The 105,737-nt window shown below is 44.0% G+C and overlaps 1 protein-coding gene across 1 annotated transcript; it reads right to left on the bottom strand.

The window, feature by feature from the left end:
* Positions 1-2,555: 2,555 nt before the first annotated feature.
* On the bottom strand, positions 2,556-89,977 carry LOC121553565 (melanopsin-A-like). The gene is made up of 10 exons (XM_045211447.1): positions 89,813-89,977; positions 27,633-27,778; positions 26,937-27,070; positions 24,948-25,151; positions 23,414-23,585; positions 23,081-23,245; positions 21,132-21,239; positions 16,312-16,507; positions 15,977-16,161; positions 2,556-2,736 (listed from the first exon to the last, which is right to left on the bottom strand). Exons 1-10 carry the CDS (start codon positions 89,960-89,962, stop codon positions 2,556-2,558), a joined length of 1,641 nt encoding a protein of 546 aa, XP_045067382.1. The 5' UTR covers positions 89,963-89,977.
* Positions 89,978-105,737: the final 15,760 nt, after the last annotated feature.

The following is a 105,737-nucleotide window of genomic DNA, read 5'->3' as shown; positions in this document are numbered from 1 at the left end:
CCACTCCAGCCGACGCTTGGCATTATGCATGGTGAACCTAGGCTTGTGTGCGACGTTGCTTCAGAGGCAGTTTGGAACTCGGTAGTGAGTGTTGCAAACCGAGGACAGATGATTTGTATGCGACTATGCGTTTCAGCACTCTGCGATCCCGTTCTGTGAGCTTGTGTGGTCTACCACTTCGCGGCTGAGTCGTTGTTGCTTCTAGATGTTTCCACTTCACAATAACAGCAGTTACAGTTGACCGGGCAGCTCTTGGGCAGACATTTGACGAACTGACTTGTTGGACAGGTGGCCACGTTGAATGTCCTATGACGGTGCCACGTTGAATGTCACTGAGCTCCTTCCAGTAAGGCCATTCACTGCTAATGTTTGTCTATGGAGATTGCATGGCTGTGTGCTCGATTTTATAAACCTGTCAGCAACGGGTGTGGCTGAAATATCCGAATCCACTAATTTGAAGGGGTGTCCAAATACTTTTGTATATATACAGTGAGGGGAAAAAGGTATTTGGATCCCTGGGCTGATTTTAGATCGTTTGCCCACTGGACAAAGAAATGATCAGTCTATCATTTTAATGGTAGGTTTATTTGAACAGTGAGAGACAGAATAACAATAGAAAATCCAGAAAACGCATGTAAAAAAATGTTATAAATTGATTTGCATTTTAATGAGGGAAATAAGTATTTGACCCCTCTCAATCAGAAAGATTTCGTTTCAGGTGTCTTTTATACCGGTAACGAGCTGAGATTAGGAGCACACGCTTAAAGGGAGTGCTCCTAATCTCAGCTTGTTACCTGTATAAAAGACACCTGCCACAGAAGCAATCAATCAATCAGATTCCAAACTCTCCACCATGGCCAAGACCAAAGAGCACTCCAAGGATGTCAGGGATAAGATTGTAGACCTACACAAGGCTGGAATGGGCTACAAGACCATCGCCAAGCAGCTTGGTGAGAAGGTGATACGTTTGTGCGATTATTTGCAAATGGAAGAAACACAAAATAACTGTCAGTCTCCCTCGGCCTGGGGCTCCATGCAAGATCTCACCTCTTGGAGTTGCAATGGTCATGAGAACGGTGAGGAATCAGCCCAGAACTACACCGGAGGACCTTGTCAATGATCTCAAAGCAGCTGGGACCATAGTCACCAAGAAAACAATTGGTAACACACTACGCCGTGAAGGACTGAATTCCTGCAGTGCCCGCAAGGTCCCCCTGCTCAAGAAAGCACATATACAGGGCCGTCTGAAGTTTGCCAATGAACATCTGAATGATTCAGAGGAGAACTGGGAGTGTTGTGGTCAGATGAGACCAAATTGAGCTCTTTGGCATCAACTCAACTCGCTGTGTTTGGAGGAGGAGGAATGCTGCCTATGACCCCAAGAACACCAACCCACCGTCAAACATGGAGGTGGAAACATTATGCTTTTGGGGTGTTTTCCTGCTAAGGGGACAGGACAACTTCACCGCATCAAAGGGACGATGGACGGGGCCATGTACCGTCAAATCTTGGGTGAGAACCTCCTTCCCTCACAGGGCATTGAAAATGGGTCGTGGATAGGTATTCCAGCATGACAATGACCCAAAACACACGGCCAAGGCAACAAAGGAGTGGCTCAAGAAGAAGCACATTAAGATCCTGGAGTGGCCTAGCCAGTCTCAAGACCTTAATCCCATAAGGAGAAATCTGTGGAGAGGAGCTGAAGGTTCGAGTTGCCAAACGTCAGCCTCAAAACCTTAATGACTTGGAGAAGATCTGCAAAGAGGAGTGGGACAAAATCCCTCCTGAGATGTGTGCAAACCTGGTGGCCAACTACAAGAAACATCTGACCTCTGTGATTGCCAACAAGGGTTTTGCCACCAAGTACTAAGTCATGTTTTGCAGAGGGGTCAAATACTTATTTCCCTCATTAAAATGCAAATCAATTGATAACATTTTTGACATGCGTTTTTCTGGATTTTGTTATTGTTATTCTGTCTCTCACTGTTCAAATAAACCTACCATTAAAATTATAGACTGATCATGTCTTTGTCAGTGGGCAAACGTACAAAATCAGCAGGGGATCAAATATGTTTTTCCCTCACTGTAGTGTAGATCCCTCAGATAGCCATCTCCAGCTCAGCCTGTTTGTCACAACTGCATTACTACACACAACAGTTCTGTTGTGTGTAGGGGACTCAGGCTAGGGAAATGTTTGAAAGGGGGTTTGAACTTGTTGGGCTGCTGTGTCACTTTAGGAACTACCTTACGATTGTAGCTCACTCAGATGACCTGGTGAAAGCCAGCAGACAACACAACCTATCCCATGTGCTTACAGTAGTACAGTCTACAGCACATTGACAAAGCAACAAAACAAAAACGTCTTAATAAAAGAACATACAGCAAGAGTATTCACATGAGGGGTTAACTTGACTTTTAGATAAGTTGCATGTTGAGAGTACAGACCCTGGCATTTACTATAAATCATAATGTACTGAACATAAAAACAGGGGGTGGGTTGTGATCAGATGAGTGGTGTAGAGCCATCACTGATAGGGGAGTTAGAGGGAAGTCAGTTAACCCTGCTGGACACTCTCCAGTGGCCCCTTAGTTACAGACCCTACATCTGCATTGCCATTGGCTGGCCTGGTACTGGAACCATGGGAACTGGTCCTAAGGACAGGTAAGAAGGGGCTGGTCTCGGAGGTGATGACGATGCTGGTGATCCGTCCAATCATTCCTCTAGTTATGGTGCTTCTGACGAATCACCTGCCCTATCGAAGTCAAACAGAAGGTGAGATGAGAAACAGCGAACATAAAATGCTAAATTGTTGATTTTCTCACCCAATTATCTAGCTATGCAACATTGCAATTTAAGACAAAGATTGGATTTTTGGTTTTACATTATTTTCCCAAAAGACAGTCTTGTATACTTCAAAGCCATCTAGACGAGGGATGGTCAACTTTAATGGGGTTGGGGCAACAAACAATGGGGGGCCATGTGGCTCGTGGGTCTGCATACCCACATCCATACCCACACGTAGTCAGAACCGCCTTAGCCTTTGGGGCCTAAGCAAATTCTGTTTGGATTTATTAACAACAAAAAGGTAAGATGTGTTTTTAATTCTGGTGCCGCTCTGCACACACAAACTTGTTAGTTAGCTAGCTAGCTAACGTAAGCTCTGGTCCAACATTAGCCAACTCTCGGAAGTTCAAAGACATTCAAAGTTCCTCGTAGGTACGATTCTGTGGGCCTAATTTAGATAATGCATGTCATCACAAAATGCCCAGCGCTTCAAGGATCCTCCCTCCACCCTCTCTCGCTTCTCCCCACCCGCAAAACTCAGCCACATCTCGCCCCTACACTTGTCTGTCCATCACGCATAAACAATGATAACTTGTTCCGCTCCACTGAAGCTGTTCTAGCTGCACTGATTGGTGAAGTAATTAAATATTGAGCTTAATGTAAAAACATAAAGTGATTTCAGAGGTTTAAAAACTTTTTTGGGGTTCGAACCGGTTCAGAACTTTTTATTTTGCTAGTCAGAACAGTGGAACGGACCCAACTAAATAATGGTTCTGTTCAGAACGAAACGATCAGAAAATAATTTTGGTTCCTACACCTGGCCGGCCGTTAGACTAATTTACCAATCTAAAACATTTTAGCTGACATGGGCTAATTGAGAACGCATTCACATCAGTCAACACTAAACACACTGAGGCTATGATGGAAATAAAAATATGTTAAATCATCTTTGGCTAAGGCAGAGACTATAGAGCGAATTTGGCCCGCGGGTGATTTAATATATATATTTTTTTATTTTATTTTATTGTTGGACATAAAAGACTGTAAAAACACCAGCAACTCAGCTCCAAATGATTTTCATTTTGGAAATATATATATACAGCTCTGGAAAAAATTAAGAGACCACTGCAAAAATTTACGTTTCTCTGGTTTACTATTTATAGGTACAGTGGGGAGAACAAGTATTTGATTTATGCCGATTTTTGCAGGTTTTCCCTACTTACAAAGCATGTAGAGGTCTGTAATTTTAATCATAGGTACACTTCAACTGTGAGAGACGGAATCTAAAACAAAAATCCTGAAAATCACATTGTATGACTTTTAAGTAATTAATTTGCATTTATTGCATGACATAAGTATTTGATCACCTACCAACCAGTAAGAATTCGGCTCTACAGACCTGTTAGTTTTTCTTTAAGAAGCCCTCTGTTCTCCACTCATTACCTATATTAACTGCACCTGTTTGAACTCGTTACCTGTATAAAAGACACCTGTCCACACACTCAATCAAACAGACTCCAACCTCTCCACAATGGCCAAGACCAGAGAGCTGTGTAAGGACATCAGGGATAAAATTGTAGACCTGCACAAGAATGGGATGGGCTACAGGACAATAGGCAAGCAGCTTGGTGAGAAGGCAACAACTGTTGGCGTAATTATTAGAAAATGGAAGAAGTTCAAGATGACGGTCAATCACCCTCGGGTCTGGGGCTCCATAAGATCTCACCTCGTGGGGCATCAATGATCATGAGGAAGGTGAGGGATCAGCCCAGAACTACACGGCAGGACCTGGTCAATGACCTGAAGAGAGCTGGGACCACAGTCTCAAAGAAAACCATTAGTAACACACTCGCCGTCATGGATTAAAATCCCAGCGCACGCAAGGTCCCTTGCTCAAGCCAGCGCATGTCCAGGCCCGGTCTGAAGTTTTCCAATGACCATCTCCAGGATGATCCAGAGGAGGAATGGGAGAAGGTCATGTGGTCTGATGAGACAAAAATATAGCTTTTGGTCTAAACTCCACTCGCCGTGTTTGGAGGAAGAAGAAGGATGAGTACAACCCCAAGAACACCATCCCAACCGTGAAGCAGGAGGTGGAAACATCATTCTTTGGGGATGCTTTTCTGCAAGGAGACAGGACTACTGCACCGTTTGAGGGGAAGATGGATGGGGCGATGTCGCGAGATCTTGGCCAACAACCTCCTTCCTCAGTAAGAGCATTGAAGATGGGTCGTGGCTGGGTCTTCCAGCATGACAACGACCCAAAACACACAGCCAGGGCAGTACCAAGGAGTGGCTCGGTAAGAAGCATCTCAAGGTCCTGAGTGGCCTAGCCAGTCTCCAGACCTGAACCCAATAGAAAATCTTTTGTAGGAGCTGAAAGTCCGTGTGCCCAGCACAGCCCTGCCAAACCCTGAAGGATCTGGAGAGGGTCTGTATGGAGGAGGGAAGCAAAATCCCTGCTGCAGTGTGTGCAAACCTGGTCAAGACCTACAGGAAACGATGAGTCTCTGTAATTGCAAACAAAAGGTTTCTATACCAAATATTAAGTTCTGCTTTTCTGATGTATCAAATACTTACAGTGGGGAAAAAAGTATTTAGTCAGCCACCAATTGTGCAAGTTCTCCCACTTAAAAAAGATGAGGGCCTGTAATTTTCATCATAGGTACACGTCAACTATGACAGACAAAATGAGGAAAAAATCCAGAAAATCACATTGTAGGATTTTAATGAATTTATTGGCAAATTATGGTGGAAAATAGTATTTGGTCACCACAAACAAGCAAGATTTCTGGCTCTCACAGACCTGTAACTTCTTCTTTAAGAGGCTCCTCTGTCCTCCACTCATTACCTGTATTAATGGCACCTGTTTGAACTTGTTATCAGTATAAAAGACACCTGTCCACAACCTCAAACAGTCACACTCAAACTCCACTATGGCCAAGAGCAAAGAGCTGTCAAAGGACACTCAGAAACAAAATTGTAGACCTGCACCAGGCTGGGAAGACTGAATCTGCAACAGGTAAGCAGCTTTGGTTTAAAGAAATCAACTGTGGGAGCAATTATTAGAAATGGAAGACATACAAGACCACTGATAATCTCCCTCGATCTGGGGCTCCACGCGAAGATCTCACCTCGTGGATCAAAATGATCATAAGAACGGTGAGCAAAAATCCCAGAACCACACGGAGGGACCTAGTGAATGACCTGCAGAGAGCTGGGACCAAAGTAACAAAGCCTACCATCAGTAACACACTACGCCGCCAGGGACTCAAATCCTGCAGTGCAAGACGTCCCCCTGCTTAAGCCAGTACATGTCCAGGCCCGTCTGAAGTTTGCCAGAGTGCATTTGGATGATCCAGAAGAGGATTGGGAGAATGTCATATGGTCAGATGAAACCAAAATAGAACTTTTGGTAAAAACTCAACTCGTCGTGTTTGGAGGACAAAGAATGCTGAGTTGCATCCAAAGAACACCATACCTACTGTGAAGCATGGGGGTGGGAAACATCATGCTTTGGGGGCTGTTTTTTCTGCAAAGGGACCAGGACGACTGATCTGTGTAAAGGAGAGAATGAATGGGGCCATATATCGTGAGATTTTGAGTGAAAACCTCCTTCCATCAGCAAGGGCATTGAAGATGAAACGTGGCTGGGTCTTCAGCATGACAATGATCCCAAACACACCGCCCGGGCAACTAAGGAGTGGCTTCGTAAGAAGCATTTCAAGGTCCTGGAGTGGCCTAGCCAGTCTCCAGATCTCAACCCCATAGAAAATCTTTGGAGGGAGTTGAAAGTCCAGGTTGCTCAGCGACAGCCTCAAACATCACTGCTCTAGAGGAGATCTGTATGGAGGAATGGGCCAAAATAACAGCAACAGTGTGTGAGAACCTTGTGAAGACTTACAGAAAACGTTTGACCTGTGTCATTGCCAACAAAGGGTATATAACAAAGTATTGAGAAACTTTTGTTATTGACCAAATACTTATTTTCCACCATAATTTGCAATAAATTAATTAAAAAAAAATACCACAATGTGATTTTCTGGATTTTTTTTTCTAATTTTGTCTGTCATAGTTGACGTGTACCTATGATGAAAATTACAGGCCTCTCCCATCTTTTTAAGTGTGAGAACTTACACATTTGGTGGCTGACTAAATACTTTTTTTCCCCACTGTATGTCGTGCAATAAAAAGCCAATTAATTACTTAAAAATCATACAATGTGATTTTCTGGATTTTTGTTTTAGATTCTGTCTCTCACAGTTGAAGTGTATCTATGATAAGAATTACAGACCTCTACATGCTTTGTAAGTAGGAAAACCTGCAAAAGCGGCAGTGTATCAAATACTTGTTCTCCCCACTGTATGTGTTTGGGTGAAATTAACATTTTTGTTTTATTCTATAAACTACTGACAACATTTATCCCAAATTCCAAATAAAAATATTGTCATTTAGAGCATTTATTTGCAGAAAATGAAAACTGGGTCAAAATAACAAAAAAGATGCAGTGTTGTTAGACCTTCGAATAATGCAAATAAAATAAGTTCATGTTCATTTTTAAACAACATAATACTAATGTTTTAACTTAGGAAGAGTTCAGAAATCAATATTTGGTGGAATAACCTGATTTTCAATCACAGCTTTCATGCGTCTTGGAATGCTCTCCACCAGTCTTTCACATTGATGTTGGGGTGACTTTATGCCACTCCTGGCACAAAAATTCAAGCAGCTCGGCTTTGTTTGATGGCTTGTGACCATCCATCTTCCTCTTGATCACATTCCAGAGAATTTTCAATGGGGTTCAGGTCTGGAGATTGGGCTGGCGCATGACAGGGTCTTGATCTGGTGGTCCTCCATCCACACCTTGATTGACCTGGCTGTGTGGCATGGCGCATTGTCCTGCTGGAAAAACCAATCCTCAGAGTTGGGGAACAATGTCAGAGCAAAAGGAAGCAAGTTTTCTTCCAGGACAACCTTGTACGTGGCTTGATTCATGCGTCCTTCACAAAGAGAAATCTGCCCGATTCCAGCCTTGCTGAAGGACCCCCAGATCATCACCGATCCTCCACCAAATTTCACAGTGGGTGCAGACACTGTGGCTTGTAGGCCTCTCCAGGTCTCCGTCTAACCATTAGACGACCAGGTGTTGGGCAAAGCTGAACATTGGACTCATCAGAGAAGATGACCTTACTCCAGTCCTCTACGGTCCAATCCTTATGGTCTTTTGCAAACCTCAGCCTGGCTCTTCTTTGCTTCTCATTGATGAAGGGGCTTTTTTCTAGCTTTGCACGACTTCAGCCCTGCCCTAGGAGCCTGTTTCGAGCCGCCTCGCCGTGCACTTCACCTCAGCTGCCGTTTGCCATTCTTTTTTGTAGGTCACTTGATGTCATCCTACAGTTGTTGAGTAATATTTGAATAAGTTGGCGGTCATCTCGGTCAGTAGAGAGTCGTTTTCGCCCTCTGCCGGTCTGTAGCTTTGTTGTCCCCAATGTCTGCTGCTTTTGACCTTGTTCTTATGAACCGCGTCTTTGAAATCTCTTAAGGATGGAAGAAACCTGACGCTCACTGTATCCTCTGCCAGTAAAGCCAGAATTGAAACCTTCTTTTCCTCACTCAAAACTTTCCTTTTCAACTCTTTTGGCATGGTCAATTGTTATTTTTTGATTAATACTACTTTTGAGGTACTATTAGCACTGTTTTTGCCATCCAGCTGGTCCTATTGCAAGAGGATAGTGATTACCACAGCAGTGGTTTTTATACTTTCCCTCGTTAAATAAGATTTGGTTCAGGTGATCACCTAATCAGTACCTAATTCAGTAGAATGAGGTGTGCCTGTGTTGGAATTCAACAGACACTGGAATGGAATGGCTGTCATACATGTAGAGATGCTGATTTAAGAAACATTTGCAGTGGTCTCTTAATTTTATCCAGACCTGTGCCGGAAGAAGATGGCTGCCGTTTTACAGCCCTCTAACCAATTGTACTACTATGTGTGTTTTTCCGCGTTATTTGTAATTTATTTTGTACATAATGTTTCTGCCATCGTCTCTTATAACCAAAGAGAGCTTCTGGATATCAGGACAGCGATTACTCACCTCGCGTTGGACGAATACTTTTTCTTCAACGAGGCGTTCGCGAAGGATATTCTACAGACTCCCGACAAGGCCCAGATCCCCGTCATTCGCGTGAGGAAGAGACGGAGATATCGTGGAGCAGATCCGGGTGCCTTGTAAGATCCGACGGCGAACGAGTAAACTGCCTCTCCCATCAATCCTATTAGCCAATGTTCAATCTTTTGAGAATAAAATTGACGATTTAAGATTACGGTTATCCTACCAACGGGACATTAAAAACTGTAATATCTTATGTTTTACTAGTCGTGGCTGAACGACAACAATGACAACATTCAGCTAGCAGGCTATACGCTACATCGGCAGGACAGAACGGCAAACTCCGGTAAGACAAGGGTGGCGGTCTCTGTATATTTGTAAACAACAGCTGGTGCACAAAAATCAAATACTAAGGAAGTCTCGAGGTTTTGCTCGCCTGAGGTAGAGTATCTTATGATAAGCTGTAGACCACACTATTTACCAAGAGAGTTTTCATCTATATTTTTCATAGCTGTCTATTTACCACCACAAACCAATGCTGGCATTAAGATTGCACTGAATGAGTTGTACAAGGCCATTGATCAACAGGAAAACGCTCATCCAGATGCAGCGCTCCTAGTAGCCGGGGACTTTAATGCAGGGAAACTTAAATCCGTTCTACCTCATTTCTACCAGCATGTTAAATGTGCAACCAGAGGGGAAAAAACTCTAGACCTCCTTTACTCCACACACAGAGACGCATACAAAGCTCTCCCTCGCCCTCCATTTGGCAAATCTGACCATAACTCTATCCTCCTGATTCCTGCTTATAAGCAAAAACTGAAGCAGGAAGCACCAGTGATTCGGCTAATAAAAAAGTGGTCAGATGACGCAGATGCTAAGCTACAGGACTGTTTTGCTAGCACAGACTGGAACATGTTCCGGGGATTCTTCAGACAGCATTGAGGAGTACACCACATCAGTCACTGGCTTCATCAATAAGTGCATCGATGATGTCGTCCCCACAGTGACCGTACGTACATACCCCAAACCAGAAGCCATGGATTACAGGAAACATCCGCACTGAGCTAAAGGGTAGAGCTGCCGCTTTCAAGGAACGGGACTCTAACCCGGGACGCTTATAAGAAATCCCGCTATGACCTCCGACGAACCATCAAACAGGCAAAGAGTCAATACAGGTCTAAGATTGAATCATACTACACTGGCTCTGACGCTCGCCGGATGTGGCAGGGCTTGAAAACTATTACAGACTACAAGGGAAGCACAGCCGCGAGCTGCCCAGTGACACAAGCCTACCAGACGAGCTAAACCACTTCTAGCCGCCGAGGCAAGCAACACTGAAGCATGCATGAGAGCACCAGCTGTTCCGGACGACTATGTGATCACGCTCTCCGTAGCCGATGTGAGTAAGACTTTTAAGCAGGTCAACATTCACAAGGCCGCAGGGCCAGACGGATTACCAGGACGTGTACTCCGAGCATGTGCTGACCAACTGGCAAGTGTCTTCACTGACATTTTCAACATGTCCCTGACTGAGTCTGTAATACCAACATGTTTCAAGCAGACCACCATAGTCCCCGTGCCCAAGAACTCTAAGATAACCTGCCTAAATGACTACCGACCCGTAGCACTGACGTCTGTAGCCATGAAGTGCTTTGAAAGACTGGTCATGGCTCACATCAACAGCATAATCCCAGAAACCCTAGACCCACTCCAATTTGCATACCGCCCCAACAGATCCACAGATGATGCAATCTCTATCGCACTCCACACTGCCCTTTCCCACCTGGACAAGAGGAACACCTACGTGAGAATGCTATTCATTGACTACAGCTCAGCATTCAACACCATAGTGCCCTCTAAGCTCATCACTAAGCTAAGGATCCTGGGACTAAACACCTCCCTCTGCAACTGGATCCTGGACTTCCTGACGGGCCGCCCCAGGTGGTAAGGGTAGGTAACAACACATCTGCCACACTGATCCTCAACAGGGGGCCCCTCAGGGGTGCGTGCTCAGTCCCCCTCCTGTACTCTCTGTTCACCCATGACTGCAGGCTAGGCAGCGACTCCAACACCATCATTAAGTTTGCCGACGACACAACAGTGGTAGGCCTGATCACCGACAACGATGAGACAGCCTATAGGGGAGGAGGTCAGAGATCTGGCCGTGTGGTGCCAGGACAACAACCTCTCCCTCAACGTGACCAAGACAAAGGAGATGATTGTGGACTACAGGAAAAAAAAAGAGGACTGAGCACGCCCCCATTCTCATCGACGGGCTGTAGTGGAACAGGTTGAGAGCTTCAAGTTCCTTGGTGTCCACATCACCAACGAACTATCATGGTCCAAACACACCAAGACAGTCGTGAAGAGGGCACGACAAAGCCTCTTCCCCCTCAGGAGACTAAAAAGATTTGGCATGGGTCCTCAGATCCTCAAAAAATTCTACAGCTGCACCATCGAGAGCATCCTGACTGGTTGCATCACCGCCTGGTATGGCAACTGCTTGGCCTCTGACCGCAAGGCACTACAGAGGGTAGTGCGTCGGCCCAGTACATCACTGGGGCAAAGCTCCCTGCCATCCAGGACCTCTATACCAGGCGGTGTCAGAGGAAGGCCCTCAAAATTGTCAAAGACTCCAGCCACCCTAGTCATAGACTGTTCTCTCTGCTACCGCACGGCAAGCGGTACCGGAGTGCCAAGTCTAGGTCCAAAAGACTTCTCAACAGCTTCTACCCCCAAGCCATAAGACTCCTGAACAGCTAATCATGGCTACCCGGACTATTTGCACTGCCCCCCACCCCATCCTTTTTACGCTGCTGCTACTCTGTTAAGTATTTATGCATAGTCACTTTAACTCTACCCACATGTACATATTACCTCAACTACCTCAACTTTTCGGTGCCCCCGCACATTGACAATGCAACGGTACCCCCCTGTATATATAGCCTCCCTACTGTCACTTTATTTTACTGTATATATAGCCTCCTACTGTCACTTTATTTTACTTCTGCTCTTTTTTCTCAACACTTTTTTGTTGTTGTTTTATTCTTACTTTTTGTTTAAAATAAATGCACTGTTGGTTAAGGGCTGTAAGTAAGCATTTCACTGTAATGTCTGCACCTGTTGTATTCGGCGCATGTGACCAATAAAATTTGATTTGATTTTATTTGTGTGTGTGTATATTATGTGTGTGTGTATATATATATATATATATATATATATATATATATATATATTTTTTGTATATGTGATTGTATACAATTGTAAGCAAGGTTTTAAATTATTATGTTTTAGTAAAATGTTATATCTGTTTGGGCTTCTTGCAGTCAATTTGCAATCTTCAAATTATTTGTAATTATGTTCCGGCCCCCTGACCATCCGCTCAAGAAAATCTGCCCGCGGCTGAATCTAGTTGATGATCCCTGCTATAGAGTCTTCTCCATATGGGAGACTGGGAGCCATATTACGTACTTATGGGCTCAAGAGGGTAGAAAACAGGGAAAACATGTGTTATATTTCAGACTGAGCAAAGGTTAAATAGGGCACCAGTGCTGCTTTGATTTTTATTGGAAGAAGGTAATGGCAAGCCACACTAGTCGATACAGCAACAAGCGGAATTAACTGACACTCATTATGGGTACTTACAGCTGGAAGGAAGCCGTGGTCACTGTGGCCCACGCCTGTCATGGAGATGTTGTCCACATCGTAAGAGCTCTGGAAGATACAAAATACATGATGTAGAGGTTGTTTCCTGCTATTATAATAAGTGACGAACTGTGAGTCACTTCAATGTGACACTCAATTAAATTCCAGTCACACAAAACACATTTGTTGGGTCACGTAAGTAAAGACGTTCTAATAATTGTAGGGATTCCTTATATTAAGAGGCAACACATAACAATTAAGCCTTCATTAATGATTTGATCTTGAATGGGCGGATATTGATAACAATCAGGCTTGAAAAGTCAGTGTTACAGTCCATTGTGAGGCTACACAACCCTTGCACAGTCTTCACATTTTGCTGCTTTAAAATATAATCTAAATTAAATTGATTCAATTTGATTTTTTCCCTACGGATCTACACAACCTACTCCACATTTTCAAAGTGAAAGAAAATTATAGAACATTTCCTAATTAATAAAAAATTAAGATGTCTTCACACCCCAGAGTTAATACTTGGTGGAAGCATTTTTGGCAGCCATTACAGCTGTGAATCATTTTGAATAAGATTCTACAAACTTGGTACAAGTCTTACGGCAACATATACTGTATCCATTGCTCAAGCTCAGTAAATTTGGTTTGGAATCCTTGATGGACAGCAATATTCAAACCATGTCTCTGATTTTCAAGCAATTCTACAGTGCATTCGGAAAGTATACAGACCCCTTGACTTTTTCCACATTTTGTTACGTTACAGCCTTATTCTAAAATTGATTGAATAAAAAAATTTCCTCATCAATCTACACACAATACCCCATAATGACAAAGCGAAAACAGGTTTTTAGAAATAAAAAACAGAAATACCTTATTTATATAAGTATTCAGACCCTTTGCTCAGGTGCATCCAGTTTCCATTGGTCATCCTTAAGATGTTTCTACAACTGGATTGGAGTCCACCTGTGGTAAATTCAATTGATTGGACAGGTCCCACAGTTGACAGTGCATGTCAGAGCAATAACCAAGCTATGAGGTCGAAGGAATTGTCCATAGAGCTCCGAGACAGGATTGTGTCGAGGCACAGGTCTGGGGAAGGGTACCAAAACATTTCTGCAGCATTGAAGGTCCCCAAGAACACAGTGGCCTCCATCATTCTTAAATGGAAGAAGTTTGGACCACCAAGACTCTTCCTAGAGCTGGCCGCCCGGGCCAAACTGAGCAATCGGGGGAGAAAGGCCTTGGTCAGGGAGATGACCAAGAACCCGATGGTCACTCTGAATGAGCTCCAGAGATCCTCTGTGGAGATGGGAGAACCTTCCAGAAGGACAAACATCTCTGCAGCACTCCACCAATCAGGCCTTTATGGTAGAATGGCCAGACGGAAGCCACTCCTCAGTAAAAGGCACATGACAGCCCGCTTGGAGTTTGCCAAAAGGCACCTAAAGGACGCTGACCATGAGAAACAAGATCCTCTGGTCTGATGAAACCAAGATTGAACTCTTTGGCCTGAATGCCAAGCGTTACGTCTGGAGGAAACCTGGCATCATTTCTACGGTGAAGCATGGTGGTGGCAGCATCATGCTGTGGGGATGTTTTTCAGTGGCAGGGACAGGGAGACTAGTCAGGATTGAGGGAAAGATGAACGGAGCAAAGTACAGAGAGATCCTTGATGAAAACCTGCTCCAGAGCGCTCAGGACCTCAGACTGGGGCGAAGGTTCACCTTCCAACAGGACAAAGACCCTAAGCACACAGTCAAGATAACGCAGGAGTGGCTTCGGGACAAGTCTCTGAATGTCATTGAGTGGCCCAGCCAGAGCCCGGACTTGAACCCGATCGAACATCTCTGGAGAGACCTGAAAATAGCTGTGCAGCAACACTCCCCATCCAACCTGACAGAGCTTGAGAGGATCTGCAGAGAAGAATGGGAGAAACTCCTCATACAGGTGTGCCAAGCATGTAGCGTCATACCCAAGTAGACTCGAGGCTGTAATCGCTGCCAAAGGTGCTTCAACAAAGTACTGAGTAAAGGGTCTGAATACTTATGTAAATGTCATATTTCCATGTTTAATTTTTAATACATTTGCTATAGAAAAAACAAAAAACGTTTTGCTTTGTCATTATGGGGTATTGTGTGTAGAATAAGGCTGTAATGTAACAATGTGGAATAAGTCAAGGGGTCTGAATACTTTCAGAATGCACTGTATATCTATGATCCAAATGACCAGTTATAAATAACCCAAGTACCAGAACTACTACTGCTCGTTAGCACTTGGTGCCCATAGTCTCTTGACAAATTTACGGTACTATCAGGCATGCTATCCTATCTGACCCAAATATTGACCTAGAATCTATAGGAGGTCCACTTAGGTCACTGTTCTCATTTAACTAACGCTTTGGGTGGTCAAACCACTGAATACTGTTATACTGTGGCTCCAACCCAGATGAAAGCCAGCTAAAGTTTATTCTACTTTTCAGAGTGAGTGAACAAGGGCAAATACACTAAAGGGGGACATTTAATTAACAGTGAAAACTAACCTCTATCAATAAAGATTATAATTGCATCACAATATGTTGTAAAGAGATTTAAGACACAAAATGCAACTTTTCTTTGTCATGAACCCTGATAACACCCATCAGCTATCTCTATATACCCGCTTTACAGAAATATGTCTGCTGACCCCTATGCGATTGCTCATACATTTTTAAAAGAGATTCTTATCCTCCGATACAGATTGCCTCTACAAGTACTGTGCTCCATACCACAGTTAGTAAAACACTGCCTTAGCAGGTGACATCACATTTTAAATAATAACACTGAAAGACACCATAAAGATGAACACACGTTTCAAACATGTCATAATTCGATTAGACATCTATGGTACTGCAAAGCCCTCCTAAAGCTTCCTCCCTGGAGTGACCCTGCTCTGCCGTGGATTCATCTTACCATCCTGTCTGTAACGAGGTGCCAGATTAGTTTAGGAGCCATGCGATTGGCTGACACAAATCCAGGGGTGCTTTCCAGGCCAAAAGTTGGTTTAATAGATTTGTTGCGGATTACACAGAAGAATCCTTTATGATGGAAATGTGTACTTAGTTCTTGCCTAATTCTCCTACGAGTCTTATTGCATTACAGTACAGCAAGTGTGTTACTGTATGATTAGGTGCTTCTCAGGTAGAGCCACTGAATGTTAGGTACCATTGGTGGCATTAATGTGTATTGATGTTGGGAGATGAGCACATAAGTGCAAGTGAGAAAAATGTTTTACCCGATGTTGACTTACTTACTGACCTTTACTGTGTTAGACATGTGTTAGACACGCATTCACACTGTTCTGCCTCTAGAGCCCAAAATATCCTCCACACATTCAGTACATTGTCACATGTGGAAGGGGACAGGGAACAGGCTTGACCTGACCTTGCCTTGATGTGTTAGTTACCTTCTCAAAGATGCCAGAGTCGTGGCCCTTCATCTTGGACTTGGAGCTGGAGCTGGAGGGCTTGAAGTGTGGGAGCTCGGCTGTGTCCTTATTGATATCACAGGACACCTGGCGGCTAGCCGGCCAGGAGCCCATACTGGAGAGGTCAGCCTCAGTATCTATCCAGCCCTGGGGGGGAAGGAACCATTACATAAACGTCAGACAGACAGTCAAGCAGACAGACAGAAACAGACACACACACCCAGGTACATGCACATGCACGCAGGCACACACACACACCCATCTCATGATTTTATATCAGGACATATTTATCCATACCGATTCGCTGTCGGAGGCGGAGGAGAGGCGGGACTTGACAGTGCTGGTGCGGTGTAAGCGGTCGCCGATGTCGGAGGTCTGGCTGGTGACAGTGGATCGTCGGGTGGACATGAAGCTGTGATTGGTGAATCGCAGGTCGCGTCTACGTACACACAGCAAAAACCCCAGGCACGGGATGTACTTGGCTATGGCCATCCTGAAGACCGAGAGTGCAGGGGGCAAACTTAGGAGATGTAGGTCCAGAGGCCAACTGATATATTTCCTCCAGCATCAGACAGAAAGGCAATGTACTACAGTACTAAGCTACACCATAGGCAGTCTGATGGGACAGAACATGGCAGGGACTTGGCCTGATGTATCATGTCAGAGGAAACAATCTAGGTGCCCTATACAGTTTATTAACCCTTGGCATCCTTCCTGTGTGGTGAGAATAAAATAATGTCCAGTTGAGTTAACATCCAGGTTAATGAGTGATTGTAGAGAGGAAAGTTTAGTCTGATCTAGTGTTGCACGGTGTATCAAAACAATGGTACTTTTTAGATACTATAACATGAAAAACAGTCCAGTATTATAATTTGTTACTTTCGGATCTTCTATCAAATGTGTCTCATGTTTGGAAATCAACTTAATGTATTGAACTTGTTCGAAAATGTATTAAGTTTATGGTCTTGCTTTAAATGACGTTCAGCTTATAAAGGCTTCATAATGCCTTCATAAGCACTACATAAATGTGTTAAAGTATCTATAACCGTATGTCATGCTTTATAAAGGGTTCATAAATGTGGCAAAAATGTGTGACATAACCTACTATGTCGAATATGATATAAACGTGCTTTATAAAGGGTGACATGTTGGGTCGAAGGATTGGAATACGCTCTAAAGTGAAGTCATGTTAGTCACATTACACCTAATCTCGTTCCAAGACACTTCCGGCCAAATGTGCTGAAGGTCTGGTGGACCAACGCATCAAACTTGGCCTTCATTAGTTAGGGTTAGGTTTAAAGTCAGTAAGGTCCCTCTTATAGAATTATATGGTCACTCCCACCAAGGCCAACTTTGAATGGTTGATATACTAGGCTTCTATGTGCTGTGTGTGCAATAGCCAGGTGGATGTCATTACACCACAAAACCCTTGCCTTGATGAAAGCCCCCAACCTAGGGAAATTTTAAGTGGTTTTCTTTTGGAACCAAGTTACATGTTCCTCAGTACACAAACACGCACACAACAAAAACGAGCCATAACATGTGGTGTTGGGATCATCAGATCTTTGACACATTCACCCACTCCCCCGCTGAAAGATCAGCCACAAAATGTTGGCTCCATTGCCCTGGTCTCCAGCATGGGAACAGAAGAGGATACCTGGTGCGGTGGTCTCAGGTTGGACTACTCCAAATCATCTTGGCTCCATCAACCCATTTTAAATACTTCTCACACCCTACAGTAACCTGTGGATCATGAGAGAACCTTCATAAATTAGCAGAACGTTAATAACCTATTTATTGGCACTTTATGTCGTTTCCTGTAATACTTATTTTGAAGTGAGACACCTTCGGTCATTCATAACACATCCATAAAGACGATATGGCATGATGCTGGACTTAATTTAAAGTCAGGCACCTTTGGTCATTCATAACACATACATAAAGGCTTAATGACGTAAAAATAAATGTATTAACACTTAAGGAATTATCACTAACAGCTAAAACAAATAAACATTAAAGAAATGTTTAAACCATACATTTCCTTTTATTTTTATAACAATAAAAAAACATTCAGTTTCAAAAAGTCCAGCAATGCAATTACATTGAACATTACACAGGGCTGTGAATAGTGTAGCTTGTCCCTGAGCTGGCAGACGAATGGTTCTTGCCTCTCTGCCTGCTGGAGGTACTGCATGTTGGTTCCAACCTTAAAAGTAACAACAAAGAAAGTTAGCAGGTCTGTTAGGAAATGCCTTTGTCACACCATCTGGATAAGGGCATTTCTGTGCTGTGCCAGAAACTCTAAATGGGGAGATGGGAAAACTCCATTCAATTCGTATTATTATATTCCTCTTTCATTTACAAATCTCATGACGTGACTATGAGATGTGGATGTATCTAAGGGGATTTTTGTTTAGCTGAGCCTGCTAGCTAGCAACATTTCGGCTAGCTAGCAATTGCTGTGAAGTCACCGAAATAATTTAAAATAACGACTGAGGTAGCTACAGAATGTAATCTACAAACTAATTTAAATTACAATAAATAAAGGTTAACTTACTTATTTTTCATTGTCCGGTTGGCACAACAATTGGGCATTTGATCTGCCAACTCATCACATGATCAGCGTCTCGTCAGCAACACTAAAAAAGTACTTCTGGGTCATGGAATTTCGAAAATGTTCAAACATTAACAATGATTCATATTTGAATTCAAATTGGGTTTAAAACATCGTCCAAGGGCATATAAATGCCACCAATGCGAATCACTGTATATGGAATGCATATTGGCTTATAGAGCAAAAACTATTCAGGGTGCCGCAGTAAAAGGATTGTAGGGATTATTCAATAGGGTCTGTAGAATGTATATATGGTGTCATTTCATGGGGCTCTGAATAATATGGAGTGTTGCTGGCCTTTTACTCCACCCATTCCATTAGCGGCCACAATGCGAATTGAAGTTTCTTAGATTTTTCACAGACCTCGAAAGTAATCCCCGATGTGGTTTAAGCATTGTTGTGAACACAGAAAATCAAATGTTGTTGTTTCTCTATTAAAATAGTGTGGGGAAAAATTGTGGAAAACCTGAAAAAATTGGTGAAATCCGGAACCTGGAAAAACAAAACTGGGAAAATAGAATTTTGGATAGTAGGCAAAAAATGTTAACAGATTTTAAAAGGCCTCACAAAGGTTTTTTGTTGTGCATGACTGCACTTTAGAGTGTGAGTCATCCTGCAGCACAGCATTTTGGGGAAAGTTGAGGTCAGGTCCAATATTGACTATGCACCCAAGAGGGAAAGAAGTTGGGCCATCCTAGAAATGTTTTAGAGTAATATATACAATTTAGTAGACACTTTTATCCAAAGTGACTTACAGCGATGCATGAATAAATGTTTACATATGGGTGGTCCCGGGAATCAAACCCACTATCCTGGCATTGCAATGACAGGGTTATAAATGCTTTGTGAAGCCTCAATTTAATATGATTTATAAGGCTTTTATTAAGCGGTGCTTATGCCACCCTTTATAAAGCACAGGTTTATGTCATATTTGACATAGTGGGTTATGTCACATTTGACATTGGTGGTTATGTCACACAGTTATGCCACATTTATGAACCCTTTATAAAGTGTAAAGGAAATTTTCTTTGTGCATTTTCCACTACAAAAGCATGACATTTATAGATTATGTTTATGCAGACTTTATGAAGGCTGCATGAAGCCTTTATAAGCTGCACGTCATTTAAAGCGGGACCAAGTTGGGTCATAAGACATGACCAGAATGCATCAGTGATTCGTATTCCCTTGCAACTTTCTGAAGTCTATGTGTGCGGTGTGCATATGTCTACCATTTTGTGTAGCCGTTAGCGATGCTAATGATAACCTTCAGGTAAGTCTTCAGAAACCTATTCAATATTAAAGTTATAGGTAGAGTCCTTGGTTGCTACATCCATTTTTGGACTGATAAATTAATGTTATATACCCAAAATGTAAACAAACACTATATAGCCTCAAAATATGATTAAAAGTATAATTTTGATATAATGGATGGTCAGTCCTTGCATCCATAGCTCTGTCTGTGAATTTGAGAGTGGTTAAATTTCTCCAGGCTCATCCCACAACTTTTTCCCAAAACAGACCCACTGGCAAAAATCTGGTTGAATCAATGTTGTTTCCACGTCATTTCAACGAAAACATTATATGTGATGATGTTGAATCAACATGGAAAACTGATTGGATTTGCAAAAAGTCATCAAAGTAAGGGAATGTAAAAAAAAAAAATTTCACCCAACTTTTAACCTACAGTAAATCCAATGACATGGTGAAAATGTTTCACGTTGAATTCACGTGAGTTGACAACTCAACCAAATGTAAATCAAAACTAGACGTTGAAATGACGTCTGTGTCCAGTGGGGAGGCGGGTGAATGCTTTGTTATTGTTTCAACTGCAGATTCTAGCCAAGTACAAAGTAACCTATGCCTACTGGGCAGAATCATGATTATTTGCATCAATCCAGTGTGTGTTTATTTTGCAACCTCCAACACGTGCGCTACAGAAACACTGCTAACCAAACAACAGTGCTAGCTAGGTGCGTGAGCACTTTGAATTAAAGGGTAACTACACTCAAATATCAACATTTCTTAGATTTTTCCCAGACCTCAAAAGTGATCTCCTGATGTAAGAATTGTTTGGAACTAACAACATCCAATTGTGTAATTTTTTTTTTTTGTGATTTTGAGAGCGAAAAACTGGAAGATATCTGTTCTCTCCTCTATCTTTTTTTGCTGTGGTATCGTTTTGGTATCGAGTATCGTGATACTAAACCTGGTATCGGTATCAAAGTTAAAAAAAAAATCTGGTATCGTGACAACACTAGTCTGATCGCTAGCTGACAGGGGCTATACACTTCCTGTCTCTCAGATTTGATCGATTCTTATGGGATGAAATGGTTCACTTGGCTAGTATCACATTAGTGAAATTAAAACCAACAACAGAAAAGCCCTTTGACTTTGTTGCTCAACGGAATTCCCAAATGGGGTTGGGTTGCGTAAGCAGATTTGACCCATAATGCAACAATAGAAACCATCATCTTTCATTTTTGTGGCAGCAAGACTACAGTACCTGTACTTGGGGTGGGTGATGGCATAGATGATGGGGTTGTGAATGGCTGAAGCCTTGGCGATCACAGCAGGCACTGAGTTCATGTAGGGAGTCAGAAAATCTGCATACCTACAGGAGACATGAAGAGGACAGAGAGAGAAGGCTGTTTAGGCTTTAAGGTAGAATTATACCATACATAAAGTACCTAAATGGTCAAGGTTTGAATGTTGTGGCTGCAGCAATGCCGTGTTTGTATAGAAAGAATAGAAGTGGGTGTGTATTGTGTCTATATAGGGTAGTACAGTGCCTTGCAAAAGTATTCATCCCACTTGGCGTTTTTCCTATTTTGTTGCATTACAACCTGTAATTTAAATGGATTTTTATTTGGATTTCATGTAATGGACAAACACAAAATAGTCCAAATTGGTGAAGTGAAATGAAAAAAAGAACTTGTTTCAAAAAATTCAAAAAAATAAATAACGGAAAAGTGGTGCGTGCATATGTATTGACCCCCTTTGCTATGAAGCCCCTAAATAAGATCTGGTGCAACCGATTACCTTCAGAAGTCACATAATTAGTTATATAAAGTCCACCTGTGTGCAATCTAAGTGTCACATGATCTCAGTATATATACACCTGTTCTGAAAGGCCCCAGAGTCTGCAACACCACTAAGCAAGGGGCACCATCAAGCAAGTGGCACCATGAAGACCAAGGAGCTCTCCAAACAGGTCAGGACAAAGTTGTAGAGAAGTACAGATCAGGGTTGGGTTATAAAAAAATATCTGAAACTTTGAACATCCCACAGAGCACCATTAAATCCATTATTACAAAATGGAAAGAATATGGCACCACAACAAACCTGCCAAGAGAGGGCCGCCCACCAAAACTCACGGACCAGGCAAGGAGGGCATTAATCAGAGAGGCAACAAAGAGACCAAAGATAACCCTGAAGGAGCTGCAAAGCTCCACAGCAGAGATTGGAGTATCTGTCCATAGGACCCCTTTAAGACGTACACTCCACAGAGCTGGGCTTTACGGAAGAGTGGCCAGAAAAAAAGCCATTGCTTAATGAAAAAAATAAGCAAACACGTTTTGGTGTTCGCCAAAAGGCATGTGGGAGACTCCCCAAACATATGGAAGAAGGTACTCTGGTCAGATGAGACTAAAATTGAACTTTTTGGCCATCAAGGAAAACGCCATGTCTGGCGCAAACCCAACACCTCAAATCACCCAGAGAACAACCTCCCCACAGTGAAGCATGGTGGTGGCAGCATCATGCTGTGGGGATGTTTTTCATCAGCAGGGACTGGGAAACTGGTCAGAATTGAAGGAATGATGGATGGCGCTAAATACAGGGAAATTCTTGAAGGAAACCTGTTTCAGTCTTCCAGAGACTTGAGTTGGGGGTGATAGTTATGCACGCTCAAGTTTTCTGTTTTTTTGTCTTATTTCTTGTTTGTTTCACAATAACAAATATTTTGCATCTTCAAAGTGGTAGGCATGTTGTGTAAATCAAATGATACAAACCCCCCAAAAAATCCATTTTAATTCCAGGTTGTAAGGCAACTGTCATGCGTCAGTGTGTAGCGGTAGGACGGAGTCAGGTGCAGGACACAGAACTTGTCACAAGTAAATAAACATATCTTCCACGCAGGGAAGAAAATACCGACCCACATGTCAATGACAACAAAACAACGAACAATCACGCACAACACCCTGAGGGAACCAGAGGGTAAAATAGGGAAACAAATTATCGTAATTGGAATCAGGTGTGTACAATATAGACAAAACAAGTAGAACACAGAAACATAGATCGGTGGCAGCTAGTACTCCGGTGACGACGAACGCCGAAGCCTGCCCAAGCAAGGAGGAGGAGCAGCCTCGGCTGAATTCGTGACAGCAACAAAATAGGAAAAATGCCAAGGGGGGTGAATACTTTCGCAAGCCACTGTATATCGAAAGCACTCACCCTGCAAATGCGGTCAGGGCCACAGCGGAGTAGGGGCACCAAGAGATGACGTAGAGGAGGATGACAATAAGAGCGATCTTAGCCATCTTCCACTCATTCTTCAGCCGATGGAAACTCTTAATGGAGTCTCTGGTGCTCCCAGTGCCATTGATCTTGGTTACAGCCCTATGACACACACACACAGAAAAAAAAGTTTAATTCAAGAAATTAGAAACGCTTCAGAGAATCCAATTGCAGTAACTTACCACACACTTACAATTTAATTAAATGTAATTTAATTTGACACTTCCAGTGACATCTCTAGAGCAGCTCTCTGGTATCCAATCCACTCACTTGTTAGTTGTACGTATGGCTCTGAAGATGAAGAAGTAGCAGTACATGATGACGATGAGGGGGATGAAGAAGACAAAGGTGAAGAGCAGCATGGTGTAGGCACGCACTGACGGGGTGAAGGTCACATAGTCCCATGTACAGGAGGTCAACAGACCCTCTGGAACATAGGCGCCTAGGGGAGGGAGAGAGGGAGGGATAGGGGGGAGGGAGAGGAGGGAGGGATAGGGGGAGGGAGAGAGGGAGGGATAGGGGGGAGGGAGAGATGGGGGAGGGGGGAGGGAGGGATAGGGGGAGGGATGGGGGGAGGGAGAGAGGGAGGGATAGGGGGAGGGAGAGAGGGAGGGATGATGGGGGGAGGGAGGGGGGATGGATGGGGGGGGGAGAGGGAGGGATAGGGGGAGGGAGAGAGGGAGGGATAGGGGGGAGGGAGAGAGGGAGGGATGGGGGGAGGGAGAGAGGGAGGGATAGGGGGGAGGGAGGGGGAGGGAGAGGAAAGGGGAAGGAGAGACAAGGGGATAGAGAAACGGAATAGAAAGGGGGAAAGTGCAAAATATAAGGGGCGAGACAATGTCCTTTCTTCTTCAACACCACTTCAAAGTCACCTACAAGTTGTTCGTCATCCATCATCCATTGAAGCCCTGTTATGGTAAAACAATCAGTCAAAGTGCCAGGAAAGCTAAGGACACACATCAATAGGAAGACACAGGAAAACCAAAGCTTGGCTCAAGGGAGCACTCCTGATGAACTAAATGCTCTGGACGATCAAAGCCTCAAAGTGTATAACGGCGCAGTTTTGTTTTGCTTTCATGTTCTTAATGTTATTTCCCCAGAGGGCATGAAATGATGCGGTAATCTGCGGAGACGGGGCAGAGATGGAGACAGACGCCCTCTGGTTGTCAGATAGGACATGCGTGTTGCGAAACCATGTCTGGGGTGGCACGCCTGCATGCAGACCCCAGCCACAGACACCCTCCACATTGTCTGAGTTAGTGTGTCACCCCAAGGTCCTTTCCGGCATATCACCCATTAGCGTGCTGGACAGAATCGTGCTGGATCAATTTGTTATTTGCCAGAGATTCACACAGTCATGAGGTGTGAGTAATTCTGAGTACGGTATACTGTAAGGCCAGGCCCATGTGAGGCTTATGAGGGGCCCATTCCAGCCAGTTCGCCCACTAGTTTCATTTAATTTCTTATCACTGAAAGATCTCAGGCAGCTCAGAACACCTGATCCAATGCCTAAATCCTCATTCTTAAACTAAGCTACTGCATACTGGAGTTCAAAGAGAAAACACCGAGCCAGGGGGAGCACTGTTCTCGCTGTCTTTCTATCTTGCTGTATTTTTAGCTCTTTCTAACACATGCATATACTGACACAACCACGACTCTTCCATACAGTGTGTACAGCCCTGGCATTCTACAATCTCATCCCAAATCTGGCTCATGACCCAGGATTATGCTCTGTGTGGGTCTCATAGCATCTGTGTGTGTGGGCGTGTGTATGTGTGTGATGTTCATGCATGTGTGGACTTACTCCAGCCGAAGAAAGGGGGCAGGCTCCATCCCAGTGAGTAGACCCAGGCAGCCATGAGGATGAGCAGGGCTCGTTTCTTGGACAGCACCCCAATGGAAGCCAATGGACGCGTGATCACAAAGTAGCGGTCCACTGCTATCACCATCAGAGTGATCATAGAGCAGATCCCAAATAGAGCCCCGCAGAATGCATACAGCTCACAGCCTAGAAGACACAGAGACAGAGAGAGTACTGTTAATTACTGAGAGAAAAGAAACAGAGTGGGTGAGAAAGAAAGAGAAGGTGAAAGAGAGGGAGAAAGAGATATGTCGGTTGGTGTGTTGTAATGCCCCCTGTGGGTGATAGTCACTCCATAGCCTGGACAATGATCAGCAGCGAACCAGGTCAATCAGAGGGACAGCCTGCAGAGAGAGTGGGCATAGCAGGGGGTAAAACTGACTGACCCCATCTCAGATTCACACCTAACACTCTAACCCTGATGTGACACCCATCCACCTCCACTCTGCAGAGAGCTGAACATTATACCTCAACCAAAACCTCAGTCTCGCAAAATACAGATATTGTGCAACATACTGTATGTATATATGTAATGATAGACCACCAGGGGTCATGCCTTGCCTGGGGTAATACCTTGTGTTAGCGTGGTATGGCAGTAGCCTAAGGCTGTTACACACCCTCAGTGGTGGGTGATGCCAGGAAAGATTTGACGACTGAGTACTTACCAGAGTAAAAAGGGTTTACCAATGGCAGAACTTGGAATACACAGTACAGCTCCAGTTCTGGCCATTTCAACTGAGCAAAAATATCTAAAGATATGAATACTCTTGAATATATCAATGAAGAAGCAGATTTGGCACAATGATTTCTAATATCAAGCTTGAGACATCTTTAATCACCTAAATTGCAGGTATTGAGTTGTACACGAGTGCTGCCCACCAGGACACAGGAAATACACTTGAACACAATTTCCAGTTTATTTTTTTTGTTCAGTGAATTTGGACGACAACAATATGGTAGGAGGGCATGTGGGGGTTGGGGTTGTCACGGATATATGATCTGAAGATCGCTATGACTTATAAAAATGGATTAGGTTCAATATAAGTCCTCATGATGTCAAAAGGTCTGTATTTCAATCTCAGTCCTCATGATGTCAAAAGGTCTGTATTTCAATAAGCCAAAACTATCTTCCATGCTCATAAACAAAAATCTAGATATTCTAACACTTGGTGCTGTTTATAATACAGAATGAGAAGGATAAGGAGAGTCAAGCAGCTGTGCCAGTTAACAAAGACTTCTTCTTTCTCCCACAGCTATTGTGCACTCTTAGAAAAAAAGGTGCTATCTAGAACCTAGAAGGGTTCTTCAGCTGTCCCCATAGGAGAACCCTTTTTGGTACCAGGTAGAAGGCTTTTGGGTTGCACGTAGAACCCTTTCCACAGAGGGTTCTACATGGAACCCAAAAGGGTTCTCCTATCTGAAACCAAAAAGGGTTCTCCTATGGGGACAGCTGAAGAACCCTTTTGGAACCCTTTTTTCTAAGAGTGTAGTGATGTTGTGTGAGATGTTTGCAGAAATAAGTAGCCTTTTTCTGTATCTCTAGGCAACATTTCATTGAGAGTTTTCCATTCATATGTTCTTTAATTCCATGACTATGGTAATAAATAAACCACTTCTTCGCTTTCTCTCTTCTCATAGACTTCTCCCTCTTTCCATCCCTTTTCTGTTCAACGTATTAACCTTGTAAGACACAAGCTCTGCTCAGAGCTCAGTCTGGGTCAATTCCTTCATTCCATCTCCTTCCAGTCAATTATAGGAAACGGACGCAATTCAAAGACTGAATTTGTCCACACAATTATATGCTATTTTCTATGTTTTTTTGGTTTCAAGTCATTGATTGATTTTTATTTTTATTTTTTATTTTTATTTTTTTGGGGGGGTCTGAGTGGAAAATATTGACCTCAGACGTGTTCGGAGACGGGTGTGGAGTACCTTTCTCTCCGAAGATCCATCTCTTGTGCATGGAGGTGGTGAAGAAGATGGGTGCCTGTGTGAGGCACATCAGGAAGTCTGTGATGGCCAGGTTAATGATGAACATGTTGGCTGGAGTCCTCAGTGACCTGCTCCTGTAGAACACAACACATACAGCACAGGGAAACCCAAGATTTTGTATTCTGATTCAATTTAGTACACACACATAAACACCACCATAATTCTGTAACATTCCCCCTAATGTTAGGTCAGTGTGATCAAATGGTTATTGTACTGTAATTGCATAGTTCCTATTGTTCTGGTGAAGGATTTATTATTGTTGACAACTATTTAGCTATGGAAAGAGTTTGTGCCATCAATTTGTCCAACATGTACCACTTATATCTGATTGTGTGCATTGAAAGTAAAGCACGGCAGAGACGCTAGTTACAGTACATCATGTTTGTGCTCAGGAGGGAGGATAAATACCCTGATCTCTTGACTCTCAATGCTGATCAACAGAGACACTGATAAACAACTGAGACTACAGAGCCACATATGACAGATGGAGGGATAGTGAATCAGTGATGAGATAAACCTAAGCATTAACTGTGCAAGAAACTCCAACAGAATTTTAATTGATCAGATGACCTGCTCTTCTAAAGTGGAGAGAGGGAGAGTATAGTTACAATACCATAGGGAGCAACTGTCCCTTACCTGCTGAAGGCATAGATAACCAGGAAGTTGCCCACCATGCCGGTGATGCCGATAGCCAGGATGACGGCCCCTATAGTGTAATGGGCGTGGTCAGGTACGTCCACAGTGGGGAAGGGGTGACGAGGGGTCTCCTGCACCATGGCCATCTACAGGTCAACCAAAATAACTGCATTTAAACAGGAGCCTGTGCAACAGCCTCAGTTGGCATTACTAAATCGTGATAAATTAACCATATCCACGTATTAATGTATGAAGAGAAATTAATAGCATACCCCAAAATGCTGGTAGGTTGTAAGTAATAGGCAGACATCTATTTGTCAGCAATGTTTGCAAATTACTGTACAGTATTGAAATACATTTATTATTGTCCATTGGGGAAATGCTGTCTATATTGAAATGTGCAGGACTGAAACCTACTCATAAATGTGGCAACCCTTTAGACCTGAATAATTACAGAACAATTTCGGTCATCATTCCAATCCACAAACTCTTATCAGCACTTAAAGATGCACTCTCAAACTTTTGTATAATTTCAGCCAGTAGATTTGAAAGTGGTGCTCACAAGCCAAAACAGGTCCCTGCTTTTAGTCATCCAGTCATTTAGCAGACGCTCTTATCCAGAGCGACTTACAGTTAGTGAGTGCATACATTATTATTATTATTATTATATATATATAAAAAAAATCATACCTTCCCCCCGTGGGAATCGAACCCACAACCCTGGCGTTGCAAACGCCATGCTCTACCAACTGAGCTACATCCCTGCCGGCCATTCCCTCCCCTACCCTGGACGACGCTGGGCCAATTGTGCGCCGCCCCATGGGTCTCCCGGTTGCGGCCGGCTACGACAGAGCCTGGATACGAACCAGGATCTCTAGTGGCACAGCTAGCACTGCATTTCTTGTGATATGTTACGAATTTAGCAATTTGTATGATATATGAATTTTGCAATTCGTGTGATATCTTAAGAATCCAATTTGTGCAATATGTTACAAATCTCTTGTGCTTAAGATCTGAGTGCATTTTTAACACATTAGGACCAAACACAACTCCTTAGCTTCAGGACTTCGCATGCATTGACTAAATAAATTATCATTGTGAAAAAAAGATCTGCATGCAAATAAGTCAGTGCTTAATGCAGCCACATCAAATCGGACACATATACACGCCTCTCTTCAAACTAACTTTGACATGTTGCAAAATGATCTTTCACAAATAATTGGGTTTTAAATTAAGTCCTTTGTGAAGGATCAAACGTTTCATCCCGTCTCATTCTAATTCTTAATCCTTCGATTCCTGTTGGCTTTTCAAAAATAAACTAACCAATAAACTTGTTTCCCCTCTGGTTTGTAGTCTTTTAAAACAAGGATTTAGTTTCTTATTTTTGTTCTTGAAACCTGCCCCCGGAATCCTTGCAGGATAGAGCAATTATAAAATGCCTGCCTGCACACTTGCATAAGCCCATTTGATAGTCATTAGGATAGGACGTACCCAGGAAATGTGATCCCAGGGGGCCAAACAACTGGGGGGAAGCTGTACACATTCAACACATGACTGGACTGAGACCAGAATCCTCCTTTGAGATTTGCATGAGTTTACTTATAAGTTTATCTTACCCAAAGACCATCAGAAGCCACATGGAGGATATCAAGTTATGATTTTATTCTGTCTGCCAATCTTTTCCATAGGATCAATTCATTAAGTTCATGTTTTGCTGATTCAATTATCAAGTTCATGAGCTGGTTAAGTGGACATAAAGTGATCAACTGTTCTGTTAAACTAATTGTATATTTTCTCTATAATTATTATTACAATGAACATAATGTACAAATTAGTTTGTTATGAGACAAGCATGGGTATTCAACAAACCATCATAAACTGAGGGCTCAATTGTCACGCCCTGGCTCGGGGGACTCTCGTATGTTGAGCCAGGGTGTTAGTTTCTATGTTTTTGTTGTGGGTCTAGGTTACTTATTTCTATGTTGGTCTGAGTGACTCCCAATCAGAGGCAACGAGTGTCAGCTGGTTGTCTCTGATTGGGAGCCATATTTAAACAGTCGGGTTTTCATTCGTGTTTGTGGGTTTTTGTTTCGAGTCTGTTTATGGTAACCGTGAACTGTCACGTATCGTTCGTTGTTTTGTTCGTGTTGCCTTCAGTGAGAATAAATATGTTTGCATTCAACGCTGCGCATTGGTCCACTCTGTTAGACGATCTTGACAGAAAAACCCACCACAACTGGACCAAGCAGCGAGTCGAGGAGCCATCGCCAGGGAAATCGCTGTCAGATCGCCGTGGCAGCTTCGACTCGGTCAAGCCCATTGAGGAGCTGAGTGACGAGGGTTGGAGACAGAGGAGCGAGAGGTGGGCGAGAACGATGGAGGCCTGGCCCACGGGGAGGAGAGACCCCCAGAAAAATTTTAGGGGGGGGCTCACGACGTCGGGGCAGCAGGAGGCCGCTATGGAGCGGTCCAGCGGGGTTGCAGAGGAGGCCGCCAGGTTACGGGGGCCACTGGTAGAAGAGGGGATGGAAGGTGTAGAGGCACGGCGAGAGGTACTGGGGTGTGTTACCAGTCCGGTCCGGCCCGTTCCAGATCCCGGTGTAGGGCCAGTGGTGTGTGTCCCTAGTACGGTCCGGTCTGTTCCTGCTCCCCGCACCAAGTCTGTGGTGCGTCTCGTCAGCCCGGCTCTGCCCATTCCTGCTCTCCGCACCAGGTCTGTGGTGCGCGTCGCCAGCCCAGTCCGGCCCATTCCTGCTCCCCGCATCAAGTCTGTGGTGCGTCTCGTCAGCCCGGCTCTGCCCGTTCCTGCTCCCCGCACCAGGTCTGTGGTGCGCGTCGCCAGCCCAGTCCGGCCCATTCCTGCTCCCCGCATCAAGTCTGTGGTGCGTCTCGTCAGCCCGGCTCTGCCCGTTCCTGCTCCCCGCACCACCCAGTCCGGCCCATTCCTGCTCCCCGCACCAAGCCTGTGGTGCGTCTCGTCAGCCCGGCTCTGCCCGTTCCTGCTCTCCGCACCAGGTCTGTGGTGCGCGTCGCCAGCCCAGTCCGGCCCATTCCTGCTCCCAGCACCAAGTCTGTGGTGCGTTTCGTCAGCCCTGTCCGGCCCGCTCCTGCTCCCCACACCAAGCCAGTGGTGTGCGTCGTCAGTTCAGCACGGCCCGTGCCTGTTCCCCACACCAAGCCAGTGGTGTGCGTTCGTCGGTCCGGCACGGCACGTGCCTGTTCCACTGGTGCCTGGTCCGGCGCCGGTCAGATGCGTTACGCCGAGCTAGAGCAATCCGCTCCACCAGTGTGCAGTCCAGCTCCGGTCAGCAGGACCAGACCGACCAGGGGTACTTTGGGGGGTTAGAGAGCGAGTGGGGATCATGCCCGAGCCGGATCCGCCGCCTAGGCGGAGTGCCCACCCGGTCCCTCCCCTGTTGTGTTTCGTTGGCGCGGTCGGAGTCCGCGCCTTTAGGGGGGTACTGTCACGCCCTGGCTCGGGGACTCTCGTATGTTGAGCCAGGGTGTTAGTTTCTATGTTTTTGTTGTGGGTCTAGGTTACTTATTTCTATGTTGGTCTGAGTGACTCCCAATCAGAGGCAACGAGTGTCAGCTGGTTGTCTCTGATTGGGAGCCATATTTAAACAGTCGGGTTTTCATTCGTGTTTGTGGGTTTTTGTTTCGAGTCTGTTTATGGTAACCGTGAACTGTCACGTATCGTTCGTTGTTTTGTTCGTGTTGCCTTCAGTGAGAATAAATATGTTTGCATTCAACGCTGCGCATTGGTCCACTCTGTTAGACGATCTTGACATCAATATAAACAATCAATACTCTACTGGTGACTGTCTCTGAGAAAACAGAGGGATCAATGTCCAGTGGAATAGGCAAACATCTGTTGATGGCAGGGTCAGCAAAAATGTAGATGGGACAAAATTGAGGCACTCAAATCATCATTAAATGATCGTAAAAGACCAAATAGTCCTGTAGGCCTACATAAATCCATGATTCTTGCATTTAACATGCGACATAGACTTACCCATAATAAACCATAAGCCTATAGCTTAATTAATAGACTATGAGACTAGAACAGAATGCCATGATATGACAGTAATAATCACAATACGCTTGGCAACCTCTCAGATCACTGGCTCAACAACCAGGCGATAGTAGGCTAGGCTAGGTGGCCACAAATGTAACCATTTAATCACTGGCACGGAGGCCAATCAAAGTAGGTTGCATTAGGTTACACGCTACATATTAACCCAATGAGTCGCACCAGCGTGAATTAGGTATTCTAACCCCCTTTAAACAGTGTGTGTTTGAGCTACATACTTCTGGGTTGTACCATTGTATTTGTCTTTTTCTTCTGCATCCGTTGGTACCAACCATTAGTCTGTGATTAACGGGGGCTGAGCTAGAGCGGTGTTTCCCTTACGAAAAAAGATTGCAGTCAGAGTGCAGTATAACTGCAGTATGCTGCAAATACTGCATCCAAAATAAAACTGTTTTATTTTACTGCAGTAATTTTGCAGTGTAACTGCAGTTAGAGTGCAATTACTGTGTCCAAAATACCACAGTTGACTGCAGTTACTACAATTTTACTGCAGTTTCAAAACTGCAATCTTTTTTTGTGAGGGGCCAAGGGCCAGGTCTTTTTTACAAAAACATCTGTAGATTCAGAATGGTTTGAGCTACAAACTATTAAAAAGTGGAGACTCTATGATGCTCACAAGCTGCACAAGATGGCGTTAGAAGGTAATTGGTGTCTATAATATTGAAATAAACTCACGTAGTTGCTGTCACAAACTCCAAACTCCACACTGTTGTCACTGACTAGTTGGATATTAATTTCCCACTGAGCAAACAATTCCTGTACTTGCAGCATTCATATAAATTCATTTTTATCAGGTTTTTACTTTGGCGGACCTTATTTTTTTAACGACATTTGTCAAAACCCATGAATGCAACTGTTTTATGTTTTCCTTGTAGGCCTGCTTGTCCTGAAAAGAACATGATGAAACACTTCATAGTGAGGCTAAATATAATGACTGGACATGCAGATAAATGAAAGTTAGAAAAGGGTTAAACACCATCCCAGGAAACATAAATTACAACAGTATGCTAATACACATAACAATAAGCCATATTATAGCCTACAGTGCCTTCGGAAAGTATTCAGACCCCTTGACCTTTTCCACATTTTGTTAGGTTACGGCCTTGTTCTAAAATGTATTATAAAAAAATATTCCCTCATCAATATACACACATTACCCCTTAATGACAAAGCAAAAATTGATTTTTCAAAATTGTTGCTAATTTCTTACAAATAAAAAACAGAAATATAATAATTACAAAAGTATTCAGACCCTTTACTCAGTACTTTATTGAAGCCCCTTTGGCAGCGATTACAGCCTTGAGTCTTCTTGGTTATGACGCTACAAGCTTGGCACACCTGTATTTGGGGAGTTTCTCCCATTCTTCTCTGCAGATCCTCTCAAGCTCTATCAGGTTGGATGTGGAGCGTCGCTGCACAGCTATTTTCAGGTCTCCCCAGAGATGTTCAATCGGGTTCAAGTCCGGGCTCTGGCTGGGCCACAAGGACATTCAGAGACTTGTCCTGAAGCCACTCGTCCGTTGTCTTGGCTGTGTGCTTAGGGTCATTGTCCTGTTGGAAGGTGAACCTTCGCCCCAGTCTGAGGTCCTGAGCGCTCTGGAGCAGGTTTTCATCAAGGATCTCTCTGTACTTTGCTCCGTTCATCTTTCCCTCGATCCTGACTAGTCTCCCAATCCCTGGCTAGCTGAAAAACATCCCCACAACATGATGCTGCCACCACCATGCTTCACCATAGGGATGGTGCCAGGTTTCCTCCAGACGTGACGCTTGGCATTCAGGCCAAAGAGTTCAATCTTGGTTTCATCAGACCAGAGAATCTTGTTTCTCATGGTCTGAGAGTCTTTAGGTGCCTTTTGGCAAACTAACCAAAGGTGGACTCTAATTTTTACATTTTAGTCATTTAGCAGACGCTCTTATCCAGAGCGACTTACAGTTAGTGAGTGCATACATTTTCATACTGGCCCCCCATGGGAAATGAACCCACAACCCTGGCGTTGCAAGCGCCATGCTCTACCAACTGAGCTACAGAAGACTAATCAAGTTGTAGAAACATCTCAAGGATGATCAATGGAAACAGGATGCACCTGAGCTAAATTTCGAGTCTCATAGCAAAGGATCTGAATACTTATGTAAATAACGTATCTGTTTTTTGTTTTTAATACATTTGCTAAAATTTCAAAAAACCTGTATTCTCTTTGTCATTATGGGGTATTGTGTGTAGATTGCTGAGGAAATTGTTTTCTTTGAATTGAATACTTTCCGAAGAACAGTGCTCACCAACATTTTCTTAGTCGAGATGACTTTCGGAGTCAAAATGCAAGCCGAGCGAAGGTAATTGAGGTAACTGAACTAAATGACTATCGCCCCGTAGCACTCACTTCTGTCATCATAAAGTGCTTTGAGAGGCTAGTTAAGGATCATATCACCTCCACCTTACCCAACACCCACTAAAATTTGCATACCACCCCAGCAGATCCACGGATGTTGCAATCTCCATCGCACTGCACACTGCCCTATCCCATCTGGACATGAGGAATACCTACACTACATGACCAAAAGTATGTGGACACCTGCTCGTCGAACATCTCATTCCAAAATCATGGGCATTAATATGGAGTTGGTCCCCCCTTTGGAGGCTGTTACAGTATAGCAGCACTCTTCTGGGAAGGCTTTCCACTAGATGTTGGAACATTGCTGCAGGGACTTGCTTCCATTCAGCCACAAGAGCATTATTGAGGTCGGGCACTGATGTTGGGCGATTAGGCCTGGCTCGCAGTCAGCGTTCCAATTCATCCCAAAGGTGTTCGATGGAGTTGAGGTCAGGGCTCTGTGCAAGCCAGTCAAGTTCTTCCACACCGATCTCGACAAACCATTTCTGTATGGACCTCGCTTTGTGCACGGGGAATTGTCATGCTGAAACAGGAAAGGGCCTTCCCCAAACTTTTGCCACAAAGTTGGAAGCACAGAATCGTCTAGAATGTCATTGTATGCTGTAGTGTTAAGATTTCCCTTCACTGGAAGTAAGGGGCCTAGCCCAAACCATGAAAAGCAGCCCCAGACCATTATTCCTCCTCCTGCAAACTTTACAGTTGGCACTATGCATTGGGGCAGGTAGCATTCTCCTGGCATCCGCCGAACCCAGATTCGTCCGTTGGACTGCCAGATGGTGAAGCGTGATTCATCACTCCAGAGAATGCGTTTCCACTGCTCTAGAGTCCACTGGCGGAGAGTTTTACACCACTCCAGCCGACGCTTGGCATTGCGCATGGTGGTCTTAGGCTTGTGTGCGGCTGCTCGACCATGGAAACCCATTTAATGAAGCTCCCGACGAACAATTATTGTGCTGACATTGCTTCCAGAGGCAGTTTGGAACTCGGTAGTGAGTGTTGCAACCGAGGACAGATGATTTTTACATGCTACACGCTTCAGCACTCGGCGGTCCCTTTCTGTGAGCTTGTGTGGCCTACCACTTCACGGCTGAGCCGTTGTTGCTCCTAGAGGTTTCCACTTCACAATAACAACACTTATAGTTGACCAGGGCAGCTCTAGCAGGGCTGAAATTTGACAAACTGACTTGTTGGAAAGGTGGCATCCTATGACAGTGCCATGCCAACAGTGCCATGTCGAAAGTCACTGAGTTCTTCAGTAAGGCCATTCTACTGCCAATGTTTGTCTATGGAGATTGCATGGATGTGTGCTCGACTTTTAGTGGATTCGGCTGAAATAGCCAAATCCAATAATTTGAAGGGGTGTCCAAATACTTTTGTATAGATAGTGTGTGTGTGTATATATATATATATATATATATATACAGTGGGGAAAAAAAGTATTTAGTCAGCCACCAATTGTGCAAGTTCTCCCACTTAAAAAGATGAGAGAGGCCTGTAATTTTCATCATAGGTACACGTCAACTATGACAGACAAATTGAGGAAAAAAATCCAGAAAATCACATTGTAGGATTTTTAATGAATTTATTTGCAAATTATGGTGGAAAATAAGTATTTGGTCACCTACAAACAAGCAAGATTTCTGGCTCTCACAGACCTGTAACTTCTTCTTTAAGAGGCTCCTCTGTCCTCCACTCATTACCTGTATTAATGGCACCTGTTTGAACTTGTTATCAGTATAAAAGACACCTGTCCACAACCTCAAACAGTCACACTCCAAACTCCACTATGGCCAAGACCAAAGAGCTGTCAAAGGACACCAGAAACAAAATTGTAGACCTGCACCAGGCTGGGAAGACTGAATCTGCAATAGGTAAGCAGCTTGGTTTGAAGAAATCAGCTGTGGGAGCAATTATTAGGAAATGGAAGACATACAAGACCACTGATAATCTCCCTCGATCTGGGGCTCCACGCAAGATCTCACCCCGTGGGGTCAAAATAATGATCACAAGAACGGTGAGCAAAAATCCCAGAACCACACGGGGGGACCTCGTTAATGACCTGCAGAGAGCTGGGACCAAAGTAACAAAGCCTACCATCAGTAACACACTACGCCGCCAGGGACTCAAATCCTGCAGTGCCAGACGTGTCCCCCTGCTTAAGCCAGTACATGTCCAGGCCCGTCTGAAGTTTGCTAGAGTGCATTTGGATGATCCAGAAGAGGATTGGGAGAATGTAATATGGTCAGATGAAACCAAAATAGAACTTTTTGGTAAAAACTCAACTCGTCGTGTTTGGAGGACAAAGAATGCTGAGTTGCATCCAAAGAACACCATACCTACTGTGAAGCATAGGGGTGGAAACATCATGCTTTGGGGCTGTTTTTCTGCAAAGGGACCAGGACGACTGATCCGTGTAAAGGAAAGAATGAATGGGGCCATGTATCGTGAGATTTTGAGTGAAAACCTCCTTCCATCAGCAAGGGCATTGAAGATGAAACGTGGCTGGGTCTTTCAGCATGACAATGATCCCAAACACACCGCCCGGGCAATGAAGGAGTGGCTTCGTAAGAAGCATTTCAAGGTCCTGGAGTGGCCTAGCCAGTCTCCAGATCTCAACCCCCATAGAAAATCTTTGGAGGGAGTTGAAAGTCTGTGTTGCCCAGCGACAGACCCAAAACATCACTGCTCTAGAGGAGATCTGCATGGAGGAATGGGCCAAAATACCAGCAACAGTGTGTGAAAACCTTGTGAAGACTTACAGAAAACGTTTGACCTGTGTCATTGCCAACAAAGGGTATATAACAAAGTATTGAGAAACTTTTGTTATTGAACAAATACTTATTTTCCATCATAATTTGCAAATAAATTCATTTAAAATCCTACAATGTGATTTTCTGGATTTTTTTTTCTCATTTTGTCTGTCATAGTTGACGTGTACCTATGATGAAAATTACAGGCCTCTCTCATCTTTTTAAGTGGGAGAACTTGCATAGTTGGTGGCTGACTAAATACTTTTTTCCCCCACTGTATATATATATATATATATACACAGTTGAAGTCGGAAGTTTACATACACCTTAGCCAAATACATTTAAACTCAGTTTTTCACAATTCCTGACATTTAATCCTAGTCAAAATTCCCTGTTTAAGGTCAGTTAGGATCACCACTTTATTTTAAGAATGTGAAATGTCATAATAATAGCAGAGAGAATGATTTATTTCAGCTTGTATTTCTTTCATCACATTCCAGTGGGTCAGAAGTTTACATACACTCAATTAGTATTTGGTGGCATTGCCTTTAAATTGTTCAACTTGGGTCAAACATTTTGGGTAGCCTTCCACAAGCTTCACACAATAAGTTGGGTGAATTTTGGCCCATTCCTCCTGACAGAGCTGGTGTAACTGAGTCAGGTTTCTAGGCCTCCTTGCTCGCACACGCTTTTTCAGTTCTGCCCACATATTTTCTATAGGATTGAGGTCAGGGCTTTGTGATGGCCACTCCAATACCTTGACTTTGTTGTCCTTAAGCCACTTTGCCACAACTTTGTAAGTATGCTTGGGTTCATTGTCCATTTGGAAGACCCATTTGCGACCAAGCTTTAACTTCCTGACTGATGTCTCTTCAATATATCCACATAATTGTCCTTCCTCATGAATGCATCTATTTTGTGAAGTGCACCAGTCCCTCCTGCAGCAAAGCACCCCCACAGCATGATGCTGCCACCCTTGTGCTTCACGGTTGGGATGGTGTTCTTCGGCTTGCAAGCCTTCCCCTTTTTCCTCCAAACATAACGATGGTCATTATGGCAAAATAGTTATATTTTTGTTTCATCAGACCAGAGGACATTTCTCCAAAAAGTAAGATCTTTGTCCTCATGTGCAGTTGCAAACCGTAGTCTGGCTTTTTTATGGCGATTTTGGAGCAGTGGCTTCTTCCTTGCTGAGCGGCCTTTCAGGTTATGTCGATATAGGACTCGTTTTACTGTGGATATAGATACTTTTGTACCGGTTTCCTCCAGCATCTTCACAGGGTCCTTTGCTGTTGTTCTGGGATTGATTGGCACTTTTCGCACCAAAGTACGTTCATCTCTAGGAGACAGAACACGTCTCCTTCCTGAGCGGTATGACAGCTGCGTGATCCCATGGTGTTTATACTTGCGTACTATTGTTTCTACAGATGAACGTGTTACCTTAAGGCATTGGAAAATTGCTTTTCTGAGGTCTTGTCTGATTTATTTTGATTTTCCCATGATGTCAAGCAAAGAGGCACTGAGTTTGAAGGTAGGCCTTGAAATACATCCACAGGTACACCTCCAATTGACTCAAATGATGTCAATTAGCCTATCAGAAGCTTCTAAAGCCATGACATCATTTTCTGGAATTTTCCAAGCTGTTTAAAGGCACAGTCAACTTAGTGTATGTAAACTTCTGACCCACTGGAATTGTGATACAGAGAATTATAAGTGAAATAATCTGTCTGTAAACAATTGTTGGAAGAATTACTTGTGTCATGCACAAATTAGATGTCCTAACCGACTTGCCAAAACTATAGTTTGTTAACAAGACATTTGTGGAGTGGTTGAAAAACGAGTTTTAATGACTCCAACCTAAGTGTATGTAAACTTCTGACTTTAACTGTATCTGTAGTGCTATGAAAAAGTAGTTGCCCCCATTATAATTTTCTCTACTTTTGCATATTTGTGATACTGAATGTTATCAGATCTTCAACCAAAACCTAATATTAGATAAAGGGAACATAAGTGAACAAATAACACAACAATTACATATTTATTTCAGAAACAAAGTTATGCAACACCCAATTCCCCTGTGTGAAAAAGTAATTGCCCCCTTACACTCAATAACTGGTTGTGCCACCTTTAGCTGCAATGACTCCAACCAAATGCTTCCTGTAGTTGTTGATCAGCCTCTCACGTCGCTGTGGAGGAATTTTGTCCCACTCTTCCATGCAGAACTGCTTTAACTCAGTGATGTGTGGGTTTTCAAGCATGAACTGCTCGTTTCAAGTCCTGCCACAACATCTCAATTGGGATTAGGTCTGGATTTTGATTAGGCCATTCCAAAACTTCCAATTTGTTGCTTTTTAGCAATTTTCATGTAGAATTGATTGTGTGTTTTGGATCATTTGTCTTGCTGCATGACCCAGCTGCGCTTCAGCTTCAGCTCACAGACGGATGGTCTGACATTCTCCTGTAGAATTCTCTGATACAGAGCAGAATTCATGGTTCCTTCTATTAAGGCAAGTCGTCCAGGTCCTGAGGCAGCAAAGCATCCCCAAACCATCACACCACCACCACCATGCTTGACCTTTGGTATGATGTTCTTACTGTAGAATGCAGAGTTTGGTTTTCGCCAGGCATTACTGGAACCATGTTGTCCAAAAAGTTATACTTTTGAATCATCTGTCCATAGAACGTTCTTCCAAGAGTCTTGATGATCATCCAGGTGCTTTTTGGCAAACTTGAGTCAACTTTTTGGACGAGATGGGTCCCATTAGGGGGCAAATACTTTTTCATAGCACTGTATATATATATTAGTGATGTGCGGGTTGACTAATAACCCGTAGTCCCCGTGGTTATATCCACGGGGCGGACAGGTTTAGGGTCATTAAATATAGACCTATGGCTTGTCAAGGGAACTGGAAACTGAAATGGATACTGAAATCTGGACACTGACTGTAGGTCTATAACCTCTCACATAGCCTTAATATTAACTCCTGCAGAGTAAAGCATTTCTTGCAATACAATTATACACCAAATGAAGGCAAAATGTGGACTTGGGAACAGGAGTGAAGAAATATGATTATGCTCAGTTAGATGCCATTTGTAGAGGTGCTGTCTTCATCATAAAAGCTGATTAGTATTTCAACCACATAAAATATGCATCGAAGCCGAACTGAAATCTTATCAGAAACACGTTGGGTCATTTTCACAGCTTTCTTTATCCTTACAACAATTGTATTTTCTCTCCAGTCCCTAAACATCTTTACTCTGCGAAAGATGACAGAGTAAACTTTACCGATGTCAACTAGATTGAAGCATTAATTCTATCGATCTATTACATTATTCTGTTGAGCAAGTTTTTTTTTTATCTTCCAGGGCAACATATAATGACAAAAGAGAAGCTACATGTATCTAATTATAGACAAGTTGACTAACAAATAGCCTACCAAAATGTCGGAAATTATAAGCAGAAACATATCTAAATCAGACAATAAAATATCCTGCACCCCGTCAAAAAATCATTCTGCCGTCTTTGACTGTAGCCTATAGCACATTTTCTATGTTTCCAGATTAGGGTTGGATGCAGGCTTCAGTTTTTCACTTTATCACATATAGTCGAGCAGTTGCGGATGGGTTATTAGTAATTGCGGGCTGGTGCGGGTGAACAAACAGCTGACCTGTGCACCCCTAAAACACTGTATATATACAGTACCAGTCAAAAGTTTGGACACACCTACTCATTCAAGGGTTTTTCTTTATTTTTACTATTTTCTACATTGTAGAATAATAGTGAAGACATCAAAACTATGAAATAACACATTTAGAATTCAAGGCACACTTAACCAGCATGGCTACCACAGGATTCTGCAGCGATACGCCATCCCATCTGGTTTGGGCTTAGTGGCGCTATCATTTGTTTTTCAACAGGACAATGACCCAACACACCTCCAGGCTGTGTAAGGGCTATTTTACCAAGAAGGAGAGTGATAGAGTGCTGCATCAGATGACCTGGCCTCCACAATCCCCTGACCTCAAACCAACTGAGATGGTTTGGGATGAGTCGGACCGCAGAGTGAAGGAAAAGCAGCTAACAAGTGCTCAGCATATGTGGGAACTCCTTCAAGACTGTTGGAAAAGCATTCCAGGTGAAGCTGGTTGAGAGAATGCCAAGAGTGTGCAAAGCTGTCATCAAGGCAAAGGGTGGCTATTTGAAGAATCTCAAATATAACATATATTTTGATTTGTTTAACACTTTTTTGGTTACTACATGATTCCATATGTGTTATTTTATAGTTTTGATGTCTTCACTACTATTCTACAATGTAAGAAATAGTAAAAATAAAGAAAAACCCTTGAATGAGTAGGTATGTCCAGACTTTTGACTGGTAGTGTATATTTATATTCCCAACTCTGACATTGCTCGTTCTTTTAATTTTGGGGATTTGTGTGTATTTTGAGTCCAATTATCTGCTGAGCGCGGGAGATCAAGTGCGCCTACAATGTATCGATTGTTTATGTCTCTTATGCGTGGGGCCGGCCCTGGTAGGATGCTCTACAGGACCACTATCACAAACCACTGTTACCAATTTGATCAATTTACTGGGAGCAAAGGTACAACTGTGAAACAGATGAAACTGAAATTTCTCTTCTCACCATGTTTCATTTTCATGCACATGCAAATTATATATATAACATTCAGGGGATGATTCTTCTCTCTATACACCAAGTCACTTGGCTCTGTCATATCCTCACATGGTCTCTCCTATCATTGCTACGCAGACGACACACAATTATTATTTGTTCCTTTCCCCCTTCTGATAACCAGGTGGCGAATCGCATCTCTGCATGTCTGGCAGACATATCAGTGTGGATGTCGGATCACCACCTCAAGCTGAACCTCGGCAAGACAGAGCTGCGCTTCCTCCCGGGGAAGGACTGTCCGCTCCATGATCTCGCCATCACGGTTGACAACTCCATTGTGTCCTCCTCCCAGAGTGCAAAGAACCTTGGCGTGACCCTGGACAATACCCTGTCGTTCTCCGCTAACATCAAAGCGGTGACCTGATCCTGCAGGTTCATGCTCTACAACATTCGCAGAGTATGACCCTACCTTACACAGAAAGCGGCACAGGTCCTAATCCAGGCACTTGTCATCTCCCGTCTGGATTACTGCAACTCGCTGTTGGCTGGGCTCCCTGCCTGTGCCATTAAACCCCTTCAACTTATCCAGAACGCTGCAGCCCGTCTGGTGTTCAACCTTCCCAAGTTCTCTCATGTCTCCCCGCTCCTCCGCACACTCCACTGGCTTCCAGTTGAGGCTTGCATCTACTACAAGACCATGGTGCTTGCCTACGGAGCTGTGAGGGGAACGGCACCTCCTTACCTTCAGGCTCTGATCAGATCCTACACCCAAACGAGGGCACTACGTTCATCCACCTCTGGCCTGCTAGCTCCCCTACCTCTACGGAAGCACAGTTCCCGCTCAGCCCAGTCAAAGCTATTCGCTGCTCTGGCACCCCAAAGGTGGAACAAGCTCCCCCACAACGCCAGGACAGCGGAGGCACTGACCACCTTCCGGAGACACTTGAAACCCTACCTCTTTAAGGAATACCTGGAATAGTATAAAGTAATCCTTCTTCCCCCACCCCCCATAAAAAATTTAAAAGATAAATTAAAAAAGGTGGTTGTCCCACTGGCTATCATAAGTTGAATGCACCAATTTGTAAGTTGCTCTGGATAAGAGCCTCTGCTAAATGAAATAAATGTAATGAGGTGCTATATTGTTTAGACCAGGGGTGTCAAACTCATTCCATGGAGGGCCTTGGATCTGCAGGTTTTTGGTTTTTCCTTACAATTAAAACCTAGACAACCAGGTTTGGGAGTTCCTAACGAATTAGTGACCTTAATTGATCAATCAAGTACAAGGGAGGAGCGAAGCGGCCACTCGGTCTTCCGTGGAATGAGTTTGACACCTGTGGTTTAGACCATACAAATCATTGCGCTGCTTTATTTATTGACCTGTCGAAGGCATTTGATTCGGTTAATCATTTCTTACTTTTTCTAAGGTTGTCTGAAATAAGCCTAGATCAGGCATCTTGCAATTGACTCAAAAACTATCTAACGGACATAATGTGTGCTTGCTTAATGACGTTATCAAATCTAGATTCATAATACGAAAGGTGTGCTGCAGGCAATGTACCCTCTAAGCTGTGCGGCCGCGCACTTCCTCCAGTACTGCAGCGAAGGAGAAATGCTGTGCGGCGCAGAGACGCAAGATGAAAATTAGTTCGCCCCATTATTTTGCACTATATAGATCAACGTTTTTTCTGTGATCGAATCGATACTATATCAGCCCCTTTTCAATGCAACAAACCAAAAAATATATAACTTTGCAAGATTGAGTCTGTGATTTTGTTGTAGGCAGAGCCAGTCCGAACCGAGAAGAATTAAATTGGCGGGAGTAGCCCACTAGCTGTCTTTCAATCACCCGAGAGTGAATGCGCAGTTCAGATCAGACCGCAGAGCCGCGCGTCTGCACATTTGTTGATATTCTTTGCTAGTTAGCGAGTTATTAGCCCAGTTATACATAAGTATAGGTCAGCAATGGGGAAGTACTGCTTCCTACAAGAGAACAAAACGTGTAGGCTACATTTCAAGCTGTCTTTGAAAAGCCAGTCAGATAAAAAGCTTATGTCTTAATTAAAGAGGCAGCGTTGTATTTTGAGACAGGCTTGAATATGCAAATAAGCAGAAGGGTAGCCTACATTGTCTAATTCTCTGTATGGTAATAATAATTAATATTATTTTGTAAAGTTGTTTCTTGCATCATACAACACAATACAATTTACAGTCACCTATTTGGCCCATGGTGTTACAAACCAAGTAAAAAATAAAGAATTCATGTCAAGCCCTTCATAATGTCCCGTGTAGCTCAGTTGGTAGAGCATGGCGTTTTCAACGCCAGGGTTGTGGGTACGTTTCCCACGGGGGACCATTATCAAAAAAAATTCTATGCACTAACTGTAAGTCGCTCTGGATAAGAGTGTCTGCTAAATGACTAAAATGTAAATGATTCCATTTCATTACAATCCACAGGATGGATGCATTCATATTCACATCATAATAAAAAGCTGAGAGAAACGAAGAGGGAGAGGTTGTTTTCTATCTAGAAGATGGCCCTAGTGCAGGCTAGGTTTCTTCTCTTGCCATTTAAAATTAGCAGCTAATTTCGATTTGGGCAGTCACTGACATGAATTAATCAACTAGGCTCCAGGGGAAAACAAAAACTAGCAGGAGTGTGACTGTAGACAACTGGATGTAGATCATATGACACTGTTTTCAACCTTTTCCTTTTCTCTACAAGGCTGGAAACAGAAAGAAAGATGAAGTGATTATCCAGCCTTAAAGCACATTAACTCTGCTAATCGGGCTCCCGAGTGGCGCAGTGGTCTAAGACACTGCATCTCAGTGCTTGAGGCGTCACTACAGACCCCCTGGTTCGATTCCAGGCTGTATCACAACCGGCCGTGATTGGGAGTCCCATAGGGCAGCACAGAATTGTAAATAAGAATTGTGTGCCTAGTTGAAAAAAATCATCTGGAGCCGTTTGACTCCACTATGAATAATTACTGTCACATTTACTGGCCATCTGAGTCACACATTTAAATGAACTTCACTGAGCTTCAATATGAATTAAGTTCCATTTGCATTCAAATGCTTGAAGCCAGTTTCCCCATTAACTCTCACCAATTAAAATCAATACGTAAGCATCACACTTTGTTTTTTAATTCCTCTCCATCTTTAATGTTGTTCCAGAGTCTCTCCGGAAAGTTTATAATGAAGAGAGCATTTGGTTGAGTTAGTAACTCAGGGCAGGCAGGGTCAACTTCCTGCTCAACTGCTCTGAAGCCGCCGCAGGAGAACACAAATCAACAAGGATAAGCGTCCCCACCAACAAATGTGTGATGGAATAAATAAGACCAGGCGAAATCTCCCTCTGTCATTTCAAATCTCAGTCATTTCAGACTGAGTGGAATGTACACATGGTTGTCTCACACTACCTCACTCTAACAGAGTCTAAGCAGGTTTAGTGAAGGGGGTGCAGGTAAGAACATGGTGAAATACAATGATGAGGGGGAGAAGAAGGAGGAGGAGCAGGATAGCCTCTGGTAAGACAAGTGGTGGCGGTCTATGTATATTTGTAAACAACAGCTGGTGCACGATATCTAAGGAAGTCTCGAGGTTTTGCTCGCCTGAGGTAGAGTATCTCATGATAAGCTGTAGACCACACTATCTATCAAGAGAGTTTTCATCTATATTCTTCGTAGCTGTCTATTTACTACCACAAACCGATGCTGGCACTAAGACCGCACTCAATGAACTGTATACGGCCATAAGCAAACAGGAAAATGCTCATCCAGAGGCGGCGCTCCTAGTGGCCGGGGACTTTAACCTCATTTCTACCAGCATGTTAAATGTGCAACCAGAGGGAAAAACTCTAGACCACCTTTACTCCACACACAGAGACGCGTACAAAGCTCTCCTTCACCCTCCATTTGGCAAATCTGACCATAATTCTATATTCATGATTCCTGCTTACAAGCAAAAACTAAAGCAGGAAGCACCAGTGTCTCGGTCAATAAAAAAGTGGGCAGATGAAGCAGATGCTAAACTACAGGACTGTTTTGCTAGCACAGACTGGAATATGTTCTGGGATTCTTCCGATGGCATTGAGGAGAACACCACATCAGTCACTTGCTTCATCAATAAGTGCATCGATGACGTCGTCCCCACAGTGACTGTACGTACATACCCCAACCAGAAGCCATGGATTACAGGCAACATCCGCAATGAGCTAAAAGGTAGAGCTGCCGCTTTCAAGGAGCTGGACTCTAGCCCGGAAGCTTATAAGAAATCCCGCTATGCCATCCGACGAACCATCAAACAGGCAAAGCGTCAATACAGGACTAAGATCAAATCGTACTACACCGGCTCTGACGCTCGTCGGATGTGGCAGGGCTTGCAAACAATTACAGACTACAAAGGAAGGCACAGCCGCGAGCTGCCCAGTGACAAGCTCAATTACTTTTATGCTCGCTTCGAGGCAAGTAACACTGAAACATGCATGAGAGCATCAGCTGTACCGGACGACTGTGTGATCACGCTCTCCGTAGCCGATGTGAGTAAGACCTTTAAACAGGTCAACATTCACAAGGCCGCAGGGCCAGACGGATTACCAGGACGTGTACTCCGAGCATTCGCTGACCAACTGGCAAGTGTCTTCACTGATATTTTCAACCTCTCCCTGTCTGAGTCTGTAATACCAACATGTTTCAAGCAGACCACCATAGTCCCTGTGCCCAACAACACTAAGGTAACCTGCCTAAATGACTACCGACCCGTAGCACTCACGTCTGTAGCCATGAAGTGCTTTGAAAGGCTGGTCATGACTCACATCAACACCATTATCCCAGAAACCCTAGACCCACTCCAATTTGCATACCACCCCAACAGATCCACAGATGATGCAATCTCTATTGCGCTCCACACTGCCCTTTCACACCTGGACAAAAGGAACACCTATGTGAGAATGCTATTAATTGACTACAGCTCAGCGTTCAACACCATAGTGCCCTCAAAGCTCATCACTAAGCTAAGGACCCTGGGACTGAACACCTCCCTCTGCAACTGGATCCTGGACTTCCTGACAGGCTGCCCCCAGGTGGTAAGGGTAGGTAACAACAAATCCGCCACGCTGATCCTCAACACAGGGGCCCCTCAGGAGTGCGTTCTCAGTCCCCTCCTGTACTCCCTGTTCACTCATGACTGCATGGCCAGGCACGACTCCAACACCATCATTAAGTTTGCCGATGACACAATAGTGGTAGGCCTGATCACCGACAATGACAAGACAGCCTATAGGGAGGAGGTCAGAGACCTGGCCGTGTGGTGCCAGGACAACAACCTCTCCCTCAACGTGATCAAGACAAAGGAGATGATTGTGGACTACAGGAAAAAGAAGAGGACCGAGCATTCTCATCGACGGGGCTGTAGTGGAGCAGGTTGAGAGCTTCAAGTTCCTTGGTGTCCACATCACCAACAAACTAACATGGTCCAAGCACACCAAGGCAGTCGTCTTAAGGAGACTGAAACGATTGGGCATTTTTCCTCAGATCCTCAAAAGGTTCTACAGCTGCACCATCGAGAACATCCTGACTGGTTTCCATCACTGCCTGGTATGGCAACTGATCGGCCTCTGACCGCAAGGCACTACAGAGGGTAGTGCGTACGGCCCAGTACATCACTGGGGCCAAGCTTCCTGCCATCCAGGACCTCTATACCAGGCGATGTCAGAGGAAGGCCCTAAAAATTGTCAAAGACTCCAGCCACCCTAGTCATAGACTGTTCTCTCTGCTACCGCACGGCAAGCGGTACCGGAGCACCAAGCCTAGGTCCAAGAGGCTTCTAAACAGCTTCTGACAATTTTTGGGTATTCTTTCTTAAAACTGCATTATTGGTTAAGGGCTTGTAAGTAAGCATTTCACTGTTGTATTCGGCACGTGACAAATACAATTTGATTTGATTTGAAGCAGAAGATAATGGTGAGGAATAGGAGGAGATAAAGGAGGAGGAAAAAGGAGAGGACAATTATGAGGACAATGATGATGATAATGGCTCCCACTCTCACTGCACCCACACAAATACACCCAGACAAATAGTCCAAGGCCAATATCACTGTGGACAAAGACCTTAAATTCCTCTGATAACTTCAGATAAACCAAACCCGTCTGTGATGCATCCCCTAGGTGGAAGTGTTTGACAGCACCAGGAGGACGGTTTGAATGGGCTTAGACTAAAGCCCACACTTTGCCTGCCTACAGATCAAACAGGAAGGAGAGTCGGAGGTGATACGTTATACAGTCAGACAGGGTGAATAATGGAAAAGATATGTCCTGGACAGAATACCAGCATATCATATGTCAGGGGTGATAAGGGAGATATGTCCGGGATAGTGTGGGCTTCTCCAGGGAACTGACAACTTTCAAAGAAAACAATGGGTTCCATGTCCAACTCTCTGGGCCAATGTTAAGCTGAGATCTCAACTTTTATGGCAGTCAATCTTATTCTGTCACCATCACACCATCTATTTGATCCATTGACACCTTGGATAAGTCCGCTGGAATGATTTTACCTGGAGTGATTACTATGGGTATTAAGATTTTTTTTCTCCCCATTATGACCATGGTATTGGATGAGAGGTGGGCAGCCAATAAGATACTTAATAACAATCCAATTGCACAACTTCAGACATATTACCTGCAGTACCTCAATAGAAATGGGAAATATTTGGAACGATACACATCTGGCAACCACTTTATTTCTCTATTTCCTTTTATTTCATTTAACTGGGACAGTTTCCATCATTCATATTATTCTATGTGATAGATGACTCTCATGATATAAACTTTGTCTCTGGCTACACATTTGTTTGAAATGTTTTTCTATAGACGACACCATGATTCAACAACAATTGATTTGGGCCAGCCAAGAGGTTAAATCAATATGGGTAGTTGTCCGAATTATATCAAAGTCACTGGATCACGAGTGGATGAACAAAAAGGTCAATATCTTAAAAGCTTTGCACTTTCAATTAACAAATAAGCAGTGATACATCAAGCGTGAAAAAAACATTGAAGATAATACCCAACATGGTTTTTGAAAAGGCGACTTTTTATATCTTTGCTTTCTGAGCTGTAAATTCAAAAATATTCTCTCTGCCCATATTTTGGTAATGCATGCAGGTCAGCTATTAGACCATTAGGTACCCATTTACAGCACAATACAATCTGGTGCTAATGGGTTGCAAAGCGATCGGAGCACTGGTCATTATCCTCAAAACAGGGCTGGCATTTCCGAACGAAAAGTGTGCAGCACTCAAATGAGCATATCGATTGGGAAAAGTTCAAGGGATCACAGTGAAAATCGTAAAATATTTTTTTACATTCTGGCTAATAAACATGCTTCAGATTTTATATGTGGCTTGCTTACTACTACATCCATGAGTTTCAAAGGTATTGGGACAGTGACACATATTTTGTTGTTTTGGCTCTGCACTTTGGATTTGAAATGATACAATGACCGAGGTTAAAGTGCAGACTGTCAGCTTTCATTTGGGGGTATTTTCATCCATATTGGGTGAACCGTTTAGAAATTACAGCACGTTTTGTACATTGTCCCCCCATTTAGGGTACAAAAAGTATTGGGACAAATTCACTTATATGTGTGTTAAAGTAGTAAAATGTTAAGTATTTGGTCCCATATTTATAGCACGCAATGACTACATCAAGCTTGTGACTCTACACATTTGTTGGATGCATTTGCTGTTTGTTTTGGTTTTGTTTCAGATAATAATATAAATTAATGGTAAATAATGTATTGTCATTTTGGAGTCTCTTTTATTGTAAATAAGAATATAATGTGTTTCTAAACACTTCTTCATTAATGTGGATGCTACCATAATTAGGAATAATCCTGAATGAATCTTGAATAATGATGAGTGAGAAAGTTAGAGGCATAAATATCATACCACCCCCAAAAAATGCTAACCTCCCCTGTTATTGTAATGGTGAGATGTTAGCATGTCTTGGGGATATCAATCAAATTCAATCAAATGTATTTATAAAGCCCTTTTTACATCAGCAGATGTCACAAAGTGCTTATACAGAAACCCAGCCTAAAACCCCAAACAGCAAGCAATGCAGATGTAGAAGCACGGTGGCTAGGAAAAACTCCCTGGAGAGGCAGGAACCTAGGACGAAACCTAGAGAGGAACCAGGCTCTGAGGGGTGGCCAGTCCTCTTCTGGTATGATATTTGTGCGTCTGTAACTTTCTCACTCATCATTATTCACAATTAATTCTGGACTATCCATAATCATGGTAGCATCCACAGCCAAAACAAAACTAAAAAAATGTCACTGCCAATACTTTTGGAGGGACTTCTGATATAGTTGCACTAAAGACCAACTGAGATCTGGCTGACTGACTACTGAGAGTTCCTTCCTGGCACCACTATTCCAGGTTCATTAAAACGTGTTGTTGAGTTTTATAATTTCTGAATAGGTTTGCTTGTTAAAAAGAATCTCTCTATAAGGGGATGATAATGCTCCTGCTGTAACATTGAGATCCTCAGGGGCTCTTTTCCCTGGCCTCTCTCTCTAAGAGTCGTCTCTGTCTGATGGCAGATGCAATGCTTGTTCTCTTTTCATTAGTGAAGAGGCAGCCATGATAGCTTCCCACACGAGAGCAGACTATACTGCTGCCTCACACTCCTTTTGTTGTTGTGTGTGTATGCCTGTGCGTGTGTATGCCTGCGCATGTTCGTGTGTGTATTTGTGTTTGTGCGTGCGTGTGTGTGCGTGCGTGCTAAAGGCAGTCAACCCTCTCTTTGGGAGTGACAGATTGCACCATCATACTGCACCTCGAGTCTTACAAAATACATCAGGGTATACAATATTTGGGTCATTGTCTCTCCACATGGACTTAGTCATTCCTGTTTCATCCTTTATTGCACCTTTACAGTCTAATTGTCAGATCTAAGGTATGTATTTTTCTGTCTAGCTTGCGGTGGATATAATTGTGCTCTTATGATCTCTCACCATAATAATTGCCCCTGAGGGGATTAATAATAGTAATATCTAATTGAACCAAACCAGTTCTGACTCTAATGCTACGTTCCAAAACTTGCTAATGCCAGCAATATCTGATTACCAGTTGCATTAATTGATAGCTTTAAAGCTAATGAAGTCCTGCCATCTTGGCAAATTAGCTCAATTAATTTAATTTGGCATTAATTAGGAGCAGGGATAGTTCAAGTCTCCCTCTTTAAATCAGTAACTACAAGACGTCGCTATCAGAGCCAGCGATCAGTGGTGTGGTGGGTGGTAATAAGTGAGGGAGGCATGTGAGAGTCAGTGGGAGACAGTGTTTTCAAGGCCACCTATTCCAGACAGGAAACAGAGTGTTGAATAACTGTTCAATCTTCCCTCTACTCCTCTTCCTCCAACCGTGAATTCCAATGTTCTTCTGAAGATGGAAGGCATTGAACTAAATTCCAGACAAATATGAGCTCATATGAATTAATATATGAAGCTGACATCCAAAAGGAGCAATATCCTTATTTGTCTGAGGACATACCACAGTAGTCATGCTACAGTAGTCAGAAAAAAATCATGTGGGAGGTATGGCAACAATTCTCCATTCCATTTCTCTTCTTGTTTTTCTGTAGGCCTAATTTTTATCAATGTAAATAAAGTGAGTGATTTGTAATGACAAAGAGAATGTCAAGAAGTTTTTAATGTCAACAACACTGTAGATCAACTATGTTGAATTTATTTTTTTATGATGTATTTACCCAGTATTGTGTGTAGACTACAGATGATTAAGAAGATGTTTGTCTTGTCTATTTCAAGAACAATAAATCATCTGTTGCAATCAAACACTACTGTATCCATCTACCAAGGCAGTAAAGAGATAAAGCCGTGTTGGCGAGTCATGCTGACAGTACGCTAGTCGTCCAACTCACTAATCTGAAACAGTCCTACCCCTTTTGGAAGAGCCTGTGCTTGCTATTTTCAGCATATTGTTGTCCTTCTGGGGTGCATTTTTTTTTAGGCATGTGAAAAAGGAACACAGTGATCCATCCATACAGTACATACCCTCCCATCGGCACTCGGGAACGTATTGTTGAGGCTAAATCTCTCACAAATGAGAAAAAGAGAGAATAACAAACTGAACAGGGATATCATATCATAGCTACTCTAATATTCCCTTCGCACACTGAGGATTTCAGGCAAATGAGTTTGCACATTGTTAAGATGCTAGGGGACACTTAATTTGATACATACTTTATAACTAATATAGCTGAGTTGAGATCAGCTACAGAGCACATATGATACAAGGGCAGAGAGCCAACATCAGAGGATTGACGGAGTCTGCTGAGGTAAGTCTCACTGCTGTACAAACACAGACTCTGATAGAGATAAGACAAACAGGTACAGTGCATTCAGAAAGTATTCAGACCCCTTCACTTTTTCCACATTTTGTTACGTTACAGCCTTATTCTAAAATGGATTAAATCGTTTTTTCCCCTCATCAATCTACACACAATACCCCATAATGACAAAGCAAAAACAGGTTTTTAGACATTTTTGCAAATGTGTTAAATATAAAAAACGGAACTATCACATTTACATAAGTATTCAGACCCTTTACTCAGTACCTTGTTGAAGCACCTTTGGCAGCGATTACAGCCTCGAGTCTTCTTTGGTATGATGCTACAAGCTTGGCACACATGTATTTGGAGAGTTTCTCCCATTCTTCTCTGCAGATCCTCTCAAGCTCTGTCAGGTTGGACGGGGAGCGTCACTGCACAGCTATTTTCAGGTCTCTCCAGAGATGTTCCATCAGGTTCAAGTCCAGGCTCTGGCTGGGCCACTCAAGGACATTCAGAGACTTGGCCCGAAGCCACTCCTGCGGTGTCTTGGCTGTGTCCTTAGGGTCGTTGTCCTGTTGGAAGGTGAACATTTGCCCCAGTCTCAGGTCCTGAGCGCTCTGGAGCAGGTTTTCATCAAGGATCTGTCACGGATTCAGCCGAGGCTGCTCCTCCTCCTTGCTCGGGCAGGCTTCGGCGTTCGTCGTCCCCGGAGTACTAGCTGCTGCCGATCGATGTTTCGGTGTTTGTCTTGTTTGGTCTTTATTGTTTACACCTGTTTCCCATTATGTTGGATTGTATTCCCTATATTTACCCCTGTCTCTCATTGGTATTTTGTGTGATAGTGTTTGTTGTCATTCCGGCAGTTCTTGTATGTACGGGTCTTTGTGCTTTCCTCCCTGTTTGGAGGTTTGTTGTTTTGTACGTTGATTTTACTGTGTTCAGTAAAATACGTTGCCAGCCGCTCTGTGTCCTGCTTTTGACTTCGCTACCGCATACACGTCGCGTGACAGAATAACACACCTAGACATGGAGTCAGCAGGAGCGGCGGTGCCAGCTGGATCACTGGAGGAGCGCGTTATACAACAAGCGGCCATGATCCAGGATCTCGGCACCGCCATGGAAGGGGTGATGAACACCTTGAGGCGATGGGAAAGAGGAGGTTTGCCCACACCTCCTCCAACGATACCACCACCATCAGTTATACCCATCGCTTCACCTCCGGAGTCCAGTGGGATTCGGCTCTCGCTCCCGAGGGCTTATTATGGCACCGCGGCCGGGTGTCAGGGTTTCCTGCTCCAAGTGGAACTCTACCTGGCAACCATCCACCCGGTGCCCTCGGGATACGAGAGCGTGTCTGCCCTCATCTCCTGTCTGTCCGGCAAGGCACTGGAGTGGGCCAACGCCGAGTGGGGGAAATAGACGCCGCTACAGTCAACTATGCGGAGTTCACCCGCCGCTTCAGGGCGGTGTTCGATCATCCCCCAGAGGGGAAGGCGGCGGGTGAGCGTCTGTTCCACCTCAGACAGGGGAAGAGGAGCGCGCAGGAGTTTGCACTGGACTGCCGGACTCTGGCTGCCAATGCGGGATGGAATGAGAGGGCCCTCATCGACCACTACAGGTGCAGCCTAAGGGAAGACGTTCGTCGGGAGTTGGCCTGCAGGGACACCAACCTAAGCTTCGATCAGCTGGTGGACATGTCGATTCGCCTAGATACCCTGTTGGCTACCCGCGGACGTCCGGAGTCGGGGCCGTCCATTCCATCCCCCAGCACTTCCGAGCCGAGCCCTATGGAGCTTGGGGGTGCTGGTGCTAGGGAGACGAGGAGAGAGACCAGGAGAGAGGCCGTCCCCTGCACCAACTGTGGCCACAGAGGACACACTGCGGTTCGGTGCTGGGGAGGGTCTCCTAGGAATCGAGGCAGTAGGCAACGCACTGATGAGTCATTCCAGGTGAGTAAGCACCCAACTCACCCAGAGCTCTCTGTTGTACATATGTGTATTAAAGTTGTGTTTCCCGAGGTTTCTTCTCACTCCCAGCATAAGGCGCTAGTAGATTCAGGCGCAGCTGGGAATTTTATCGATCGCCGGTTCACGTATAAGTTAGGGATTCCTATTGTACCAGTTGATGTGCCCTTCCCCATCCATGCCCTAGATAGCCGCCCTTTGGGGTCAGGATTGATCAGGAAGGTCACAGCGCCACTTAAGATGAAGACGCAGGAGGGCCATGAGGAGATTATACAGTTGTATTTGATTGACTCTCCTGCGTTTCCCGTGGTGTTGGGGCTTCCCTGGTTAACATCTCATGACCCCAACATTTCATGGCAACAGAGGGCTCTCAAGGGATGGTCTGATCAGTGTGTCGGGCGGTGTGTAGGTGTTTCCGCAACGACGGTGAAAAGTCAGAACCAAATTCCCACCATGCACATTCCTCCTGAGTATGCCGATTTGGCACTCGCCGATTTGGCACTTGACTCAATTACCACCTCATCGACAGGGGGATTGTGCGATAGACCTCCAGGTAGGCGCTGCGCTCCTTGTAGTCATGTGTATCCTCTGTCTCAGGAGGAGACGGCAGCTATGGAGACATACGTCACCGAATCTCTGAGACAGGGATACATACGGCCGTCCACTTCCCCTGCATCCTCGAGTTTCTTTTTTGTGAAGAAGAAGGATGGGGGTTTACGCCCGTGTATTGATTATCGAGGTCTCAATCAGATTGCAATAAAATACAGCTATCCTCTCCCTCTGATTGCTAGTATGACGGAGTCATTACACAGGGCGCGATTCTTCACAAAATTGGATCTCAGGAGCGTGTACAACCTGGTGCGCATTAGGGAGGGAGATGAATGGAAGACAGCATTCAGTACCACCTCGGGTCACTATGAGTACCTCGTCATGCCATACGGTTTAATGAATGCTCCTTCAGTCTTCCAATCATTTGTGGATGAGATTTTCCGGGATTTGCATGGACAGGGTGTAGTGGTGTATATTGATGACATTCTAATATACTCTGCTACACGAGCCGAGCATGTGTCCCTGGTGCGTCGGGTGCTGGGTAGACTGTTGGAGCATGACCTGTATGTGAAGGCGGAGAAATGTCTGTTTTTCCTCCTTCCTGGGGCATCGGTTGTCCGCGTCAGGGGTGGAGATGGAGATTGACCGCGTTTCAGCCGTGCGTAATTGGCAGACTCCCACCACGGTGAAGGAGGTGCAGCGGTTTTGGGGTTTTGCCAATTACTACCAGAGGTTTATCCGGGGCTTTGGACAGGTAGCAGCTCCCATCACCTCCCTGCTAAGGGGGGGCCCGGTGCGTTTGCAGTGGTCGGCTGAGGCGGACAGGGCGTTTAGACATCTGAAGGACCTGTTCACCTCGGCTCCGGTGCTGGCACATCCGGATCCCTCTTTGGCGTTCCATGTTGAGGTGGATGCGTCCGAGGCGGGGATCGGTGCTATACTGTCTCAGCGCTCGGGCACGCCTCCAAAACTCCGCCCCTGTGCTTTCTATTCCAAGAAGCTCAGTCCGGCGGAACGCAATTATGACGTGGGGGACAGGGAGCTGCTAGCGGTGGTCCAAGCCCTGAAGGTGTGGAGGCATTGGCTTGAGTGGGCTAAACACCCTTTTCTCATTCTGACTGACCATCGTAACCTGGAGTACATCCGGGCAGCGAGGAGACTGAACCCTCGTCAGGCTAGGTGGGCCATGTTTCTTACCCGGTTTGTATTTAAGCTCACTTATACACCAGGGTCACAGAACGCTAAGGCAGACGCCCTGTCCCCACGATATGACACAGAGGAGAGGTCCATTGAGCCCACTCCCATACTTCCGGAGTCTTGTCTGGTGGCACCGGTGGTGTGGGAGGTCGATGCGGAAATCGAGCGGGCGTTACGTGCCGACCCTACTCCCCCAGATTGTCCAGAGGGGCGGAGGTACGTGCCGCTCGAGGTCCGTGATCGACTGATATATTGGGCTCACACGTCACCCTCCTCTGGTCATCCTGGTATTGGTCGGACAGTGCACTGCCTTAGCGGGAAGTACTGGTGGCCCACCTTAGCTAGGGACGTGAGGGTTTACGTTTCTTCCTGCTCGATGTGCGCCCAGTGTAAGGCGCCTAGACACCTGCCCAGAGGTAAGTTACAACCTCTACCCGTTCCACAACGGCCGTGGTCTCACCTATCGGTGGATTTTGTCACGGACCTTCCCCCCTCCCAGGGGAATACCACGATCTTGGTCGTTGTGGATCGGTTTTCTAAGGCCTGCCGTCTCATTCCTATGCCAGGTCTTCCTACAGCCCTACAAACGGCCGACACCCTGTTTACTCACGTCTTCCGGCACTACGGGGTGCCTGAGGATATAGTGTCTGATCGGGGTCCCCAGTTCACCTCTAGAGTCTGGAGGGCGTATATGGAACGTTTGGGGGTCTCGATTAGCCTTACCTCGGGTTTTCACCCTGAGAGTAATGGGCAGGTGGAGAGAGTAAACCAGGATGTGGGTAGGTTTCTGAGGTCCTATTGCCAGGACCAGCAGGAGGAGTGGTCGGGGTATATCCCCTGGGCAGAGATAGCCCAAAACTCACTCCGCCACTCCTCCACTTATCTTATGCCTTTTCAGTGTGTGCTGGGTTATCAGCCGGTCCTGGCACCCTGGCATCAGAGCCAGATCGAAGCCCCTGCGGTGGATGAGTGGTTTCGGCGCTCGGGGGAAACATGGAACGCTGCGCATGTCCATCTGCAGCGGGCTATCAGACGGCAAAAGGCGAGCGCCGATCGCCACCGCAGTGAGGGTCCGGTTTATGCACCGGGAGATCGGGTCTGGCTCTCGACCCGAAACCTGCCCCTTCGCCTGCCCTGCCGGAAGCTGGGTCGGCGGTTTGTGGGGCCATTTAAAGTCCTGAGGAGATTGAACGAGGTATGTTATAGGTTACAACTGCCCATTAATTACCGCATTAACCCCTCGTTCCATGTGTCTCTCCTCAGGCTGGTGGTAGCTGGTCCACTCCAGGAGAATAAGATACGAGAGGCTCCTCCGCCCCCACTAGACATCGAGGGGGCTCCGGCGTACTCAGTCTGTTCCATCGTGGATTCGAGGCGTCGGATGGGGGGTCTGCAGTATCTCGTGGAGTGGGAGGGGTACGGTCCGGAGGAACGGTGCTGGGTCCCTAGGAGGGACATCCTAGATCCCTCCCTGTTGAGGGATTTCCACCGGAGTCATCCGACTCGCCCTGCTCCGCGTCCTCCTGGCCGTCCCCGAGGCCGGGGTCGGCACACGGCTGGAGCCACGGGTCAAGGGGGGGTACTGTCATGGATTCAGCCGAGGCTGCTCCTCCTCCTTGCTCGGGCAGGCTTCGGCGTTCGTCGTCGCCAGAGTACTAGCTGCTGCCGATCGATGTTTCGGTGTTTGTCTTGTTTGGTCTTTATTGGTTACACCTGTTTCCCATTATGTTGGATTGTATTCCCTATATTTACCCCTGTCTCTCATTGGTATTTTGTGTGTTAGTGTTTGTTGTCATTCCGGCAGTTCTTGTATGTACGGGTCTTTGTGCTTTCCTCCCTGTTTGGAGGTTTGTTGTTTTGTACGTTGATTTTACTGTGTTCAGTAAAATACGTTGCCAGCCGCTCTGTGTCCTGCCTTTGACTTCGCTACCGCATACACGCCACGTGACAGGATCTCTCTGTACTTTGCTCTGTTCATCTTTCCCTCGATCCTGACTAGTCTCCCAGTCCCTGCTGCTGAAAAACATCCCACAGCATTATGCTGCCACCACCATGCTTCACCGTAGGGATGGTGCCAGGTTTCCTCCAGATGTGACGCTTGGCATTCAGGCCAAAGAGTTCAATCTTGGTTTCTTCAGACCAGAGAATCTTGTTTCTGATGGAGGCCACTGTGTTCTTCCCCAGATCTGTGCCTCGACACAATCCTGTCTCTGAGCTCTACGGACAATTCCTTCCACCTCATGACTTGGTTTTTGTCTCTGACATGCACTGTCAACTGTGGGACCTTATCTAGACCAGTGTGTGCCTTTCCAAATCATGTCCAATCAATTGAATTTACCACGGTGGACTCCAATGAAGTTGTAGAAACATCTCAAGGATGATCAATGGAAACAGGATGCACCTGAGCTCAATTTCAAGTCTCAGAGCAAAGGGTCTGAATACTTATGTATATAAGGTATTTCTGTTTTTATTTTTAATAAATGTGTAAAAATTTCACAAAAACTGTTTTCGCTTCGTCATTATGGGGTATTGTGTGTAGATTGATGAGGGGAATTTTTTTGTTTGATCAATTTTAGAATAAGGCTGTAATGTATCAAAATGTTTAAAAAGTGAAGGGGTCTGAATACTTTCAAAAGCACTGTATATGCTAATACACAACCTTTCATGCTGAGAATGTATGGCACACAGTCTACAGGCTAATCATCTATTATAGGACGAGGATACTTTGTGGACACAGTGTGTCTGTGGTTCTCCACAATCAATTTTCTCAATGGACCTCCATGCTTCTAATCTGGATATTTGAATTGGAAAACCACCATTTAAAATGGTTATGGTGGGGTAGAAATAAGAATCTCAGCGAGTGAGAGCCTGACTTTGCTTGCCAGGCTTATAGTATTACAGGGTACACATGGCTGGGGATGAGACGACCATGACTCTTATGAACTTCCTTTCCTGTTTTCTGAATTCATCTCTCACTCTCCAAGCCTAACTCTGATGCATAATATAATGATGGACGGTAAACTTGGGGAGCTTATTTTCTGAATTTATCTCATTTTTCTCTCTGTCATGCTGAAGGACTCTGGCTGGGTTACCTGGGCGATTGGTTGTCTGACGTGTGTGTACAGTGGAGGAGAATCGATTCAGACAGGTGAGACACTCGTCCATCACCTGCATGTAAAGACAACGCCCCAGCATCAGACTTACTAATGTGCTGAAGCCAGTCACAATGCCTCCTCTGTGGGAACATCTGTTGATATGGGGATTTAAGGCCGTTATTTGGAGCGCTCCTCATGTCATCATGGTCTTTCAAAGCTTGGCTTAAACACCACACAACAACTGGGTGGGGTTTTGGGTCATGCTTAAATGAATTACTAAACAGAACAGCGATTGCTAAAGGTTAAAACAATTAAAACATGACTTTGACCTGGAAAATCAATTAATTTACTAATTGAGTATTTAGAGTGTGAAGAAGGCATGTGAGACTCATATAGAAATATATTAAGGGCTTTCGATTCAGAGAAGCAGCCAGAGTGATATTCTTCAATCAGCCAAGCGATTTCCTCATCATTAGTGATCATAAACGTTAATGAGTCCATTTTACAGTTCAGTGATCAACTCTGGTACAGTTATAACCTGTCAACTCTTCAGATAGAGATGCTATCAGGCATTAAGAGAGTAAGGTTTGAGGAAAGGCCACAGGGCTACATGTCAGTAATCTGGAGGTCAGTGACCATCAGCCACTCTCAGGAGGCCGTGTGCACCCTGCAGCTAGAGCTGTGTCATTATAATACAATACTGTACGACACAAGGTGACTAAGAGGATTGGGTCATGGCATCACAGAGGTTGGCATTACACTGGCTTAATTAAAGCTGGAATCCTTAATTGAAACAATACCAAAGCGGTCACCCCACCTTTTTTTGGTAAAAAGCTGAGGGATGGGTCTGTAATCACTCTCAAATTCAAAGCGAGAGCTGTGTATGCAAGGACTGACCATCCATGATATCAAAATTATAGTTTTAACCATGTTTTCAGGCTATACAGTGTTTGTTTATATTGACTTTGTTTGCAAACAAAGTCAATGTTTGCCCTCAGAACAGCCTCAATTCGTCGGGGGCATGGATTCTACAAGGTGTCAAAAGCGTTCCACAGGGATGCTGGCCCATATTGACTCCAGTGCTTCCCACAGTTGTGTCAAGTTGGCTGGATGTCCTTTGGGTGGTAGACCATTCTTGATACACACGGGAAACTGTTGAGCGTGCACAAACCAGTGCGCCTGGCACCTACTACCATACCCCATTCAAAGGAACTAAAATATTTTGTCTTGCCCATTCACCCTCTGAATGGCACACATACACAATCCATGTCTCAATTTTCTCAAGGCTTAAAAATCCTTCTTTAACCTGTCTCCTTCCCTTCATCTACACTGATTGAAGTGGATTTAACAAGTGACATCAACAAGCGATCATAGCTTTCACCTGGTCAGTCTATGTCATGGAAAGAGCAGGTGTTCTTAATGTTTTGTACACTCAGTGTATATCATTAATTCAAAAAATGTATGTAGCAACCAAGGATTCTAGTTTTAATCTCTGGAAGGCCTGTTTTATGAATCAACAACCCTAGTCCCTCTGGAACAAGTGTTAGTGGATTAATATTTTTTATTCATGTTTATATGAATGAGACACGATAGACATGGTGATTCTCGAGTGCCACTAACCCATTTTCACCAGCCTCATTATCATTATTGTCACACCCTGGCTCTGGGACTCTGTTATGTTGAGCCAGGGTGTGTTGTTTCTATGTGTTTTGTGTGCTAGGGGGATTATCTAGTTCATTTGTTTCTATGTTGGCCGGTGTGGTTCTCAATCAGAGGCAACGTGTATCAGCTGTTGCTTGTTGTCTCTGATTGGGAACCATACTTAGGCAGCCTGTTTTCCACAGTGTGTTGTGGGATCTTGTTCCGTGTATGGTTTGTGTCTATTGCCAAGGACGTCACGTATCGTTTTGTTGTTTTGTTCGTGTGATCATTAAAAATAAAAGTATGTTCACTCATCACGCTGCGCATTGGTCTACTTCCTCCAGCGATCGTGACAGAAGATCCCACCATAACTGGACCAAGCAGCGTGTCCAGGAGCCAACGCCAGAGAGGGCTCTAAAGGATATCAACCTCGACTGGGTCAAGCCGCGGGAGGAGGAGAGAGGCTGGACTTGGGAGCAGAGGAGCGAGAGTCTGGCGAGAGCCATGGAGGCCTGGCCCACGGGGAGGAGAGACGCCCAGAATTTTTTTAGGGGGGGGCTCACGCCGTGGACGACGGGGCAGCAGGAGGCCGGGATAGAGTGGTTCAGCGGGTTGGCAAAGGTTACGGGAGTCACTGGTCACCAGGGGGAAGGAGAATGTAGAGGCACAGCGAGAGGTACTGGGGTGTGTTGCCAGTCCGGTCCGGCCCGTTCCTGATCCCCGCGTAGGGCCAGTGGTGTGTGTCCCCAGTACGGTCCGGCTTGTTCCTGTCCCTCACACCGAGCCTGTGGTGCGCGTCGCCAGCCCGGTCCGGCATGTTCCTGCCCCTCGCACCAAGCCTGTGGTGCGCGTCGTCAGCCCGGTCCGGCCTGTTCCTGCTCCCCGCACCAAGCCAGTGGTGCGCTTCGCCAGCCCGGTTCGGCCCGTCCCTGCTCCCCGCACCAAGCCTGTGGTGCGCGTCGCCAGCCTGGTCTGGCCTGTTCCTGCCCCTCGCACCAAGCCTGTGGTGCGCGTCGCCAGCCCGGTCCGGCCCGTTCCTGCTCCCCGCACCAAGCCTGTGGTGCGCTTCGTCAGCCCGGTCCGGCCTGTTCCTGCTCCCCGCACCAAGCCAGTGGTGTCTTATGTCTGGCTACAGATGCAGAAGTACCACAAAGAATCAGGCCTGTCAAGTGCCTATGGGGTATAAGGAAAGCATTTATGTCTATTAATATACGTCATGTCTTTTTATTGCACAAATGAGCAACCTCCTGCATTCAGTGTCTCATTTTCTTCAGAAATGAAGAGGGATGGGCAAATTTTGTGCAAACGAGATAGTGTGCTACAAAAAGGTTTTTCGACTAGTGGTAAATCTGCAGCAAACCTAATGCACAATAATATTTATTGCCACTAGTGGCAAACAGTTCGCCAAAGGTTTTTTTGTGGCAAACAATTCTCTCAAGATTCTATTTGAATCTGTGGCAAACCTGTGGCAACAATATTTATTGCCAGTAGTGGCAAACAGTTTACCAGAAGCCGTTTCTGGTGATTATATGCGTTCTAAGACCAGTAACCGTTGAAGACCAGTCAGGGGGAGAAGAAAAATCTGTTGGAAAATGGAAACCAAGTTTTGATGGATTGATTTTATTTGCAGGTTAAAAAACCACATACTCACAGTACATACATTTTAAAAACGTGACAGGGATATCACAATAAAGTCAGAGACATTTATATTGTGGTCCCTAAATTCCATGGTGCAAAAACATTACAACATTACATAGATACAGATACATTACATACAGTAGATGCAGACATGAAACAATTGTTCTATTCCTCGATCATTAGCCAACTTTTGACATTCTTTTAAAATGAAGTTATGGTCGGCATAGCTTTGAGTTGCTGTGGTAGTTTGTTCCACTCCATAGCGCTGGTATAAAAATGTGTTCTTACCAGATAGACTCTTACATTTAAAACAGGCAATATCAGAGTCTCTGGCTCTGGTGTTGAATTGGTGGACATCTCTAATATTAGTAAAATAATTTGAAATGTACCTGGGGGCTGAGTCTGTAAAAATTCAGTGGACCAGACCAAGTTAATTAATATGACCCTTTTCTCTACAGAGAGCCAGCGTAGCTGCTTAAAATGAGTACGAGGGGGGAGTTTAAGTACAATTCTCACTAGCTTGTTTTGGCTGGCCTGTAGCTTTTTCTTTTGATGTTTGGACCTGCTGATGAACTATGATGTGCATGCATAATCAAAGTGACACTGAACTAGCACACCTGGCAGAGCCTTTAGGTGTCACTATCAAGATAACTTGAGGTCTGAGCTAGGAATTGCATTTTTTGGTTTCTCTTTTTTAAAACCTTCAGGGCCATAGTCTCACCAGTCAAGTACCTATCCAATTCACACCCAAGGTAGCTGACTGAGTTGCCCACTTTGACACTAAAACCAGGGGACCTTCCAAGCTTTACTCTGGAACCAGGGCCGGATTAAGAAATCATAGGCCCTGCTTGTCTGAAGGAAGAACAGTACTGGCACTGAAGCAGCATGTGTCTGTGTGGAGTCTGGAGTCTCTAGGGCAACAGGCCTGCCTGCTCTGCTAGAAGAGGGGGGAGGAGCAGACAGGCCTAGAACTGAGAAGAGAAAAAATGCAAGGAAATCAAGCAGTGGCAGCTGTACAGATAACTCATCCAAAGGGCTTTGACTTCTCAAACACTGCAGAAAGCAAACACTATATGATGCCCTGTGACCTTATGAAGTTTAACTTGCAAGTTAAGGCAGAATTCTGCGTTTTTTACACAGGAAAAAAATACAAAATATCTTGTTGGCAGATCTAATTTCTGCTTGGTATCAGACAAATTTTGTGCTTCAGTTGCACTTCTCCACAAATGGGCATTCTATCAGCAGACAGCGCTGACTGATGTTTAGCTACTTTTCTCTGGTACTTTTCTCAGGTACTTTTTTCTGTGTAGCCAGCCTACTTTCCTCAGGTAAAATGAAAGATTAACTTTAAGCAAAACATTAGGAAATGTAGCTGGCTACATTCTTTCTATGATAAACATTAGAAACATGATGTCCATGCATCGAAAAAAAATAAAAAACAATTTTCATTGTAAGCTCATTTACGTTGTGTGGCTGACAGCCAAATAGTGTTGCACACTTCTGTTGATGAAAATGAAGCTATTTTCTGCCGAATGTGTTGCACTAATGTATTTTCTGTGAAGTAAAACTATAGTTGCACGTCCCTGATCATTCTATTGAAGCAAAAAAAACACTGTTGACATTCAATATAAAAACGCCACCCCTGTCAATACACAGCTGGACACTCAACTTCTCCCTCTATCTCCCGTTGTGCTATTTACAAACAAACACGTGACTGGCTCAACTGTTCTGGGGAATTATGGTATGCTTCATAATGTAAAATAATGTGACAGGTGAAATGAAGAACACAATCTGCTTTATCTCCTAACGTATTGCACAAGTTGACTGCAGGTATATACTTAAAAAGTAGCTACAAATATAAACATTTATTGAAAAATAAATAGTTTCAACGGTATTGACGGTATTGAAAAAACATCCCATGGCTATTTCCAAATACCCCAGTATATGGTATACAGTGAGGGAAAAAAGTATTTGATCCCCTGCTGATTTTGTACGTTTGCCCACTGACAAAGAAACGATCAGTCTATCATTTTAATGGTAGGTTTATTTGAACAGTGAGAGACAGAATAACAACAAAAAAATCCATAAAAACGCATGTAAAAAATGTTATAAATGTATTTGCATTTTAATGAGGGAAATAAGTATTTGACCCCCTCTCAATCAGAAAGATTTCTGGCTCCCAGGTGTCTTTTATACAGGTAACGAGCTGAGATTAGGAGCACACTCTTAAAGGGAGTGCTCCTAATCTCAGGTTGTTACCTGTATAAAAGACACCTGTCCACAGAAGCAATCAATCAATCAGATTCCAAACTCTCCACCATGGCCAAGACCAAAGAGCTCTCCAAGGATGTCAGGGACAAGATTTTAGACCTACACAAGGCTGGAATGAGCTACAAGACCATCGGCAAGCAGCTTGGTGAGAAGGTGACAACAGTTGGTGCGATTATTCGCAAATGGAAGAAACACAAAAGAACTGTCAATCTCCCTCAGCCTGGGGCTCCATGCAAGATCTCACCTCGTGGAGTTGCAATGATCATGAGAACGGTGAGGATTCAGCCCAGAACTACACGGAAGGATCTTGTCAATGATCTCAAGGCAGCTGGGACCATAGTCACCAAGAAAACAATTGGTAACACACTACGCCGTGAAGGACTGAAATCCTGCAGCGCCCGCAAGGTCCCCCTGCTCAAGAAAGCACATATACAGGGCCGTCTGAAGTTTGCCAATGAACATCTGAAGGATTCAGAGGAGAACTGGGTGAAAGTGTTGTGGTCAGATGAGACCAAAATCGAGCTCTTTGGCATCAACTTAACTCGTCGTGTTTGGAGGAGGAGGAATGCTGCCTATGACCCCAAGAACACCATCCCCACCGTCAAACATGGAGGTGGAAACATTATGCTTTGGGGTTTTTTTTCTGCTAAGGGGACAGGACAACTTCACCGCATCAAAGGGACGATGGACGGGGCCATGTACCGTCAAATCTTGGGTGAGAACCTCCTTCCCTCAGCCAGGGCATTGAAAATGGGTCGTGGATGGGTATTCCAGCATGACAATGACCCAAAACACACGGCCAAGGCAACAAAGGAGTGGCTCAAGAAGAAGCACATTAAGGTCCTGGGTGGCCTAGCCAGTCTCCAGACCTTAATCCCATAGGAAATCTGTGGAGGGAGCTGAAGTTTCGAGTTGCCAAACGTCAGCCTCGAAACCTTAATGACTTGGAGAAGATCTGCAAAGAGGAGTGGAACAAAATCCCTCCTGAGATGTGTGCAAACATGGTGGCCAACTACAAGAAACGTCTGACCTCTGTGAGTGCCGACAAGGGTTTTGCCACCAAGTACTAAGTCATGTTTTGCAGAGGGGTCAAATACTTATTTCCCTCATTAAAATGCAAATCAATTTATATAACATTTTTGACATGCGTTTTTCTGGATTTTTTTCTTGTTATTCTGTCTCTCACTGTTCAAATAAACCTACCATTAAAATTATAGACTGATCATGTCTTTGTCAGTGGGCAAACATACAAAATCAAATACTTTTTTCCCTCACTGTATATGGTATACCGCCCAAGCCGACTGATGAATATTCATGATAGTGCCCCCCTGCCTTCCTACGGAAGGACATTTGACTTGTCTGAAGGAAGAACAATACGGAGGCGTTAGCTAGCTAGCCAATGAGGTAACATGACTGAACAAAGTGTAAACAAATGGTTCATGAGGTGAGAGTGGTTTTAGAACGGCCCACGACATGTTTTATGAATGTTTAAATGCAGTCCTGGCGATCCGCTATAGGAGAATACAAATGTTGCGCCGGTAACATGATCAGATCTTTCGCACTGAGAAACAACCATAAAGCGAAGACTTATAATTACAACAATTACTATCTGTGAGATTTTTTTCCTAGTCGCACAATGCTCCCAAAGTAAAACTCCTGGTCGAATAGAAAAATATTTTGTTGCATATGCCCTACCTGCAAACAACAATGAGTCGTTAGGAAGACGTTTTTAGGACATTCTTGTGTCATGGTCCCCTGGAGGTTATGTCTAGTTCCAGATTGTCCCAGGGAAATCCCTGAGGACGTTTTTAAGACGTTCTTGGGATGTTGTGTCATGGTCCCCTGGAGGTTATGTCTAGTTCCCGGTTTGTCCTGGGGACGTCCCGAGGACTTTTTTAGGACATTCTTGGGAAATTGTGTCATGTTCCCCTAGAGGTTTTTGTCTAGTTTCCGGTATGTCATGGGGAACTACACAATAAAGAACGTCCTCGGGACAAACCGGGAACCAGACTATACCTCCAGGGAACCATGACACAACAAAAAAATTATTTGGAATGTCCCTCGGACAAACATTCCCTTGGGACCATCACGCAACGTCCTAAGGACTAGCGCTTAGCTATCTAGGTAACGTTAGCTATCATATTTTGCACAATTGATGTGATAGATAGCTAGCTAACTAACTAATAATTTGCCTAAACACATATTTTTTGGTAATACGTTGCTGTCTTCTAATACCAAAATATGCATACATATGTTAGTGTCACTGTTCTGTAGCATGTTAGCTAGCACAACAGTCACAGTAGCAACAATATGAGCTTACTTGACATCAAAGCAAAACTTTGTGGTGCACTCACTCATAACACTTTTGTTTGTCATTAATTAGTGAATCGTCTTCAAACTTGATAAGGAAAGAAAATGCAAGTATTATTGTCATAAATGTAGCCTATACATTCATTATTTGTAACAATTAGATCTTTCATTGCTTTAAACTAGTAGCTAGCTCATCTTGGTCATGTGTTGTTCCTTCTCTCTTTCTTTCTAGAAGCAATCAGTTACAAGGCAACAAGACAGATTGAGGCCTGTCATTCAAACTGAGGACAGAGCTATATGTGTGCACCATATCAAGGCTTATTGCATGCATGGCTTTGACATGCAAATTAACAATAATTAATTTTTGAAAAATAATATAAATTGCCATATTAGGCACTGAATCTCTTGCACTGGCTCTATGCACACTCACTGGACTCTACCCACACACACACACACGCTTACACACACACACATGCGTATTGACGCCACACACAAGTCAGCATTTCAAGGTAAAGTCTACACCTGTTGTATTCAGCACGTGACAAATAAAATGTTATTTGAGAACTACATTTTATGTTGCTTTTTTTCCACCCAAGCCTTATACACGAGTCAGGAAGAAGAGACAACTAGTAGACAATTGTATCTTAATGATGAAGTCCCCGGTCTAGATTGATAATCATAATTAGTTGATTAGTTTGAACACATGGAAACCATGTTTTTGATGTATTTGATACCATTCCACTTATTCCGCTCCAGCCATTACCATGAACCCGTCCTCCCCAATTAAGGTGCCACCAACCTCCTGTGGTTTAAATCAATTGTGTTGAGGCTCTCTAGGAACAGTTGGCCGTACATTTAAAGGTTGATTTAGCAGGCAAGCAGTACCGATGCACCAAGTCTGGAACCAACAGGACCCTGAACAGCTTCTACCCCCAAGCCATAAGACTGCTAAACATAGCTACCCGGACTATCTGCATTGACCCTTTTTGCACAAACTCTTTTGACTCATTATGTACGCTGCTGTTACTGCTTATTATCTATCCTGTTGCCTAGTCAATTTACCCCTACCTATATGCACATATCTACCTTAATTACCTCGTACCCCTGCACATCGACTCAGTATCTGGTACCCTGTCTATATAGCCAAGTTATCGTTACTCATTGTGTATTTATTCCTTGTGTTATTATTTTTATATCATTTTTCTTTCTGAATTGATGGGAATGGCCCATTAGTAAGCATTTCACTGTTAGTCTATACCTGTTGTTGACGAAGCATGTGACAATAAAACATTGATTTAATACAAAAAAAAATAAAAAGGCCAACGGTGACTTTAAATCAGTTACAGTTTAATGGTTGTTATAGGAGAAAACTGAGGATGGATCAACAACATTGTAGTTACTCCACAATACTAACCTAATTGACAGAGGGAAAAGAAGGAAGCCTGTACATAATACAAATATTCCAAAACATGCATCCTGTTTGCAACAAGGCACTAAAGTAATACTGCAAAAAACGTGGCAAAGCAATTCACTTTTTGTCCTGAATACAAAGTGTTATGTTCGGGGCAAATCCAATACAACACATTACTGAGTATCACTCTCCATAATTTCAAGCATAGGGTGGCTGCATCATGTTATAGGTATGCTTGTAATTGTTAAGGCCTGGGGAGTTTTTCAGGATAAAAAAGAAACGGAATGGAGCTAAGCACATGCAAAATACTAGAGGAAAAACTGGTTCAGTCTGCTTTCCACCAGACACTTAGAGATTAATTCACCTTTCAGCAGGACAATAACCTAAAACACAAGGCCAAATCTACACTGGAGTTGCTTACCAAGATGACAGTGAATGTTCCTGAGTGGCCAAGTTACAGTTTTGACTTAAATCTACTTGAAAATCAATGGCAAGACCTGAAAATTCTTGTATAGCAATGATCAATAACCAATTTGACAGATCTTGAAGAATCTAGAAAAGAATAATGGGCAAATGTTGCACAATCCAGGTGTGGAAACCTCTTAGAGACTTACCCAGAAAGACTCAGAGCTGTAATCGTTCCCAAAGGTGGTTCTACAAAGTATTGACTCAGGGGTGTGAATACTTATCTAAATGAGATATTTCTGTATTTAATTTTCAATAAATTAGCAAACATTTCTAAAAACATGTTTTTACTTTGTCATTTTTGGGTGTAGTGTGTGGATGGGTGATAAAAAAATATCAATTTAATCCATTTTGAATTTAAGCTGTAACACAACGAAATGTGTAATAAGTCAAGGGGTATGAATACTGACACGATGGCATCATACATTCATGCTGCTAACAGCCCGTACCATCTCATCCCAAAGATGCTCTATTGGGTTGAGGTCTGGGGACTGCGCAAGCCACTCAAGTAAACTGAACTCTCTGTCATGTTCCAGGCAATGTTTTTCCACTCCTCAATTGTTCAGTGTTGGTGATTGCGTGCCCATTGGAGATGCTTCTTCTTGTTTTTAGCTGATTGAAGTGGAACCCAGTGTGGTCGTCTGCTGCAATAGCCCATCCGTGACAAGGATCGACGAGCTGTGCGTTCCGATATGCTGTTCTGTTTGTCTGCTTGTGGCCCGCCTGTTAGCTTGCACGATTCTTGCCCTTCGATCTCCATCATCAATGAGCTATTTTCGCCCACAGGACTACTACTGACTGAATGTTTTTTGTTTGTCGCACCATTCTCGGGAAAACCCTAGATAATGTCATGCGTGAAAAGCCCAGGAGGCCGGCCGTTTCTGAGATATTGGATCCGGCGCGCCTGGCACCGACGTTCATACCATGCTCAACGTTAAAGGCCATTTGTCCATTCTAACGTTCAATCGAACAGTAACTAAATGCCTCAATGCATGTCTGCCTGATTTATATAGCAAGCCACAGCCACGTGACTAAATGTCTGTAGGAGCAATCAATTTTCGTGGACGGGGTGGTGTACCTAATAAATTGGTACCTAATAATATACATACAGTTGAAGTTGGAAGTTTACATACACCTTAGCCAAATACATTTAAACTCCGTTTTTCACAATTCCTAACATTTCATCCTAGTAAAAATGCCCTGTCTTAGGTCAGTTAGGATCACCACTTTATTTTAAAATGTGACATTTCAGAATAATAGTAGAGAGAATGATTTATTTCAGCTTTTATTTCTTTCATCACATTCCCAGTGGGTCAGAAGTTTACATACACTCAATTAGTATTTGGTGGCATTGCCTTTAAGTTGTTTAACTTGGGTCAAACGTTTTGGGTAGCCTTCCACAAGCTTCCCACAATAAGTTGGGTGAATTCTGGCCCGTTCCTCCTGACAGAGCTGGTGTAACTGAGTCAGGTTTGTAGGCCTCCTTGCTTGCACATGCTTTTTCAGTTCTGCCCACACATTTTCTATAGGATTGAGGTCAGGGCTTTGTGATGGCCACTCCAATACCTTGACTTTGTTGTCCTTAAGCCATTTTGCCATAACTTTGGAAGTATGCTTGGGGTCATTGTCCATTTGGAAGACCCATTTGTGACCAAGCTTTAACTTCCTGACTGATGTCTTGAGATGTTGCTTCAATATATCCACATAATTTCCTTCCTCATGATGCCATCTATTTTGCGAAGTGCACCCGTCCCTCCTGCAGCAATGCACCCCCACAGCATGATGCTGCCACCCCCGTGCTTCATGGTTGGGAAAGTGTTCTTAGGCTTGTAATCCTTCCCCTTTTTCCTCCAAACATAACGATGGTCATTATGGCCAAACAGTTCTATTTTTGTTTCATCAGACGAGAGGACATTTCTCTAAAAGGTACGATCTTTGTCCCCATGTGCAGTTGCAAACCATAGTCTGGCTTTTTTATGCCAGTTTTGGAGCAGTTGGAGCAATCTCAGTACTTTTGTACCTGTTTCCTCCAGCATCTTCACAAGGTCCTTTGCTGTTGTTCTGAGATTGATTTGCACTTTTCGCACCAAAGTACGTTAATCTCTAGGAGACAGAACGCATCTCCTTCCTGAGCGGTATGATGGCAGCGTGGTCCCATGGTGTTTATACTTGCGTACTATTGTTTGTACAGATGAACGTGGTACCTTCAGGCGTTTGGAAATTGCTCCCAAGGATGAACCAGACGTGTGGAGGTCTACACATTTTTTCTTTTGATTTTCCCATGATGTCAAGCAAAGAGGCACTGAGTTTGAAGGTAGGCCTTGAAATACATCCACAGGTTCACCTCCAATTGACTCAAATTATGTCAATTAGCCTATCAGAAGCTTCTAAAGCCATTACATCATTTTCTAGAATTTTCCAAGCTGTTTAAAGCCACAGTCAACTTAGTGTATGTAAACGTCTGACCCACTGGAATTGTGATAGAGTGAATTATAAGTGAAATAATCTGTCTGTAAACAATAGTTGGAAAAATTACTTGTGTCATGCACAAAGTAGATGTCCTAACCGACTTGCAAAATCTATAGCTTTTTTTTTTAAATTTGTGGAGTGGTTGAAAAACGAGTTTTAATGACTTCAACCTAAGTGTATGTAAACTTCCGACTTCAACTGTACATACATACATATGTACAGTGCATTCGGAAAGTATTCCGATCCCTTGACTTTTTCCACATTTTGTTACTTTACAGCCTTATTCTAAAATTGATTAAATTGTTTTTTCCCTCATCAATCTACACACAATACCCCATAATGACAAAGCAAAAACAGGTTTTTAGACATTTATTTAAGTGGGAGAACTTGCACAATTGATGGCTGACTAAATACTTTTTTCCCCCCACTGTGTATATATATATATATATATATACAGTCATGGCCAAAATTGTTGGCACCCCTGAAATTTTTCCAGAAAATGAAGTATTTCTCACAGAAAAGTATTGAAATTACACATGTTTTGCTATGCACATGTTTATTTCCTTTGTGTGTATTGGAATAACACAAAAAAAAACAGGAAAAAAGCAAATTTGACATAATTTCACACAAAACTAAAAAAATGGGCCGGACAAAGTTATTGGCACCCTTTCAAAATTGTGGATAAATAAGTTTGTTCCAAGCATGTGATGCTCCTTTAAACTCACCTGGGGCAAGTAACAGGTGTGGGCAATCTAAAAATCACACCTGAAAGCAGATAAAAAGGAGAGAAGTTGACTCAGTCTTTGCATTGTGTTTCTGTGTGTGCCACACTAAGCATGGAGAACAGAAAGAGGAAAAGAGAACTGTCTGAGGACTTGAGAACCAAAATTGTGGAAAAATATCAACAATCTCAAGGTTACAAGTCCATCTCCAGAGATCTAGATGTTCCTTTGTCCACAGTGCGCAACATGATCACGAAGTTTGCAACCCATGGCACTGTAGCTAATCTCCCTGGACGTGGACGGAAGAGAAAAATTGATGAAAGGTTGCAACGCAGGATAGTCCGGATGGTGGATAAGCAGCCCCAAACAAGTTCCAAAGAAATTCAAGCTGTCCTGCAGGCTCAGGATGCATCAGTGTCAGCGCGAACTATACGTCGAAATTTGAATGAAATGAAACGCTATGGCAGGAGACCCAGGAGGACCCCACTGCTGACACAGAGACATAAAAAAGCAAGACTACAGTTTGCCAAAATGTACATGAGTAAGCCAAATTCCTTCTGGGAGAACGTCTTATGGACAGATGAGACCAAGATAGAGCTTTTTGGTAAAGCACATCGTTCTACTGTTTACCGAAAATGTAATGAAGCCTTCAAAGAAAAGAACACAGTACCTACAGTCAAATATGGTGGAGGTTCAAAGATGTTTTGGGGTTGTTTTGCTGCCTCTGGCACTGGGTGCCTTGACTGTGTGCAAGGCATCATGAAATCTGAGGATTACCAAAGGATTTTGGGTCGCAATGTAGGGGCCCAGTGTCAGAAAGCTGGGTTTGCGTCCGAGATCATGGGTCTTCCAGCAGGACAATGACCCCAAACATACTTCAAAAAGCACCCAGAAATGGATGGCAACAAAGCGCTGGAGAGTTCTGAAGTGGCCAGCAATGAGTCCAGATCTTAATCCCATTGAACACCTGTGGAGAGATCTTAAAATTGCTGTTGGGAAAAGGCACCCATCCAATATGAGAGACCTGGAGCAGTTTGCAAAAGAAGAGTGGTCCAAAATTCCGGGTGAGAGGTGTAAGAAGCTTATTGATGGTTATAGGAAGCGACTGATTTCAGTTATTTTTTCCAAAGGGTGTGCAACTAAATATTAAGTTAAGGGTGCCAATCATTTTGTCCGGCCCATTTTTTGAGTTTTGTGTGAAATTATGTCAAATTTGCTTTTTTCCTGTTTTTTTTGTGTTATTCCAATACACACAAAGGAAATAAACATGTGCATAGCAAAACATGTGTAATTTCAATACTTTTCTGTGAGAAATACTAAAAATTTCAGGGGTGCCAACAATTTTGGCCATGACTGTATATACACACTACCTTTCAAAAGTTTGGGGTCCCATAGAAATGTCCTTGTTTTCCATGAAAACATAGATGAAATGAGTTTGAATATGAAATATAGCAAAATGCATAGGAAATGTAGTCATTGACAAGGTTAGAAATAATGATTTTTAAAAGAAATAATAATTGTGTCCATCAAACTTTGCTTTCATCAAAGAATCCTCCATTTGCAGCAATTACAGCCTTGCAGACCTTTGGCATTTTAGTTGTCAATTTGTTGAGGTAATCTGAAGAGATTTCACCCCATGCTTCCTGAAGCACCTCCCACAAGTCGGCTTGGCTTGATGGGTGTCACGGTTTCGGCCGAGGCTGCTCCTCCTCCTGGTTCGGGCAGGCTTCGGCGTTCGCCGTCCCCGGAGTATTAGCTGCCACCGCTCTATGTGTCTGCATTTGATTATGTTTGTCTGTCTGTATCACCTGTGTCCAATTGTGTAATTATTACGTGTCCTATAAGTTCCTGGTTTTGTTCTAGTATTTTGTGTGTTGTTGCTTCCTGCCTTTGTGTCGGAGCTTTGTGTTTTTGCTCCCGTTTTGTTTCGTGTATTTAGTGTTTACGCGTGTGCATAATTTTCCCTCGCCTCGTTGTTTGTTTTGAGGTCGGAGGTGTTCCTCTTACATTTTGATGACTATTAAAGTCTGTTGGACTTTACCTCTGTGTCCTGCGCCTGACTCCTCCACCACATACCACATCCACATCGGTAGCATTGACAGAACAACACACCATTTATGGAGTCAGCAGGAACAGCGGCGGTACCCGAATCCCTGGAGGACCGGATCAATTACCAGGACACCATGATCCGGCAACTCGGGGCCGCCGTGGACGAGGTGTCCAACAAACTGCGCCGTTTGGTGTATCGGGAGGTGCCCACGCCTTCCCACACCATCCCAGCACCAACGGCCAGCCCTCCTCTCTCAGCACCGGAACCCAGTGGCATTCGGCTCTCGCTCCCGAGGGCATATGACGGTTCTGCAGCCGGGTGTCAGGGCTTCCTCCTGCAGGTAGAACTTTACCTTGCCACTATACACCCGGCGCCCTCGGGATACGAGAGCGTCTCCGCCCTCATCTCCTGTCTCTCCGGCAAGGCGTTGGAGTGGGCCAACGCCGAATGGAGGGGAATAGACGCCGCAACCATCACCTACGCAGAGTTTTCCCGCCGCTTCAGGACTGTCTTCGATCATCCACCTGAGGGGAAAGCGGCGGAGAGCGTCTATTCCACCTCCGACAGGGGGAAGAGGAGCGCACAGGAGTTCGCACTGGAGTTCCGGACACTAGCAGCGGATGCGGGGTGGAATGAGAGGGCCCTCATCGACCACTACCGGTGTAGCCTACGAGAGGACGTTCGTCGTGAGCTGGCCTGCAGGGACACCAACCTGTCGTTCGACCAGTTGGTGGACATTTCCATCCGTCTAGACACCCTGCTGGCTACCCGCGGACGTCCCGAGTGGGGGTCGTCCATTCCACCCTCCAGCACCTCCGAGCCTATTCCTATGGAGCTCGGGGGTGCTGGCGCTAGAGAGAGGAGGAGAGGGAACCCGAGGGAGGCCATCCCCTGCACCACCTGTGGCCGTGGAGGACACACCGCGGCCAGGTGCTGGGGAGGGTCTCCTAGGAGAGGTGACAGCAGGCCACGCACTGGGGAGTCATTTCAGGTGAGTAGGCGCCCCACTTACCCAGAGCTCTCTGTTGGTCACATGAGTATTCCTGTGTGTTTTCCACAGGTGGCACCTCATTCCCAGCATAAGGCGCTAGTAGATTCAGGCGCAGCTGGGAACTTTATTGATCGGGCATTTTGTGCTAGGTTAGGAATTCCCCTTCGGCCGGTAGAAGTTCCATTCCCTGTCCACGCATTAGACAGCCGGCCGTTGGGGTCGGGTCTGATCAGGGATGTCACAGCACCGCTGACGATGACGACGCAGGGGGGTCATGAGGAAATCATTCAGTTCTATCTGATTGACTCTCCTGCGTACCCAGTGGTGTTGGGTCTTCCCTGGTTAAGCACCCATGATCCTACCATAGCGTGGCAACAGAGGGCTCTTATGGAGTGGTCTGCCCAGTGTGTAGGGAGATGTCTAGGTGTTTCCATAGGGGCGACCTCGGTAGAGAGTCCGAACCAAGTGCCCGCACTGCGCATTCCCCCTGAGTATGAGGATTTAGCACTTGTGTTTAGCAAATCGAGGGCAGCACGGCTACCTCCTCATAGACAGGGGGACTGTGCGATAAATCTCCAGACAGGAGCAGCTCTTCCCCGGAGTCATGTGTATCCCCTGTCTCAAGAGGAAACTGCGGCTATGGAGACTTACATAGCCGAGTCCTTGGCACAGGGATACATACGGTCCTCCACTTCTCCGGTCTCCTCGAGTTTCTTCTTTGTGAAGAAGAAGGACGGGGGATTGCACCCGTGTATTGATTACCGTAGTCTCAATCAGATCACAGTGAAATACAGTTACCCACTTCCACTGATTGCGACGATGACGGAGTCATTACGCGGAGCGCGATTCTTCACAAAGTTGGATCTCAGGAGCGCGTACAATTTGGTGCGCATTAGGAGGGGGATGAATGGAAAACAGCATTTAGCACCACCTCGGGTCATTACGAGTATCTCGTCATGCCATACGGGTTAATGAATGCTCCTTCAGTCTTCCAATCCTTTGTTGACGAGATTTTCCGGGACATGCATGGGCAGGGTGTAGTGGTGTACATTGACGACATTCTAGTGTATTCTTCTACACGAGCCGAGCATGTAGCCCAGGTGCGCCGAGTATTGAGACGACTGTTGGAGCATGACTTGTATGTCAAGGCAGAGAAATGCCTGTTCTTCCAGGAGTCCGTCTCCTTTTTGGGTTATCGGTTGTCCGCGTCTGGCGTGGAGATAGAGGTGGACCGGGTATCGGCTGTGCGTAATTGGCAAACTCCAACCACTGTAAAAGAGGTGCAGCAGTTCTTGGGTTTTGCTAATTACTACCGGAGATTTATTCGGGGTTTTGGACAGGTTGCAGCTCCCATTACGTCCCTGCTAAAGGGGGGTCCGGTGCGTTTGCGATGGTCGGCTGAGGCGGACAGGGCATTTGTCAAACTAAAGAACCTGTTCACCTCAGCTCCTGTGCTGGCGCATCCGGATCCCTCTTACCCATTCCAAGTAGAGGTAGACGCGTCTGAGACCGGTATTGGGGCAGTTCTATCACAACGGTCCGGCACGCCACCTAAACTCCGCCCCTGTGCGTTCTACTCCAAGAAGCTCAGCTCGGCGGAGAGTAACTATGATGTTGGGGACAGGGAGCTGTTAGCCGTAGTCCAGGCCCTAAAGGTGTGGAGGCATTGGCTTGAGGGGGCTCAACACCCTTTCCTCATTCTGACGGATCACCGTAACCTGGAGTACATCCGGGCAGCTAGGAGATTGAACCCTCGTCAGGCTAGGTGGAACATGTTCCTAACCCGTTCGTTTTTAAGATCACATACATCCCTGGGTCCCAGAATGGTAAGGCAGACGCCCTGTCCCGGCGGTATGACACAGAGGAGAGGTCCAACGAGCCTACTTCCATACTGCCGGAGTCTTGTTTGGTGGCTCCTGTGGTATGGGAGGTCGATTCTGAAATCGAGCGGGCACTGCGTACTGACCCTACTCCCCCCGAGTGTCCTGTGGGGCGGACGTACGTTCCGCTCGAGATTCGTGATCGCCTTATTTATTGGGCTCATACATCACCCTCCTCTGGACATCCAGGTATTGGCCGGACATTGCACTGTCTTAGCATGAAATACTGGTGGCCAACGTTAGCCAGGGATGTGAGGGTTTATGTCTCCTCCTGCTCGGTGTGTGCCCAGTGTAAGGCGCCTAGACATTTGCCCAGGGGGTAAGCTACATCCCCTGCCCGTTCCACAACGACCCTGGTCCCACCTATCGGTGGATTTTGTTACCGACCTTCCCCCCTCCCAGGGGAATACCACCATTTTGGTCGTTGTGGATCGGTTTTCCAAGGCCTGTCGTCTCCTTCCCATGCCGGGTCTCCCTACTGCCCTACAAACCGCTGAGGCCCTATTCACCCATGTTTTCCGGCACTATGGGGTACCCGAGGATATAGTGTCTGACCGAGGTCCCCAGTTCACCTCCAGAGTTTGGGGGGCGTTTATGGAACGGTTGGGGGTCTCGGTAAGCCTTACCTCGGGGTACCACCCGGAGAGCAATGGGCAGGTGGAACGTGTCAACCAGGATGTGGGTAGGTTTTTGAGGTCCTATTGCCGGGACCGGCCGGAGGAGTGGTCTCGGTTCATCCCCTGGGCAGAGATGGCCCAGAACTCTCTCCGCCACTCCTCCACCAATTTAACACCCTTCCAGTGTGTTTTAGGTTATCAGCCGGTCCTGGCACCATGGCACGAGAGCCAGATCGAGGCCCCTGCGGTGGACGAGTGGATTCGGCGCTCGGAGGAGACGTGGGGACGCTGCCCATGTCCATCTGCAGCGTGCCATCCGTCAACAAAGGCGAGCGCCGACCGCCACCGCAGTGAGGCACCGGTGTACGCACCGGGAGATCGAGTCTGGCTCTCGACTCGAAACCTGCCCCTCCGCCTGCCCTGCCGGAAGCTGGGTCGGCGGTTTGTGGGGCCCCTTCAAAGTCCTGAGAAGATTGAACGAGGTGTGTTACAGGTTACAACTGCCTATAGAGTATAAAAATATTAACCCCTCGTTCCATGTGTCTCTTCTCAGGCCGGTGGTAGCTGGCCCACTCCAAGAGGATGAGATAGGAGAGACCCCTCCGCCCCCTTTGGACATCGAGGGGGCCCCGGCGTACAGAGTCCGGACCATCTTGGACTCGAGACGCCGGATGAGTGGTCTCCAGTATCTCGTGGAGTGGGAGGGGTACGGTCCGGAGGAACGGTGCTGGGTGCCCAGGAGGGACATACTCGATCCATCCCTCCTGACTGAGTTTCACCATGGGCATCCCACGCGCCCGGGTCCGCGTCCTCCTGGCCGTCCCCGAGGCCGGGGTCGGCGCACGGCTGGAGCCGCGCGTCAAGGGGGGGGTACTGTCACGGTTTCGGCCGAGGCTGCTCCTCCTCCTGGTTCGGGCAGGCTTCGGCGTTCGCCGTCCCCGGAGTATTAGCTGCCACCGCTCTATGTGTCTGCATTTGATTATGTTTGTCTGTCTGTATCACCTGTGTCCAATTGTGTAATTATTACGTGTCCTATAAGTTCCTGGTTTTGTTCTAGTATTTTGTGTGTTGTTGCTTCCTGCCTTTGTGTCGGAGCTTTGTGTTTTTGCTCCCGTTTTGTTTAGTGTATTTAGTGTTTACGCGTGTGCGTAATTTTCCCTCGCCTCGTTGTTTGTTTTGAGGTCGGAGGTGTTCCTCTTACATTTTGATGACTATTAAAGTCTGTTGGACTTTACCTCTGTGTCCTGCGCCTGACTCCTCCACCACATCCACATCGGTAGCATTGACAATGGGCACTTCTTACGTACCATACGGTCAAGGTGCTCCCACAACAGCTCAATAGGGTTGAGATCCGGTGACTGTGCTGGCCACTCCATCATAGACAGAATACCAGTTGACCAGTTGACCACCTGTCCACAGAAGCAATCAATCATATTCCAAACTCTCCACCATGGCCAAGACCAAAGAGCTCTCCAAGGATGTCAGGGACAAGATTGTAGACCTACACAAGGCTGGAATGGGCTACAAGACCATCTCCAAGCAGCTTGGTGAGAAGGTGACAACAGTTGGTGCGATTATTCACAAATCGAAGAAACACAAAAGAACTGTCAATCTCCCTCTGCCTGGGGCTCCATGCAAGATCTCACCTCGAGGAGTTGCAATGATCATGAGAACGGTAAGGAATCAGTCCAGAACTACACGGGAGGATCTTGTCAATGATCTCAAGGCAGCTGGGACCATAGTCACGAAGAAAACAATTGGTAACACACTACGCTGAGAAGGACTGAAATCCTGCAGCGCCCGCAAGGTCCCCCTGCTCAAGAAAGCACATATACATGCCCGTCTGAAGTTTGCCAATGAACATCTGAATGATTCAGAGGAGAACTGGGTGAAAGTGTTGTGGTCAGATGAGACCAAAATCGAGCTCTTTGGCATCAACTCAACTCGCCGTGTTTGGAGGAGGAGGAATGCTGCCTATGACCCCAAGAACACCATCCCCACGGTCAAACATGGAGGTGGAAACATTATGCTTTGGGGGATTTTTCTGCTAAGGGGACAGGACAACTTCACCGCATCAAAGGGACGATGGACGGGGCCATGTACCGTCAAATCTTGGGTGAGAACCTTCCCTCAGCCAGGGCATTGAAAATGGGTCGTGGATGGGTATTCCAGCATGACAATGACCCAAAACACACGGCCAAGGCAACAAAGGAGTGGCTCAAGAAGAAGCACATTAAGGTCCTGGGTGGCCTAGCCAGTCTCCAGACCTTAATCCCATAGAAAATCTGTGGAGGGAGCTGAAGGTTCGAGTTGCCAAACGTCAGCCTCGAAACCTTAATGACTTGGAGAAGATATGCAAAGAGGAGTGGAACAAAATCCCTCCTGAGATGTGTGCAAACCTGGTGGCCAACTACAAGAAACGTCTGACCTCTGTGATTGCCAACAAGGGTTTTTCCACCAAGTACTAAGTCATGTTTTGCAGAGGGGTCAAATACTTATTTCCCTCATTAAAATGCAAATCAATTCATAACATTTTTGACATGCGTTCTTCTGGATTATTTTGTTGTTATTCTGTCTCTCACTGTTCAAATAAACCTACCATTAAAATTATAGACTGATCATTTCTTTGTCAGTGGGCAAACGTACAAAATCAGCAGGGGATCAAATACTTTTTTCCCTCACTGTACACTAAGTTGACTGTGCCTTTAAACAGCTTGGAAAATTCCAGAAAATGATGTCATGGCTTTAGAAGCTTCTGATAGGCTAATTGACATCATTTGAGTCAATTGGAGGTGTACCTGTGGATGTATTTCAAGGCCTACCTTCAAACTTAGTGCCTCTTTGGTTGACATCATGGGAAAATCAAAAGAAATCGGCCAAGACCTCAGAAAGAAAATTGTAGACCTCCACAAGTCTAGTTCATCCTTGGTATCAATTTCCAAACGCCTGAAGGTACCACGTTCATCTGTACAAACAATAGTACGCAAGTATTAACACCATGGGACCACGCAGCCGTCATACTGCTCAGGAAGGAGATGCGTTCTGTCTCCTAGAGATGAACGTACTTTCGTATAAAAAGTGCAAATCAATCCCAGAACAACAGCAAAGGACCTTGTGAAGATGCTGGAGGAAACAGGTACAAAAGTATCTATATCCACAGTAAAACGAGTCCTATATCAACATAACCTGAAAGGCCTCTCAGCAAGGAAGAAGCCACTGCTCCAAAACTGCCATAAAAAAGCCAGACTACAGTTTGCAACTGCACATGGGGACAAAGATCGTACTTTTTGGAGAAATGTCCTCTGGTCTGATGAAACAAAAATAGAACTGTTTGGCCATAATGACCATCGTTATGTTTGGAGGAAAAAGGGGGTCGCTTGCAAGCCGAAGAACATCATCCCAACCGTGAAGCACGGGGGTGGCAGCATCATGTTGTGGGGGATGAAATAAATAAAAGCTTAAATAAATAATTCCCTCTGATATTATTCTGACATTTCACATTCCTAAAATAAAGTGGTGATCCTAACTGACCTAAGACAGGGATTTCTTACTAGGATTAAATGTTAGGAATTGTGAAAAACTGAGTTTAAATGTATTTGGCTATGGTGTATGTAAACTTCCGACTTCAACTGTATACAGTACCAGTCAAAAGTTTGGACACACCTACTCATTCCAGTGTTTTTCTTTATTTTTACTATTTTCGACATTGTAGAATAATAGTGAAGACATCAAAACTATGAAATAACACATATGGAATCATGTAGTAACCAAAAAAGTGTTAAACAAATAGAAATATATTTTATATTTGAGATTCTTCAAAGTAGCCACCCTTTGCCTTGATGACAGTTTTGCACTCTCTTGGCATTCTCTCAACCAGCTTCATGAGGTAGTCACCTGGAATGCATTTCAATGAACAGGTGTGCCTTCTTAAAAGTTAATTTCTGGAATTTATTTCCTTCTTAATACTTTTTAGCCAATCAGTTATTTTGTGTCAAGGTACAGAAGATAGCCCTATTTGGTAAAATACCAAGTCCATATTATGGCAAGAACAGCTCAAATAAGCAAAGAGAAATGACAGTCCATCATTACTTTAAGACATGAAGGTCAGTCAATACAGAACATTTCAAGAACTTTGAACGTTTCTTTAAGTTTAGTCGCAAAAACCATCAAGCGCTATGATGAAACTGGCTCTCATGAGGACCGCCACAGGAATGGAAGACCCAGAGTTACCTCTGCTGCAGAGGATAAGTTCATTAGAGTTACCAGCCTCAGAAATTGCAGCCCAAATAAATGCTTCACAGAGTTCAAGTAACAGACACATCTCAACATCAACTGTTCAGAGGAGACTGCGTGGATCAGGCCTTCATGGTCGAATTGCTGCAAAGAAACCACTACTAAAGGACACCAATAAGAAGAAGAGACTTGCTTGGGCCAAAAAACACAAGCAATGGACATTAGACCGGTGGAAATTTGTCCTTTGGTCTGGAGTCCAAATTGGAGATTTTTGATACCAACTGCTGTGTCTTTGTGAGACGTGGTGTGGGTGAACGGATGATCTCCGCATGTGTATTTCCCACTGTAAAGCATGGAGGAGGAGGTGTTATGGTGTGGGGGTACTTTGCTGGTGACACTGTCTGTTATTTATTTAGCATTCAAGGTACACTTAACCAGCATGGCTACCACAGTATTCTGCAGCGATACGCCATCCCACCTGTTTTGGGCTTAGTGGGACTACCATTTGTTTTTTAACAGGACAATGACCCAACACACCTCCAGGCTGTGTAAGGGCTATTTGACCAAGAAGGAGAGTGTTGGAGTGCTGCATCAGATGACCTGGCCTCCACAATCCCCCGACCTCAACCAACTTGAGATGGTTTGGGATGAGTCGGACCGCAGAGTGAAGGAAAAGCAGCCAACAAGTGCTCAGCATATGTGGGAACTCCTTCAAGACTGTTAGAAAAGCATTCCAGGTGAAGCTGGTTGAGAGAATGCCAAGAGTGTGCAAAGCTGTCATCAAGGCAAAGGGTGGCTATATGAAGAATCTCAAATGTAAAATATATTTTGATGAGTTTAACCCTTTTTTGGTTACTACATGTGTTATTTCATAGTTTTGATGTCTTCACTATTATTCTACAATATAGAAAATAGTAAAAATAAAGAAAAACCCTTGAATGAGTAGGTGTTCTAAAACTTTTGACCGGTAGTGTATATATTTATATATATACACAACGTACAAAATCATAGGGAATCAAATACTTTTTTCCCTCACTGTATATATATATATATACACAGTGAGGGAAAAAAGTATTTGATCCCCTGCTGATTTTGTACGTTTGCCCACTGAAAAAGACATAATCAGTCTATAATTTTAATGGTAGGTTTATTTGAACAGTGAGAGACAGAATAACAACAACAAAATCCAGAAAAACGCATGTGAAAACTGTTATAAATTGATTTGCATTTTAATTAGGGAAATAAGTATTTGACCCCTAAAAAAACATGACTTAGTACTTGGTGGCAAAACCCTTGTTGGCAATCACAGAGGTCAGACGTTTCTTGTAGTTGGCCACCAGGTTTGTACACATCTCCAGAGGGATTTTGTTCCACTCCTCTTTGCAGATCTTCTCCAAGTCATTAAGGTTTCGAGGCTGACGTTTGGCAACTCGAACCTTCAGCTCCCTCCACAGATTTTCTATGGGATTAAGGTCTGGAGACTGGCTAGGCCACTCCAGGACCTTAATGTGCTTCTTCTTGAGCCACTCCTTTGTTGCCTTGGCCGTGTGTTTTGGGTCATTGTCATTCTGGAATACCCATCCACGACCCAATTTCAATGCCCTGGCTGAGGGAAGGAGGTTCTCACCCAAGATTTGACGGTACATGGCCCCGTCCATCGTCCCTTTGATGCTGTGAAGTTCCCCTTAGCAGAAAAACACCCCCAAAGCATAATGTTTCCACCTCCATGTTTGACGGTGGGGATGGTGTTCTTGGGGTCATAGGCAGCATTCCTCCTCCTCCAAACACGGCGAGTTGAGTTGATGCCAAAGAGCTCCATTTTGGTCTCATCTGACCACAACACTTTCACTCAGTTCTCCTCTGAATTATTCAGATGTTCATTGGCAAACTTCAGACGGCCCTGTATATGTGCTTTCTTGAGCAGGGGGATCTTGCGGGCACTACAGGATTTCAGTCCTTCACGGCGTAGTGTGTTACCAATTGTTTTCTTGGTGACTATGGTCCCAGCTGCCTTGAGATCATTGACAAGATCCTCCCGTGTAGTTCTGGGCTGATTCCTAACCGTTCTCATGATCATTGCAACTCCACGAGGTGAGATCTTGCATGGAGCCCCAGGCCGACGGAGATTGACAGTTATTTTGTGTTTCTTCCATTTGTGAATAATCGCACCAACTGTTGTCACCTTGTCACCAAGCTGCTTGGTGATGGTCTTGTAGGCCATTCCAGCCTTGTGTAGGTCTACAATTGTCACGATCGTTGGGAACAGAGGACCAAGGCGCAGCGTGGAATGCGAACATATTTATTAAATAATGATCACACGAACAAAACAACAAAACGATAACGTGACGTCCCTGGTTACATACACCAAGCAACATGGAACAAGAAACCACACCAAATGAATGCCTAACGGCTACCTAAGTATGGCTCCCAATCAGAGACAACGAGCTACAGCCGTCTCTGATTGGGAGCCACCCTGGCCAACATAGAATTACAAAACCTAGAAATTAACACCCTGGCTCAACATACAAGAGTCCCCAGAGCCAGGGCGTGACAGTACCCCCCCCCCCCAAAGGCGCGGACTCCGACCGCGCCAACCAAACACAACAGGGGAGGGACCGGGTGGGCACTCCGCCTCGGCGGCGGATCCGGCTCTGGACATGACCCCCACTCCTTCTCTAACCCCCCAAAGTACCCCTGGTCCGGTCTGGCCCTGCTGACCGGAGCTGAACTGAACACTGGTGGAGCGGATTGCTCTAGCTCCGGCGTGACGCAGCTGACCCGTGCCGACCCAGGCACCGGTGGAACAGGCACGTACTGACGACGCACACTACTGGCTTGGTGTGGGGAGCAGGAACGGGCCGAGCCGGGCTGACGAAACGCACCACTGACTTGGTGCGGGGAGCAGGAGCGGGCCGGACCGGGCTGACGAAGCACACCACTGACTTGGTGCGGCGAGCAGGAACGGGCCGAGTTGGGCTGACTCAGCGCACCACTGGCTGGGTGCGGGGAGCAGGCCGGACCGGGCTGGCGACGCGCACCACAGGCTCGGTACGAGGGACAGGAACAGGCCGGACTGTACTGGGGACACACACCACTGGCCCTACGCGGGGATCAGGAACGGGCCGGACCGGACTGGTAACACACCCCAGTACCTCTCGCCGTGCCTCTACACTTTCCTCCCCTTTTGTGACCAGTGGCCCCCGTAACCTGGCGGCCTCCTCTACTAACCGCTCTATCGCGGCCTCCTGCTGCCCCGACGTCCACGGCGTGAGCCCCCCCTAAACATTTTCTGGGTGTCTCTCCTCCTCGTGGACCAGGCCTCCATAGTTCTCGCCCAACTCTCGCTCTTCTGCTTCCAAGTCCTCTCTGGCGTTGGCTCCAGGACACGATGCTTGGTCCAGGTATGGTGGTTTCTTCTGTCACGATCGTCGGGAACAGAGAACCAAGGCGCAGCGTGGAATGCGAACATATTTATTAAATAATGATCACACGAACAAAACAACAAAACGATAACGTGACGTCCCTGGTTACATACACCAACCAACACGGAACAAGAAACCACACCAAATGAATGCCTAACGGCTACCTAAGTATGGCTCCCAATCAGAGACAACGAGCTACAGCCGTCTCTGATTGGGAGCCACCCTGGCCAACATAGAATTACAGAACCTAGAAATTAACACCCTGGCTCAACATACGAGAGTCCCCAGAGCCAGGGCGTGACAACAATCTTGTCCCTGACATCCTTGGAGAGTTCTTTGGTCTTGGCCATGGTGGAGAGTTTGGAATCTTATTGATTAATTGCTTATGTGGACAGGTGTCTTTTATACAGGTAACAAACTGAGATTAGGAGCACTCCCTTTAAGAGTGTGCGCCTAATCTCAGCTCGTTACCTGTATAAAAGACACCTGGGAGCCAGAAATCTTTCTAATTGAGAGGGGGTCAAATACTTAATTTATAACATTTTTGACATGCATTTTTCTGGATTTTTTTTTTGTTATTCTGTCTCTCACTGTTCAAATAAACCTACCATTAAAATTATAGACTGATCATTTCTTTGTCAGTGGGCAAACGTACAAAATCAGCAGGGGATCAAATAATTTTTTCCCCTCACTGTAAATACACACATACATACACTGAGTGTACAAAACATTAAGAACACCCTCCTAATATTGAGTTGCGCCCCCTCCTCCCCCCCTTTTGCCACCAGAACAGCCTCAATTCGTCGGGGCATGGACTCTACAAGGTGTCGAAAGCGTTCCACTGGGATGCTGGCACATTTTGACTCCAATGTTTCCCACAGTTGTGTCAAGTTGGCTGGATGTCGTTGTGGATGGTGGACCATTCTTGAATGGCACACATATACAATCATGTCTCAATTTTCTCAAGGCTTGAAAATCCTTCTTTAACCTGTCTCCTCCTCTTCATCTACACCGATTGAAGTGGATTTAATAATTGACATCAATAACGGGATAATAACTTTCACCTGGTCAGTCTATGTCATGGAAAGAGTAGGTGTTCATAATGTTTTGTAAACTCAGTGTATACCTACCTGAATGACTCCCACAGACTACAGTCGTGGTCAAAAGTTTTGAGAATGACACAAATATTAATTTTCACAAAGTCTGCTGTTCAGTTTTTATGATGGCAATTTGCATATACTCCAAAATGTTATGAAGAGTGATCAGATGAACTGTAATTAATTGCAAAGTCCCTCTTTGCCATGAAAATGAACTTAATCCCCAAAAAACATTTCCACTGCATTTCAGCCCTGCCACAAAAGGACCAGGTGACATCATGTCAGTGATTCTCTCGTTAACACAGGTGAGAGTGTTGACTAGGACAAGGCTGGAGATCACTCTGTCATGCTGATTGAGTTAGAATAACAGACTGGAAGCTTTAAAAGGAGGGTGGTGCTTGAAATCATTGTTCTTCCTCTGTTAACCATGGTTACCTGCAAGGAAACACGTGCCGTCATCATTGCTTTGCACAAAAAGGGCTTCACAGGCAAGGATATTGCTGTTGTAAGATTTCACCTAAATCAACCATTTATCGGATCATCAAGAACTTCAAGGACAGAGGTTCAATTGTTGTGAAGAAGGCTTCAGGGTGCCCAAGAAAGTCCAGCAAGCGCCAGGACCTTCTCCTAAAGTTGATTCAGCTGCGGGATTGGGGCACCACCAGTGCAGAGCTTGCTCAGGAATGGCAGCAGGCAGGTGTGAGTGCATCTGCACGCACAGTGAGGCGAAGACTTTTGGAGGATGGCCTGGTGTCAAGAAGGGCAGCAAAGAAGCCACTTCTCTCCAGGAAAAACATCAGGGACAGACTGATATTCTGCAAAAGGTACAGGGATTGGACTGCTGAGGACTGGGGTAAAGTCATTTTCTCTGATGAATCCCCTTTCCGATTGTTTGGGGCATCTGGAAAAAAGCGTGTCCGGAGAAGACAAGGTGAGCGCTACCATCAGTCCTGTGTCATGCCAACAGTAAAGCATCCTGAGACCATTCATGTGTGGGCTTGCTTCTCAGCCAAGGGAGTGGGCTCACTCACAATTTTGCCTAAGAACACAGACATGAATAAAGAATGGTACATTTACATTTACATTTTAGTCATTTAGCAGACGCTCTTACATCCTCCGAGAGCAACTTCTCCCAACCATCCAAGAACAGTTTGGTGACGAACAATGCCTTTTCCAGCATGATGGAGCACCTTGCCATAAGGCAAAAGTGATAACTAAGTGGCTCAGGGAACAAAACATCGACATTTTGGGTCCATGGCCAGGAAACTTCCCAGACCTTAATCCCATTGAGAACTTGTGGTCAATCCTCAAGAGGCGGGTGGACAAACAAAAACCCACAAATTCTGACAAACTCCAAGCATTGATTATGCAAGAATGGGCTGCCATCAGTCAGGATGTGGCCCAGAAGTTAATTGACAGCATGCCAGGGCGGATTGCAGAGGTCTTGAAAAAGAAGGGTCAACACTGCAAATATTGACTCTTTGCATAACTTAATGTAATTGTCAATAAAAGCCTTTGACACTTATGGATTGCTTGTAATTATACTTCAGTATACCATAGTAACATCTGACAAAAATATCTAAAAACACTGAAGCAGCAAACTTTGTGAAGACCAATACTTGTGTCATTCTCAAACATTTTGACCACGACTGTACATTCTAAAGCTAAGATTGGATCGTTTTTGATGTTCCCACACAAATGTGCATAGCTAGCACCATATATATATTCTGGACTCTGACCTTGCTGGTTTTGATATTGCTCGTTCTTGTATTTTTTTTATTTTTTTTTATCAAAGACTTTGGTTATTGTATTGTTTCTAGATATTACTGCACTGTTGGAGCTAGAAACATAAGCATTTTGCTGCACCTGCAATCACATCTGCAAATCTGTGTACACAACCAATACATTTTGATTTGATTTGATGTTAAATGTTGTAGCTACCTAAAAATATTAAAGAAACAATTCATTTGGGAAATATTCAGTCTTTGCTCTTTTCGACATTAGCATGCTGATGATTTGAAGTTGTATTGTATTAATTTGTATCTTTTAAGACATTGAATACACGTTGTTTAGTATATTTAGTGCATGTATTATGTTTAGTTTAGTTTTCTTAGTGAGAAGCAAGTTCATTTAAAGTTATGTGATTTTGTTTATATAGATACAACATTTCAATGTTGTTAATAAATGTAAATGTAAATGTTAATACACAAAGTAAACAAAAAGCGGATCTAATTTGCAGCAAACAGTAGAATGTTCGCCACAAGTTTCCCAGAATTGTTTGCCAGAAATTCACAAGTCGCCACAATTTGCTGCAACAGTTTGCCACAAAACTAATTTGGATGTGAAAATATGAGCTTGCTGCAAATTTGCCAAAGATTTGCCACAACTGTTTGCCAGAAGCCTCTTTTTTTTGGTAAGGGAGTCTTGCTATTGTTCCACAACATCAATTAAGTGCTCTTTCTATGCAAAACCCAACTATGTCTAGTAATGCTCGAGCCACTCAGCACCTGTCTGTGCATGCCGAGGGGAGTTCTCTCTGGAAAGGGGATGACGGCGGTTTGAGTGCGTGCCCAAAATCAAAACCATAAACCCCAGAATGAATGGACAAACAAACAAAATCTGGAAATGCAGGAATCTGCATTTTTAGAATATTGAGAGAGGATTTGATACAGTTCTGCATGTTGAGCTAAGATAACAATAAACCCGATTAAATATTGCGTGTTGGAGGGAAATCAGGAGGGGGAGGCTAAAATGAGTCAGCCATCTGACAGGAAGGTTCTGACTGAAGTTGTGCTGTCTAATTGTGATGCTCAGACATCCCTTTTCTGAATCCATCCCTCATAGCTGTGTCATCTCAGGGACTGGGACAGACTAACAACACGGAAATGCCATCAGAATGTACTTGATATTTCATCGAAGGTGGCAGGTGATATCTACCCACTGAAAGGTCTCTGTACCTCATTGTCCCTTTGGTAATAAGACCAGCATTAGTATTTACACTGTGGGTAACATTCTGTAAGACCATTTAGTAAGAGATCAGAATGTAAGATAGACATTTACACTAAATACCACAAAAATAAGTATGACAGACATGCACATACACCTGAAGAGAGAAACAGACACCGAGAGAGAGTGAGAAAGAGAGAGAGACAGAGACAACGTTAGTCACTTCATCACAAATAACCGATAACCAGCATCTTAAAGAGGCTTCAGTTGAACAGCACTATCTGAATTGAGCATTAACCAATCTGTTTACCCTTTAAAAGGTACCCCTTTGCTCCTGATTCTTTAATAAATACATTTTAACCCACAAACAGTGAATAAAGGCACTAGCCAGTAGCATGGAAATGGGCCATCAATAAAGGGTTTGCAAGTAGGTGCCAAATCAATAGAGCACCATGGTAGCCTTGGGTAGAGTGCGGCTGAGGTATGTGAGCCCATCTGAATCATTGCTGTGAATTATTATTGATGTACAGATGACTGTAAATGTAATGTAATGCACATCTTTCTTACTTTCCATTCTCTAGAGTCACTGTAAAACAGAACACTCTGTATTGCAGGGTGAATGAATAATCATTTTTGATAAGTCAGATCTGCCCCAAGAGAAGAATGTTATTCAGGCATTTCAGGACAGCTGTCAAGAAATAGCTTTTTTTCCTGAGCAGATTCTCTGTAATGTGCCTATCATGCAAAAATATATGTTATTTTTGTTGTGGATGTCAATCTGAATTATGTATTATTTCTGAACAAGACAAGGCAATGTCATTCAGAAATTATAGCTGCATCAGTCATTGAAATAAATAATTTGACATGAGGAACAGCAATCAGTTATCATTACAAACATAGCACAGTCTTACAATCACAATCAAACCAAACGCATGTCCTGCATGAATGATCAGGCTACTTCAACCTGGGTTATAATAAACAGGTGAAACACTTACAGAGGTGGTAACAGATGGCAGGTCCACCAGCCGGTACTCATTGACCCCCGTATCGTTCCAGGAGGAGAGCGTCTCCACGATGCGCGTGCAGTTCGGGTCCTGGAACGGACACGAGATGCCCTTCCGAACCGAGCGCACGGCGCCGCTCATCGCTCCACTTGCGCCCTCCAGGGCTGACGGGCCACCCAAGATGGGTTGTAGGTGGACGGTGGGAAAGAGAAATAAACTGGGAGTCCTGACACAAATCCGACAGCTGTCCGGTCAGTGTTCCAGCTAGAGGCAAATATGCAACCTCAATATGGCCAGGTGATGATAACTTATCTTGTTGGCTCCACAGTGGGAATCTGTTTTGGAAAGTTATCGATTCTCGATATGAATGTTAATAGACTACAGTTGATATTTGTGGTCGGTAAGACACAGTGGTATAAAACACAGTTTGACAACCGCAAGAGAGGATGGCGTTTCATACGCTCTTGCGCGCCAGCCACGCAACCGTATAGCACATTTTTGTAAATTGACATATTTACATATCGCTCTTTTCTCCATGTCCTTGCTCGGAGTTGCCACTCCCCACCAGGGGGCCAGGGTTCTGGTCTGGAATCACGCTTTCTACAGTGCTCAGAGAGCCAGTTTCAAAATGACTAAAAATACACTTTCATTATCACATTTGTGCCAAAAATATCCATTGCATTTTTCCAGTAATTGTTTTCGAGACCGATTTTTCCTAAAATGACAATTCCATAGATTGCCCAATAGAGAAGTCCAATTTCAAAATATCTAAAAAGACACTTTCATTATCACCTTTGTGCCAAAAATATATAATTGTCTCACTCACAGCAAAGATATTAACATGTAATATGGTTGTGTCACTAGTTACCACAGTCACAAAGTCCAAATTGGTTATATCATTCGAATTCATGAAAACAAACATTTGCTTTTTGGTCTTAATTTAAGGTTAGGGTTAGGCATAAGGTTAGCAGTGTGGTTAAGGTTAGAGTTGAGGTTAGTATGCAGGCCATGGAAGAACTGGGACATTTTTAGCTTTCAGGAATTGTGTACAGATCCTCCCGTCATGGGGCCGTGCATTATCATGCTGAAACATGAGGTAATGGCAGCGGATGAATGGCACAACAATGGGTCTCCGGATCTCGTCACCGTATCTCTGTCCATTAAAATTGCCATCGATCAAATGCAATTGTGTTCGTTGTCCGTATCTTATGCCTGCCTGCCTGCCCATACCATAACCCCACAGCCACCATAGGGCACTCTGTTCTCAACGTTGACATCAGCAAACTGCTTGTCCACACGATCCCATACACGCTGTCTGTCATCTGCCCGGTATAGTTTAAACCGGGATTCATCCATGAAGAGCACACTTCTCCAGCATGCCAGTGGCCATCGAAGGTGAGGATTTGCCCACTGTAGTCGGTTACGATGCCGAACTGCAGTCAGGTCAAGACCTTGGTGAGGACGACAAACACGCAGATGAGCATCCCTGAGACGGTTTCTGACAGTTTGTGCAGAACATCTTTGGTTATGCTAACAAACCCACAGTTTCATCAGCTGTCTGGTTGGCTGGTCTCAGATGATCCTGCAGGTGAAGAAGGCGGATGTGGAGGTCGTGGGCTGGTGTGGTTACACGTGGTCTGCGGTTGTGAGGCTGGTTGGGCGTACTGCCAAATTCCCTAAAACAAAGTTGGAGGAGGCTTATTGTAGAGAAACGAGCATAACATTTTCTGGCAACAGCTCTGGTGGACATTCCTGCAGTCAGCATGCCAATTGCACGCTCCCTCAAAACATGAGACATCTGTGGCATTGTGTTGTGTGACAAAACTGCACATTTTAGAGTGGCCATTTATTCTCTTTTCAAAGTGAATGTTGTATGCTTTTGATGAGTGTGCTTGGTGTGCCTTGGGTCCCAGACCAGATGGGAGAGTTAATACACATGGGAGAGTACGGAGAGTATTCACACCTGCATTCTTCACTTTTGCAGTCTCCGTTTGATGATGACAAGGGTTACAGCAGGAATAATTGTGATGGTATTAACAGACCCCACGGAGTGCAGAGAAAACCCACAAAAGAAGAGAGAAGGAAAGAAGAGGCATTGAGTGTGAGTTCTTCTCCTGCCTGGGGAGAAAGTTGGTCCTCTTTGATAGCTGCAGACCAGGAACCTGGCCAGAGGCACTCACACGCACATCCCATGTCAACAACTGCTCCCTTTCACACTGCAACAGCTAGCTCAATGCGTTTTTTCCATCCAATGTGTTATTCACACACAGGATTGTGTCTATGTTATTGCACTAAAACACACACACACACCTGTTGAAGCCATAACCCAAACCCAAAAAATATTTTCCATAATTTACAGTATAATGATAGGGAAGTCACTTGCCTCATTTTCAGCTTCAGCTGACAAGCCCTGTCCTAAAAGATGCAGCCCTGTACTGTAAGTATGAGAAAAATGGCCGGCGGCCCAGATGAGACAGCTATACCATTCCAAGTGTGTGTCTTTGTACGTGTGTGTGTGTGTGTGTGTGTGTGTGTGTGTGCAGGAAGCCACAGATATTGAGTATGAATTTAGAGCTCCATACAAATCCATTCTCCTTATTCTGCTACTGTATTACATACTTGCATATCAAAGAGTGGGTCCACCACCAAAAGCTATTTTTTTAATGTAAGCAATATTCAAAGGTGCATTCCAGTTTTTGCTGTTTGCATAATAGCATGGAGCTTAATCAAAGTGTGACCCTCCTATTGGTCACAGTGCTTTATTATAGTGATCTATGGAATGATCTAGAATAGGGTCAGCAGAGTGGAGCTGGGACGGAAACCACTAGATTAAAATAGGCAACTCCATCAGTTGAATGCATCTCACAGCCATTGTGGTGGAAAAGCCAGATTCATAATTCTACAGGCCGAGTCCTTGCCCCTGGTCCACTGCTCCAAAAAACACAAAGGGTGTCAGATCTAGACAGAATGGTGCAGACACACACAGTGTCTCTCTCTCTCTCTCTCTCTCTCTCTCTCTCTCTCTCTCTCTCTCTCTCTCTCTCTCTCTCTCTCTCTCTCTCTCTCTCTCTCTCTCTCTCTCTCTCTCTCTCTCTCTCTCTCTCTCTCTCTCTCTCTCTCTCTCTCTCAATTCAATTTCAATTTCAATTTAAGGGCTTTATTGGCATGGGAAACATATGTTAACATTGCCAAAGCAAGTGAAGTAGATAGTAAACAAAAATGAAATAAACAATAAATATTAACAGTAAACATTACACTCAGAAGTTCCAAAAGAATAAAGACATTTCAAATGTCATATTATGTATATATACAGTGATGTAACAATGTGCAAATAGTTAAAGTACAAATGGGAAAATAAATAAACATAAATATGGGTTGTATTTACAATGGTGTTTGTTCTTCACTGGTTGCCCTTTTATTGTGGCAACAGGTCACACATCTTGCTGCTGTGATGGCACACTGTGGTATTTCACCCAGTAGATAAAAGGGAGTTTATCAAAATTGGTTTTTTTTTTTTCGAATTCATTGTGAATCTCTGTAATCTGAGGGAAATATGTGTCTCTAATATGGTCATACATTTGGCAGGAGGTTTGGAAGTGCAGCTCAGTTTCCACCTCATTTTGTGGGCAGTGTGCACATAGCCTGTCTTCTCTTGAGAGCCAGGTCTGCCTACAGCTGCTTTTCTCAATAGCTAGGCTATGCTCACTGGGTCTGTACATAGTCAAAGCTTTCCTTAAGTTTGGGTCAGTCACAGTGGTCAGGTATTCTGCCACTGGGTACTCTCTGTTTAGGGCCAAATAGCATTCTAGTTTGCTCTGTTATTTTGTTAATTCATTCCAATGTGTCAAGTAATTCTCTTTTTGTTTTGTCATGATTTGGTTGGGTCTAATTGTGTTGTTGTTGTTGTCCTGGGGCTCTGTGGGGTCTGTTTGTGTTTGTGAACAGAGCCCCAGGACCAGCTTACTTAGGAGACTCTTCTCCAAGTTCATCTCTCTGTAGGTGATGGCTTTGTTATGGAAGGTTTGGGAATCGCTTCCTTTTAAGTGGTTATAGAATTTAATGGCTCTTTTCTGGATTTTGATAATTAGCGGGTATTGGCCTAATTCTGCTCTGCATGCATTATTTGGTGTTTTACATTGTACACAGAGGATGTTTTTGCAGAATTCTGCATGCAGAGTCTCTATTTGGTGTTTGTCCCATTTTGTGAATTCTTGGTTGGTGAGCGGACCCCAGACCTCACAACCATAAAGGGCAATGGGTTCTGTAACTGATTCAAGTATTTTTAGCCAGATCCTAATTGGTATGTCAAATTTTATGTTCCTTTTGATGGCATAGAAGGCCCTTCTTGCCTTGTCTCTCAGATCGTTCACAGCTTTGTGGAAGTTACCTGTGGCGCTGATGTTTAGGCCGAGGTATGTATAGTTTTTTGTGTGCTCTAGATGGAATTTGTATTTGTGGTCCTGGCAACTGGACCTTTTTTGGAACACCATTATTTTTGTCTTACTGAGATTTACTGTCAGGGCCCAGGTCTGACAGAATCTGTGCAGAAGATCTAGGTGGTGCTGTAGGCCCTCCTTGGTTGGTGACAGAAGCACCAGATCATCAGCAAACAGTAGACATTTGACTTCAGATTCTAGTAGGGTGAGGCCGGGTGCTGCAGACTGTTCTAGTGCCCTCGCCAATTAGTTGATATATATGTTGAAGAGGGTGGGGCTTAAACTGCATCCCTGTCTCACCCCACGGCCCTGTGGAAAGAAATGTGTGTGTTTTTTGCCAATTTTAACCGCACACTTGTTGTTTGTGTACATGGATTTTATAATGTTGTATGCTTTCCCCCCAACCCCACTTTCCATAAATTTGTATAGCAGACCCTCATGCCAAATTGAGTCAAAAGCTTTTTTGAAATCAACAAAGCATGAGAAGACTTTGCCTTTGTTTTGTTTTGTTTGTTAATTAGGGTGTGCAGGGTGAATACATGGTCTGTTGTACGGTAATTTGGTAAAAAGCCAATTTGACATTTGCTCAGTACCTTGTTTTCACTGAGGAAATTAACTAGTCTGCTGTTAATGATAATGCAGAGGATTTTCCCAAGGTTTCTGTTGACGCATGTCCCACAGTAGTTATTTGGGTCAAATATGTCTCCACTTTTGTGGATTGGGGTGATCAGTCCTTGGTTCCAAATATTGGGGAAGATGCCAGAGCTAAGGATGATGTTAAAGAGTTTAAGTATAGCCAGTTGGAATTTGTGGTCTGTATATTTTATAATTTCATTGAGGATACCATCAACACCACAGGCCTTTTTGGGTTGAAGGTTTTGTATTTTGTCCTGTAGTTCATTCAATGTAATTGGATAATACAGTGGGTTCTGGTAGTCTTTAATAGTTGATTCTAAGATTTGCATTTGATCATGTATATTTTTTTGCTGTTTGTTCTTTGTTATAGGGCCAAAAAGATTGGAGAAGTGGTTTACCCATACATCTCCGTTTTTGATAGATAGCTCTTCGTGTTGTTGTTTGTTTAGTGTTTTCCAATTTTCCCAGAAGTGGTTAGAGTCTATAGATTCTTCAATTACATTGAGCTGATTTCTTACATGCTGTTCCTTATTTTTCTGTATTGTTTTATTGATTCACCATAGTGAAGGCATAGGCTCAGGTTTTCTGGGTCTCTATGTTTTTGGTTGGATAGGTTTCTCAATTTCTTTCTTAGGTTTTTGAATTCTTCATCAAACCATTTGTCATTGTTGTTACTTTTCTTTGGTTTTCTGTTAGAGATTTTTAGATTTGATAGGGAAGCTGAGAGGTCAAATATAATGTTTAGGTTTTCTACTGCCAAGTTTACACCTTCACTATTACAGTGGAACGTTTTGTCCAGGAAGTTGTCTAAAAGGGATTGAATTTGTTGTTGCCTAATTGTTTTTTGGTAGGTTTCGAAACGACTTTCCTTCCATCTATAGCATTTCTTAAAATTATTCAGTTCCTTTGGCTTTGATGCCTCATGATTGACTATTGCTTGAGGGAGATTTTTTAGTGAACTATGTGCTAAACAACGTTAAATCACGGACGTCTCTGTTGCTAGGCAAGAACTAAGAATGGTTCCTTTCACTGGGCTTGTGATTGTGTGAAATGGGGATTTGACCTAGGGTCGAATTGCTCACTCTTACCTAAATCCATGGCTGTCTTACCTTATCAGAGACTGAAACCAGACTGTTGCCAAATGCATCTCTCATCAAACAAAGGTTCTGAGAGCGGAGCCAAAGTTGAACAGCATTTAGACTAGTCATGAGTAATTGCAGCGTGGTGGGAGGGGAAGAGGAGTAGGTTTGGGTGTGTTTGAAAGATTAAGTGTGAACCTGTCATGTCCAACAATTAATCTTCAGGTCAAGCTCAGGAAAGCTGGGGTTGAACAGAGTTTAAACTAAACATGAGTGTTTTTGCAAGATAAGGGATTGATTGATTGTATTACTATTGATTCTGAACTGAATACAAGTTGAATTTAGCCGCCATCATAGACAAAGGAAGTGGGCGGAGCGATAGAGAGCGGGAAACTGAAGAGGGAGGGATTTTAAGCTAGGATGTGTGTGAATGAGACTATATAGAGGGGGAGCAAAGAGAGAGAAAATGGGCTACTCTGCAGACTAGCCTGGCTTTGTTGACATTTTAATAAAGTCAAATCTTGATTCTACAAAAACTCTGGAAGAACTTTAATTTTAATAAAGTATAGTGATTATTTTCCACAACATAATTGGCACCCCAGATGGGACTGGGAAGAGATTGTTGAGTGCTTCGCCATCAGAGGAGGTTTTGACGAATCACACAGATACAGTGGCTACTGTTAAATAAAGGTAAGCGACGTTCTTACTTCTAGCATAGAAAAGCTGTGTGTTTCGATCAAGCTGAATCTGAGGGGTCTCTCCAGCATTAAGGAATACATTTAGCAAAAGTACTGAGTTTTTGTTGGAATGAGAAAAAGCATGCATGCAATGTTATTGTTGATAAGTGTAAATAAGTTAAATCCTGTGGTACCGCTGTGGAGAGCTAGGGTTAGCACTCCAGAGGACTGAATTGGCAGGAGGCTAGCCAAGAGTTGGACATAAGATTGAGAGGGCCTACGGTACCGCTCTAAAGTGGAGTTTATTGTTAGAGGTCTGCTCGGGTAGGTGTGCATAATCCTGTGTGTGGTGATGCAAAAGTTAGACAGGGCCAATCGGGTAAAAAAGTAGGTCATCCTGAGTAGGTGACACCACCGCGCCGGTCATCTCAGGTAGGTGGACGGTTGTGAACAGCCACCAGGGCTTCAAAGTATAGAGAAATAATTAGATAGAGTAGGTCTGCTCATCTCGTACGGGGGAATGGTTTGCTTGAGCGGCTGTGGTTCATTCAATTGTGATTAAGTTGTATGTTTCATCTGTCTCATTCAGGTTGCTCATTTGGTCAGTTTGATCAATTAGCTTTGTTCAAACGTCTGATACATTTGTTCTTCCGTCTGATTCATTTAAGCACGAGTGGCTGCTTATCTGTGTGAGTGATCGGACAATAAAAATAAATCCTGCAAATAATAGCCTTTTCTTTGTGGAGGAAGTGTCAGGAAAGGGACAATATTTTAGATCGTTTGAAGCATCTAAGGCTGGTGGAGAAAAGGCAAGCCCAATCTTGCATTAGGAAGAGGATAATTAATATTATGTGGATATTCATTTATTAACGGAGTCTTTATCAGGAGGGGTATGAGTAATCTTGTTGGAGGAACAGGTCACGTGTACGGGGGTGATCATATGACGTCAACACCTTGTATTTCGGTCAAGCTTTTAGGGGGTCATTATATTTGGGAAATTTAGATGTAATGTAGGATTATGGTAAAATTGACCATAGTGAAATGTCAAATGTTGATAGGGTTAACATTCCAAATTTGGGCACTGTAATAGAATAACATTTTCCTTTAGGTTGTACGAATATTGATTGTGTGTTGGGAAATAGCGTTGTGTGAATGTGCTATGAGAGTCGTGTGAATATGGGAATGAGTTAATCTGAAGTTTGGAGAATAAACTGTTGATATAATGATATCTTGGGGTTTGTAAAAACATTGCCTGTCATAGAATATTGTGAGATGTTAGTTCAGGGAATAGTGACCAGTCTATAGGATTCTAGGAGGAGTCTATGACTGAGGGCAGGGGTCTAGGTAGTTACAGTTGATGTTCCGCTGGGACTAGATTATGGTAAACTAACTTGTGGCAATAAATAGTCATTAGAAATACGAATGGTTTGGTTGATATGAATATATTAAAATATGATGAATGTTATGTGCGGGTAATTGATTACTAGAGATTGGATAAAAGTGGAATAATATATAAATGCTGACTTGCGCACCCGAAACGTAGATGTACGTGAGGGGTGGGAGACAGTACATAGATCATTTGATAGAAATAAGATTAAGCTTTATAATAACTATCTATCATTCTGGAGCAGAGGTGATATTGTAAAGGAATTTTAGTATATTAGGGGGAAAAAACATAATCCATTTGATTAAATTCGTTAGATCTGTTTCCAAATTAATGAATGTAGATTTGACTCGTTGACTGCTAAATCCTTCCCTTTCAGCTTGTGAGATGTCCTGTAAAGCTATTTTCTAATAAGTGTGGTATGTGCCAGATGCTAAGACTACAGATCATTATAATTGGAATAAAGGAGGATTTACTTGTCATTTCAATAAAGCATAGATCCTGCATTACTGACTAAAATCTAGATTTTCTGATTATAGTTCAACTATGGTTATGGGTTGTGTAGATTTATACAGTCAGTGTTGATTTTGTGATGTAAGACTGAGATTTAGTAGTTTACGGGGTTCGAATTGAACGACTCACTTATTCAACAGGAATAGTGGGAGGAGTAAGAGAGTCATTTTTTGTGTTGCCTAATGAGTTGATAGTTTAAAAACTACTGAGAATAGAGTTGTAATGTGGACTATTGAATTGAATATGGATATGAATTAAATGTATGCTTGTCAAATATAGCAAGAATTTGTTTTATTAATTAGAGCCTAATCAGAAAAGACAGTTACATACATTTAATAGCGGACTGGCAATTGCGATAGAGCTGTGGCAATGATTTGAATTGATAACTAAGGAAAGTGATTTAATAGGGAAGTTAGAATTGCAACGATGAATTGTTTGGGTAGACTGAAAGGAAAGTAATGTCATTTAGTAATATGAATGCAAATATACTATTAGTTATGGGTGGTTTGTGAATAGACTTTACTAATGCCATGTTCTAGTTCGCGGGTAAAAGAGAGACAGTCCAGTGAGTACGTAAGAGACATTTGAAGCAGAAGTCTGAATAGTTGAATGGAAAACATTTATTTGACTAATTGTAATTGTTATTACTTTATTCTATAAGTTTGCGTAACACCAGTGACGTATGCAAATAGTTAATTAATTCTAAAACTATCATTTGTTTTCGTTACGTGGACCAGTGGATTGCAAGTAGCTTTAACTATTATGCTGATGGGATAGCACCAATTTATTGTGGGGTCTAGATTTGTTAAACAACACAATTATATTTTAACTAAAGTAATCCAATAAGCTACAATTATAACATTATCAGGAAAAGGCACAAGCTAATGGGAAACAGCTATTACCTATGTCATTGATTCAGTAATAGGACCAGGATGATAGTAATAATAGAAATCTAGGTAGGAGAATTTAGGATAGGGACTAGCTGTCCAGATATAGACAAGTAAAAGAGAAAGACAAAAGAGGATGAGTTAGGGAATAAATGCCAAGACGAAGATTAGAACGAGAACCAGCCGCATTTATGTATAGGATAAGTGGAGATAGAATAGTGGATTACACAGTGACGGGAAATATAAAAATAATAACGTATGATATAGATATACTGAAAGACAGGAAAATAAGGTATAGGAAGTTAGATACGAAAAACCTAGATTAAAGAAAATAGAAACGTGAATATGATTAGGGGTGAATAGGGGGTGGTCTAGCGACCTAGAATGAATAGACTACTGGGAAAATACCTAGGGACAGGAAAGTGAGGGGGCTATTTTATAGGTTTGAGAAGAGACAAGGGAACAAAGGATAAGAAGAATATTAAAAGAAAAGCAAGGGATAAAATCAAATTTTTGGAAAGAAGAAGAGTATGAAGATATATTAGGAAAAAGAATACCATTAACTGAGGGATATAAAAACGTTTAGCTGAGAAAGTTAACAGGAATAATTTACCTTGCACCCTACTATAGACACTGAACCATACAGGGAGACCAAGAACACAGGGAGTAGAGATGGCAGGAACACCAGTAGCAATCATGAAGAGAAGATTCCCAGAAAATAGTAAAGAGATTGGTAAAATCTCTGATAAATGGGAAAAAAGAACCAGGAAAATAGCAACTAAATGGCCAAAGGAGGGAACATTTGATGTAACAGTGTGTGAGGAAATGGATACCCTAATAAAGAACTATAAAACAGGAGAGAAAGGGGAGAAAAGAAAGAGGAAGAGAGTGAAGGAGAGAGACATTTTGGAATTTTTTTGGGAAGAAGGAAAGATAGTAGATGAGAGGGACATTCAGAGAAGACTGAGACAGATGAAGCTGGAAGGAATAACAAGAGAAGACAGAGAGAAAACACAAGCCCCAGTGATCGCTCCGGCGCTGCCAGAATAATAAATAAATAATATAATAATAATATGCCATTTAGCAGACGCTTTTATCCAAAGCGACTTACAGTCATGCGTGCATACATTTTTGTGTATGGGTGGTCCCGGGGATCGAACCCACTACCTTGGCGTTACAAGCGCCGTGCTCTACCAGCTGAGCTACAGAGGACCACAGAAGAGGGCGCCATGGCACCTGTCATCCATGGAGGCAAAAAACCACCGCCTCAACAGCAGGGCTGAGGAGGTCCTGCCGTATTAATAGTAAATATGTACACACAACAATCCCCTGGACAGTGGCAAAATAAGAATAATGAAAATGGACCCGTAGAATCAATGGTACCAACCACAGCATCAAACACACCAGAATGGTGGACCAAGAAGACCAGGTGTCTGCTGGGGGTGCAATCAATCAGGACATATGAGAAGGGATTGTCCTACCAAGCCGTGGGGGCCTAGGCAACCACAACAGGGTAATTGGCAAGGAAATGGGCCCAACTTAGCTGAATGGCAGCAGTCTTAGACACAGGCTCCACAGGGCCCAGTGAACCCGTGGGGAGGACCAAATCATGGATACTAGGGATGCCCAGGGAATCCTAAAGGGCAGGGTCAGCTAGTGGCAGTAACTATGCAGGCTGATGAAGAACCTATGCTGCAGGTTCAGGGGAATAATAGAGGCCCACCAATGATGATAGATTCTGGAGCAACTTACTCATGTGTAAGTCCAAATTATGCCTCTCACCTCCCCATGTCAGGCAAAGATGCACAAACAGTAGAATTTTCATGACAAACGCAATTAATACATATGACAGTTCCAGTAAAATAAGAAGCAGGAAAAAGCTACATGTATACCTATATTAGTATCAGAACAAACTCCAGTTAATCTATTAGGAAGAGATGCACTGTGTAGAATGGGGGTCCAAATTAAATGCATATCAGAGGGACTAATAATAGTTCAGGAAGGGGCATGTCCACAGAAGATGGACCAGACCATCATCACATTAGTAAACTGGTTTGGTAGAAGAGGGGCCACAGGGCATGTGGGAAGGTGCAACCAACGAGGCAAGAGATAGCATATTTGGGGATTTGAGTTTTCGAAGTCACGAAGCGTGATCGAGTGGGAGCAGTGCGACTAGGGAAAAGCCTAGGGGTTTAAATCTCATGAGACTTTATTTCCTTTTATGTGAAGTGGATTGTGGAATTCACCGGGGAAGGGAGCAGTCACGAGTGATGTTTTTGAGGGTTTTCTGAGTGGGGGGGATCAGGAGATGTGGACTGGTATATTCAATAGAGAGTGAGAATTTCGAATGTAAATTGTTTGGACTGGTTAAGAGGTATCAAAATGGAAACTAACTAAATGTGTACTTTTACAAGGGGGGAGTGATTTTCTCTTTTCTTTGAAATATTTTCAGAGACTATAAATAAGGCCTGGCCATTTTTTGTTTGTTTGTTGTTTTACCATATGGTTTTCAAATAACCACAAACAACCCACTTAGTATGAAATGTTAGCTGTATAGGTTCTTTTCACGGGATAGAAGTTATATATCTAAAAGGGGCAAACACATGTAATTTGAGGTTTTATGTACTGAGTGAGTTTTAAGTAAATACATGTGATTTCTTTTGAAAAGAGCTGTACTAAGGACTTACTGTACACTTGGGATACAAAAATTATGAAATGTTTTGACGGTTGTTAATGATTAGTCTACTATAGAATGAAACACTTATTTTAAAGGTTTGAATGACCTCTTGCCTTTGTCCTGACGTTCTAGTGTGATTTGATCACCCACACTGGAAAACCGAGTGACATAGGATGATGAGTTTAAGGTAATTTATTATACCGAGTTAAGGGTCATTTATAATACTCATAATTATGAAGAAGTTTATAATTTGGCAATAATCCTATATATCATTCCAAACAGGACAAGGATGAAGTGAGAGAGTTAGTCCTGAATGAGGGATAGTCCTTGAATAATCTTATGAGGATATAATTAGGTTAAGATATTATCAAAGGTTGTCATTTTAAGTTCATTTATTATTTTGGTTCAACAGGCAATATTGTTGTTGTTTTCTTTTTGAACACATGAATCACGATGTGAGGCATGTGTCCAAAGGGGGGAAGTATTGGTTACATGGGTAAAATATGGGTTTTAATGTTTTTTTGGGGGAAATATGCAAGTTGTATTAAGTATATGAGCAGTAGTAATAATGTGTTATGGGTTAGATTAAATGTTTTTTTGTGATAGGAGGCAGTAGGCAGGGTGTAGAGGTGGCCTGTCTATGAAACGTGTGGACTGCAACAAGCTGCAAGTAGGTGCGCTGCATAATCTCAAGGCTTCTCCTGACTGATGAGAAGACATAAGTAGCATACTGTGTGTCACCTACCTAACAATATTCTTAAGACTTTCTTCCCATGGGTGAAGGTAACTCTGCCCAATTGAGCAGGAGAATTTGAGCATTTTCTGCACCCTGGAGACTATGTGGCGGTAAAAGACTGCAGAAGAAAGAGCTGGAAAGACCCTAGGTGGGGGGCCTGTACCAGGTGTTGTTGGCTACCTCAATGATGGTGAAAGTGGCAGAGACAAATATTTAGATCCATGTTTTCCACCGTAGGAGTGTTCCAACCCCAGGAGAGGAAGATGGCCCTGCCATTGGGTGGCATTGTTTTCTTTTGTATTTGTCTGTGCTTGTGTGTCTTTGCAGCAGTAACTCCGAGCTTCCCTATGGGTAGGCTGGTAGAAGGACACTCTTCGCAGACCGACGTTGATGGATTGAGAGGGACTCTGGCTGATCCGGGGACCCTAGTGACGGAAGAAGGTTAACAGCTAAAGTGACCATACATCGTCATCCAGGTTACACCAACAGCTGTACGGATAGAGGGGAGGGCGACCTGGTATCATCTAAACCATTGTACCAGAGTACCACGAGGGAACCGATGACTTAGAGATGAGGGAGCTGAGGATGCTGGAGCTGGCGAGAATCAGGAGATGGGGGAGGATGCCAACTACTGATGAGCTACGTGTTCTTGCTGATTCCCTTGGCGAAGGGGAGACCTTCGAGACCTTCGAGACCTTTAAGGCCTTCTAGATCTTCAAGATATTTCAGACATCCAAGACGCACCAGATATCCCCATCATTGATTTCTCTGTCCTTGACTAGTTCCCTAAGAATAAGGGGAATGGGATACTGACAATAGTAAAGAGCAGAAGAACAAGACATAGAAGAGATATAGACAGGATGAAAGTGTATTCCTGCACAAGCAGGAACCATAACTAGAATACCAAAAGGGATCGCTATTAAAGTAAGAGGGTTAACTGGTTATTGGGGTGGGAGGAACCATTATGGGGAAGTCACATGGGGTAGTGTCACCTTAAGATAATGAAAGAAAAAGACAGGTGGATCATAGACATAAGGATAACAGCCTGAGACATAGATAAACTATTTGATGTAGTACTTAGCGTTACATTTCCAGGGGGAAGTGTTGTTGAAGTAGTTATTCCTTGGGAAAGTGCACTAAACCCTGTACATGTTAGAGCCATACCAAATGCAGAAGAAAGGGAATGGAAGGAGCCGTTAAACAATGACTTGTATAGATGAGTACAATAAAATTAAATAAAGAAAATAGTATAATATGCACCACATCTCTGTTAAAATAATTAACAGTAGTTCCAAATCTCCACAGTTACCAGGACTGTGCTATGATTCAACCACAACTTCTGTCATCTAAGGAACTCGGAAAGACCATATTGCCCAGCAGAATGTTTGTCATATTTAGGAAATCCTGAATGTAAATTTTTTTATAATCAACCAGGATGAGGAGAGAAGTGTAAGCAATTAGATGTTAGAATAGGAACAAGGAAAAGGGAAACGCCAGAGTAATATCAAATAGACTATGAGCAAATATAGGAGTGTTATAATAAAACAATTGGGTTATATAATTTGGGATAATTCAAGGGAGAATGTGAAACAATATGGCATTTATACAGATAGGCTTTGGAATGCAGACACCCCTCAAAGAAAAATATATCAGGCAGCAGGATCAAGTATTAGAAATTTGTATTAAGAATTATTTGTGAAACATAATAATTTGTCATATAAGTCAATGCTTATAGGGATGTTTTGGATTGGAAATTAACTCAACTAAACTGTTATGATTTGTCCTTTCTCGAAGTTACTACGGATGGTGTCTTGATGCATAGCAGAGATAATTCGGTCCAGAACGGTGTGAACCTCAATAAAATAAAAATAAAAACTCTACCCGGCTGAAGGGGAGAAACAAAGGTGTTGAAGACATTCCTGTTCAGCACCACCTCTACCAGGAGACCTGAATCAGAACCAGTATCCAATCAAAGCAATCAACTGCCTTTTCTCTTATGCCTTTTCTCTCAAGAATGTGACAGGAGTCCATGTGGAGTGGGCAGGAAGAGAGATCTATTCAAATACAACATGTCTCATAGTTTTGGTATACTGGTTGGCAAAATGGACAAAACATAATAGAGGTAGAGGTGGGGCGGCTCAGGTGTGACATTGGAATTGGGACATTGTCATGGGCAATCCAAGTTGAACTATGAAGCTATCTGAAGAACATAATGAAGACACGCCAGAAGATTGAGTGCCGGGGAGGAAGGGATTGTTATTTGAGGTAGTAGGTTGATTATACACTGCTAAATGTATAGTAATTTAGACTAAGAATGCATTGAGATACTGATCTGTTGTTATTCTTCATTATGAGGAAGCTAATGCTAGAATTATGAATAATATAAATGTACATTCTGCCAATTTCAATATGTGCCAAGGTGAGAGTTTTAACTTTGAGTGATGAACGAAGGTGACTAACTAAGAATTGTCATTCTAAATTTTGGGTAAATAATTTGATTATGATTATGAGTTGTAAGCTGACTGAGTAATCTGAATAAGTTATTAATATGTTAATAACTAAAGATGTTGACACTGCAATTAATGGATTAGATATTGATATTGAGTCTTTTGATTGTTATACTACATGTGATATGGTAAAGAAGTTATGTGAGTTAAAGATGTTGACACTATTCTCAACATGTCCTAGATATTATGCTTAAAACAAAGTTGCATTTATTTTAGGTATTTTAATGTGTTAGGATACTAACACTTATATCGGAATTGGTTTGAATAGAAACTTCTGAATTTTAATGTTTAAAAAATATAACCTTGGATGCCAGGATTGTGTCTGATATCATGACCATAATTACTCATTATATACTTTTGTGGGACAATGAGTCCCAGATTGGG

Source organism: Coregonus clupeaformis, chromosome 37, assembly GCF_020615455.1.
Source record: "Coregonus clupeaformis isolate EN_2021a chromosome 37, ASM2061545v1, whole genome shotgun sequence".
Classification (NCBI taxonomy): Eukaryota; Metazoa; Chordata; class Actinopteri; order Salmoniformes; family Salmonidae; genus Coregonus; species Coregonus clupeaformis.
This window is presented reverse-complemented; position numbering and strand designations above follow the sequence as displayed.

Excerpts from the sequence above, each read along its gene's own strand:
- LOC121553565 (XM_045211447.1), bottom strand. The coding sequence starts at position 89,962 with ATGAGCGGCGCCGTGCGCTCGGTTCGGAAGGGCATCTCGTGTCCGTTC. Across the intron at positions 23,246-23,413 it reads GCCATACGTACAACTAACAA|GGCTGTAACCAAGATCAATG; the intron begins GTGAGTGGATTG and ends TGTGTGTCATAG. Across the intron at positions 16,508-21,131 it reads ATCACCCACCCCAAGTACAG|GATGGCCATAGCCAAGTACA; the intron begins GTACTGTAGTCT and ends CTCGGTCTTCAG.